The 144179-nt window shown below is 40.0% G+C and overlaps 1 protein-coding gene across 5 annotated transcripts; it reads right to left on the bottom strand.

The window, feature by feature from the left end:
- Positions 1 to 90622: 90622 nt before the first annotated feature.
- TFAP2B (transcription factor AP-2 beta) lies at positions 90623 to 120935 on the bottom strand. 5 transcript variants are annotated; one of them, XM_055330151.1, is made up of 10 exons: positions 120639 to 120935; positions 117401 to 117427; positions 115651 to 116109; positions 110795 to 110855; positions 102968 to 103187; positions 100913 to 101031; positions 98640 to 98781; positions 95340 to 95599; positions 94202 to 94264; positions 90623 to 92998 (listed from the first exon to the last, which is right to left on the bottom strand). In XM_055330151.1, exons 1-9 carry the CDS (start codon positions 120717 to 120719, stop codon positions 94203 to 94205), a joined length of 1431 nt encoding a protein of 476 aa, XP_055186126.1. In that variant the 5' UTR covers positions 120720 to 120935; the 3' UTR covers positions 90623 to 92998; position 94202. The 5 variants fall into 5 exon arrangements, with proteins under 5 accessions (XP_055186126.1, XP_055186130.1, XP_055186128.1 ...); XM_055330155.1 differs by lacking the exon at positions 120639 to 120935 and adding an exon at positions 117618 to 118627 and having other exon boundaries at positions 90623 to 94264; XM_055330153.1 differs by lacking the exon at positions 117401 to 117427 and having other exon boundaries at positions 90623 to 94264; positions 120639 to 120934.
- Positions 120936 to 144179: the final 23244 nt, after the last annotated feature.

Here is a 144179-nt window from a genome sequence, read left to right as displayed (position 1 = left end):
AATACATACTAGTGTAACATCTATCATGTGGACTCTAGTCAAGGATGTTTATCTTTATTAGTGAAATAAATTTCCTGTTTATGCAGTAGGTACCTGAAAGGTACTTCCTCCTGAAGTGCCACTGAATTGCAATGATTTTCAGATCCCCTAAGAAATATGATAGAAATACTAATGATAGGTGATAGTATGGAGAGAACATAGACTCTGGAGTCAAGAGGACTGCATTTAAATCTCGGTTCTTTTACAAGTTATGTGGCTTTAATCTTAGGTCTATCTAAACCTCAGTTTCCTTACGTATGATTACTATCCCATTTTGGGAGTGTTATTGATAAATAAATGAAATATGCCATAAAGTACCTGGCACATAACATATGCATACTTTGTCCTCCCTCTTCCTTCCCTGGTTATAAACCTAAAGGCCACAGATTCAAAAAATAGATGTTTGCATTAAGAAGATTATACAAGGGACTATGGCTGCTCTACAAAATCACTTAAGTAAATAGATCTCATTTATCCATGAAGGTGAGTGTACACAAGAAGCAAAATAAAACTCTAAAACCCTTCAAACCCTCCACACATTCCCCAACCACATTCATGTTTTCGAATCTCTTTTTCTAGCGAAAGAAGTAAAACATCAAATGCCTTTTGTTCATGCTGATGTTCTAAGTTCACTTTACAACCAGTGACTCCCAATCAATGTCCCACCTCTGCAGGATTTGTACCGCCAGCCCAACTCCCTATAAAACTTGCTCTGAAGGTGGAGTTCATGTGGCCCTTTGCTATTTGGAGAGTAGACTTTGGGAGGAGCTTAGCCCATCTTACTCAGGAGCAGTTCCAGGACCCGAGTTTAACTTGTGGAAGTCTCTGCTTACCAAACCTTCCTTTGATCTCCATCTTCTCTCCTTCTCTCCTGTGTTCCCTGTGCCTTTCTCTGGCCCAAGATTCACAGGCACCAGAGTTCCAAGGCCACTTTTTAATATATACCATTCTCCTCTTGGCCACAGCATTACCAACTATTCCAGCATGGCATTTCCAGGGAGCTAATGTTATTGTCATTCTCCAACAGATCGCTAACTTCTGCCCAGAGTTTTGCTCTTTGAGCCCTTTGAAACCGATAACTTGAGCACATAGGTACCAAATAGCTACCTCAGTCTACTATTCAAAGACTTTTTAGGATATGAGATGAAACACCCTTTGGGTTGGGAGAAGGTGTCAGAAAGAGAGGCATCAAGGAAATCTCAGTCTATTAAGCTTCAGCATGTATAATTTTCAAGACAGATAGACATTACTGTGGTGAAAAGTATACTATATATGACATCAGAGGAATCACCAATGCTAACACTGACTGGAGAACCCAAAGAATAAAAATAGGTATTTAAAAATACCTCATTCTTTATGCATAATCACATTAAGATTAAGAAAAAATATCTAGGGCAACCCTGGTGGCCCAGCGGTTTAGTGCTGCCTTCTGCCCGGCGTGTGATCCTGGAGACCCGGGATCGAGTCCCACGTCAGGCTCCCTGCATGGAGCCTGCTTCTCCCTCTCCCTGTGTCTCTGCCTCTCCCTCTCTCTGTGTTTGTCATGAATAAATAAATAAAATCTTTAAAAAAAAAGAAAAAAGATCTACATCATATGTTTCAGATTAATCGCATAAATATTGCTGGACTAGAATATTTATGTCGACCTTCTTAAAATATTGCTTGCATAACACACTCCTCTGTCATGCTTATCTGCTCACAACCTCAAAAAAGCATCAAGAAAGGTCATATATATCTAGGTATATGTTTCATGAGCCATTAATAATTGAGATGACTACTACCTTGATTCTATGTTAATTAATGAAACTATTTATTTGAATTTATCTATTAGAACTATAATTCATTGATTTTTCTCTGTGTATATTCTTAAAATATGAAACAGAATACAAATCAAATACAACTGCCTTTAAATGCACTAAATCACAAAAAAAGAACAGATCCAAAATTTGTTGAGCTTTTGTTGCAATTCTATTTTAATATACCAGCAGTACTTACATTTGGCCCTGGAATACTCTTCCATCATGCTTTGCATGAAGGAAAGAAAAATCACCTTGAACAGAGATTAAATTATAAACTTGAAGAGACCATACACAGAGTTACAAGTACTCCACTGATAATTTCTTATCTAAACTACCAGCTTTTTCTATCTCTCTACCTCCTTCTTAAATGACCAGAAGACCATGCATCATGACCACCATATACAGAGACAGAAAATAAGGGGTTCTCTTTACAAGGGGTTGGGAAATGGGGGGTGTTATTCTTTAAGGAAAATAAAAAAGGAAAAGAAACCCCCAAAATCTTGCTTTTATTGCTACGATACATAAAGTAAAGCACAAGAGATATTTTAGTGCTGAACTATCCATTAATTGCCACACTGCTTTGTTCATCTTTCTTTCTTTACCTTGATATGTATGTCTTTCTCTGCCCCCTCCCCCATCCTGCATGAATTCTCCAGCAGCTCATACATATGGCTGTGTAAGTCAGAGTCTTCATTTCCAATACTTTCCCAACCAGAGGACATGTTTCATTTTTTAACTGGAGCATAGCTAATGATGCAGATGAAATCTGGGCCTTGTAACATTTGATCTGGCCTCAGACAAGAGGAGCAAGGTGGCACCAGCCTCCTCACATAGAGTCTGCAGCCAAGGAGCCGCACCAGTATACAAGTGACATGCATATCACATGTATCAAAGTGGAAGCTCAATCTGTACAGCAATAAGACTCTCTCACATCCCAGCATGGGTGCTGGCCCTGAGCCGCAGTTCCAGTAATTGACATAGTTGCCCAATGCTACAAAACAAACTCAGAAACTATTCTCATTAGACATCCCCCTGCTTTGCGACTCTGTTATTGTAAAACCCAAACACTGAGCCCCATACCAGCGTGGCTCTGTTTTTAATTAGTTCTGATGGCATTGGGCTGTAAGCCAAAGAAAAAATGAACTTCCTGTGACTGAGGCTTGCTGCTCAGTATGTTGCTTCCTTCTTAAAGAGATTGTTTTCACAACATTTTATGAAAAGGACTACTGACAGAAATAATATAAGTTTTTACTGCTTTTGATATTTTTTTCAGGCTTATAAAAAGCAGCCAAAAGTCAGAGAATTTGTAAAGTTACAATGCCATTATTTGGTCTTTTGTGTGACCCAGTTGACTTGTCTTTTGATTAAAGACATCCTACCCGATTAATTTTTTTTAATGGAGAAAACACAGGCTTCTGTTAAAATTTTAAGACCATGAATGTTTTAGTGTTTCCACTAAATTAATTCGGTGATATATTTTTTACTGCCTGGGTCACTGCTGGCATGGTGTTAGAATTGAGATGCTGGTAAGGTCACCTTCTGACTACAAGGAAATAAAGGGCTGAGAGAAACTCCAGACAGATAAAGAAGAATTTAGATAAATGCTGGACTCTTACACAAAATGAACTTCTACTGGCCACTTATTTATAGTTCTTTAGAACATTTTGAAAAACCTTCCCATATTAATTGAGGACTTTCCTCCCAAGCTAGAAGCTAGGTATTTGTTTCCCAGATTCCTTTGTAATTTGTCATGACTTATGACTTAGGCTCCGCCAATTGGACACACCCACAGACAACTTCAAGAAAGTGAAATGAGGTATAGGAGATACCACGTGGAATTTATTCTACCAAGAGAAGTGCAGAGAGCACTTCATCCTGCATGCAGGAGCAGCAGTGGCTCAGGTCCCAGCTGTGGCACCCTGCATCAGTGTGAGCAGCACCCTGTGCAAAACTATGTGCAAAGGCAGCGGTCATGGGGTCTCTACTAAATCAGTGCAGCATGAGACTGGGTGTATGCTTTTGGGATGCACAAACTTCAAGTCTGACTCCCTAGGCCTTCCTGGAACTTGCCAATTCCCTTTAACAAATTACGTCTCCCCTTCCACTAGCTAGAGTGGATTTTGTTGTCGACAAACAGAAACTCTGATGCAACCACTTTGACTTTGTGCTAGGTATCGAGCGGTGGTTAAGAAATATTTGGAGTTAGTAGGACATGACTGCGAGTCCTACTTCTGACACTTAACAGCTGTGTGAACTGGGGCAATTGCTTAACTTCTCCGAGCATTCCTTCATCTGAAAAATGAGCATTATTATCCATAACTCATAAGATTCTTGGAATAATTTAGGAAAATATGGTTGCAATTAATATTATTATTACTAACAGAGGCATTTATAAGACTTTTCAAGTTCCTTTTGGTATGGTTATAAATTTTATTTTAAATAAATAGGCATTTACTCTCCTTGGGTACAGACTTAGAGAATCACTGGATTACAAAATTGGAAGACATCCAAGGATTATCTCAGTCCTCCTCATGCTGCTAAAAGGGTAATTATCTACAATTTTCCATAAAAAAAAATGGAGAAAAGATGCCACTGGTTATTTTTCATTCAAAGCTTACTCATACATACAAGTCTCTTCTGACCAGACCAAAATACTTCCTATAATACTTATGCATCTGTTCCCTTTGAATATATCTAGTAGCCTGACAAAGTTCTATACATCCCTCAGAGCCCACTGACAATATCACCTCCTCTCTAAAACCTTTTCCTGTTACCCTTGATCAGATTCACCTTCCTTGAACACAGATACCATTGTCTCTAGTGGCAGTTAATATATTCTAGCTTATGTGAAGGTTAGTTGCATGCCTGACTCGACTCCCCTCACTAGTATAAACTAAGCTCCTTAAATGAGGATTCATCTCTGCATCTCCAGCAGCCCCTAGCAAAGTGCTCACTGTACACCTTGTTCCTGCACAACATCTTATAATCTGTACTATTCCTGCATAACATATCGTAATATGTACTACAACAGTATTTGCTCTTAACTGGGTAAGTATATTAGAAGCCCCTTGAAAATATTTCTTATCCTTATATTCTCCTTAGTGCCCATAACATATTTGTTGAATTAAAAAACATGAAACTAAAATGTTCTACATATTTTCTCCTTTTATTATTAGCTTCTTTTCCCATTCCAATCAGTTCCTCTTTGATCCTTTGAGAATCTATAGTCTTCCGCATTTATATCACCCCAGCAAGTCTTTATGAATGTAAATTCTTTCTTTGTCGCCGCTGCTGGCCACCCTTATTATTGCTTCTACATAATCTTTGCAAACTGGTCATAAAATATTTTCATTATAGCTTATGGTTTTAGAGCAACTATTACTGTTTCCTCTCCCTAACACCTATGTCTGGGCAGCTGTTGTGTAAAATGTGCTGCACATTGCTGTAATTCTTCCAACCTACTAAGGGAATTCATATTAATCTGTTTCCTACAATACTTCCAGTCCAAGGTCCCTCCTAGTTTCTAAACCTCTAAACTAGAAGGTAGAGGCAAAATATCCACTTTCTCTTGTTCTGCCATCAGTTACATTTCTTCCCCCTTGCCCTGTCTTTCATCTCCTTAGAGATCCTTACTTAGAACAATCTCGAACTTTTCTTCTCAAGTCTCCATAAACACATTTCTTTCTGATGTCCACCAGGACCTCACCAAGATGTTACATGAATTTTTTTTCAAAAAGTTCTAAATGAAGCCTCCTTTCTTCCTTCCTATATATGAGTTATTCCTGCTTTACAACAGTTCACCACAGAAACCATTCTGTATCCTATTTCCTCAATGTGCTCTATTTCTGTAATCCAATGCAAGCTGGGTTCCTAAAGAAGATGTTTAAACACTTAACACAATTACTTCCAACACAGCACACACTTCCAAGTTGAGAGGGCAATAAATGCCAATGGGTAGCTTAAAACTCTTCCTCCTTCCATCCATCTTTGCCCAAAAATTGGGTCCATAAGTGAATTCATCTGTTGCTGGAAACTTCATCTTATTTTTCCCTTTGAAATGTTCCCTCCTTGGATTACTTCCTAGTAATGTGGTTGGTATAGAAAATCTCAAGCCTGTTAATTGATGTGAACACATATTCAGTGCCCCAACCATGCCTTTTCTTATATGGAGGCATCATGCTGTGTCTTATTGCTACCCAACACCCACTAAAATGTTTTATATTAAACAAGTGATATTAATGTTTTTCAGATCACAGATCCCTTTGAGAATTTGGTAAGGGTTAGAATTTTCTCCTCAGAAAAATATACACATATAAATGCATGCATACCATATCAAGGGGTAAAGAGAACCACCAAAGCCTCTCTATAAGCCCCCTAGATGGTAGTCCCAGTTAAAAACCCCTACTGGAGTAGAAAAGGGAATTTTTCTAAATAAGAGCACGTTAAATTATCCACAACTCTCGAGGTAATCTAAGAGGCCACAATGAATCATATCAAAATGATAATGGAAACACAGGAGAAAAAATTCACTTTGGGTAATAAGGAATGCTGAGAAAAAGAAGCTCTATCTCCGTCAAAATGTTACTTGTTGGCTTCCCGTAATGCCGTCAAAAGAACAAGTATTTGAGGAGTACATTTAGTACAAATTTCATCCAGAAGTTCTGTAAGCCAAGCAGAACACTTCCTGTTTATCTATTTATCTAGCCCCCCACCCATCCATCTAGCTATCTATATAATCTTATCAAAAACTTAATCCCTTGTCCTAAAAACTGTTCTTGGTTTGAGATTGCCACCCAAAATTATCTGACCTATTTTTTGTTTCAAGTTGAAAAATAATAAATATGTCACAATAAAGCAAAAGAGAAAAATAGAGAAATTTTTAAAAAGGAAAAACTTTCATAAACTTTTTTGTACTGGAAAATTCCCAAGCAGTTATTCTTATTCAGTTGTGAAGTCACAGTCTTTTGAAGACAAGATAAAATACTACCTACTAAACCATCATAAGTACATGTACCTTGGCTTCATTCTTCCTCACAAAGGGATTTACTATCCACTTGCTACCTGTCTACATCTAAACAGGTCAGTAAGGCCTGTATGAAAATACTAGTACATGGAAAAATGTTATGGATATTAGAAATTTTATTTATAAATTTTCCTGACAGCCAATCTTTCATAAGAATTACCACATTATTCCAAATGGGTTAAGAGACAATTACATCAACAAGGTCCACAAAAACAATAATCAGACCTTCTCTAACCTATACGCCTCCCCATTACTCCTTAGACCTCATCCCCTCCTTATCTCTTCCTTTGTACATGTCATGCCTTGCTGTACTTTCAATATGCTGGACACACTCATGGAATCAGGGCCTATTCATTTGGGTTGCCTCTACCAGGAATGCTCTTTATTCCCTTACTTCCTCCAGACCTTTGCTCAAATGTTACCTTCTCAGTGAAAAGTTCTATGCTTTATTTTCCTCAATACTTCTATCAGTACATCTATATTTAGCATACCATATCTCACAAAATCCCTTCTGCTTATGCATTTTGATATAATCTGTCCCACCCTGATTCCCCTAGATAGAATGTAAGGTCTATCAAGGCATATATTTTTGCCTGTTTTTCACTGCTCTATACTCAGAATGGTATCTGACCCATAACTAATGCACAATAACTACCCCTTGCCCCCATATGAAGGTATTTCGTACCAATAGTATCTTTCACTCAATGTTTGATGTAGATTGGAACTTGAATTTTCTCCCAGTTTGAAAGAATATTCTCAAATGTATGTATACATGTATCTGTATTTTAAACAGCTGAAACACAGTGGGTGCTCAACAAATGTTTGGAACTAAATAAAAGTCAACAACGCAGGCAGAAACCGTGGCGGAAAGGTTAAAGCCACTTTTCTAACATACTGGTTTTCAAAACCAGAAAAGTTAGAGTATTAAATCTAGTTTTCTAGATTAAGTGAAATAACTGGTAAATTCTCACTCCTGTTCCTATGGGAATAAACTAGATTAGGATGCACTCGAGGCCCCAGTGCCCACAGAGGGGTAGGAAGATTGTGCCAATGCCCATGCTCAGCCACTACTCTTCCAATCACAGGACTTATCACATTCAAAGTATCTCACAAAGTCCCTTTGCCTTGTTCTGGCTCAGACAGAAGACATGGGTAGGGCAAGGATCTCCCAAAGAGAAAACTCTGTCAAAGAGTGGAAGGGTCTCAAAACTGCACATCTGGCTCATATCACCCTGCAATAGAGCAGATAAGGCCTTATGCTGATTATATATATATATATATACACACACACACACAGATCTAGAGCTTCCAAAGTTCTGTAGCCTCAGTGGACTGAAAAAAGAAACATGAAATCTGTTTGGCCTAGTGGTGAAAGGTAACTACCATAGCAATCACTTCCATCTCTGATAAACCCTCAAATATTTACAACAGCAGCAACAGCAGAAGCAGCAGAGTTGGAGCAAATAATTCAGGGATTAAAGCATCTGTTCATCTAAAGCAGGCCAAAGAACACTTGATAAAAGGTCCAAAATATCTGCCTATGGTGTCATGATCATAGTTCAGAGTCTTGAGGTAGGACACTAGGAATGGGCCTCAGTATGTCACTGACCAGCGCACCTCAGAAACCAAAAGATATTTGGTAACTCACTCCTTTGAAAGAACCCAAGGACCCAGGCTGCCTGGATATGACAAAGGTGAACTCACAAGCCACAGCACAGCCAATTTGGGCACTTTGGCTGTCAGTGTACTTTGGTCTCTACTGATTATAAAAATCCAGTAATGGTGGCTAGTTAGCATTAGTCACTAAACCATGACAGCACCAGTACCTCTCTTCAGCCTGTCTAGATGGCACAGAAAAGATCATGAATGGACACCACAGCTATCCACATGCATTCATTTCCACAATGAGAAAATTGTGACCACATAACCCATCAGAAAAGACATGAGTTTTTTATGTAGTTTTGTTACAGAAGAAATGTGACCCTTGTCTAAGGCCTTTGAAGCAACTTAGTCTATGTTCTCCATTATGTTTTCCAGATCCATGCCAAATACTTAGTAGGCCACATCCAAGTCAATTACCATCTCTGATTATAATGAAATAGATCCAACACACTAATTAGGGTCTCTTCCTACAGCCCCTGCCAAGCTTGCTGAGATTCTCTTGTCAATATTCTCCTTCACCTTTCATGACTCCTTCCTAATTGGGCATCATTGAGATTTAGTAATGATGCTTCATATTATGGTGGCAATCTGATCCCAAGTAACATAAGTGGAAATATTTAACTAGGAAAAAAAATGAAAGAGAAAGCACACATGTGTTGAAATCCAAAGATATATCTGCATTCTACAATCCCAGATCCAGTTATCAGATGAAATTCATAAAAATCAAGTAGTAGCCTCCCTTAATAATACCTTTTCTTGTTCATAAGAAAAATCAAGTGAAATGTACTACTACAGTGTTTTCCGCAAATGGTCTGCATGCTACCATTCTGTAGACACAGCTAAAGTTAGACATTATGTCTATTCCACTGAGCAACTAAATCATCATAACCAGCAAAGTTAGTGTGCTTAAAAGACAGTAACAGTTTTTATTTTCCATCAGGGAGCAAAAACTATTTTATTTTTACTTCTAATATATAGAAATTAAATTAATACTAGGAAGTGATATTTCTGAATGGCAATGTTAATAGTAAGCATGACACCTAAATAATTATTCTCAAATAAATAAAATAGAAGAGATATGAAGTGTCCCAGAACAAAAATCATAAATATCATGGTGCTATTAAATTCGGGTGAAGATTCAAGACAATGTTTAGGCGAATTCTCCAATCTATCTGGATACCAAAGCAACTCTGTTCCTACTCACAATACTTTTGGATTAGCTAAATATGGACCTTCATTTCCATTTTAATTCAATTCAAAAAGAATTTTCTCATATACATGTAAGAGAAAAATGAGCAACCTATGAATTAAATAGAATATATATATATGTATATATATATATATGAAGATGAGACATGGTCTCATCTTCAAATATGTAAAAACTAGCCAGAGGCCAGTAGCAAAAAGAGACAGTGTCACAGGATGATTAAACACTTTATATATATATATAAAATCAGCCTCAAATAAAACTGCTATTCATACCATTACCTATGACTTCAAAATCTTATTATTGGTCATATAAACATAAATATCCCAACATTCACTTAAGGGCTAAAAGCAAATCAATCTTATCTTGCTCTTAAGTTAAATGAAACAATAGTGATAATGTTCTGGTTTTTATGTGGTAGAAATCACTATCTTGGTTGTTGCAATGAGAATTTGGTGTTTGTTTTCTATTAGCCTGACCAATGAAGGATTTTTGTTTGTTTGTTTCTTTTTGAGGACCTGTTTGCTTTGTTCAATCTCAGACACTGAGATTGTGTATTTATCCAGAAAATCATCCTGGAGATGCAGGTGGACCCCTAATGCTTCCATATTCACTTGTCATTTTAGCATGGATATGACATGCCTTTATTCACGTATATATTCCATATGGAGCAATGAAGCATAAAGATGGCTAGGCAGATTCTACACAGACCAGAGTGTGTAGAAATCAATTAAAAGCCCTAGACTATGTGGTAAGAATGAAACAAATTCAGTAGAAAGCTAAAAGAACTGACTGTGGCTCTGCCATCCAAATTCTCTACATATTTTCCTGACTTTGTGAGGGAAAGAAATAACTAGATGATTGGTGGAGATCATGTGGTTTGAACTGCAATGCTAAACAGGAATCCTTGCAGATGGGTAAGTAATCCACAAATACAGGAAAGTGAGACTAATAAGGTAACTGCTAGGATTTTAACTTAATTATCTGCATAATTACCTCACACTTTAACTTCTTTGTACACACCTGGATTTAGGCTGGATTCAATGATTTCTTTAAAAAGTTGAGTGTGGCCATGTTGATTCATATATAGGGGCTATTTTAATGAGAAATTTTCTAGATAAGAGAACTAACCTATCAATAAATATTGTATACTGTGAGCTTACTTCCCATAGTGGGGACAGAGAGAAATCTCAAAATATAGGACATGGTCTCATCTTCAAGTATGTAAAAACTAGCCAGAGGCCAGTAGCAAAAAGAGACAGTGTCACAGGATGATTGAACACTTATGAAAAAAAAAAAAAAAAGGAAAAAAAAAAGGACCTAGGACCAAACTACTAGGCTTTCATTTCCAACTCTGCCATTTAACCTCCAGTGCCTTGGATTGGTACCCATCTGTAAAATGGTACCAATTTTGGTAAATTGGTAATTTACATTTTACATTTGGTAAAATTTACATTTGTTAAATTTACAATTGGTAAAATTTAACCAATTAAAACAATAATAGCATCTACTTCTTAGGATTTTTTTTAAGATTTATTTATTTATTTATTTATTCATGATAGACATAGAGAGAGAGAGAGGCAGAGACACAGGAGGAGGGAGAAGCGGGCTCCATGCCGGGAGCCTGACGGGACTCGATCCCGGGACTCCAGGATTTTTGCATGTATTAAAAAGATTGATCCAAAGAAGGTGCATGGTCTATCTTCACTGAAGGGATGAACAAATTAATAAAATTGTACATACATTTTGAAGGGCAGTGACCAAAGATATATGAAACCTAACTTCTAGTTCAGTCTCCAATATTGCTTCCGTGTGTGATCTTGAACCAGTTACAAACTCATGCACTTCAATTTCTCCTACTTAAAAATAAGAGCTTAAGTTAGATTACCTCAACCCTGTATGATAGCTTTGGTTATAATTCTATAATCACAAACTCTTTGATGAGAATTTGATGAGAGAAAAATGGTATCAGTGATGGTTAGAGACAAGGAAGGTTTTATTAAAGAGGTAAAGGTGATCTACCTGAGGAAATAGGGGAGAAATAAATTTGTGGCATAGGGGTAGAAAACAAACACATGAGAAGACTCTGAGAAGGAAAAGAGTAGAGAGATTAGAGAAACTAAAAAGAGAAAATTGTGACCTATTTGGAGGTTTCACCCAGAGGAGTATGAGGAAGTGGATTTTTACATGAAGGATGAAGCTTATGTGTATAAAAACTTGAAAGGCAAAAGAGTTCCCTTGTAAAGACAGTAAGAACTAAGATCTCCTGAACATTTTTTGAGAGGGAAAATGACAATGTGAAAGCAGTGATTAGGGAAGATCAATTTGATAAAGTTATGCAAGATGAATTACAGGAAGTGAAGATAATAAATTTAATTATTCTTTCTAAAATTGACTATTAATACTGTTCAAAAATAAATGCAGTGAATATTATGGCTACCTCAGAATAAGTTTCATTAGTCTATGACTAAATCTCAAATTTCAGCCATATGTACTGTATTCCTTGTGTTACATTACTACGTAAAGAATTCATAAAAATCTTGTAACATTTAAAAATTAAATATATCTATATACATATTGAGATCAAGCACCATTATGGCAGATGCAAATAACATGTTAAAGAACTTTCATTCAAGGGTCACCTAAGTAGTTCAGTGGGTTAAACATCTGCCTTTGGCTCAGCCATGATCCCAGGGTCCTGGGATCAAGCCCTGTGATGGGCTCCCTGCTCAGCAGGGAACCTCCTCTCTCTCTCCCTCTGCCCCTTCCCTTGCTTGTGCTCTCTTCCCTCTCTCTCTCTCTCTCCTCTGCTCTCTCTCTCTCTCTCTCAAATAAGTAAGTAAAATCTTCTTTAAAAAAAATACTATCATCCTATCTATATGTCTCTCCCCAAAGATAAACATAGTATGAATTAAGTGAAATCTTACAGATTAAAAGAATCTGAGATTTCTGGACAGCCTCAGTTCTGTACATGGTATTCAAGTATATGTAATGAAATAAGTCTGCAACACTTGCAACTCTTCATTTAGCTCAGGACACTAGGAAAGAAGGCATTAGAGATCAAGCATCACACAGTTCAATGAGCTTCACTGTATTTTTCTCTTCTTCACAGTAACAGAGTAAGATTTAGCAATTTCCCAGGAAAGTTAGATGAATCTTATCAATAGAACTAGATGATCCATTTGCCCCTGGACGCTTAGAAGAAAAATAAGTTTGGGCAGTTTTCAACAATATGGTCGCCCTCTAATCTTCATATTTTAAGAATAGGATGAGTAAATTGGGTGTCACAGAACTTAATTTAATGTAATTCAATAAATATTTTTTAACACCATCATGAGGAAAGGAGACTGAGAAGACAGAGGAAAGAAACATATGTTAAATATTAAATACACATTATATATACCAAGCAGCATACTGGACACATCTTAAAGTTATCTCATTTATTTCATTTATTTCTATTAAGAGAGCTCGGATACTTTCCCAGCTGTACTGATTTTAAAAAATAATAAGAAGAAAATAACAACTTAAGTTCAAAGAACTAAAGAAACATATCTAAGGTCTCACAACCAACTAAGTGAGCCAGGATTTTTAAAACAATTGTGCCTAGACTTCCAATTACAGCCTCCATGGAATAACAGGGATCAGATTTACTCTCCTTCCTGAAACAATCAAAATACATTGAATAAGGGTTTCAAAATACTTGAAACAAGGTTTACAAAACACTCAGCATCAAGCAATGATGAATAGTGGTCCCTGAGGAGCAGGAAACAAAGTAAACCATACAATCTCTCCCCAGCTTACTGAATTGAGAGACTTTCCAGGCTACAGCACAAGGAGGTGGTAACCAGAGCTGAGAGCCTGGGGAGACCAAGGCAACTAGAGTTTGCAGGACATAGTCCTAAAGAGGAGAACAATGCATGGAGAAATGTGAAGATCTAAAGAGGACCCCCTTCATTATTCATCTGAGTAATAAGCACATGCATTGGAGGAATCTACAGGAACAATACCACAAGAAAGAGTAAGAGGTAATAGTGCCCAACACTCACACAGAGTCAAGTACAGCTCATAGCAAATCTCAAGATTCAATAGGCGTTACCAGAAACAAATCCATTCTTATCCGGTCAATTAATGTATGACACAGAAGGCTAGAACATACAAGGGAAAAAAGAGAGTCTTCAGTAAATGTTGTTGGGAAAACTGGACTGCTATATTCCAAAGAATGATACTGGACCACTTTTTTATATGATACACAAAAGCAAACTCAAAATGGATTAAAGACCTAAGTATGAGACCTGAGACCACAAAATTCCTAAGAGAAAATATAGGCAGTAAGCTTTAGCAACATATTTATGGATATGTCTCCTGAGGCAAGGGAAACAAAAGCAAAAATAAACTACTGAGACTATATCAAAATGAAAAGCTTTTGCAGAGCAAAGGAAACTCAATGAAACAAAAAGGCAGCCTACTGAACGGGAGAAGTTATTTACAAATGATATAACTTATAAGGGGCTAGTATTCAAAATATTTAATGAATTCATACAACTCAACATCAAAAAAGCCAAACAATCCAATTAGAAAATGGGCAGAGCACCTAAATAGACATTTTTCAAAAGAATATGCAAATGGCCAAGAGACACATAAAAAGATGTTCAACATCACTAACCATAAGGGAAATGCAAATCAAAACCACAGTGACATGTCACATCATACTAGTCAGTATGGATAGTATAAAAAAGACAAGAAATAACAAGTGTCGGTAAGGATGTGAAGAAAAGGGAATCTTGGTGCGTGTTGGTGGGAATGTAAATTGGTACAGCCACTGTGGAAAACAGTAAGGAGGTTCCTCAAAAAATTAAAAATAGAAATAACGTACGATCCAGTAATTCCTCTACTGAGCATTTACCCAAAGAAAACAAACACTAATTCAAAAAGATGTGTGCACTCCTGTGTTCACTGCAGTTTTATCATCTAAAATAGCCAAGAGATGGAAGCAACAGAAGTGTCCATCAATAGATAAATGGATAAACAAGAAGAGGTGTGTATACACACTCACACACACACACACACACACACACAATGGAATGTTATTTAGCCATTTAAAAAAAAAAGGAGATCTTGCCATTTCTGACAACATGAACAGACCTAAGAGAGTACAATGTTCAGTGAAATAAGAAAGACAGAGAAAGGTAAATATCATATGATTTCACTTGTATATGGAATATTTTTTTAAAAAGACAAATGAACAAACAAACAAACAAACAAAAAAAACACAGAATCATAAATACAAAGAATAAACTGTGCTTGCCAGAGAGGAAAGGATCAAGGGGCTGGACAAACAAGGTGAAGGAGATTAAGAGCTATTCACTTCCAGTTATGAAATAAGTCACAGGGACTGAATTTACAGCATATAGAATATAGTCAATAATATTGTAATACAGACAAAACCAAAATAAGTAGAAGGGAAGAAATAAAAAGGTTAAAGCAAAAATAAACAAAATGGAAACTAAAACATAATAGAACAGATCAATGAACCAGGAGCTGGTTCTTTGAAGAGATCAACAAAATCAATAAACCTTTAACCATACTCATAAAAAAGAGCGGGGGGGGGGGGGGCTCAAATGAATAAAATCAGAAAGGGGATAAATAAAAACTGACACTGCATATATACAAAAATTGTAAAAGAATATTATGAAAAATTATATCCCAACAAGTTGGACAACCTATAAGAAATCGTAAATTCCTAGAAACATGTAACCTCCCAAAATTGCATCAGGAAGAAATAGAAAATTTAAACAGACTGATTTTCAGCAACGAAACTGAATCAGTAATCAAAAGATGCTGGGGATGCCTGGGTGGCTCAGCGGTTCAGTGCCTGCCTTTGGTCCAGGGCGTGATCCTAGAGTCCTGGAATCGAGTCCCATGTCGGGTTCCGGCATGGACCCTCTGCCTGTGTCTCTGCCTCTCTCTCTCTCTCTCTCTCTCTCTCTATATATATATATATATATATATATATATATATATATATAATGAATAAATAAATAAAATCTTAAAAAAAAAAAGATGCCAGCAACCTTAAAAGCCCAGAACCAGATGGCTTCACAGGTGAATTTTACCAAACATTTAAAGGAGAGTTAATACCTACTCTTTTCAAACTATTCCAAAAAAAAAGAGGAGGAAGGAAATTTTCCTAATTCATCCTATAACGCCAGCATTACCCTGATACCAAAACCAGATAAAGACACTGCAAAAAAAAAGAAAACTACAGGCCAATATCTCTGATGAACTATTTATTAGATGCAAAAGCCCTAAACAAAATATTAGCAAACCAAATCCAACAATACATCTTAAAAATCATCCATCACAATAAAATGGGATTTATCCCTAGGATACAAGGGTGGTTCAATATTCACAAGTCAATCAATCTGATACATGCCATCAATAAAAGAAGGCATAAAAACCATATGATCATTTCAATAGGTGCAGAAAAAGCATTTGACAAAGTGTAACATCCATTTATGATAAAAGCCCTCAACAAAATAGGTTTAGAGGGAACATACCTCAATGAATAAACGCCATATATGAAAACCCCACAACTATCATAATTGTGAAAAACTAAGGACATTTTGCCTAAGGTCTGGAACAAGACAGGGATGACCACTCTCACCTCTAGTATTTAACATAGTACTGGAAGTCCTGGTCACAGAAATCAGAGAAGAGGCATCTAAATAGGTAAGGAAGGAGTAAAACGTTCACTATTTGCAGACAACATGATACTACATATAGAAAACCCTAAAGACTCCACCAAAAGGCTACTAGAACTGATCAATAAATTCAGTAAGGTCAAAGGATACAAAATAGATGCACATAAATCATGGCATTTTTATATAATAATAATGAAGCAACATAAAGAGAAATTAAGAAAGCAATCCCATTTACAACTGCACCAAAGATAATAAAATACCTAGGAATAAATTCAACCAAGGAGGTGAAAGACCTGTACTCTGAAAACTATAAAACATTGATGAAAGATACTGAAAGTGACATAAACAAATGGAAAGATATTCCATAATGATGGACTGGATAAACAAATATTATTAAAATGTCCATACTACCCAAAGAATCTAAAGATTTAATGCAATCCAAATCAAAATACCAACATTTTTCATTAAATTAAAAAAAATCTTAAAATTTGTACAGAACCAAAGAAAACACCAAATAGCCAAAACAATCTTAAAAAAGAAAAACAAAGCTGGAAGTATCACAATCCCAGATTTCAAGTTATACTACAAGGCTGTAATAATCAAAACAGTATCATACTAGCACAAAAAAAGACATGTGGATCAATGGAATGAAGTAGAAATCCTAGAAATAAACCCATGTTTATATGGTCAATTATTCTTCAGTAAAGGAGGAAAGAATATGCAATGGGAAAAAGACAGCTTCTTCAACAAGTGGTATTAGGAGAACTGGATGGTTATGTGCAAAAGAAGGAAACCGGATCACTGGCTTACACCATATACAAAGATAAATTCAAAATAGAATAATGATCCAAATGTTAGACCTGAAACCATAAAAATTCTAGATGAGAGCACAGGCAGTAATTTCTCCAACATCTAATGTAGCATAATTTTTCTAGCTATGTCTCCCAAGGCAAGGTAAACAAAAGCAAAAATAAACTACTGGGACTACATCAAAATAAAAAGCTCTGTGGCACCTGGGTGGCTCAGTTGGTTGAGTCTTTGGCTCAAGTCATGATCCCAGGGTCCTGGAATCAAGTCCCATATCGGGCTCCCTGTTCAGCATTTAGTCTGCTTTTTTCCCTCCCTTTGCCCTTCCCCCTGGTAGTGTGCTCACTCTCTCTCTTTCTCCTCTTTCTATCAAGTAAATAAATAAAATACTTTTAAAAATAAAAAAAACTACACGGCAAAGAAAACAAGCAACAAAACAAGAAGACAATCTACTGAAAAGGAGAAAATATTTGCAAATGACATCTCTGATAAAGAGTTAGTATTAAAAAACATAAAGAATTGATATAATTCAACACCAAAAAAAAAGCAAGTAATACAATTTAAAAATGGGCAAAAGACATTAACACACATTCCTCCAAAGAAGGAATACAGATGACCAACAGGCATATGAAAAGAGGTTCAACATTGCTCATCATCAAAGCAAAGCAAATTACAATACTACATCAAAGCAAAACTACAATATCATCTCACAACTTTCAGAATGGCTAAAATCAGTAAGACAAGAAACAAATATTAGAGAGGATTTGGCAAAATAGGAACTCTAGTGTACTAATGGTAGGAGTGCAAACTGGTGCAACCACTCTGGAAAACAGAATGGAAGTTCCTGAAAAAGTTAAAAACCAAACTACTCTATGACCCAGTGATTGTACTCTTGGGTATTTACCCAAGAAATACAAAAAACACTAATACACTTATGTGTATTGCAACATTATTTAAACAGCCAAAATATGGAAGCAGCCCAAGTGGCTATTGATAGATATGAATAAAGAAGATGTGGTATATACATCCAATGGAATATTTTTTTTAAGATTTTATTTATTTATTCATGAGAGACACAGAGAGAGAGAGAGAGGCAGAGACACAGGCAGAGGGAGAAGCAGGGTCCATCCAGGGAGCCCAATGTGGGATTTGATCTGAGGTCTCCAGGATCACGCCCTGGGCTGAAGGTAGCACTAAACCACTGAGCCACCCGAGGTGCCCTACATCCAATGGAATATTATTCAGCAATAAAAAAGAATGATATCTTGCCATCTGCAACAACATGGGTGAAGCTAGAAAATATGCTAAATGAAATAAGCCAGTCAGAGAAAGTCAAATAGCATGATTTCACTCATATATAGAATTTAAGAAACAAAACAAACAAAGGTTGGGGGGGGGGGCGCAAACCCAAAGTCAGACTCCTAACCATAGAAGAACAAACTAATGGTTACCAGAGGAGAGGTGGGTAGGCGAATGGGTGAAATAGATGAAGAGGATTTAAGAGTACATATATCTTGATGATCACTGAGTAACATACAAAATTATTGAATCACTATATTATATACCTGAAACTAATACAACACTGTATGTTAACTATACTAGAATTAAAAATTTTTTATAAATAATATGGAACATCTGACTGTCTCAGCCAGTAGAGTGTGTAGCTCTTGATCTCAGGGTCTTGAGTTCAAGCCCCACATCAGACACAGAGATTCCTTACATAAATAACTATCTTTTAAAATATTTAATTGGGATGCCTGGGTGGCTCAGCAGCTGAGCCACTGCCTTTGGCTCAGGGTGTGATCCCGGAGTCCCAGGATCGAGCCCACATCGGGCTTTCTGCATGGAGCCTGCTTCTTCCTCTGCCTATGTCTCTGCCTCTCTCTCTCTCTCTCTCTCTCTCTCTTTCTCTCTCTCTCTCTCTCTCATAAATAAATAAATAAATAAATAAATAAATAAATAAATAAAATATTTCTGAAAATTAAATTAAATTAAATATTTGAGAGCTACAGAGATAGCAACAGAGACAGGAGAGAACTGAGCGGGGAAGAGAGAGAAAAGCAGGTTCCCTGTGGAACAGGGAGCCCAATGTGCAGTGTAATCCCAGATCCCAAGATTGTGACCTGAGCCCAAGACAGAGGCTTAACTGACTGAGCCACCCAGGGGCCCCATAAATAAACTTGATGATGATAGATGATTAGATAGATAGATAGATAGATAGATAGATAGATAGATAGAGATAATAGATAGAAAGATAGATAATAGATGATAGATAGATGATAGATAGATAGATAGATAGATAGATAGATGATAGATACTTACATACACACATGCATACATATATACATAAAGACGAGGTTTGAAAAAAAATGAAGGCAAGTCAAGACTCTTTCAGAAATACTAAACTGAAAGACTTCCTCATTAGCAGACCAAAACTATAAGACTTTGTAAAAGGTTAATCTTTCAAAATGAAGGAATTAGGGATGCATGGGTGGCTCAGTGATTGAGCATCTGCCTTTGGCTCAGGTTGTGATCCTGGGGTCCTGAGATGGAGTCCTGCATTGGGTTACAAACGGGCAGTCTGCTTCTTCCTCTGCCTATGGTCTCTGCCTATGGTCTCTGCCTCTCTCTGTGTGTCTCTCATGAATAAATAAATAAAAGCATGGGGAACCTGGGTGGCTCAGTGATTGAGCGTCTGCCTTTGGCTCAGGTTGTGATCCTGGAGCATGGGATCGAGTCCCACATCAGACTCCCTGCATGGAACCTGCTTCTCTCTCTGCCTATGTCTCTGTTTCTCTCTCTCTGTCTCTCATGAATAAATAAATAAAATATTTAAAAATATATAAAAGCATTAAAAATGAAGGAATTATAACAGATAGAAATATAGATCTACACAAAGGAATAAAGAGCATCAGAAATGGTAACTATATCATTTAAATGCTTTATTGTTTTATTTAAATGCTTTAAAAAAGAATTCACGGTTTAAATAAAAATAACAGTCTAGTGTTAGATTTATGATATATAGAGAAGCAAAAAAATGACAAAATAACACAAAGTTGGAGGAGGGATATGGAAATATGCTTTTTTAATGTTCTTAAACTACATGTAAAATGGTATAATATTAATATATTAAAGATACACATTATGAACGTTAAAGCAAAATAAGAAAATACAGTTAGGCCAAGAAAGGAGATAAAAGAACTTATTAAAAAAACTTCTAACAGACCAAAAAGACAGGAAAATTGAAAAGGATAACTATATACAGATGAGACAAATATAAAACAAATAATAAATTGATAGACTTAAACCTAACCATATCAATAATCACATTAAATATAAATGGTCCAAATACTTCATTAAAAAGAAGTTTTTAAATAGACAAAATAATCAAGACCCAACTAGGAGGGGACACTTGACGGGATGAGCACTGGGTGTTATTCTGTATGTTGGTAAATTGAACACCAATAAAAATTAATTTATAAAAAAAAAAAAAAAAAGACCCAACTAGGAAAACATACCTGAAACATTAAGACAAGTAAAAGTTAAAAAAAAAAAAAGATGCTGAAAAATATTCTAATGTTAATACAAGATAAAAATAGCTTTATCTGACAAAGATTTCAGAGCAGAGAATATCAGTAGCAATAAAGATGGTCATTTACCAATGATAAAAGGGTCAACTTATCAAGAAGACATAACAATCCAGGTGCCTGGGTGGCTCAGTGGTTGAGCGTCTGCCTTTTGCTCAGGACATGGTCCCGGAGTCCTGGGATCCAGTCCCACATCGGGATCCTAGCATGGAGCCTGCTTCTCCCTGTGCCTGTGTCTCTGCCTCTCTCTCTCTCTGCCTCTCATGAATAAATAAATAAAATCTTAAAAAAAAAAAAAAAAGCCAATAGGATACAGAAGATTTGAACACTATTAGTCAACTTGACCTAAACCACTCCACCCAACAATTGCTACATATACATTATTTCAGAATGCACACATATTATTTTCCAAAATGGATGATATTCTAGGTCATAAAATAATCATCAATAAATTTGACAGTACTCAAATCATGAAAAATTCTCTGAGCAAAAAATATTAAATTAGAAACCAATAACAGAAAGATATCTAAAAATTTCCCCAAATAATTGGAATCTAACCAAGACACCTCTAAACAATACATGGATCAAGGAAGAAATAAAAAGGAAAAGTAGAAAGCATTTTTAACTGAATGAAAATTTAAAAGACAATAGGTTAAAAATTTATGAGATATCACTGAGGTAGTACTTATGGGGAGATGTATAGTACTAATGTCTGTATTTAAAAAGGAAGACAGCTCTCAAAACAATAACCTCAACTTCCAAGTTAAGAAGCTTAGAAAAATAAGAGTAAATTAAACCCAAAGTTAGAACTAATGGTATTCAATGCAAACAAAATAGAAAAAACAAAAGAAAAAAAAAATCTCATTCTTAAAAAAAAAAAAAATGTGAATAAGGGATCCCTTAGTGGCTCAGCAGTTTAGTGCCTGCCTTCGGCCCCGGGACATGATCCTGGAGACCTAGGATCGAGTCCCACATCGGATTCCCTGCATGGAGCCTGCTTCTCCCTATGCCTGTGTCTCTGCCTCTCTCTCTCTCTCTCTCTCTCTCTCTCTCTCTCATGAATAAATAAATATTTTTTTTAAAAAAGTGAATAAAATGGAAAAACCTCAACCCAGACTGATTATGAAAAATAAAAAACAGTGAAGGCACAAATTTAAAGTATCAGAATAGGAGAGATGACATAATTATAGATTCCACAAATATTAAAAGAATAAAAATAGAAAATGATGGGTAACTTTCTGCCAATAAATTTGACCACTTAGAGGAAATGAATAAATTTCTTGAAAGACGCAAAATTACCAAAGCTCACTTAACAAGTAAGTAATCTCAATAATCTTTCATCTAATTCATTCTTAAGGCGAAAATTATGCTGCTATCAAATCCTGACAAAACTATTATGATAAAAGGAAACTATACACCAATATTCTTCAGTAACACAGATGCAAAAATTCTAAACAAAATTTTAGCATATGTGATTCAATAATGTATAAAAAGAATAAACATTATGACAAAGCAGTGTTTTTATTAGGAATGTCAGATAAGTTTAATATTTAAAAACCAATCAAATTCACCATACTAACAATCTAAAAAAGAAAAATCACATAATCATCTCACTAGACATACAAAGCATTTGATATAATCCTATATCCATTTCTGATAAAACTCTCCAGAAACGTGAAATAGAAGAGAACTTCCTTAACTTGATAAAAGACATCTACAAAAAAACCTACAGCTAACATTAGACTTAATGGTGAAAGGTTGAAAACTTTCCCCGAAAGATCAGGAAAATGACATGCTATCTACTATCACCACTCTTATGCAATATTGTACTGAAGATTCTAGCTGGTGCAATCAGATAAGATATAAAAGAAATAAATAAAAGGTAAAATTGTATTTACAAAGCATTATTCACAAAAGAATATGCAAAAAATCTGATGAAATTTACACATACAAAAATAACTATAGAACTTATAATCCAATGCTTAAGAAAGTCTTAGGATACAAGATCAAAATACAAAAGTCAATTGTATTTTTACAGTTTAGCAATGAAAAATCAGAAACTGAAAATATAAAATAATATAATTTGCAATAGAATCAAAAACAGTAAAATGAGGGATAAATCTGATAAAACATGTGAAAGTTGTATATACTAAAAATGTTAAAAATGCCTTTGAGAGAAGACCTAAATAAGGAGATACACACACACACACACACACACGCACACATATATACAATATTCATGAGTCAAATGACTCAATATTGCTAAGATATTATCTCTCCCCAAAGTATCTTTAAATATAATGAATTCCCATTCAAACTCCTGGCAGTTTTTCATTGCAGAAAATGAGAAACTAATTCTAAATTCATATAAAAATGAAAAGGGTCTATAATGGCCAAAATATCTTTGAAAAAGAACAAATTCAAAGGCCAACACTACCTGATTTCAAGGCTCCTTATAAATCTACAGCAATCAAAATAGTGTAGTACTGGCATAAAAATAAACAACTGGATCAATGAAACAGAATAAAGTCTTCAAATACAGATAAATATATATATGGAGAACTGATTTTTTACAAGGTACAAATGCAATTTTGTAGAAACCAGAAAGTCTTTTCAAAATGATGCTAGAATAACTGAACATCCATATGCAAAAACAAACCTAAAAACAAACAACAAAACTCCGATCCACACCTCATACCATATATAAAAACCACCTCAAAATGGTTCATAGATCTAAATGTAAAACCTAAAATTATAAAATTTCTAGAAGAAAAATGTATTAAAACCCTTACAAACCTTGGATTAGGCAAAAATTTGTTAACTACAACAATGAATGGACAATCCACAAAAGAACAAAGTGATAGGGATCCCCGGGTGGCGCAGCGGTTTGGTGCCTGCCTTTGGCCCGGGGCGCGATCCTGGAGACCCGGGATCGAATCCCGCGTCGGGCTCCCGGTGCATGGAGCCTGCTTCTCCCTCTGCCTGTGTCTCTGCCTCTCTCTCTCTCTCTGTGACTATCATAAATAAATAAAAAAAAAAAAATTAAAAAAAAAAAAGAACAAAGTGATAAACTGAACTTCATCAAAATTAAAATCTTCAACAGTATCTTCAAAAGACACTTTATTAAAGAAATGAAAAGCAAATCCATGGACTGTGATAAATATTTGTAAATCACATATCTGTTAAAGGACTTCTATCCAGAATATATAAAGAATTTTCAAAACTCATTAACAAGAAAAAAATCCAATGAAAGTGTGCAAATTATGGAAAAAGATAGGAACAGACACTTCACCAAAGAAGATACATGATGGAAAACAAGCACAGAAAAAGATGTTCGGGATCATTAGTAATTAGGGAAATACACCACAGAGAGATACTGCTACACATTTATTAGTACAGTTAAAATTTTAAAAATTGATCATACCAAGTTTCGACAAAACTCTCATAAATTACTGATGGAAATATAAAATGTCACAACTGCTTTGGAAAACAATTTAGCAGTTTCTTTCCAAGTTAAACACATACCTACTATGTAATCTAGCCATTTCACTCTTAAGAATTTATCCAAGAAAAATTGAAGCATCTGTCCCTACAGACACTTATACCTAAAGGATTCACAGTAACCACTTTATGTGTAATAGTCAAAATCTAAAACAACCAAATACCCATCAACAGGTAGATGGAAAAACAAATTGTGGCATATCCAAACAGTGGAATAGTACTCAGTAATAAAAAATTATGAATATTGTTGTACACTGCAATATGGATGACTCACAAAATAATTATGATAAGTGAAAAAAGCCAGACAAAATATGTACATACTCTATGGTTCCATTTATATAACTCCTAAGTGATGTAAGTGAACCCACAGGGAGAGGAATGTGGCTGCTTGAGTAGGTGGGGCAGAGAAGGGTGGGAAAGAGAGTTACAAAGGAATTCAAGGTAATGTTGGGGAATGAAGATTATTTTCATTATCTTGTTTTGGGCAATGCTTTCACAAGTGTCTCTACATGAAAAAAATTGTTGAACTGTACACCTTAAATATGTGCAGTTTACTGTATATCAATATTTCATTAATGCTGTCTTTTAAAAAGTGGTCTAACTTCAAGTCCCATTTTTTCCTTCACTAACCTCCCACATCTGGCAGTCAGGTATTTAGATCCATAAGTATTTCTGACCTTCCTCTATCCCTGACCCTGCGTTTGGCAGTAAGAATACAAAAAAAAAAAAAAAAAAACAACGGTGAGCTGCTAGAAAGCTTATTTTCAAAATAAATTCATATGTAGATCATATGGTAGGCATTGTTAAACTCCTTTTCTGGTTCCACTTTATGTCCCTGCCCTTGTTTGTTTCTTGGGCCATCTAATTATGTTTTCAGTATTCTTAGATCCTATTTGAATTCTCTTTAAAACAGGACATAAATAAATATAAATAATTATATAAATGACTCAAACATGGCATTTGCCCTCAAGGAATTTACAGGGAAGAATAGTCAGTCTTTCTCTTCCGGTACCTCACATCCTAGTGGAGAGGGCATATATGTACACGAATAATTATGCTACAAGATTTGATTTGTGAATATCATAAGGATATTAATACATTTAAAGTTAAAATATAAATATGTTTTATAGGAGAAAGCGCTGGAGAAGGGATGTTTAATTCTGATGAGGCCAATCGAAGTTCACAGAGAAGAGACAGCTTTCAACTGGGCTTTGAAGAATATGTTGATTTTCAATGGGCAGAGAAACATCATAAACAAAGGCATGAGTGTGAGAAAAGTCAAATATATTCTTGGGCTAAAGAATGGTCTAATGAGATAAGATAGAAACCCACAAAAGACCCTAACTGCTTGGTATCTGAGGAGTTATTTAATCTCTCCAAGTTCCACTGCCTTCAACTATGAGTGGGAATAATTACACTATTGTATCTACCTAAAGGGGTTCTTGAAAGGACTAAGAGAGAAACAATAAACATAAAGCACTCAGCCCTGTGCCTGGCATATGCCAAATGCTTACAAAACCAGTAGCATTTATTAGTACATAGCTAGAGTCCAGAGGAGCAAAGGGGGAGAGGAAATTTTACCTCATTCGTATTTTTATACTGACATGTTGTTGACCTAAGTAGCTGAATGAATATACACATCCAGTTGTACAATGACATCATCCTTTCTAAAACAAATTTCTGACCTCACCTGGTCTGCTAAAAAATTATTTAAAATGTGGAGGGTGGGGAGGGAAAGCACAGATGGCAATTTCATGCTTGATAATTCAGTCCTTCTCATTTGAGTTGAAAAAATAAAACAGACTATAGATTCTTCCTCCAGCCATGTGTCTTTGACTATTAAAAAAAATACATAATAGTCTCATCAGGATTTAAAGTTTTATAGTTTTAAAGAATTCTTTTTCAAGGTGCATACAATCATGTTTCTGGAAAGGGTCATCTGGTTGGAACCTCACAGTTTCAGGCCAATAATACAACAAACAAAAATGCCTTGAACAAACCAACCAAAAAGCAAATAAAAACCCATTTGCAACTTTCTGCACACAACTATGTGATTTCATTTTCAGGAGTCTAAGACAGAGAAAATCACCATACCTTCCAAAACCATTGTGCAGTTGAAAATTAAACATAAGTTGAGAACAGCAACAACAAAAACTGAACAGACATTCATCTGTTCGGTATGATGAGTTACAATCCAGCCTGAAGGCAAAGAGATTGAGTAGATCAGAAAAAAGTAATGGGATTTGCTTGCTCTAGGAAAGCTAACTATATGCCTAGTAAGGCATTGATATGTTGTTAAATATTTACATGTCTGCAGAACTAGAAGTTACCATAACTGAATTAATCCATGTTTTCCTCCATTTTTCTCCCAGGATTATCCTTGCATTTCCACTCCTAGTATGATTTTTGGAAGCCATGCTGATCAAATATTTTAGAGTTCCTATAGAGACCAGTCAGTTCTAGCAAAAGCAAATTTTTCTTAAGAGAACAAAAAGTGATATAATTTGTCTTAATACATGAAAAGAGGCATTTGATCTTACACACAAGACGTTTTCTGGATAGAAAATTCAAAGTTATCAAGAAGACTACATACATATGACTACATACATATAAGAAGGTGTTAATAAACGATGAAACTGATTACCATGATTAGCTTTAAAATAGCCAGAACAGTCCATGAGAAAATAAGCAAAGAGTTCTAAACATAAGTAAAGGCCTTATTTTCAAAATGGAACATCATTAGAGATAGACAATAGACATAGACACAGACACAGACTTTTGTTTCCTCTCCGGGAAGTTTAAGGCGTCTCTCTAGGGCTTCCCACATTGGCAGATAAGCCAAGAGCTTGAAAAACTTACTCCTTTAACACAGGATCTACTTCACTAAAGACTTGAAAAGTAGGTGAGATGTTGATTCCATTCAAAGTAAAATAAAAATATAAACATATATTCCTACTAGAAGATGTGGAATAAGCAGAAGCCCCAACAAAATGTATTTACTTTGGGGATCCCTGGGTGGCTCAGGGATTTGGCACCTGCCTTCGGCCCAGGGTGTAATCCTGGAGTCCCAGGATAGAGTCCCACGTCGGGCTCCCTGCCTGGAGCCTACTTCTCCCTCTGCCTGTGTCTCTGCCTCTCTCTCTCTCTCTGTGTCTCTCATGAATAAATAAATAAAATCATATATATATATATATATATATATATATATATATTTACTTTATTAAACATAAAGCAATAAATATGTGCCAGGCATAGTTACAAGCATTTTACAAATACTATCTATCATCTAAATTAATCCTAAAACAACCTGAAATGAAGATTCTATTATTGACTCCCATCAACAGATGTGAAAACTGAGAAAAGTTTAAAGAATTGCCCAAGCTCACGTGGCTACTAAGTAGCAGAACTGAGCTTTGAATCCAGACTGCTTGCCTACAAAACCATGCTTGTCATAACTTCGCTCCATTCCATATTTTTCCTTGGAGACACTTCTGTTTGCAAATAAATTTAAATCTCTGAACATTTAACTTTCCTACAAAGCCCTGAGAGAAATTTTACCTGTATAGTAGGTACCATTTCACTGGCAAAATCAAAGTTTTTATGGGAGAACTTCCCTAGAGACAAGTTTAAAATGCCTTTTTAATCATGAATCGTGGGGCACCTGGGTGGCTCAGTGCTTGACTGTCCGCCTTCAGCTCAGGTTGTGATCACAAGGTCCTGGGATTGAGTCCTGCAACATGCTCCCTAATGGGAGCCTGCTTCTCCCTTTGCCTATGTCTCTGCCTCTCTCTGTGTGTCTCTCATAAATAAATAAATTAAAATCTTAATAATAATAATAATAATAATTATGAATCACTTTAGAATGACTGAGGAATTAATAATCCCACAGTTCCCTTTAGGAGAAATAGGTGATAAACTTCAAGAATATGACCTTGTCAATTATATAAACATTTCAGAGAGCCTAGGGACAGATGAAAACAGAGACACCTGGAGCTGTTTGGTGACTTGCCCGTGGCACACAGTTTCCTTTACAGGCCAATACATCCTGAAAAGGGCACTGTGAGTTCAGAGCAGCTGAACATGGCAGCTGGTAAGTCTTGTCTTCTCCATCCATCCTATTCCTGAAGAAGGAAGCCTGGTACAGTCTATGATTCTTCGCAAATGAGACTTCCTGCAGTAGAAGAATCATCAGTGACAAGGCCCATGAGCAACAAGAAAGAAGAAAAATAAGCTTTCTCAAGGAAAGCAGGCCATAATGACTGATTGTGGACTAGATAGCATTGAACGTAATTGCCTCCTTCTTCTTGGTAAAGGTCAAAGCCATCTTCAAAATGATTGCCCTATTCAGCTTTCTCATAATAGATTGGGAAATATGACTCAGACAAACACCCAGAAAGACTTGGACCCTAATTCCTCAGGTTTTCTTCTGGATAGCATTTAAGCTTCCTAGAAAGTGGTACTCTAGCATTTACCAAGGCAGTTTTTTTTTTTTTCCTGTCTTTCAACCCAAGAGAATAATATAAGCTTGAGAAACCATGTGTTTATGTGCATGTCTGTAGTTTTATAGAGTCATCTGACTTTTCAAGACATCAAAACTAAATCGACGACTAAAAGCAAAAGCCAAGCAAAATCAGGCACATGAGATTCCATTCAAGAACCATTCCACTTTGAGATGAAGGTGAAGGTTAGCAGTCCCTCCTGATTACTTGTCTTTGCACTAATATTTCTAACTGAATCAACATCCAAGACATGGTGCTTATTCAGGATTCTACTCCAGATTCTGGAACCGAGGTATCTACATAAAGTGTAAGTATTAGTTGTTGCCCTAGGCTTACTATTCCTAATTGTATTGTTTTTGTTGCTCTACTTGGTTCAGTAAGCTGATGCATTAATTGTGCAGTAGCATAAAAAGAAAATATAAAATCATGTTAGTTTAAGCAGTGGCTTCTTGACTTCCTTCCCTGCACATCTCCAGCACTACTAGTCAGTTGGAATGAATGGCAAATATAACCTGATTTCCTAGGAGGTGAGGGAGGCCTTCTTCCAGTTATTCCATAGCAAAAACTGCAATTTGGCCATCCGCTTTAGGTTTCTGATCACATCAGGGGCCTTGGTTTCACTTTGATTATAGATTTACCTGGCAGCAGTATTTAAAAGTTGGGAAAACCGTTAGCTATTTAGTGAGAAGTCTTAGAATAAATGGAATCTCATTATTCCATTCAGAATAAAACTGAAACTGGGCAGCCCAGGTGGCTCAGCGGTTTAGCACCGCCTTTGGCCCAGGGTGTGATCCTGGAGACGCAGGATCGAGTCCTACGTCGGGCTCCCTGCATGGGGCCTGCTTCTCCCTCTGCCTGTGTCTCTGCCTCTTTCTGTCTGTGTGTCTCTCATGAATAAATAAATAAAATATTTAAAAAAAGAATAAAACTGAAACTGCCTAAAAAAAACCATACGAGGCTCTTGATAATATGGCCACTGCCAGCTGTCCAGCTCAGCATTAACCATAACCTCTTCTCCCTGCTTCAACTCAACCCAACTACAGATAAATATGGAGTCATCACTTGAATCTGAATAAATTATGTGACCTCCTCAATATCCTGTGTCTTCTACAGCCACGATATATTTGCATATGCTATTTGTATTGGCTATGGTGGGCTCACTGATATAACAAACAATCCCAGCATTTTGGTCCCTTAACACATTAAGGCTTATTTCTCACTCCAGTCACAATCCAGTGCAGGTCAGCAGTGGTTCTCTGCTCTGCTCAGTTATTCAGGAACCCAAGTTCTTTCCATTCAGTAGCTCCAATATCCTCTAGAGAAGCCCTTCACAATTGGTGTTCCATGTAAGACATAAGCCCTCACTCCTTGGGCATCCACTCTATGTGATGAATTAACCGTTTCCTACTAATCTATAATGATGCTAGCTCAGTACCATCCTTGCAAGAATAGAGAAAATAGTTACTAATATTATTTTTCCATAGGGTTTGATTCTCCATGAATCCTTTCAGGAAGGCTGCTCCAGAGCATGGTCTTCAACACTGCTGAATGTTAGAAAAGCCAATGATCTCGGGCCTTAGAATTTTTAGTTAGATCATCTGCACCCAGCCCAGCAAACATGTGTCACACAGAGGATGAAAGAGGAAGCATGGAGGGATCCCTGGGTGGCGCAGCGGTTTGGCGCCTGCCTTTGGCCCGGGGCGCGATCCTGGAGACCCGGGATCGGTTCCCAGGTCGGGCTCCCGGTGCATGGAGCCTGCTTCTCCCTCTGCCTGTGTCTCTGCCTCTCTCTCTCTCACTGTGTGCCTATCATAAATAAAAAAAATAAAAATAAAATTAAAAAAAAAAACAAAAAAAGAAATAGGAAGCATGGAAAATCACACAGGAGGTCTTCCTAAGGCGTAAGGCTACTGTGAATCATTTCTGTCGACAGTCATTGGTGAGAACCCACATAGCCCCACATAGCTGCAGTGAGTCAAGTAATATAGTTTCCCTTCTTATGCCTAGAAGGAAAAGGAAGTGGGGGATGATACACTCTTAGCAATATCTGGTCATACTCTTCCCTTTACTTGCAGAGAGGACTCCTTTCCCTTACCCCACATCTACAGAATTGTTCTACTTGGTAACTCTCTTTGCTCTCTGAAACCATACTGACTTGCTCTAGAAAAACCTCCTCTCTCCATGCCTCCAAAGCTCCTAAGATATACCTTCACAGGTGCACTCACCACACGGAAGTATCCTAGCTAGCTTCTCTGTCTCCTCTAGCTCCAGCTGTGTATTCCTAGTGCCCTGCTGCAGCTCAAGACACACAATGGATACTCAATACATTGCAAGACCAGAGATGCCTGAGTGGGTCAGCAGTTGAGCGTCTGCCTTCAGCTCAGGGTGTAATCCCAGAGTGCCGGCATTGAGTCCCATATTGGGCCACCTGCAGGGAGCCTGCCCCTCCTTCTGCCTGTGTCTCTGTCTCTGTCTTTCATGAATGAATAAGTAAAATCTTAAAAAAAAAAAAAGACATTTTTAGCTAGATGAATAAAAGTATTAGAACGTACTTTACATAGATATCATAGTTAATCTTAACAAAAATCGATCACCTCTATGTCTTAGATTTAAGAAACTTAGAGGCCGGGGATCCCTGGGTGGCGCAGCGGTTTGGCGCCTGCCTTTGGCCCAGGGCGCGATCCTGGAGACCCGGGATCGAATCCCACGTCGGGCTCCCGGTGCATGGAGCCTGCTTCTCCCTCTGCCTGTGTCTCTGCCTCTCTCTCTCTCACTGTGTGCCTGTCATAAATAAAAAAAAATTTAAAAAAAATTAAAAAAAAAAAAAGAAACTTAGAGGCCTAGGGGTGTCTGGGTGGTGTCAGTCAGTTAATCATCTGCCTTCAGCTCAGGTTGTGATCCCAGGACCCAGGGTCCTGGGTCGACTTCTGCATCAGGCTCCCTACTCAGAGAGGAGTCCGCTTCTCCCTCGCCCTCTGCTGCTCCCCTTGTGTGTGCTCTCTGTCAAATAAATAAATAAAATCTTAAAAAAAAAAAAAAAACTTAGAGACCTAATAAGTGAAACACTTGTTCCAAGTGACAAAATGACAGAGATGGTTTTATATCTGTCTATATAATATCTTGTATAACTGTGCCTGTTGTGTTGTATCCTTCCTCTTCCAATTTAAAATAATGAAATGATACATGTATAAGGAGAATTACTCCATTCCTTTTTATGCCTCAAAAAGCTCTTCTTGTTGGAAACAGCAGGAACACATTCTCCCTCTTTCAAACCCAACTGAAATACTAGAAAAACTATGAAGAAAATACTCAGTACCTTTTCCCTCATGAAATTTCCATTGCATTGCTTGGACAGAATTGTAGCAGCCTAGGTTTATCAAAACTAACTAGCTACCATTCCTAAAGGAACATAACTTTGTTATTTTTATCAGATATAACCAAGAGTAATCAAGTTTCATATGGCATAAATGGGATTTTGTAGCGATTCCTTTCTTCTGTCCTTCCTCCCTTCCTTTCCAGTACTATTGCCAATTGTGCTGTGACAGCTGGAATGAAATGCTACAATAATAAAAAAAAAAAAAAGTCTCCTTCATAAGGTAGCAAACAATGTCTATTTCTCACCTGGAACTAAGCAGTCCTACAGGGGTTCCGTTTCAACAGAAAGGTTGATATTAAAATAAGTAAATAAAAATAGGATAAATATTAAACCAAAACAGGATGCCTGGGTGGCTCAGTGGCTGAGCATCTGCCTTTGGCTCGGGCGTGATCCCAGGTCCAGGATGAAGTCCCATAACAGGCTCCCTGAGTGGAGTCTGCTTCGCTCTCTGTCTATGTCCCTGCCTCTCTCTCTCTCTCTCTCTCTCTCTCTCTCTCTCTCTCTCATGAATAAATAAATACATCTTTAAAGAAAATTAAACCAAAACATAGAAGCCAGTGATATGCACACACTCAAACATGGTGGCCAGCTGCAGGTGCCTGCAGAATGGCAGGAGACAGCTCAGATGCACAGTTGGTGGTGGTGGTCAGGGCAGGTGGCAAGAGCCAAGGCCAACTGTGGGTGCACTGGCAGCTGTGTTGGCATGCACTGCTTGTGGCTGCTGGGTCTCACCATGGGTACAAACTCGTATAATTCTTGAGCTGGGTATGGTATATTGGTACACAGCATTTCTTCTCATCTACTGCACCTTTATTACAAAAACTGGAAAGTTAAAAATTAAATCCCTAGATTTTCCTTCTGACTAACAAAGCACATGAGATTTGCAAAATAGTTTCCACCAATTAGATGCATTCTCTTGAAATTTAGCACCGGTGGTGCAGTGGTTTAGCGCCGCCTGCAGCCCGGGGTGTGATCCTGGGGTCCCGGGGATGGAGTCCCACGTGGGGCTCCCTGCATGGAGCCTGCTTCTTCCTCTGCCTGTGTCTCTGCCTCTCTGCCTCTGTCTCTCTCTCTCTCTTCCTTTCTCTCTCTCTCTCTCTCTCTCTCTGTCCCTAAGAATAAATAAATAAAATCTTAAAAAAAAAAAAAGAAAGAAAGAGGAATTGAAATTGAGATCACGTTCCTGTGACTTTTGTCACATTTTCATGACAAGTGAACCTATGAAGCCAACATCCACAGCTGTGTAGATATTAATAGAGATGGAGCAACAATATCTGGGCTCAGCTACCCAGTGCACACAGTTACAGATGCACAATGGTACTGATGATGACAGTGGCAATGACAGACGTCTGAATTCTCAATTTCAGCAAGTTTTTGACTCATGGTTCCAGTAGCACCCTCTTGAACCCGTACCTTCCTAAGTGTGGCAAAGGCAGAAGCTCTTCTGACCGACCCAGTAGTAATCTTATTCTAAGAGGCTTTCCTGTAGGCCCAGTAGAATGTTTGCTCTCTAGCACTTCCGATAATTTTATAAGCATGTAACTAACCTGTGTTAAATTTCTTACTATTTAAAATACCCAGGATGCCTGGGTAGCTCAGTGATTAAGCGTCTGCCTTGGGCTCAGGGCATTAACCCAGGGTCCTGGGATCGAGTCCTGCATTGGACTCCCTGTAGGGAGCTTGCTTCTCCCTCTTTCTATGTCTCTGCCTCTCTCTCTGTGTCTCTCATGAATAAATAAATAAAATCTAAATAAATAAATAAATATCCAAAGTATTTTTGTTTAAAGCACCAAATCCTAATTGATATGAATCTTAAAATAACCCTGTGAGATTCTATTATTATATCTCTTTTAAATATGAGACAACTGGGAAATCAAAAAGTAAAGTAAAAAAATAAATGATGTAGCAATAATATCACAGATTGAGAGAAAATATTTGCAAAACACATGTGATAGATGAGCTGTATCCAAATTATACCGCCCAAAAATACCCTAAAAAGTGAGGAAAATACTGGAGCAGATACCTGCCTGGAAAAGGTATACAGATAACAAATGAGTATATGAAAAGATGTTCAACAGTGTATGCCATTAGGGAACTACCAATTAAAACAATGAAGAGATACTACTACATACCTATTGGAATGGCTAAAACCCAAAGCACCAACATCACCAAATGCTGGTGAGGATGTGGAGCAACAGGAACTCTCAGAATTTCTGGTAGGAATACAAAAATGGAAGACTTTTTTGGAAGTCTTTGGAAGACAGTTTTGTGATTTCTAACAAAACTAAACCCACTCTTACCATTCCATCTAGCAATCACACTCCTAGATATCTACCCCAAGTTGTTGAAAAGTTATGTCTATACAAAACACTGCACATGAATATTTAGGACAACTTTATTCATAATTGTCAAAACAGCCAAGATGTCATTTAGTAAGTGAATGGTTAAATAAACTGTGGTATATCCAGACAATGAAATATTGTTCAGCAGTAAAAAATGAACCATCAAGTGTCAACTATACTTCAATTTAAAAAAATAATGAATAAAATTAAAATAAATAATTAACTATTCTAGCTTAAAAAGATATGAAGGAGGGATCCCTGGGTGGCGCAGCGGTTTGGCGCCTGCCTTTGGCCCAGGGCGCGATCCTGGAGACCCGGGATCGAATCCCACATCGGGCTCCCGGTGCATGGAGCCTGCTTCTCCCTCTGCCTGTGTCTCTGCCTCTCTCTCTCTCTCTATCATAAATAAAAAAAAAAAAAAAAAAAAATTTAAAAAAAAAAAAAAAAGAATACATAGGAACTCTCTGTACTTTCTGCCCAATTTTTCTGCAAATCTAAAACTGCTCTTTAAAAAAGCCTATTAATTTTTTAAAATTAATGACATGAGAAACTAGCTATAAAAAACAATATCTATAATCATACTTAATGATAAAAAGGTGGATGTTTTCCTCCTGAGATTAGGAGCAAGACGAGGTTGTCTATTCTTACTACTTCTATTCAACTATGTGCTAGAAATTCTAATCAGGGCAATGAGGCAGGAAAAGGAAATAAAAGGAATCCAGAATGGAAAGGAAGGAGTCAAACTATCACTATTTGCAAATGACATGATCTTGTATATACAAAACCTTAAGGAATCCACCAAAATATGTTTGAACTAATAAACAAGTTCAGAAAGATTGAAAGATACAAGATAAATAGTTTAAAAACTATTGCATTTCTATACACTAGTAATGAACAATCAGAAAATTATACTAAGAAAACAATTCATTTATAAGCATAACAAAGAAAAAATTACTTAGAAATAAATTTTTAAAAAGGAATAGGATACCTAAACTTTCAAAATTACAAAATTCATTAAGAAATTTTAAAAGACCTAAGTAAATGGAAGGTCACTCCATGTTCATGGATTAAAAGATTGAATATTAAGATAGTAACCCTGCCCAAATTGATCTACAGATTCAACATCATCCCTATTAAAATTCGAAGTACCATTTTTGCATTATTTGACAATCTGATCATAAAATTCATATAGAAATGGAAACAACCAAAACAATCTTGAAAAAGAAAACAAAAGTTGGAAAACTCACTTTTTCTGATTTCAAAACATACTATACAGCTATAAGAATCAAATAAGTATGGTCTGGTGTAAGGATAAACACAGTTTAATGGAACAGAATTGAGAGTTCAGAAGTATATACTTACATTTATAGTGGATTCTCTACAAGGTTGCCAAAAATAACTGAATGGGTAAAGAATTTCAACGGCTGGTGTTGGAACACTGGATATCCACATGCAAAAGAATAGTTAGAGCCCTCTCATACACATATAAAACTGAACTTAAAATACATGATAGTCCTGGGGTGCCAGGCTGGCCAGTCTGTGGAGCATGTAACTCTTGATCTCAGAGCAATTGAGTTCGAATTTCACTTTGGGATTAGAGATAATATACATACATACATACATACATAAATTTAAAAAAAATTATAGTCCTAAATGTATGAACTAAAACTATAAAATTTATATTAGCTTCCTATGGCTGCTGTAACATATTATCACAAATTTGGTGACTTATAATAACAGAAATTTAGGGACACCTCAGGATTGAGTCCCACATCAGGCTCCCCGTGGGGAGTCTGCTTCTCCCTCTGCCTTGTCTCTGCCTCTGTGTGTGCCTCTCATGAATAAATAAATAAAATCTTAAAAAATAATAATAATAATAACAAATTTATTCTCTTACAGTTCTAGGGACCAGAAACCCAAAGCTGGTAACACACAGAAGTATACTTGAGTCTTTAGTCATATACCGATCTATGTATACATGAGAGGCCAAGAAAAGAATAACTAGAATATAATATGCTTTTCAATGCTTAGAGCCCACATAAGGCTGGGAGGAGTTCTTATTTCTACCAATCACAGAGATAAGGTTTCCTAAGTCATGGGTCATGAGATTAGAGTCTTCAAAGGGATATCATCTTAGTAGTGGGATTAAATTAGCCTTATAGTAAAAGCTCCTCTTGATCCACCCTAGTAAAACTTAAAAACTAATTTTGAGATTTACCTTTGTAACTTTCTAAAGAGAGAAAACAACACACTCCTTGGGGAAAGATGAGGGATTGGGATCCCTGGGTGGCGCAGCGGTTTGGCGCCTGCCTTTGGCCCAGGGCGCGATCCTGGAGACCCGGGATCAAATCCCACGTCGGGCTCCCGGTGCATGGAGCCTGCTTCTCCCTCTGCCTGTGTCTCTGCCTCTCTCTCTCTCTCTGTCTGTGACTATCATAAATAAATAAAAAAATTAAAAAAAAAAAGAAAAAGAAAAGAAAGATGAGGGATTGAGAAGATTGGCCCTAGTAAATAATTACTAAGCGCCCGGAGAGGACAGGCCTGCCGAGGAGAGAAACATCAGCACTGGTGTTGCAGACAGTAGCTGTCTGAAGCTGAATAGAGGAAAAGATGAACTGAAACTCAAAGAATAATCAATTAAAATAAACAAATTATATATGTTACAGAATTATTAGGAAAAGAGGTTGCCAGCAGTTACAACATATATATTCAGTCTATTGAACATATTGCATATGTTAAAAAACATAGAGGAAGCTCTGTATATGACGAAGAGAGAGATGTAAGATATTAAGAAAAGACTCAAATGGCAATTCAAGAGATGAAAGATACAATATCTGAAAGGAAAAATACACTGGAAGGGATTATCAGCTGGTTAAATGCTGCATAAATATACATCAGTAAACTTGAAAACGTAAAACCAGAAACTGTTCAAAAACAAAGAAAACAAAAGAAACTAAAAATAATAATCAAAAAAATAAACAGGGGAAAAATAGAAAAACATGAACAGAGCATCAGTGATCTGTAAGATAATAACAAATAGTCTAACATACATGTAATTAAAGTACCAGAAGGAGTGATAAAAAATAAAAATAATTGAAGTAAATATTCCATATTTTCCCAAAGTATAAATCTACAGATCTAAGAACTTCTACAAACTCTAAGCACAACAAATATAAAAGAAATCACACTAAGGTTCCTCATGATCAATCTACTGAACGTCAATGACAAATAGAAAATGCAAAAGCTATCAAAGAAAAAGACATATTATATCCAAGAAGAAATTATATCCAAGAAGGAATCACAATGTGAATTAGAAAATCTTTTAAAGCAAATGAAAACACATCATATAAAATTTTGTAGTATGCAGATAAAGCAGAACTTAGAGGGAAATTGATAGCTTTAAAGTTCTTACATTAGAAAAGAAGAGCTTAAAAAAAAAAGAAAAGAAGAGCTTAAAATGAACGATTGGGACTTCATCAAGATAAGAAACTTTTGCACAGCAAAGGATACAGTCAACAAAACTAAAAGACAACCTACAGAATGGGAGAAGATATTTGCATATGACATATCAGATAAAGGGCTAGTTTCCAAAATCTATAAAGAACTTATTAAACTCAACAGCAAAGAAACAAACAATCCAATCATGAAATGGGCAAAAGACATGAACAGAAATCTCACAGAGGAAGACATAGACATGGCCAACATGCACATGAGAAAATGCTCTGCATCACTTGCCATCAGGGAAATACAAATCAAAACCACAATGAGATACCACCTCACACCAGTGAGAATGGGGAAAATTAACAAGGCAGGAAACCACAAATGTTGGAGAGGATGCGGAGAAAAGGGAACCCTCTTGCACTCTTGGTGGGAATGTGAACTGGTGCAGCCACTCTGGAAAACTGTGTGGAGGGTCCTCAAAGAATTAAAAATAGACCTGCCCTATGACCCAGCAATTGCACTGTTAGGGATTTACCCCAAAGATTCAGATGCAATGCAACGCCGGGACACCTGCACCCCGATGTTTCTACCAGCAATGTCCACAAAAGCCAAACTGTGGAAGGAGCCTCGGTGTCCATCGAAAGATGAATGGATAAAGAAGATGTGGTCTATGTATACAATGGAATATTACTCAGCCATTAGAAATGATAAATACCCACCATTTGCTTCGACGTGGATGGAACTGGAGGGTATTATGCTGAGTGAAGTAAGTCAATCAGAGAAGGACAAACATTATATGTTCTCATTCATTTGGAGAATATAAATAATAGTGAAAGGGAATATAAGGGAAGGGAGAAGAAAAAGACTCCTAACTCGGGGAAACGAACTAGGGGTGGTGGAAGGGGAGGAGGGCGGGGGGTGAGGGTGAATAGGTGACGGGCACTGAGGGGGGCACTTGATGGGATGAGCACTGGGTGTTATTCTGTATGTTGGTAAATTGAACACCAATAAAAAATAAATTTATTTGAAAAAATTTTAAAAAAAAGAAAAGAAGAGCTTCAGATTCATAATATTAAGAATTTTTTTTAAGATTTTATTTATTCATGAGAGACACAGAGAGAGAGAGAGGCAGAGACACAGGCAGAGGGAGAAGCAGGCTCCATGTAGGGAACCTGATGTGGGACTCGATCCTGGGTCTCCAGGATCACGCCCTGGGCTGAAGGCAGGCACTAAACCGCTGAGCCACCCGGGGTGCCCAAGAAATTTAAAAAATAATAATAATAATAAATCCAAAATAACTGAAGGGAGAAAATAATAAAGATAAGAAGAGTAAAAAAAAAAAAACAGAAAAGAGGAAAACCACAGAAAAAATGTTACCCAAAATCTGTTTCCTTGAAAAAATGCTTCCTTATAAATTTCTAGCCAGATTAATCAGAAAAGAGAGAAAACACAATTACCAATATCAGAAATAAAAATAGTAGCATCACTGCATGTTCTATAAACTTTAAGATAATAAAAGGATTATTATGAAGAACTTTATGCTAAAACAAGTAACAATTAAGATAAAATGAAAAATCCCATGAATGATACGAAGTACCAAAATTCATTCAAGAAGAAAAGAAACAGATAATTTGAATAGCCCTAATTTTTAGAGTCAAAGATTGTGTAGAGTAAGTAGAACATTTGGATCTGATTTCATATATTTAACTTAGTCCCCAAATCAAGTAGCCCAACACTAACTCTGAACACTGACTTCAAGGGCTTATATGAACTAAACTAGAACCAATAAAGGTCATTTAAATTCAGACTAAGACAACCATAACTGTATCACTGTAGACTTGCAAATCCCCAAATGGCAAATCACTCAGCCTTTTTCCAGGATTCCCAAACCTTCTACCATTCCCCTGTTCTGCACTCTGTCTAGCAAAATTCAGATTAGGCCATAGGCCAGGCAGTAGCATAATAATATGACTTTAATGACTGGATACTTTAATAGTAGGCAAAACATTTTAAAGGAAAAGTACTAAGGGCACCTGGGTGGCTCATTTGGTTAAGTGTCTGCCTTCAGCTCAGTCATGGAACCAGGGTCCTGGGATGAGCTCAGCATTGGGCTCCCTGCTGAGTGGAAATCCTGTTTCTCCCTCTCTGACTGCCACTCCCCCTACTTGCTCTCTCTTTCCCTCTCTCTCTCTTTCTTTCTTTCTTTCTTTCAAGATTTTATTTATTTATTTGACGGAAAAGAGAGAGACAAGACAGATTATTAGAGATGAGGTCTAAAATGCAAATACCCCTAGAGGCAAATGCTAGTTTTAGCATCAGGCAGGTGCCTGGCTAACTACTCTAACACTGTCATCTTCCCTAGGGCCTGGGAATTACTTGCGGACTGTCAGGTGAGTCTTCAGGATAACACTTCACACACACACACTCCTTCCTTCTTATTCATCTCAATTTTGCTTGTTTCTAACGCTGGCTGTGTTACTTAAATGAAATCATCTCATTCTTATTTGAAAATCTAGTTGTTTTTCATCCTTCTGAAATTTAACAATAAGTGGATACAATCCAATCCGAAATAACTTTGTGGTTCTTTCATTAGGACTGAGCATGTGACCGTGTTTTTTAACAACTTACAATGAAATAAGACAAAAGTGTCACATACTCTTTTTCCTAGGAACAATGAGACATCCATTTTCACCATCACAATATATTTTCTATGAAAATGCAGGTACTTAATTAATAATTATAGTGTCTTGAATTTTGGCAGTTTATATAGTCAATGATATACTTGGCATTTTTTTAAATTTATAACAGTGTAAATAAAACGCTACCGAAATCATTACAACTATTTAATTAGATGTGATATAAATCTCCTTTAAGTAATTCACTACCTAGGTCATTTATAAAGACAGACTTTGCTTATGCCCCTTTTACAGGAGACTAATAGGAGGTCATTATCCTTTTGGAGTGGGCAGATTTATGCACGTACCTTCCATTAGCATTAATAGCGGTCCACGTAAATCACAAGGCACCAATAGCTGAAGAGACCTTCCCCCTTCTATTGGGTAATTGGCTATTTCAGTTAAAAAATAATTTTGGGAAAAAGAAAACAAAAATTATGTTCTTAATGTAATTATCTTAGGTTAAGACCACATTAACATGACATAGTAAAGAATAATGGGTGACCTGACACTTCATTTGGCTTTTATTTTCCCTATTTCCTAAATTAAACATAAGCATAACAATAAGAAAGCTTAAAGGTAAATTAGAGTGAATGCTTTTAAAAAGAGGAAAAAACGCATTACATGATATGTAAGCACACTGACATAGATCATTAAATTAACAGAATGGAGTCACAATAAAAGCATATTGTTCCCTTCATATGGCAAATGTTTGCTACACTTGTACCTTAGACTAACATAGGATTTGCTTAACATTTTAATTGTATTATTTTAAGAAGTACAATGTCTTCCAAATGTTCTATTACTCTGCATATTTTTTTTTAGTTCTGTATTGCTGTTCATGCATATGGGCTTCTCAGGGTCCCTGGCACAATTTTATGTACCTCGAAATATCATGTGCAGATGGTTACATTTTAGTTTTTCATTCCACACATATAAGAACTTTCATGTCCTTAATGTAAAGCAAAGCCTAGCATGTCAAGTTGTCTTGTGTGACAAATAGTTGTACAATAAATAAATTCAGCGGATATACTCTAAAACAAAACAGAAATGTTTAACTTCTCAGAAATAAGGTATCAGAAATCCAGGAGTCTTTCCCATATTTGGCAGATGATTTTGTAAAACGGGTTCACTACTGGCAAAATAAGTTATATCTTCATGGTTTAGCCAGACAAATACCACATAATCTCTGCTCAGATTTAAAATGCATGCCTGTGTAATATACATTTGCAAATCTGTCTTAGAAATGTTCTGCTACAGATCAGATGCCTTGTTATTGAGAAATCAAACAGTTCTTTAAATAGAGGTTGAAAATGAGGCAGAAGCTAATTTTTGCAGTGCAAAACTAATTGTGTGTTTTATTTTCATTTAACAGATTAAATATAGTTCTACCCTTTGATTCTTCTGTTTCTTACAAATGCGACAGTGTCAGAGTACACATAAGGATTCTACTTAATTAAAAAAACATAGTCACAAAAAAAAGAGAGAGTAAAGAAAAAGGAACAATAAAAACAAAACAATTTATAGGGTTCTAGTTACTGGCATTTAACAAAAGGCATTTCTAGGGAATTTTCAGGGAGGTATGTTATGGTTCTCACAGTGGATGCTACACATTTATTTATTTTTATACTGTATTTGTTTTAAAATCAAACATATAGAAGAGAGCCTATAAAAAAAGGGAACCAGAAAAGAGAAGAAATGGATGACTGCCTCTTTGTGACATATTTTCTCCCTCAGTCTTGCATATTTGCATTAAAGTGATTGTGAATAATGTACATTTGACCAGTGCTGTCTGCAGAACTAATGCCTATTAAAGGGATGGGAAGTAGCATATGTTGTGCCTAGGGCAGAGAAAGTCCAATCACCCCCACTGTGAGAGTCTCCAACTAAAACGCAGGACAGCCTGGGATTAATCCTAAATGAACCCAGCAGGGAGAAACAGGACACAGTCCCTCGGTCCACATTTAAGCTTCTGAACTACGATTTTTTAGAGTTTGCTTCCAAAAATAACCCATAATCTCTATCACTCCATTCACAAAGAGAACATATTTTTTTTCTCTTTTGTCTTATTTACCAATCCTACAAAATTTCAAGGGAAACCATTACAGCAAGGAATTGGACACAAGCAATCAGCTGTTACAGAATCAGAATTATGTTCTTTATTGCCATTTTTAGCAACTCTCCTATGCTTGAGCTATTCTCCAGCACTCTCTGACATGGCACAGTTTTGTCAGTAATTGCAAAATGTTTTGGGTTTGTGGTTTCACTTTTATGTTCTTGCACTCTACTAGAAATGCTCTGCCATTTAAACACTTTGCAAAGCTTTTCAGTCTTGTTATATAATCTTTCTGTGACCTCTAGCATCAGGTTCAGATGCAAACTAGCTTTCCTTCTCCCTGTGTTAACTTGATAGCTGAAAAATAGCAATTATAAAAATGTATGAGAAAAACAAAATCAGTTGAACCAAGGAGATAGAAGTGCCACATTACCATGGTTAGATCAGTAGGATTTCCTCATTAGCTGCAGTATTACAGAAAGAGAGACAGACAGAGACAGAGACAAAGACAGCAAGAGAATAACTAGAAAACATATATTCAGATCATCCATTTGGTATTCATGTAACCCAAAGGGGGGAGGGGTAGTAAAAATAAAATACAATCAGAAAACTTGTAAGCTGTATCACAGCATGATATGAAAGAGTCTGTGTAATGCCAAAAGTAATAGAGTTGATATGATTTAGCTTATCTTTTCTCCTTCCCTCTTAGTGTTTAATTCTATCCAAATTACTGTGAAGATACTGTTATGTTTCAGAATGGAAGAAAGCTTCAAACCATTGATTTTAGTTTATTGGCCTACTCCTAGGGGTAGTAGGGGTGGCTAGGATGCCCTGTTTTGAGAGCTTATAAGAAATTCATTCTTCGAATGGTTAGCTATAATGGAGGGTTAGATACTCTCACAAAAATTAAGTTTGGGTTGTTTAATTTTCTTTCTTTGAGATCATAGCCTGAGTTTTGCAGATCAAAGACCTCTCTCACCCACCACTGACTTTACCCTCCTGATCCCCCAGAGGCCCAGGATGACTGTTTTGGCAAGCTGAGCAACTTCATTTGTCCCTGGACCTGTCTTGTCCATTGTCACCCAGTAATATTACCTCACAGTGTGTAATCACTGTAGTTCTTGAGATCAACCAAACCCACCTTGGAGATATATGACTGGAGCCATGATTCAGTGTCTTAGAAGCAGAAGACATTAATTCCCTATTAAGATTATGGAGCAGCTTCAACCTGCCCGGCAGTATTATAAGCACTTACAAACTGTAGGGAGGGAAGCTAATTGAAGGGCAATCATCAAAACATGCTATCAGAAAAAGTAACATAGAAATGACCTGACATTAGTCCATCAGAGGCTCAAAAATATTGATGGTCTGATTAATAAATTTATGCAAATAACCCTTTACTTACATATCATTTCCTTTTTTTTTTAAGATTTGTTTATTTACTTATTCATGAGATACACAGAGAGAGAGGCAGAGACACAGGCAGAGCGGGGAGCAGGCTCCCTGTAGGGAGCCCGATGAGGGACTGGATCCCAGGACACCAGGATCACGCCCTGAGCCAAAGGCAGAAGCTCAACCGCTGAGCCACCCAGGGGTCCCTTACATATCATTTCCTATCTTAATTTTATTTGTGGCCATTATTAAGCTAGGAACTGGGGGATAGTGCCATTAATTCATTTATTATTTAAGCAAATATTTATCAGACCCCTGCTATGTGCTGACATCAGAAGAAGTTAGGAGCTTCTGTTTCAACTGCACTTAAAGGACTGGAGACAGACAACTTACAGGGTGACCATGCATTGATAAAAAAAAAAAAAAAAGTAATATGAGGTTCTATGTGAGTGCAAAGCAGAGAATGTAAATATATATGTAAATATATATATATATATAATTTAATTATCTTTTTAGAAAAGCTTTCAATTTCAGTTACTAAAGGTGCAAACTGCTTTATTGTCTTGCTCACAGAAAGGTCACTCCTGTTGTTGTTGTTTTCCCAGGAAGCATATATTATGGTTTACTCCTTTCTTTGCCTTTGACTCAAAGCTCAATACCCAAAGTAGTTAAGTTGGGAGCTGGTGAGCCATTCTTTGGACTAAGCTTCATAGCAGACCTTCTCCCTCTTACACTCTCTTTCAGAGGCTTTGGCCATCTCACATTTTGCTGCTGGGACTGGTAGAAGTTTGTGTTGTGATGTATTACATTTGTCATCACGTGCACCCCCAGACCCCCTCCTCTTCTTGGATTGCTTTACTGCAGCACAAGGTCTAAAACCCATGAATCTTGCTGTCTTCCAATAGCCCCTTCTGTAGTGCTGTGACCTGTGCAAAATTAGAGCTAATAATTCATACCAAAAAGGATAAAAATCATAAAGCAACTGGCTTGCTTCCAGATTCCACAGTGACATTTTTAAAGCCAGAATCAAATATTTTAAGCAATGCCCTTTGTGAGGCAGAATTAAGGCACTGTGTGACTCCCTCAGAAGCCCTGGGTTCTAGTTCCACTTCTGTTACAGACCCAAGGCAAACAGGAGTCCCTTCTGGAACACAGTTCCCTCATTTCTAAATGGAAGATGCGTGAATTAGAATATCCCCTAACAGGGGATCCCCGGGAGGCTCAGCTGTTTAGTGCCTGTCTTCCGCCCAGGGTGTGATCCTGGAGTCCCAGGATCGAGTCTCATGTCGGGCTCCCTGAATGAAGCCTGCTTCTCCCTCTGCCTGTGTCTCTGCCTCTCTATCTCTCTTTCCATGTCTCTCATTAATAAATAAATAAAATCTTAAAAAAAATAGACTATCCCCTAACATTAATGTCAACTCTGGTATTCTATAAATGAATTTTAAAATAAACTAGATGAACTTTTTGTCCTCTTAACATTCACATGCTTCATCCATCCTAAGTCCATAAAGAATGTTGTTAGGTAAGACTTCATACATCACTCTAACATATGAAATTGACCAAGAAATATCATACACTCTACTCTTTCTAGTAAAAATTCTGAATCCCAGAGAGATTGACTATTCTAAGAATACACAGTGACTCAGCAGAATATGGAATCAAATCTGTTTCTCAGATTTTAAATAAGAAACCAAAACATTCCATAGTAAAGAGATTTAATATTTTCAAAAATTTCCTCTGATTCAGTTAACAATCTTACCCTCAATATGATTTGGTAAAACACTAACTATACATTACTCTCTGCAGATGAAGCAGCTTTATTGGCCAAAAATGCATAGTTAAAGGAATGAGGTTGTTCCTTAGAGTGCCAAATGGACTATAGAGAAGGCACAAATTGTTGGTCCAATCTCAGTATTAAATGGTGATAGTCACCAGTGGCAAATAAGAAAGCTAGGCTGGAGGTATCTAAATATTAGCCCCCCTCCACTCCCCTCTGAATGCTAAATATATTAACATCACCATGTGGTCTACATGCTTGGACGTTTCCCTGGACTGGCTGGCAAAACTACTATACGTCTTTCTCAAAATGAATGTGTTCTCTTAATTTGTAATGTCTCTAGCTCTCAGTGGGACACGGAGAAAAGTCGGAATTATTTTATATGTCGTGGTTTTCTGACCACAAAACCCAAATCTCTAATCTCTAATTACTGGAGAGACCTTAGATTCCAAGAGGTTAACATAGGTAATCTGGTACATTTCCATATCGTTTGCCTCCATCCTATCTTCCGCACATGTTCATATAATCAGTTAAGATTTGCACCAGGAACAGATTTCTGACAAATTCTGCATTAGCTTGTGAGTAGGAAATGATGACTGAGTATATTTCATGATATCCTGCCCAGGTATCAACTCCATCTATTCCTAATCACTTTTTCCCGGAGTTAGAATCCAGTCATCTCAAAAAGGTGACTGCCTAGCATTTAGAAGTTCTATTTTTTAAACATATTTTCAGTGGCAATTATTATGTCACTTATGTCAAATGAAGAGACTATTTTATCAGAGACTATTTTATCTTTTCTAATTCAACGGCTGTCCAATCCTTTTGATCTTGCCAAATCCCTACCTCCTAGTCTGTGCTAAGTAAGATTAAAGCTTGGTACTGGTCACTGTGATGTTTGTCTACAAGCAGAGACAGTCAAGTAATAAATAAATTCAAAAGAATAAACTCTCTCCACTCTACTTTTTTCCCTGGTGAAGAAAATAAGACATACGGGTAATCAAATATATTAATCCTTTTATACTGAAAGCATTACAGAATCTTCACTGAAGTATGATGTCACTTTCATTCCAAGAACAGAAAACAAATAAAATCTTGAAGTTTGCTTATACTGAAGGAGATTTTTTTTTAAAGTACTCACTATGAAGAACACAAAGTTATATGTAATTACTTAACAAGTATCATATAGATACTGGATACTCCTCTACATGCTTTGTAAAATTTAACTTATTTAATCCTCATAATTTATAACTACCCTCATCTCAAATAGAGAATAGAGACTAAGAGAGATTAAAGTAACTTTCTTAAAGTCAAACTAGCTGTTAAGAGGAGGAGCTGGGATTCAAACTCAGGCAGTATGGCTCGAGTCTATATTCTTAACTCTCAACAAGATAATGTAAATATCAATAAGATCATTTGAAAATTGAAAGTATTTGGTTTCCAATTAAAACTGAAAGCATCACTTAATTTACTGAACCTGGGATCCCTGGGTGGCGCAGCGGTTTGGCGCCTGCCTTTGGCCCAGGGCGTGATCCTGGAGACCCGGGATCGAATCCCACGTCGGGCTCCCGGTGCATGGAACCTGCTTCTCCCTCTGCCTATGTCTCTGCCTCTCTCTCTCACTGTGTGCCTATCATAAATAAATAAAATTAAAAAAAAAAATTTACTGAACCTGGTGTCATCAGTCTTGGAGTCGTGCTTTCTCGTGCTCTTTTCTCAAGTATTTTTGAGACAATATCCTGAGAAAAGCGCCCTTGTTCCTCAAAAATAGTTTATAGTCTTTCTCCAAATCTATAATAAGTACTAGGGCAACTTTTGCTAGATTGGAGTAGTGGAAGTGATGGAAGAAGATGGTTTTGCAAAAAGAGGAAATACAAGAGCTATTCTTACTGTTTATCATCCTAATTCACGTGGTTGCAATAAGAAAAAAAATAATAAGAGACTGCAACATGAATTGAAACAGCTCTGTACAACACAAAAACCAAATCCTCATTCCACCATTCTGGGACTCTGCACTATTTAAGCATGCTGAGCTTTAAATTTTCTTTTATAAAATATGGTTACAATACCTGAGTCACAGTGTTAACAACACTGGCTAAATGAAATAATTTAAAGTGCTTTGCAAAGTTTCTGGCATTAATCGCCCTCCGTAGATACTCACTTTCCTTTCATGGTAGAAATTAAAGCTTTCTAGTTTGTAAACACTGAGGGAGAATTATTAAGCTTTTAAAGATGTGGTTGAAGAAAACAGTCATTCAATCATTTAATAAGTATTTAACAAACACCTACTATAGTCCAGGCACTATTGGTAGGACTTCAGAAGGCTGAAGTCCATGAGTGTTTGTTTCAATGCTTCTAATGAAAATAGAAAATATGTAATATGTAAACAGATGATTCCACCATCTCTGAATGGCTATTTCTTTCAAAAAAAAAAAAAAAACATACTATTTCCTTAGACAGGAACAGAATATTCTGTGATTAGTTATCCCTTGACTCTAGAGGAAAATCACTTCCAAATAGACACAGAGCTGAGAAGAGGCATAACATTCATTCCTCAGTAGCAACGACAAAGCATTCGGAAATAATGGGCCAATAAGGAGTCAACACCATTCAAGTCCTGGTCACTCAAGGTAAGCCATCTCGAGATCAGCATCAAAGACAGCCAAGCCCCCTAGGAATACACGTCTAATTGAATCATTGGCATTAAAGCAGTTCCTTTCAGCTTGGCTCTGTTTTGCTGAAAACTTAAGAATATTTATCTTCCTTTTTTAAATGATCCAGGTTTGAGTTTCTAGTATAATTATTAATGAACTTTCAGCTCCATGAGGAAGGGTAAAGCACATGACCTCCGACTTGAGAGAGGTTTCTCCTAGCTCTCAGATTTGCCCCTCAGGTAGGAAACAGCTGCTTCCTGCATTAGCTACCTGTGTGGGACAGAGATACCCTTTGATTCTTCTCAGGCTGTGAATTCTTTAGTTCACAGCTACAGTGTCCATTCACATAGCCTAACTCTAATAACAGCTCAGCGTTTGTCTTCACTGACCTTCCACTTCCCTCTTATTTCTAACTGCTACAGGGTCAAGAGATAAGGCCCTCGTGGTGGATTCCCAGCTATTGTTCACATGGTCACTCCACAAGGAGCTTACTAAGCACCTAAGTATGTGCTGAGTACTGTGGAGAAAACTATTTTAATAACAGTGCCATAACCAAAAGGCCATGTTTTATATATACATAAAACAATTCCAGTAACAATGCAAGAGGGTACATAATTAAGGGCCACTGCACACCTGTATTACCTCGTTCATGATTCTACCCTGGCCCCTCCAAAGTTCCACTTACTCAAAGAGCACTCCCCAGTGACACACCCACATCTCTACATTCCTCATTATATCATCAATAACAGTCCCTCTGCACAGGAAGATGCTGCTTTGCAACACTTTATATTCTATCCAAATTCCTTTAATAATATAATCTCTTTCAGAGTTGCCCCAGGGTTTCTAATGTCTTCATCTGAACTCCAAGATGAACCCCTAGAATGTATTCCTGCTGCTAAATCTGTCAGTATTTCCACAGATTCCTTGGAGGGTTATACTATGGTTGTACAATCTCACTTAGGATAAGAAGATCTTAACAGGAAAACACCACACACACATACACACACACTCATAATCTTTGATTATCTGTTCAATGCAGAGAACATAAAAATATCCCCAAATCTAACATTTTAGAGCCAATATGTGTCACAAGAAATTGTCAATAATAATAATAATAATAATAATAAGCCCGGTTTTACAGAAGAGGTTCTAAGGCAAAACAAAAATGGGGCTTGTCCTAGTTTATAGAGCTCTAGGACATTTAAAGTAAATATATACTTATTTTCTTTTATTTGCGCTTTGAACATATGTAATACTCTGGAGAATTTTTTACTATTTATACTTACCATAAACCTATAAAAGTTAAAATAATGGCATAATTTTTGTCAGCCTACTTTTCCTTCTACATTTCATAACCATTTCCCCACTGTTTCTTTCCATAGAACTACTGGTGTCTCACATCACTTCTGAATTCAAATAAATTCAATGTAGCCAATATTTAATGAATAATTATGCTTAGCCCTATAAAATACTCATTCTATAGATTTCATTTATTATTTTAAATATTCGATTTATTTACTTGAGAGAGAGAGAAAGAAAGAGCATGAGCAGGGTGAGGGGCAGAGGGAGAAGCAGATTCCCCACTGGGCAGGGATCCCAGAGCTGGGCTCGATCTTGGGACTCCAGGATCATGACCTGAGCCAGAGACAGACACTTAACTGACTGAACCACCCACTTGCCCCTAGATTTTAAAACCCTAGGTCGAAAAGATTCTGTCAAATAAAAGAGTTGACAAGGGGTGCCTGTGTGGCTCAGTCAGTTATGCATCTCCTCATTTCAGCTCAGGTGATGATCTCAGAATTGTGGGATTGAGCCCCACCTTGAGCTCCATGCTCAGCAAGGAGTCTGTTTGAGATTCTCTCCCTCTCCCTCACCCTCTGTCCCTCCCACTGCTCATGCACATACATAATCTCTCTCTCAAATAAATAGATAAAATATTTTTTTAAAAAAAAGATAACAATTTGCTTTGTGAGTGAATATGAAGATGCAAATAGCTGTTCCGAGTGATGCAGGGCGTGTCTCTACTTACCATCTGGTCTGAGATTCTATGGTGATTAACACATTAAGAATGCTTTTGAAGATTCTACTATATGTAGGAATTACCAAAGACATACAAACATAAATGGCCTCAATCCCTCTGATCGCTACCCTCTGGAAACTTACATTCCAATTATGAAGACAAGATCAAATTACTTTGAACATCAGTGAACAGTAATAGCATATAATGAAACAGTACAATGAGAGCTAGACAGTCAATGTTACATAAATATAGAGAGAGTGAAATGAGTAAGGTCTGGAGCTTCTGAGAAGGCTTCAGAGAATTAAGGAAACTTGATGTTAACACCAGTATGGGGATAGAATGAGGATAGGAAGGGAAAGCAACACACAAGAAAATTATGTGGTTGAAATCAGGAAGTTTGGGAGGCCACATTTCTATAAATACTGCCATTTGCAGAGGTTACTTTTCCATGAACAGTTCCTGGATTCAACCATGTTTCAAACCCTGCAACTTTCCTTTAGAGTGAAATAATTCTTCAGTGATTTACTTCTAATGAGTCATAACTGGAGTATCTATGGAGCTCTCCATGGACTCAAAATCTAATTAGGATGAGAATCTTTTTTTTTTTTTAAGATTTTATTTATTTATTTGAGAGAGAGAGAGAGGAAGGAGGGAGCACAATCAGGGGGGTGAGGGGCAGAGGGAGAGGGAGGAGACTCCCCCACTGAACAGGGAGCCCAACGTGGGGCTGGATCCCAGAACCCGGAATCACAGCCTGGGCCAAAGGCAGATGTTCAACCAACTCAGCCGCCCAGGTGGTACTAGGAATCTTTAAAAAACAAAATGCGGGGCAGCCCCGGTGGTGCAGCGGTTTGGCGCCGCCTGCAGCCCGGGGTGTGATCCTGGAGACCGGGATCGAGTCCCACATCGGGCTCCCTGCATGGAGCCTGCTTCTCCCTCTGCCTGTGTCTCTGCCTCTCTCTCCTCTCTGTGTGACTATCATAAAAATAAAATAAAAGACCTTATGGATATTCATTTAAAAAAAAAAAAGATTCCACGGGGTTAAAGATTTTTTTACATGTTTTTTTTAGGGCACTGGAATTATTCTGTATGATACTTTATTGGTGGTTACATGTCATTACACATCTATCACTATACATGATACATTATACATGTATTATTCTATGTAATCCGTAGAATGTACAACACAAATAGTGAACCCTAATGTAAAACTATAGACCTTTGTTAATAATACTGTAGCAATACAGGCACATTACTTATAACAAAGGTATCACATAATGCAAGATGTTAATGGGGTGGTATTGTGTGTGTGTGGGTGGGTGGGGGGTGTATAAGAACTCTGTACTTTCCACTGTTTTTCTCTAAATTTAAAACTGCTCTAAAAAATAAAGTCTATTAATAAATTATTTTAAGTTTCCACCATCAGTGCTCACTAACCAAAATTTTGGATTCCTTCCAACTTCATTTCTAATGTCTAAAAAAGTAGAAGTCCCCTACTTATTTTTTTAGTCTTCAAAACAGAATGATCCTGACAGCCTACAGGAGTCCTTCTTACAAAGAGTTTGCACTAAAATGTCAATCCATGATTATACTGCCTCTATTCAAGAGGTAAATAACAGGCTCAACTTAGCTAACTTATCAATAAGTGATACTATGCATGGGCCATTGGGCTCATAAATGTTATTAATATGTACAACCTAGCTGGATCCCTCCAGTCCAAGAAAACATGGGTATCTATCTGTTCTCTGCTTTCAAAATGAAATGTTTTATTTTTCTGTATATACAGGCAATTCATATTCATGGTAGAAAATTTGGAAAATAAAGAAGAGCTTCTTTTTAATTGTCCATTATTCCATGTTTTGATATTTTCATCCTAGATTTTCTTCCCATGTATTTTATATTAATATTTAATACTTTAATATATTTATGATTGTAATTGTCAGGGTTGTGATGATTATAATTATAATATAAATTAAAATGCCTAAAACTTAAAAAAAAAAGCCTAGAACTTCATTTTTCTTGATCTTGCCTTTAGTTTCCCTGATACTGCCTCCAACTTCCACTTATAAGTAAAATAGCAAGGCAAATCTTAGAAAATACTATAAGCTTTTTGTAAATATGACAGCTCCTGACAACTGCGAAAGCCAACTTTTCAGCAATATACAAACTCTATAGCTGAACCCACACCTAATGTTATAAGGAATTGGCTTCTTCCATCAGATGGAAAATATTATTTTATAACTAGAACATTTCTATCTTTAGTATATAAAGGCAGTTTGCACCAGGACATAAACTTGGAACATGTCCCTTCATTATTAGTTATTATCATATATCTTAAAACTCTAGCAAAGTATATACCAAGCATATAAAATAGGATACGGTGAACAAGTTTTTGAATGAACCAGTGGAATCATGATACAGAACTGAAATGGAAAAGCAGCAAGATCACCATGGGCCACAGTGCATCAGGCTCCAGAATGACTCCTGCAAAACTGCCTACTCAGAAGGCCATAGGTGAGGAGGACCCAGCTGGGAACAAGAATTCTCCCCTAGCTAGACCAGTTTTCATATGGTGAAGGCCTAACAAGCAAAACTCATAAATGTACAAAGAAACAAAAGAATCCAATGATCAGAAATGTTATATAATATAAAAAGCCATGGAAGACCAAAAAATGTAGATTAGATTGTATCTACACAGCCAAAATATTTTCCTCCAAATAGCCTGTCCGTACAACATTTCCTCAGAAGGCTACTGTTTAGGAAAATGAAGGGAAATGTTCTTTCCCCAAATAGTCTCTGGGTAAAGGGATGAAAGGAATCAGACTTTGTCCTTCTCTCTCCTTAATACTAGTAGGAGGAAGAGGACTCTGAAATATGGCATGGTGGGAGCTCAGCAAAGCAGGGAAGAGGCACAGAAGGATCAGTTTCTAACTACTTCTCATGTGACCACAGAAAAGTGAATTTTGGAAAATTCTTTGAGCCTCCATTTATTTATTTTTAAAGTTTGTGTCATGCCCTATTTTTCTCCATTCCTCTCCCTGGACCGGACTGCCTTCAAAGTTCTTCTAGCCACAGTGAGCAATTTGTAGTTCTCAGAAACACTGAGCTCTGCTTTGGTTTTGCATCTACTATCTCCATTGCCAGAAATGCTCTCTGTACTCTTCCAGGTCCTCCTTATCCACTTAGCTAAGATCTACTCAAGATTGGGTCTCAGGTGAAACAAGACTGTGTCCAGGGAGACATCTTGGTGCCCCAATGTTGGCCAACATGCACCTCCCTCTGTATTCCTATCATAGTATTCCTTGTACTAAAACTCCATCTCAACCTCACCGAAAACCGTATGAACTTGGCAAGGACTAAGCACTCAAAAAGAAGAAGGAAAAAGAAAGGGAAGGGAAGGGACACCTGGGTGGTTCAGCAGCTGAGCATCTGCCTTTGGCTCAGGGCCTGATCCCAGGATCTGGGATCAAGTCCCACATCCCACTCCCTGCAGGGAGCTTGCTTCTCCCTCTGGCTATGTCTCTGCCTGTGTGTGTGTGTGTGTGTGTGTGTGTGTGTGTGTGTGTCATGAATAAATAAATAAATCTTAAAAAAAAAAGGGGGGGGGAGGGAAGCCAAGGGAAAGAAAGGTGCACTTTTTTCAGGGTCATTATAAACACCAAATCAGACAATGTTTATGAAAGCACTATAAAAACTCTGGTATCAGGATATTAAATGAGACTTTTCCTGTCTTCTGGGAATTTGGAAATTTCTGCTGAGGCTCTAAGCTTCATGAAGACAATGGGTGACCTAATTGACCCCGAATCATTCATTCAAATATGTGCCCATACTTGTATCTATATTTATATTTACTCTCTCTGTGAAGCACTGTTCAACACTCCAAATACATAAGTGAACAAAACAAAGACCATGGCCCTTGCAGAGCTTCCATTCATAAGAAGATAGATAATAAAAATAAACATGATAAAGAAAAAAATTACATTACATTTTTTTTAAAGAATTTATTTATTTATTCATGAGAGACACAGAGAGAGACACAGAGACAGAGGCAAAGGGAGAAGCAGGCTCCCTGCAAGGAGCCTGATGTGGGACTCGATCCGGGGACTCTGGGATCATGCCATGAGCCAAAGTCAGACACTCAACCCCTGAGTCACCCAGGCATCCCTACATAATATATTAAATGGGATAAGAGTCATTAGGGAAAAATAAAAGAAGAAAATGAGAGCAGCATCAAGACCAACAGGAGTACCATGGGTCTATGGGTTCGTAATTTTATTTACGTTTTTACTTTTTCACTTTTTATTTTTTTTAAGACTTTATTTATTTATTCATGAGAGACAGAAAGAGAGGCAGAGAGAGAAGCAGGCTCCTCACAGGGAACCCTATGTGGGACTCGATCCCAGAACCCTGGGATCACAAGGTGAGCCAAAGAGAGATGCTCAACTCAACCTCTGAGCCACCCAGGTGTCCCTATTTACTTTTTTTTTTTTTTAAGATTTTATTTTATTTATTCATGAGAGACACACAGAGAGAGAGACAGACAGAGACACAGGCAGAGGGAGAAGCAGGCTCCATGCAGGGAGCCTGACGTGGGACTCAATCCCAGGACTCCGGGATCATGCCCCGGCTAAAGGCAGGCGCTAAACTGCTGAGCCGCCCAGGCTTCCCCCTATCTACTTTTTTTAAAGATCTTATTCATGAATTTACTTTAGAGGAAGAGCAGGAGCAAACAGGGGGAAGGGGCAGGGGGAGGAAGAGAGAATCTGAAGCAGAAACCGCCCTGAGTGCAGAGCCAACACAGGGCTCAATCCCAGGATCCTGAGATCATGACCTGAGCCAAAACCAAGAGTCTGCCGCTTAACCAACTGTGCCACCCAGGTGCTCCTCTGAGTTTACAATTTTAAAGGGGTGATCAGGGCAGTTTTCATTGGGAAGATGAAAAATCTGAAAAAGATGAAAACTTTCTCTTTAAGAAAAATCCTGAAGAGTTAAATAGGGTTAGCCACATGGATAACTGGGAGGAAGATCACCCCTAGCAGAGAAGACACCAGGACAAACATCCTAAGGAGGCCACTTGCCTGTCATGATTGAGGAACAGCAAGAAAGCTGGATCAGGGACTTGAGGGGTAGAGAGAGATAAAGTCAACGGGGCAAGGAAAAGTGAGGCCAACCATACACACATGACCCTTGAACAACACAGGTCTGAACTGTGCGGGTCCACTTACGTACAGATTTTTTTCGATACGGTACAGTACTGTAAATGTATTTTTTTCTTCCTTACAATTTTTTAGTAACATTTCTTTCTCTAGCTTACTTTATTATAAGAGTATAGTATATAATGTAACATACAAAAGTAGTGTTAATCAACTCATTGGTAAGGCTTCTAGTCAATAGTAAACTATTAGTGGTTAAGTTTTTGGGAAGTCAAGAGTCACACTTGAATTTTTTACTGTGCTGAGGGTTGGCACCCCTAAACCCCATGTTGTAATGCCACCTGTAATGCCAAGCCATTGCAAGCCATTGTAAGAATTTTCTTTTACTATGAACTAGAACCACTGAAGGGTTTAGAGTGGAGAAGGATCGTTATCTGACATATTTTAAAAGGGCACTCTGACTGCTGTACTGAAAATAAGCCCTAGAGGGACAAGGGTAGATGTAGGGAGCCAGAGAAGGCCATCACAACAGTTCTGGTAAAAGATGGTGGTGCCTGAGACCATAGTGAGATCAGTAGGGGTGGTAAGATTCGATTCTAAATATATTTGGAGCTTGAAGTTCATTCTAATTCCTAATCAATCTTTAATGCTGCTGAAACTGAAAGACTTGAAACATCTTGAAAGGACTCCACCCAAGACGGCTACCTGGCCGACTGCAGAGGTGTACAGGTGGTGGGCAGATCAGTCTTAAAGGCGTGCCTACAGAGTAACCCTGCAGGGAACTCTTCAGTGGACCCATAGAGCCTCCATATGAGAAGGACTGCATTAAACTCTTGCAGCACCAGAGGGTATTCAGCAGCCAAAAGAATCTGTAAATACAGTGAATTAAAAGGCATTTGCCCCTTTCCTGGCTTCTTTCTCTGCTTTGCAGAAGTCAGAAACAGCTTAATGAGAGGGGACAGAAAAATAAGAAAGGTGGAGCAACAGGGGAATAAAACTAATTTCCAGTCTGTAGACATGGATTAGCCCGGAATCGGGAGGCAAGGAAAGTTTCAACTGGATGAGAGACTGCTGTTTTGGACAGGACTACACTTTTCAACACCTGAAATGCTTAAATATATGTGAATAACTGGAAAAGGAATGGGATCTACTTGAAATACAGTCAAAGTGTGTAAAGAAGGGATATATATCAGAGCATGCTTGAAGACAATGGTGGAAGGAGGAAGAAACATTTTCTATTCTTATCCCTAGCAATTAAACCTGGTTTACAAAACGAGTTCATTATAGACATATATATTAAGATCAATAACTCATGCACATTAAATAATACTATGAGCCTTGTCCTTTTTGAAACATTTTTATGTACTTTTTTTTCCCCTATCAGGTTACAACTGCAGTTTCCGGAGGAAAACTGAAGAAAGAGAAATTAAATAATTTACACAAAGTCACAGAGCTAGTAAGTCACATTCTCTGTGTAAATACCTCTAGTTGATGCCGGTCTTAATCAGCTCAGGCTACAGCAATAAAATAAATTACACAGGTTCTGAGACAATTTCAATGGTGGAAGGAAGGTTCCACACCAATAAGCAATTCAACCGACAACAGCCAAGTGCCCAAAAATTCAATTCTACTTAGTTCTGACACTATCTACCCAGAGATAGTGTCCGATTCTACAGATTATAGGCTCAGTCCTATGAGACTGCTCCCCAAACCTCCACTTCAGACACCAGTCATAAGTCCAAGTTGTTACCTGTGCTTCTGACCAAACAGCTACAGAAAGGAGGTCTCCACAGCCTTCTAGAGTAAGATGCTAGAGCAGCTCACAGAACTCAGAGAAATATTTTACTTACCAGATGAATGGGCACAGTTTTTCAGGCACACCATTTTCCCCACATCTTCACAAGTGCATCAGCCTGGAAGCTCTCCAAACTCAGTCTTTTGAGGTCTATATTGGCGGCTTTGTTATATAGGCTTGATTGATAAAATCACTGGCCACTGGCTATTGATCCAAGCTCTAGCCCCTCTCTGGAGGTCAAGGTCAAACTGAAAATTTCCAACTTTCTCCTCACCAGATTGGTTCCCTTGGCAATCAGACCCCATCCTTTGGTTACCTAGGGGCCTTCCAAAAGTCACTTCATTAACATAACAAGAGACACATTTACTGCTCTTATCACAGGAAATTCCAAGGGTTTTGAGAGCTGTGAACCTGGAACTATAGACAAAGACCACATATATATGACAAATGTACATATCTGGTCATTGGAATATCCGGATACATATTTCTTTTTTTTTCTTTTTTTTATTATAAATTAATTTTTATTGGTGTTCAATTTACCAACATACAGAATAACACCCAGTGCCCATCCCGTCAAGTGTCCCCTTATAAATCACAATACTGAAACCGTAGACAGGGTAGCTTATAAACAACATAAATTTATTTCTCACAGTTCTGGAGGCTGAGAAGTCCAGGATCAAGGCACTGGCAAATTCAGCGTCTGGTGAAAACCAGATTCCTGGTTCATAAATGGCTGTTTTTTAGTTGTAACCTCACAAGCAGAAGGGGACAAGGGAGTTCTCTGGAGTCTCTTTATAAGAACACTAATCCCACTGATGGAGGTTTCACCCTCATGACACTCCCCAAAGGCTCCACTTCCAAATACCATTACACTGGGGATTAGGTTTCAACATACGAATTTTGAGGGTAGTACAAACCTCCATTCTATAGCAATGCCCCAGTACATTTTGCTTGGTTCAAATAGCATTTTTATGTTTGTTTTAATGTGGATGACTTTAAACTGAGTACAACTTTTCAGGTCAGTCCCACTACTCCTTACATTTCTGCCCACTTCATTAATTTACTTCGCCCACCTAGCTCATAGAGACATTTGAGCTTGCAACTTCTGCCAGTCTAATCTCATTCCAATCCTTTCTTGTCCTTTACCTGTGGAGGCTGAGAAAAATTAAGACCATTGCCTTTGTCGACAGGGGCCCAGGACCCATGATTGGGTCCTGCAAAGGATCCTCTGAAAAAGAGGGGAATGTGGGACCCAGAAAATCTAACAAAAATCCCCTACCCCTGGACAAGCAGAGCAGGACTAACTCCATTTTGTGCTATACCCACCATCTCATGTAAAACCCCCCCACACGACCTGCCTATTGTTTAAGGCACTCCTTCACCCTAGTTTAGCTATTAAGCACACCCTTATCAGAAACCAGCACGCTTAGGAATACGGGACCTCTGTATTTTTTTAACCAGCCAAGGAATGAAAACCCCTCTTTTGCCCGCCAAACCTTCGTGCCAATTCTAACCAGAATAATTAGGCTAGTTCAAATGGTCACTATAAGGTGAATTGTAATTCAATTGGCCACCTGCGTGTCGACCAACATGACTGTGCAACTTTCTGCATATGTTACAATCTCATTGGCCACTGACCCCTATAACACTGCTGTGCTTCTTAGTCTCGGGGTCCAAGCCCCTGCTCTGCTGTATGGAGTATACTTGGACCCAAGCTCAAGCTTGTAAATAAACCCTCATTGTGTTTGCATCGGTGTCGGCTCCTTGGTGGTTTCTCAGATTTGCAATCTTGGGCACAACATACCCACCTGCCTATACTTATCCTTCTTAATGTGAAACATTCTTCATAGTCTCATTTCCAGATCAACTAAGATACTCAAATCCAGCTCAAGACCTAGCTTGAAGCATTCCCGGATTGATTTGAATAAACAATAAACTTTCAAATCCTCTGCTTTCCAAGCTCTTGCTAGTTGTGAACCATCCTCTTGGTCAGTTGCCTCATTATGCATACCTTATGTATCCTCCCATCAAAGTCTAAAAGTAGTACAATTGCTTTTTTGATGTGTCCACTTAGGCTACAGTCCCCAGTTCTTCAAATACTAATCTATGAGTTGCTGTGAAGGGAGTCTGCAGATGAATTTGAAGTCCCTAATTAACTGAAATTTAAGTAAAGGAAGGTGTCCTGGATCACTGAGATGAGCCCGAGTTAAATCAGCTGGGAAGCCTTAAAAGAAGAGCTAAAGATTCAGAGAAAGATTGAGAGAAATTCTCCTGTGGTCAACTGCTTTGGCCTGTGCCCAGGAAAGGGAGTTCTAGGCTGCCTTCCTGACTGCCTGCCCTGCAGATTTTTGACTTGCTTAAGCTAACCTTCATAATTATGTCAGTCCATTCTTTGTTCACACACATAGATGCTTACAAACACACATATGCCCATCTTAGTGATTCTGCTTCTCTGGTTGAACCTGACCACTTCATGTAGTGAGTGGAAAGAATGATCTCTTCTTTTTGAAACTAGATCATGTAGAGCATACATACACATACATCTAAGCTCACTTTTGGGTGCCTCATTAGCAATGAATAAACCTAAGAGTTTAAAATTATAACAAAGTGTTGTATGTATAGAAAAATATGCAGAATTTTTTTTAAATATGCAGGATAAACTGGATAAACAAATGCTGAACAATAGGAAAAAAATATAGGGATGCCTGGGTGGCTCAGCAGTTGAGTGTCTGCCTTCAGCCCAGGGCGTGATCCTGGAGACCAGGGATCAAGTCCCACAGCAGGCTCCCTGAATGGAGCCTGCTTCTCTCTCTCTGCCTATGTCTCTGTGTGTCTCTCATGAATAAATAAATAAACTCTTTAAAAAAAAAAAAAAAAGAAAAGAAAAGAAAAAAATATAAAAGTAAGCCAGTATAAGTCATGTACCTTGAGGAAAGAAAAAATGTTTTGAAGTCATTGAGTAAGTTTTGAAGGTAGAGTGACAGTGTTAACAGAGCAAAACAAATGAGAAAAATACTTCTGAAACAATAGCAGGACAAGTAAATAGTGAACTATATGTATATCCACAGATATATCTGAATAGAGTGCCAAATAATTAAAATGCTACAAAACACGTATTTTATTTTATCTGTCTACGTTCCCAATTTTTTAGTTTGCTCTTCCAAGCTGTCAGAGTGAGAGCAATAATTGATGTTTACTATTTTAATATTAAAGTTTTCTCACTAATGGTATTAGATATAAATGACTTTGATTTGTGATTTTCCCCCAACACTGCGCTTTTAGAATGCATGACATGATTATGTATGAAATGGGAATTGAAAATTCCCTTAATATCCATGAGCATGTATTTATGCAGTCTTTAAAATTTAGAATTATGTAGGTTGCCTAAGCACTAGATTTGAACATTCAAATATAAACGATTACATATATATGGTAATCATCCTGTATATGAAAGAATTGCAAAAAGCAGGGAAAGAAGCAGTTGAGTACAGAAGTTCAAGGTTATAACTTTCTGGACATTCCACTATCTACAGAGCATGCACATTTTTAAAAAATATTGTAAAGCTTCTGGTCAGCTATGCAATGACTCAGAATTGGCACACAACATCACTAAAACCAAAGGATATGCTTTTGGTTTGAAAATTGGTTTCTTGTGTCAGTTAAAATTCAGAAACACATTTGCTACTCCATCCCAACCTCATTCTACACCCCCTACACACACACACTATTATGTAAAATTATTTTAATCAAATGAAACTATGTGGATCAAGTTTAACTTTTCACCAAATTATAAATCCTGAATGCAAGATGTTATAGAATGGAAATATTGATATTCCACCAGGGAAAGTAGAAGAAGCTGTTTTTTTATTATATTATTTTATGAGAAAGAAAGAACTCCTGCCCCTAAAATATTAAATTTAGTTCAAATTCAATTTAGCAAACATACATGAAGTGCCTACTACTTACCAGGTGCTGAGTTGACAAATGTGAATAAAACACAGTTATATTGGGGATCCCTGGGTGGCGTGGCGGTTTGGCGCCTGCCTTTGGCCCAGGGCGCGATCCTGGAGACCCAGGATCAAATCCCACATCGGGCTCCCGGTGCATGGAGCCTGCTTCTCCCTCTGCCTATGTCTCTGCCTCTCTCTCTGTCTCTCTGTGACTATCATAACTAAATAAAAATTAAAAAAAAAACAGTTATATTGCCCTCAAGATGATCACTATGTAATGGAAGCAACTGCTATGAAACAATGTGATAAGTATAGTAATAGAGCTTTATACAGAACATTATAGAACGAGAAAAGAGGGTTTCCTAAGCTTCTGGAAAGGACAGGAGTGTCATGGGTGATTTCCTGAAGTGGTTATTCCTGAGCTTTTCCTTTTTTTTTTTTTTTTTAAGATTTATTTATTAATTAGAGAGACAGAGGGAGAGAGGAGGAGCAAAGGAAGATGAGAGAATCCCAAGCAGACGCCCTGCTGAGGCACAGAGCCCAACCCAGGACTTGATCCCAAAATCTTAAGATCATGACCTGAGCTGAAATCAAGAGCCAGACACTCAACTGACTTGTACTGCCCAGGGATGCCCCCCACTGAACTGAGGCTCAAAGGATGAGCAGAAGACAACCAAGCAATGAGGAGGGAGGACAGCTTTACAAAGGGGGCCTTGTGCATAGACCAAAAAGTAGAGCCAGCATGCTGTGTTTAGGCTACTATAGATAACTCAGGGTTGTTGGAGAGTAAGGAGACAAAAGTGATAAAGAGTAGCACCAATACACTGATTTAAGTCCATATTGAACTATACATATGATGGATAACAAAGCCTTTCTTGATTGGATAGATGTACTTAGTATCTCAGAGTGTGGAGAAAGGAAAAAACAGTACCCAAAAAGAAGCTTAAGACATTAAAGACAAACATTGCTCCTTTGTAATTTTGGTTAGGCGGGTCCCAAACAGTTGTAGAGACAGATAAACAACTTCACCACTAACATCAAAAAAATACCATCCACAGATGATTAAGCTTGCCTACAACATAAACAAGAAAACCACAAACACATTTGGGCAAGCTCAAAAATATCAGCAATGCTATGATTAATCAAAATATTATTTTGACGACTATATCCATTCTCGTTACCAAAAAACTGCAAAGGTGTGTAATATCTCATATATTCTTAAATTATTATAGTGACACATATATCCCTAGATTCCCTAGCTGTTTTCAAAAGTAAATGAACAAATAAAAACAATAACAATGTGAATAACAAGTAATGCTTTCTTTCAAAAAGATCTGAACTGTTAAATCTGATGTCTACTAGCCTGGGAACGACCAGTGGCAGGAAAATCTATTTCTTATCATCTTAAATTTTAGTAACAGTCTAATGATGGATAGAATCGAATAGACAATGATAGGACAATCTTTACAAAAAATTCCACTAGAGATCCACTATGTCTGATAACCAAGAACCTGTGATAATTTTGCTTTCACCTACTTCCTTCTATCTTCCAGGTAGGTGGTTCTGAATAGACACGAGATTATCACAAGGCAAATATGTAATACAGGCAAGCCTTATAACCTGGTAGTTACGTAGAAGGCCTGGGGAATCATACAGACCTGGATTAAAATCCATCTTTTGCCATTTATTAGCCCTGTGACCTAAGCAGATGTACTTAACTTCCCTAAGCCTAGCAGACGATTAAGCAGACATATTTCACCCATTTCATAAAGCCCTCAAAAGTCCTGGAAAAATCAAGTCCCAACACCTCCCCCATCCCCCTACTCCCACCCTCATCCCCCACCCCTAGCCGTTGCCACCCCGTGTGACCAAGCAATACTGCATCTTATGGCATCCTTGTTTTGGTTTTGGGGTTTTTTGGGGTTTTTTACTTTAAGATTTTAGTTATCTATTCGAGAGTCAGAGAGCACAAGTAGGGGATGGGGAGACGGAGAAGCCGACTCCTTGCTGAGCAGAGAGCTGGTGGTGGGTCTCCATCCCAGGACCCCAGGATCATGACCTCAGACAAAGACAGATGCTTAACCCCATTGAGCCACCCAGGCACCCCAATTATTGCATCTTTAAATTGGTTTTCCCATCCCCTGTGTCAACCTCTCTCCTGAATTCCAGCATCCCCAGATGAAAACCCCAAACTACCTCCATCCAAACGTTGTCACAGGCTCTTCGCTCAGGGGAACTCAGCTAAGACAGTGCCCTGAAGTAGCTGAAGCCTGTGCACCCTAACTACAGGATGAAGTCAAGTTTTTGGTTCCTTACCAAAGCAGATAGTCCTCCAACAAAATAAAGTTCTTCTTCAACAGGCTGGAAGGGAAAGACTCCTTCTGGATTTGATACTTCTTATACCTTTGGGGGCATTTTGTGTCCTCCCATTTTGTGTCCTCCTACATGTGCCCCCATGTAGCCAGCAACACATGCTCCATTCCCTTTCCATGCAGGCTCCATCTGGAACCCCAGAAGCGCGCAGCCACGCTGACACATACACACACCTGGAGGGACAAGGCAACAGGTGCTCCACTGCAGCTCAGGACCCCTGGGGTCAGGAGCAAGAGGATGGGCACTTCTCTCTTTTCCTCTTCATTAAGTGTACTTGAGATCAATTCTGTAAGACACCTTTTGATTGGTTTTCCCTCTTCCCTGGGTTTGTACCACCTAGTCCCTTCACTCCCTTCCCTTGGGTCGCTTCCCAAGATAAAGGACCCATACCAAGCCCTTTTCTCAGCATCTTTAAGGGGGATCTAGGCTAAGAAAACACCTATGAGTAGTTAGACTAAATAAACACACTCTGGGAGAAGATCCTGGCCTCGGACTGTCCCCGATGGTTGGCCTGCTACATAACTAGATGGAGCTCTAAAATGGCCAGACCCATCAAGTGTCACAATTATTTTAAAATATATAATAAGGGACACCTGGCTGGCTCAGTGGTTAAGTGTCTGCCTTCAGCTCAGGATGTGATCCTGTGGTCCCAGACAGAGTTCGGCATTGGGCTCCCCGCAAGGAGCCTGCTTATCTCTCTGCCTCTCTCTGTGTCTCTCATGAATAAATAAATAAAATCTTTAAATATATATATATTATAAAATGCCACATATGGCAAAAATAACATTTAACACTTCAAGTACAGCATTGGTGCCATACTCACACTATTTCGTTTTAAAATCCAGTTACATGCAGCCTGGGTGGCTCAGCAGTTTAGTGCCTGCCTTCAGCCCAGGGCGTGATCCTGAAGACCCCGGATCGAGTCCCATGTCAGGCTCCCTTCATGGAGCCTGCTTCTCCCTCTGCCTGTGTCTCTGCCTCTCTCTCACTCTCTCTCTCTCTCTCTCTGTATCTCTCATGAATAAATAAATAAAATATTTAAAAAAAATAAAAATCCAGTTACATAAGCCAGATCTATCCTAAAGGCCTCCAGCAATCTGTTGACCAAAGTGAAAAGTCTCATCATAAGTGGTATTAGTTTGGATGACCCCTAGCCTCAGTGAAGTGTCATCGTTTCCAACTATTATCAAACAAATCCCTACCCAGGGATCTGTGTTTAAATGAAATAAACAAGATACATAACTGAAAAAAAGTGATGGCAATATGATTCTATAGATATTATAGTTTTTGTACAGTTATAATGAATATCAAAATCGTATAAAGACTAATGAAATCTTTAATCAAATAAGTTAGACAACAGAGTGAAATAGTAATGTTGAAATTTAAATACAGAAAAAGTACAAAAAAAAAGGATATGGTTTAGCAGGTAGTGGATTGTTTGTTTTTTTAAAAAGATTTTATGTATTTATTCATGAGAGATACACAGAGGCACAGACACAGGCAGAGAGAAAAGCAGGTTCCTCACTGGGAGTCCAATGTGGGACTTGATCCCGGCACCAGGATCACACCCTGAGCCAAAGGCAGATGCTCAACCCCTGAGCCATCCAGGTGTCCCAGGAGGTAGTGGGTTTTCTATGTTACTTCCGAACCACTAATTGAAGGCCCCTTGGAAAAAGTAGTCTGTGTTTATTTATAAACCATAACCAACAGGAATTGAATTCATTTACACTCCTTAGGACAGAGATCTGTGGTCCTGAGGGAGAAAACTAGAAGGGGAAGGTGCTAATAAGAAACAAACACCTGGGGAGCTCTTGAGGGATGCAGTCAGTTAAGTGACCAACTCTTGGTTTGGGCTCAGGTTGTGTTCTCAAGGTGGTGAGTTCAAGCCCCATATTCGGCTTCTGGCTCAGCATGGAGTCGGCATGAGATTCTTTCTCCCTTTCCCTCTGCCCCTCCCATTTGTGTTTTCTCTCTCTCAAATAAATAAATAATCTTTAAAAAATAAAGTGGGTGCCTAGGTGGCTCAGTTGGTTAGGCATCTGAATTCCAGCGTCGGCTTAGGTCATGATCCCAGGGTCCAGGGATCCAACCCACATCCAGCTCCCTACTCAGAGGGAATCTGCCTCTCAATTTCCACCACTTGTGCTCTCTCATGTGTGTTCACTCTTTCTCACTCTCTCAAATAAGTAAATTAAATCAAGAAAAGAAAGAAAAAAAAGAAAAGAAAAGAAAAGAGAAAAGAACAGAAAAGAAAAGAGAAAAGAAAGAAAAGAAAAGAAAAGAAAGAAAAGAAAGAAAAGAAAAGAAAAGAAAAGAAAAGAAAAGAAAAGAAAAGAAAAGAAAAAGAAAAGAAAAGAAAAAGAAAAGAGACGCCTGGGTGGCTCAGCAGTTAAGCATCTGCCTTCAGCTCAGGGTGTGATCCCGGAGTCCTGGGAATGAGTCCCACATCGGGCTCCTTGCATGGAGCCTGCTTCTCCCTCTGCCTGTGTCTCTGTGTCTCTCATGAATAAATAAATAAAGTCTTAAAAAAAAAAAAAAGAAACAGACAAAAAAGGTGAAAAATGTTACGAGTTCTGCCCACCAAGATAGAAATGCCACAATTTGGGGCCAATACAGCTGCACTGCTAATATACTACTTGATTCAACTATTGCTGAGTGACATAACTCCTAGAACACATCTCCTTTCATGTGAGTGCAGTTTTTACTGGGAGGGATTGGAGTAGGGGGTTTGCTAAACTAATATTGATTTGAATTATGTAATTTGCCAAGCATTGTGCTGACTTATACTCCCTAATCATCTAACCATTCAGAATATTGCTATAAATATTACAAACCCATTTCACAGATCAGAAAGCTAAACCTTAGGTCTTAAGCAACTTTCACCAAGACCAAACAATTAGTTAAAGGTAGAACCAGACAGGCCTGTCTAACTTCAGAGTTACTATTCTTTTTTACTACACAAGGTTGCTCATCTTTCTTTTTGTTTGCATCAGAGCAAAATTATTGCCAAAATTCTCAATTGCATCATAATTTTCATCCATGGTGAAGTAAAGTGTTTTCACTACAAGAATGCCAGAAGTGGGGGTGCCTGGGTGGCTCAGCAGTTGGGCGTCTGCCTTTGGCTCAGGGCATGATTCCGGAGCCCTGGGATTGAGTCCCACATCAGGCTCCCTGCAGGGAGCCTGTTTTTCCCCTCTGCCTGTGTATCTCCCTCTCTGCGTCTCTCATGAATAAATAAATAAAATCTTTTTTTAAAAAAAAGAGTACATTAAAAAAAATAAAAGAAAAAGCAAACACAAAAAGAAAGGCACCATTTCCAGACAGACACTGAGCAGAGAATTAAATTTAAGCTCAAAGTCTTCAGTGATTCTTTCTAACTGTAAGACCACTCTCCAGAGAATGATCTGGAGGGCTCCAAATCTCTTTGGAGACAGCTCTGCATCTTCCTGCTCAGCTTCTTCCTTTCTAAAAATGTCTCAGCTTGTCTTTGAAATATTTGTGACATTAAAATGCAATTCTGTCTTTCCTCTTTCCTTTTCTCTGAACAGTAGCCTGTAATTACTCCCTCTACCACCACCCAGAAACCCCTAGAATGTCTGCATGTATAATGTATCATGCTTGTACTCAACAGAATATGTTTTTGCTGTATAGAGAAAGCCTTGAAAATCTGACAAAGTCTTCAAGTTTCTATAACAGAATTTTAAGCACAGAGTCTTTTTTTTTCCGCATTTAATATTGACCCCAGGCATCTTCTGTGGCTTTAAAGTCTACAAAATTATTATTCAATTTACATTCTTAGGGTTACATGAATGCCAGCTCCTCTCCGGCATTGTGGTTGGCTTGTCCCGGGATACTTGAGTTGCCTTATCCCCATTCCTCTTGCAAACTTAGTCAAGACTTTTAAAGTTCATGATTTTTATTAACCTTTTGGATGTTATGTGTCCCAGAGTACCTCATCTCTGCTCTGGAGTTCTAGAGTGTACCGAGTCACCTGCACCATCGACAGAAGCAACTTAGCTTAGGATGTTATGCCACTTGGAAAAACTCCAGATAGAGGAGAATTTATCACAATAATAATAATACAGTATGAAGTTATTTGCAAAGAAATATATTACCAGATAAATACCCAGCATGGATATCAGGGTGGATTAGTCCTGCATGCCATTTAAAGAAAGAAAACTACTTTGTAATAGGAAAATTATTTTTATATCTCTGATCTCACCTGCCGCATTTCCCTTCCATTCTGCTGATAATTTCATACACTTTTATGAAGACCAATTCCAGACTCCATTATTGTTCCAAGCTCTGACATTCTCATAGAAAATGAAAAACTGCCATAACCTTCCCTCCTGCTCATAAAGTCCAAGAAAAGGTGGATCAGACCAGAGAATCTTCTGACTTAGGGTAAATTTTTTATTCTTTTACATAAATCCCCCAGGCACGAATAAGGAAGAAGTATTTCAAACCCAATTCCAAATATTTCACTTGGAATTGCTCCCTGAGAAGAATGGAGCAGCTGCCAATTAGCATATCTGTAGATCTCCTGAACAAACTCAGTAATATTTTCATTAATAAGTTGACTGAACAGAGTCACAGCTGTCACCTGGGTACATACCCCAACAGAAGAATAAAAAATAAAGAGGGAAAGAGGGAAAGAAGGCCAAATGATTATTATTTCTTAAAATGCCTTTGTAAGGCATGGAATCACAGAGCTCAAAGGGCTTATAAAGTCTAACTGGTCTACCTTAGCTCTCTCCTTTTACAGGTGAGGAAACTAAGGCCCCAAGGAGGATAAGAGATCTGTACAAGGTCATGTGGCTATATAGTGACAGAGACAGCAGTCGTGCTCAAGTATCTTGACCACTGATCTAGGGTTCTTCTCACCTGGCTAAAAGTAATATCTAATATGCTATTTCATTATTTTCATAGTTTATAGATTTAACAGAGTGAATTGCTTTTTCTCAAGAGCTTATCCTTTCAAATATCCACTGAAACAACTATGATGTCACCCATGTATAAATGTTGTGGTCCTGTTTCCTTTTTTTTCTTTTTTATCTAAAATGTGTTTACTGGGGGACGCCTGGGTGGCTCCATGGTGGAGCCTCTGCCTTTGGCTCAGGTCGTGATCCCAGGGTCCTGGGATCAAGTTCCCCACTGGGCTCCCCGCAGGGAGCCTGCTTCTCCTTCTGCCTATGTCTCTGCCTTTCTGTGTGTCTCTCATGAATAAATAAACAAAAATACTTTGAAAAACAAAAAAACAAATAAATAAATAAAATGTGTTTATTGGGATAGTTTCCCACTCATCTTGGTACAGGGGGCTTTCGGTGCTGCTTCTGTGTGAAGGAGCGTCCTTCTCTAAGCCTTGCATTTCCTTCTGTAGGCTGGCAGAGGATGGTGGAGCAGCCAACACACAAAACCACTCCTTGTGCATGGCTCCTGAGAGTGGTGATCTTATAGCATTATGAGAATTTCACATCCATGAAGTAGGAATTGGTGTTCTGCACTAGGTGCTTCTTCTTGTGTTTCCTCTTCTCCTTTCTGGAGGGGTGGGAGGTGGGGGAACTCTGTGAAAGAGATGTTCTCTTGGGGAGGTTATCACTGCTGGAAAGAGAGGGATCCCATTTTCCTGATAAGGAAATGCTGATGTCACAATCATAAGGCTTAGTCTGTACTCTCTCCCAAATTTTCACCTTAAGGAAATGAAACGACATATTGGACCATAACAGCACTAGTTTTCATTGCTTCATATTGCTCTCTGATTATCGCATGGAAGCAGCATGTTTCCTCTTTTATCATGTCTTCATTTTTGTGCATAATCCTTGACCTGTAACAGGCATTCTTTTCCTATTAAAATAAATTGAATTCTTATATGAGACTTCCTTTCTGAGCAACAAAAAATAAAGACTCATATTCAAGAATGTCTGAATGTCCCTCGAATGTAAGAACATCAGAATAGATAGGAAGGGGCAGACACAGTGCCATGAAAGTCTTCGGAGTAGCCATGAGAGTTCAGCAACCTCTTCATCAAGCCTCAGATAGCCCAATTTGGGGAGCCCAATTCAGAAGAACTAGGAAGAAGACAAAATGAAGATTGCTAAATGAAAGAAAAACTACTAATTGAGACAAGTTATACTGTTTTTGCACTATCATTGAAAGCTTTTCCAAGGAAAAGGAAAGGGCTGGCAGCCAATCAATGAATCATGCCCCCCATTTTAAGTCAAAAATAACCTTTGACCCCTGATATGTTCCCTACCCAGAATTGCCGAGGCCACATTGAGTGGCCATTGTTCCCAACCTCCAGAGGGCCTGTGACAAGGGGGAGAAGCCAACCAACCACAGTACTCTCCTGATTCTGTCAAGTACCCCTCAAAAATAGTACCAACTTTAAATTCCAGTATTCCTAAAACATCTGAAGCTCCCATTGAGATCAAAATAGGCTAAAACCAGGGGTGGTCTTTCTGAGCCTCTTAACTGAACAGAGGAGTTAGGTAGGGACTGGTGAGATACTATGTCCTAGGTATAAATTTGTTCATACTAGGGGCACCTGGCTGGCTTAGTTGGTGGAGTATGCACCTCTTGATCTCAAGGTGGTGAGTTCAAACCCCATATTGTGTGTAGAAATTACTTAAAAATAAAATCTTAAAAAAAACTTTACATAAATAAGTGAATGAATGAATCAATAAATTTGGTCATATTAGAGGAAACATCAATTTGGACTCCAGGTTTAAAAGTAAAAAAGGGAGACACCTGGGTGGCTCAGCAGTTGAGCGCCTGCTTTTAGCTCAGGGTGTGATCCCGGGGTCTAGGGATCGAGTCCTGCATCGGGCTCCCTGTGAGGAGCCTGTTTCTCCCTCTGCCTATGTCTCTGCCTCTCTTTCTGTGACTCTCATTAATAAATAAAATTTAAAAAAATAATAGATGAATGCATGAATGAATGAATAACTAAATAATTCTTAAAAAGTAAAAGGTGGTTGAGGTGCCTGGGCAGCTCAGTCAGTTGAGCATCTAACTCTTGTTTTTAGTCCAGTGGTGGTCTTGAGTGGGATGGGACCCTGCTTGGGGCTCCGCACTTGGCACAGAGTCTGCTAGAGAGTCTTTCTCCCTTCTTCCCCCCACCCCCACTCCTGTGTGCTCGCTCTCTAAAATAAATGAATAAATAAAATATTTTTAAAAAAAAATACAGGGGATTATCTCAGGGAGTGTCTCAACTCAGCCTGCTTTAACAGTAATAACTTGGACTGTGTGGCTTATAAACAACAGAAACCCATTTCTTTAAGACCTGGGGACTGGAAGTCTAGGATCATGGTGCCAGTACGATCAGGTTCTGGTGAGACTCTTCCAGGATACAGACTGCTGACCTCTCCTTATATCCTCACATGACCAAGAGCAGAAAGGGAGAAAGCAAGCTCTCTTAACTCTTATAAGGGTGCTAACCCCCATTCATAAGAGCTTCACTCTTGTGACCTCCTTGAATCCTAATTATCTCCCAAACACTCCATCTCCTGATAATATCAACATATGAATTTGGAGGGAATGTTAACTCCATTATACCTATGTAATATGAAGTTTAAAGTACTTGAAATGAACTTAACCGTATTAATCACTTGAGTTCTTTGGGGGAGAGAGAAATCTCAGGAAATAAATTATCATTCTTTGGAGAAAAAAATGTACTATTTAATATTTCTTTGGATTTCATTACGTTTCTGTCCATGTTGTCGACTTCAGTTTTAAAACATGGCCAGGGCAGTCCTGGTGGCTCAGCGGTTTAGTGCCACCTTTGACCCAGGGTGGGATCTGGAGACCTGGGATTGAGTCCCACGTCAGGCTCCCTGCATAGAGCCTGCTTCTCCCTCTGCCTGTGTCTCTGCCTCTCTCTCTATGTCTCTCATGCATAAATAAATAAAATCTTTTAAAAATAAAAAATAAATAAAAATAAAACATGGCCAAATGAGCACTGGGTGGCTCAGTAGGTTAAGTGTCTGCCTTCGGCTCCAGTCATGATCCTGGTATGTCCTGGGTTCAAGTCCACATCGGCTCCTGCTCAACAGGGAGTCTGCTTCTCTCTCTGCCCTGCCCCACTGCTGATGCATTTTCAATCTCTCTCAAATAACTAAATAAAATCTTAAAAAAAAAAACATGGCCAGACACATCTTTATTAGCCACTTCAATCTTGTAAGACTTTGGATGTTGCCCATAATCTGCTCCAATTTGAAATCCTCTTACTTGTACATGTCAGTTTACCAATAAAAGTTTTTCTTTTTCTCCTTTTTTAATGCATTTGCACCTCTAGGACAGAAACTCTAAAGTATTCTATGAATGTCATAGAAAAATATTAAAACTAAAATATGATATGGCTAATATCATGTTAACCAAAACCTAGAAAAAAAATATGTTGTACTAAATTTCAACCATTTTACCATGATCTGTATTTAAATTAAAAAATTATATCTGTGAATCCTAATAGTTTCCAAATTACCCTTTGATGACAGACTTCAGAGACTGAATCAATTGGATTTTAGTAGCAGTAGGGAGTGAGATGCTGTGTTAATAAGAGCAGTAAAGTGGTCCCTTCCTTTAACAACATCCTCTCCTTTTAACTTAGTGCCAAATAAACACAACTCCTGGAATGAAGATTTAATAGGTAAAAAAGGGAAATTTTCCCAACAAATAATAACAGCAGCACTTAAAGCACATGAGGAATTAAGATACATCTCTGCCACCAGATTAGTAATGAATAAATAGGGCCCACTAATTTTTACTGTTCTTGCAGTAAAACAGACCACACAGGACTTCTCTTGTGGAATCTGGAAGTAATGCTTTAAAATCCTTACATGGCTTTAGCACCTGTAATGACTTAGGATGTTCAGGGATGTCTAAAGAAAAAGGTACTCAGCATTTTCTTATACACACAGTTAAAAATGATTTCTTGACTGTTAGCTACTGTGACCCAGAGGACAGCTTCAGGCCCAAACACCAGGGGTATTATTCTCTACTCACTTATTATCTACATTAGTTTTTTTTTAATGTGACTCATCAATTATCCCTATATAAATTCATCCTCCAGCCCTGATGATTGATATAAATGTTCCCCATCCATGATAACATAATTTACAGTACTAACTTCCTTTCATCTACAATTCTGCATAGGTTTTTTGACTCATTCTAAGATCCCACATCACTTTAATTTTTCATATTGAATTCATTATTCAAGAGCTGCACCCCGGGATCCCCTCACATGACATCTCATTTTCAGGACAATCTGTAAACACTATGGCAATCTGTAAGCCAACCTGATAGGAGGTTATGCTTGTAGAGATCCCAAGGAACTGCTGCTGCTGAAGGAAGAATCTTACCATGTTCTTGCCCCTACATTTGTGACAGCTCCTGTTAATGCCTATGTTCTGACTGATGCTGGTAAAGAGCTAACTCAGATTCAGTGGAAAACATTCTTGGGTAGAGGCTTGGAGAGTTGTACAACTTTTAATTCTCCAGGAACAAGGCAGGAACAGAAACATCCTACTTTGCCCACTCAACCCCCAAGTCCCCACTGCCATTGTATTACATTGTACTACACTGCTGTGTCCTAAATCATGATGAAAATTTGACAATAAAGAATTTACTGTGAGAGACCCACAGATTCTGTACATTTGCCACTTTTTTTCCTATAGTTCAACTCAAAACCTGCTAATTTTTAGAAAGTTTTTTTTTAATTTTTATTTACTTATGATAGTCACAGAGAGAGAGAGAGAGAGAGACAGAGGGACAGAGAGACAGAGACACAGGCAGAGGGAGAAGCAGGCTCCATGCACCGGGAGCCCGATGTGGGATTCGATCCCCGGTCTCCAGGATCGTGCCCTGGGCCAAAGGCAGGTGCTAAACCGCTGCACCACCCAGGGATCCCAAAACCTGCTAATTTTTAAAACAGCCATGTCTTTACAGATTGTAATCTGGATCCAGGACCTATGTCATGGGAAAACCCACTGAATCACTGGGAAGCATATATATAAGACATATTTAAGTGGCCATGAAATAGTTAAACAACAAATGCCTGTCAAGGCAGCCAGTGAACAGCTTTTAACCAAAGGCTGCTGATGTCATGGGGGAGTCGTTGATAGCAAAACACAGGAAGCAACAATAAAGTAAATGACTTCTGAGTAGTGGGGGAGATAATTTTTTAACTAGTGCTCAGCCTGAAGTTTGTTCTATTTCCCATCCCTAAAAGCCAATAGAATCTTCAAAACCTCTTCATCATTACTACAAAAGAAAGATATTTTTATCTAAGCAGCTACAGAAAAACTATACAATTACCAAATGGGAAACTAATCACATTTCCAGCATTAACATGAATCCACGTAGTAAAAGAAGTAAATAGAGAAAGCAATGAAAATCAGTATATAAGGAGCTTGCACTTCAAATACTAAAACAAATATTAATACAAAACTTTGTTGTGGCAGATTGAGAGACTAAGAATTCTCCATAATTTGTATATCAGCCCTGACATAAGTACATTGTGCCTATATTGGCCCCTGTAAAACGGAATGCATCAACATGGGGTATGAACAGATCAATGGGAAACCTGGTGATTTGAAAAAAAATCTAATGGCTGGACCTGAACCAGGGCAGAGATGTTTTCCAGCCCTATCTGCTGCTTCTCATGGATTTGGTGAGAAGAAACTAAGAAATAACATAAAACTACAATATCATTATTTCCAAATATAACTTAGAGTTTATCTATAGCGCTGCTTACATTCATGATTTAGTAAACACAACTAATTCATTCTATCATGAACATTTAATTGTCCTTAATTATTGTAATCTTTATAAAGAATCTTTATAAATACTTCAAATAACTCCATTTGATCATTTTTAAAGAGAGTAAACTCTACTAAAATGTCCCACCAAATTAGGTTTTCAATCAAAATCTTTATATCCAGGTAAGCATGTTAAACAAAATGTCTGTTCTAGGTCTAGTCCTATGTGAATGTATCTCATATTATATACTTTTATGTGGAGGACATAATCTTCTTTAACATATTACAAATGTATGAGCTATGTTGTGTGACCCACCTGAACCCTCAAAATTGACAATTTGAATTTAAAGAAATATGACATTATCTAAACCTATTGCTCTTTAGAGCTGCTAAGTTATCATTATAGAAACATAACCCAGGGGATCCCTGGGTGGCGCAGCGGTTTGGCGCCTGCCTTTGGCTCAGGGAGTGATTCTGGAGACCTGGGATGGAATCCCATGTCGGGCTCCCGGTGCATGGAGCCTGCTTCTCCCTCTGCCTGTGTCTCTGCCTCTCTCTCTCTCTCTCTCTCTCTCTCTCTCTCTCTGTGTGTGTGACTATCATAAATAAATAAATTAAAAAAAAAAGAGAAACATAACCCAGGTGCATAATTCAATTTCCTCTCCAACAGAAGCAAATTCTCTGAAAAGAAAATGCTTTCTTTACTTTTTAAATTTTTTTATGTAGAAATATTATCAAACTTACACAAGTAGTACAAAAATAGAACAAAGAACTTTTGTATTAACCTAGATTCAGTTTTACCACATTTGTTACCTTCCTCCCTCTCTCCTTCTCTCTTTCTCTCCTGAATTATTCAAGGAGTTGCATATAATACACCCCTGTATCACAGTACAATCACAAAGTTCAAAACTTAACATTGATGCTATGCTATTTTCTAACACAGTAATCATATTTAAATTTCATCAAGTTCTTCATTCCTCAATAAATCCTTATAGCAAATTTTTCTTTGATCCAGTTCCTAATATGGGATTGTAATTTGCATCTGGTTGCATGTCTCTTTAGTCTTCTCCAATCTGAAAGAGTTTCTTGGCCATTCTTTCTCTTTCATGACACTGATATTTTTGAAGAGTACATACTATCTGATATGTACATTTGGATGTATATGATGTGCCCTTATGATCAAATTCAGATTATGCAATTTTTTGGCAAGATGTCAAAGTGCATAGTGACAACATAAGTGACATTTTCTTCTCAATGTATCACATCAGGAGGCACACAGCACTTCTCCACTGACATATTAAGAGTCTCCACTGACTTTTTCCATTCATTTTCAGTTTGATAACAAACTCCATCCCATTCTCCAAGGTGCAAAGAAAATATTATGAAAAATACATCTCCTATATCCAAACAGTAAATAAATTGAAATAATCCTTTATACTTTGATTAAAAATCATTCATGCTATGTGCTCTTTTACTTGCATATTTGCTTTAAAATCTTAAATTTATAATAGAGACTTGAAAATTTTTGCCTGGTGTTAAAAAAATTTCTGGTATCAAAAGGCAAGTGAAGAGATATTTAGGAGGAAGGAAACTCTCTTGACTCAGTCTTATTGAATGTCTGCCTAACTCTAATGTAAACATAATACTTTAGAGCTCTAAATATCAAGCTTTTGGTAAGAAAGAAAAATGGCATTAGTAGCTATTTCATTTGCTCATTCCTTAATTCAGTCTTTATTTTTTCTTTCTGTCATTTTATCCCTGTATTCCCATCATTCATTCCTTCCTTGGATAATCATTTAACCTACTCTTTGTCTTCCTATGTTCCGAACTCCTAATGGTTAGAAGCCAAAAAGCAGAGATATTTCTCAAAAATCAGTGCCCCCTCTCTCTCCTGTTCTGATATTCTTGAACTGACATACAACCCCTCTTTGGGAACTAGATTACTGGGGACACACACACATACACACACTCACAAGTCATCAAATTCATTATTTCACTTTTCACCTAAGTTTTTCTGTCAAATGATGTCTGTATTTTCTCTTACAATTTAGAGGATTCTAGCATATAACAGGATGTCTGCTGCCAGCTAGAAGACTTCCAGAGAATCAGTTGAGAATCTCTTCATTCCTTGTTTCTGGGCAAGCTTAATAACTTTCCATCCTCCCTTTCCTTGACCAACTCCATGAGGTCCATAATATTCCAGAGAACTTGGGAGAGATCAAATGAAACAGAGTATGTGGAGGCCCGCTATAAAATGTAAAAAACTAAACAAACATAAACTCTTGTTTTCATGACCCTTTTCAACAACAGATTTTTCTTCAAGTTTGCTTAAGGCCCCAATATAATATCCATGCTTATGCACTGGTTCTGAAGGTATTAACTAGAAGAAAATGACAAGGTGTCTCAATTGGAATGATAAAATTTCAAGACACTGAAAGTACATTAGATTTCCTTTATGTATATCCTGGGAACCCTACAACCAAAAATGAAGATTTGGTTTGGTTAGCTTTGTAATTCTACGTAAAGGAGGAGAAGAGGAACAAGGAAATGAAGAAGAGTAATTAATATATCTGTATCCTTTTATCTTCACTTTTGTCTATATCTACTTCTCTCTCACTATATATATGTGTGTATATATATATATATATCAATACCTGTCTCTTGCTATATGTATATAGATATATATACTTTTCCTCCTGATATATACACATATATATATAGTGGGAGGAAGGGAGAGAACAGAGGAAGAGAGCATCTTGGCTTTATTTACTAAATCTCCCTCAAAGAAGGAGGAGGAGGGAGAGAGGGAGAATAGAGGAGGAGGAGAAAAAGAAAGAAGGAGAAGAACTGCAAGAATATTCCTCTGTCACAGTTCTGAGTAAAACGGAGCACTTCTTATATAATGGACACAACTCTACCGCTACTTCAATAGTATGCATGATGACCCAGCGTCTTTTGATGAATGTTAAGCATTAAGTTGTTTGTTTTTCTTCCCTAAAGAAAGAGCCAAATGCATTGCCTGTGCTTTGCTTTCCTTAATACCACTATTGTGCAGGGATTCGCTCAGCAAGCTAGGGGAATAGCATGTGGATATTGAATACAAAGAGGCAGCAGGTTCCAAATGCAGCCTCTAAAAAATGAGGCTATCCCTGTACCCTGCGTGGGATAGAATGAAACTCTGTTTTGTCCAAAATTAAAAAGCCTGACCTGCGGGTCCTTAGAGGAGGAAAAGATTTCCTACGAAGGTGACATCTGGATTCTCTCCCAGCTTCTGCTACTGCTGTTGTTTTTACCACCATTTTCCATATTCCCTTTTTTTCACTACAACTGTCAAAATTTAAGTTTGAAAATATTTTATCCAGCCCTCTTGTACTAAATAGTTTGGATGAGGGAGAAGCTTATGATTTCCCAAGCAGATATATTTTAAAAGGGTTAAAAGGCCCCACTATTTCTTCCAGAAATTTTAATAAGCATATAGAAATAGCCAGCTGGCTAATCCTGGGAATATCCCTCCTCCCTGTTCATTTTATAGAAAGATCCTGTGGTCAGGAAATATAAAGCTTTCAACACATTGACCACAGCTAGGATTATAGCCTCATATGGTAGAGCTTTTTCCCACTGTCTTTTTCTGGGTGTTGGCAATCTCCTGCCACCCTCTCACGGGTGTCCAAGTCACCTTCACCCTTCACTCACCGGGGAGAACTTCAAGATTGACTGCACTAATGAGGGAGTCTGGAATTGAGACATTACATGGAAATCCATCAGTGTGATTAAACTTAGCATGCACACTATGTGTGCTTGGTACTTTCAAAGAGCCTGGCTATTAAATGGCTTCATATTTTTATATCTTTTGGCACCGTCATAAAAGGACTTAAGGAAACAGAATTTTTCCTCCACTGCTACAGATGGACTAAGGCAAGTCTATACTAAGAAGCTATAAAATAATTTGAAACATCTCAGATTCATTGATAAATCAAGTCATTAGCTCAGCCGAATATTTTTAAATGTGGAAAAACATATATTAATAAGGTTATATGTGTATGTAAAGGCAGATGTGTGGTGGAAAACCTATTACATTGCAAATAAAGTAAAACCTCATTAATTCAGAATCACTTAAATCAGAATTTCTGATCTAACAAAGATTGGGCTTAGTGAAGTTTGTCTTTACCATATCAATGGAGAAAAGACTTGCTGAACAAATTGCTAGTGTAAATAAAGATTACAGGGAGAGTATATAAACTGTTTAAGAGAATACACCGTTTTCAGTATCCTCAAGCACTTGGGGAGCACCCATTTACATACAAATAATTGAGAGTATAATTACAAGCCAATCTTATGTATTAATCAAAGTTAGTACTCTAAGGACTTCTAAAAGGAAGATTTAATTATTGCAGGTCCACTTCTATATACTTGAAAGAAGTAACACTGCATCCCTTTAAAATTTTCTGTAGTTCAAACTTCTCACAAGTGTATGCACATCTTTGTCCAGTTGATGTAAATTAATAAATTATTCAAAAATATAACATGCTATTATATATAATATGCTAGCTTTATTGTTTTACATTTTAAGTACTATAAAAAGTCTCTGTGCATTTCTGTGGCATGTGTAAATACATACTTAAGTATGGCAGTATGGAATGATAGCAAGAGCATCCAACTTATGTGCCCTGCCACTTCCCTGCAAGGTGAGCCTGGTTTCTTAACCTGAACCTAGGTTTCCTACCTATAAAACCAAGAGAGGTGCTTTAGTACCTACCTTATATCTCAAACTTGTTGCAAGGATCAAATTCAGTGTAGTTACTTAAATTAATGAAAATACTACATAAAGTGAAATGCAAATGTAATTATTTTATCTACATAATGGATACTTATCTTCGATTTAAAAGGAAATGTTGATGAGGCATATTATATTAAAATATCCAGGGCAGCCCGGGGGCCTCAGAGGTTTAGCACCACCTTCAGCCCGGGGCGTGACCCTGGAGTACCGGGATGGAGTTCCATGTCGGGCTCCCAGCCTGGAGCCTGCTTCTCCCTCTGCCTGTGTCTCTGCCTTTCTCTCTCTGTCTCTCATGAATAAATAAGATATTAAAAAATAAAATATCCAGATATATATTTCTTTTTGTTTAAAGATTTTATTTATTTATTCATGAGAGACACAGAGATAGAGAGAGGCAGAGACACAGGCAGAGGGAGAAGCAAGCTCCATGCAGGGAGCCCGATGTGGGACTCGATCCAGGGACTCCTGGATCAGGCCCTGGGCCGAAGGCAGGTGCCAAACCGCTGAGCCACCCAGGTGTCCCAGCCACCCAGGCGTCCCCAGATATATATTTCAAATTCATTATTACCTAAAAAATATAATATGTCCCAGCTTGGAGTGAAACTATAGTAAAGGAAATCCAAGCAAACGCTTAATCATTCTATTTACCGCCTACAGTGTAGCATTTCTTCCTTTTAGAAAGAATTTTTTTAATTTTTAATTTTTTTAAGATTTTATTTATGTATTCATGATAGACATAGAGAGAGAGAGAGGCAGAGACACAGGAAGAGGGAGAAGAAGGCTCCATGCTGGAAGCCTGACGTGGGACTCGATCCCAGGACCCCAGGATCACGCTCTGGGCCAAAGGCAGGCACTAAACTGCTGAGCCACCCAGGGATCCCCAAAAGAAATCTTTTAGATTTTAGACATCTGAGATTCATTATGTAGATAATGAAATCTTTTAGACTTTTTTAAAAAATAGTTTATTTATTTATTCACGAGAGACAGAGAGAGAGGCAGAGACACAGGCAGAGTGGAGAAGCAGACTCCATGCAGGGAGCCTGATACAGGACTTGATCCCAGAACTCCAGGATCACTCCCTGAGCCAAAGGCAGATGCTCAACTGCTGAGCCACCCAGGCATCCCAAAATCTTTTAGATTTTAAAAATCTGAGATTCATTACATAGGTTAGTGAAAGTCTCGCAAGTCTACAGAGTCTAGGAGACAGTGATGGGCCAATCCAAAGAGCAGACACAACACTATGCCTCAACCAAGAGCGTTTGTAGTCCAGTTCATCTCCTATAATGTAGCCAAGACCTAGCATAATGGCTAGCTCATAGGAGGCACTCAATAATAATCTGCTGTAGTAAGATGTTTCTTGGCCAGCTGTCAGCTAATACTAAAGAGACTGACAAATGCAAAATCGGCATTTGTCTTCAAGGACAAAACACTGCAAATTTCACAAGGTAAGAGACCAGATGTATCTTTTTACTGAGGTATCCCCAAATCCTACAACTTAGTAACTTCTTAAGAAGAATCTATTAAATGAATTGGTAACTACAATATGCCATGTTTTATGTTAGTTGATTAAGACATGGCCTTTACACTTAAGGTATATAATATAAGGTGGCCAGAGAGAAATTTTTATAATAGGACAATGGAGTAAGTGCTATATTTTGAAGAAAATGCTCTGAAAACATAAAGCATTGATTTATGTACATTAAAATCACCTCAGGATCTTTTGAAGCAAAACTAGTGTCTCAGAACAAATACATCAGAGGATGGAACTCAGACATCAGTATTTTTTAAAATTGCCTGATTTCTTCACTTTGGGAGTTCTTTATATGTGGTCATACTCAAGTGTGTGTGGTTTTATGATTTAATGAGGGCTGGTAGGATCTGAGAAGTCAAGGCATTAACTTTGTCCTAAGTTTCAATCATGTTCACACTTAATGTTAACTTATTCTCACTTTTATTTAAAAGTGAACAATCTTTTCTGCCGTATTAGGAAGGAAAACAATGGAGTTATTCATCTTATTTTCCTGATCCTCCAATCCCACTAAGTTGGAAGAACGATTTTCATTCTCTTTTTATAATTAGTGCCAAAAGTTGCAATGCCAAAAGAATATCCCTTGTAAGAGATCTGTTTTTCAAAATACTGTGCTTCAGTCCTTATGGGATCAGAATTTTTGTAAAGCCTCTTCTTCAAAACCACCACCAAAATATATGTAGAAAAAAATCCAACATCCTTATCTAGAATAAAAACCAAAGCCCTAAGACCTTCTATAAATGAAAAAGTACTTTGGAACTAATTATGGTTCTACCAGGAGCTACATGCACAAGGTTGGATGAGCCATTCTCTAAGCATTTGTAAAATGAAGTGTTCAGGTTGATGATGTTAGAAAAATCTTTTCCATGCTAACATCCCGTCCTACTTTAAATTTAATATACTAACAAAAGTTTCCAAATCCATCCAAGGCAGGCAAAAGAATATCCTGAGGAAAGAAAAAGCCAAGCCTCCTTCTAGTGTTTTCAACTTTTGTTTACTGATTTGAACATTAAAAAAATAACGCAAAGTTTGACTCACCATCGATAACTTTGGATGAGTCTTTCATGTGTCACACTAAGTATCTTAGCACCAAGGCAGTTCTACCCTGATCAGGTTATGAAGAATCTTGAAACATTTTTTATATAGATAGATAGACGATAGATAGATATAGATAGATACAGATATATAGATATAGATAGATGATAGAGAGATGATAGATAGATGATAGATAGATAGATAGATAGATAGATAGATAGATAGATGTTATATATGTATATATAAAACATTTGATGAGTATAGCAGCCTAAATGGGCTTTATTGGTTGCAAGAAACTTTTTCCTACACAGCTATTACTCAATTACTCTTCAAAATAGAAGAGCCACAGACCCTGGGCCCTATTTCTCTGCACAAGTTTCGCAGTGTGTGGATAAAGTGAAGGGGGTGCTAGGCAGTAAAAGGCAGCTGTTACCTAAAAGGTACTGTTACCATTATTGTTTTAGGTCTCATTATGCTTATCCAAAGACTCTATTAGTCAGTGAGTAAAAAGGATACATGAGTGGAATGATAGGATAAATAGTCCAAAGGCAGTCTTACTTTCAAGCCCACCACTACTGGATCCGACAAGTGCAGACCTAACAGAGCCTGAAAGAATTCATGACCACCACTACCTCGGTACACTAAAAAAAAAAAAAAAAAAAAGATGCTTCCGAGGGGGCATAAACTCCTCCCTTCATCCCCATATATTTCATAGACCCTTCTCTCATAGTAATGAGATTTTAGATATTACCTAGAGGATCCCTAAAGCCCTTCTTATGTGACCTTTGTGGCCAGGCACTCATGGACCCAAAGCCTTATCAAGGAACCAGTTGGACAGGCAAGGAATTTAACATGTGTTTGATCAGAATCATGAATTATATTATTAAACTAACCCAGGGTATGAATCATGGCAGGTCCAAAGGAGAATTAAAATCACCCAAATCTTCCCAATTGCTCGGAAGGGCCACAAAGGACCTAACTGATTATAAGGTTAGAAATTACATTTTCAAGTTCCCATCTGGAGGCATGTTTGTTTCTTGCTGTGTAAGTTCACTCCTGAGTTCTTCAATGGTCTGTTTTGAAAGGGTGAGACTGACTGAAACAAATGCCTCTGTCTTAAGGACTTAAAAAAAAATCACTGAAAACAATGTAGGGATATAAGTATCTGTGCCCACAGCCAAGATAAAAAATGCAAAGTCTGGGCCACCTTGCCTTTAATTTTCTAACTGCTGTTTTGTAAGGCTGTGTCATGCTTCTCAGTTCAAACACGCTTTGGCTCTTTATTATTCATGGACCTTTTTCTCAGTCAGTGGTGTTGAATAATAAAACAGCCCAGGATCAAATGGGCCAATTCTCCACGCCTGACACCAACTGCTACTGTTCGCTGGGCTCTGCCAAGCGTTGCCTCTGATAATGAGTGGGATTTGGTTAAACAGTAAATTAATGAATAATGAAATATCCAGGTTGATCAGTTAGAGAGCACGCTTGCTTTGCCCTGGGCTAAATGCTTGGGGCAGAAATTACTCTCAACCGGCACTTGCCTGGCTGCTGGTCTGGATAACTATTTTACAGCCTACTGCTTGACAGAATGCTGGGGAGGGGTGAAACCAGTGGGGGAGAGAAAAGGAAGAAGGACAGAGTTATTAACAGGAAAAAAAAAGAGAGAGAGAGAGAGGAAGAATAACCTAGTTATCACCTTGTAGGTTTCTAAACTGCATGTGTAAGAACAAAGTCACAAATATGATCTGGAGAAGTCAGAGTTCCACAATTCCCAACACGTGTTTAACATCAAGGGGAAATGGTGAATGAAAACAGTCTTGTGTGTGTGCCTATGCACATATGTGATTAGATGTAGAACAATTCGACTACAAACTCACGTTTCTGTGTACGCATTAGAGTGCTGACGTGCACAGAAGCCATCCAGTGTCTAGTGGACAGGAGAACTCTACCCTCATCTTAAAGTTTCATGCTCTGTTTCTTAAATAAACACCCTTCTACAAATTTTAGAACATTAAAAATATTTCCAAATGACCCCCATTTTTAAAAAGTTTCACTGCAACTGAGATTCCAGGAGATATACATATATATATATATATATATATATATATATATATATATGTTATATACAATATATAATAGTTCATATATAATATAGTCTATAATATGGTCACTCTTCAACTTTAACTTCATCCAATATTTTTAAATTATTATGTAGTGGATGGGGTGAGTGAGTGACAGACACAGAGGGGGGCACTTGACGGGATGAGCACTGGGTGATATGCTATATGTTGGCAAATTGAACTCCAATTTAAAAAAATATATATTATGTAGTGGAGATCCCTGGGTGGTTCGGTGGTTTAGCGCCTGCCTTTGGCCCAGGGCATGATCTTGGAGTCCCAGGATCGAGTCCTATATCGGGCTCCCTGCAGGGAGCCTGCTTCTCCCTCTGCCTGTGTCTCTGCCTCTCTCTGTGTGTGTGTCTCTCATGAATACATAAATAAAATCCTTTAAAAAAATAAATTATGTAGTGGGGCAACCGGGTGGCTCAGTCAGTTGAGTGACTCTTGGTTTCATCCCAGGTCATGGTCTCAAAGGTTGTGGGATCCCAGCCCCATATTGGGCTCCTCGCTCAGTGGGGGAGTCTGTTGAAAGATTCTCTCCCTATGGCCCCTCATCCACACACATGCGCACTCTCTCTCTCTCTCAAATAAATAAATAAATCTTTAAAAAAAAGTTATGTACTTCCTGCATGGATATAAGCAGGTCTCCTCATTCATACAAGGACATCTATATGTCCTTTACAAGAAACCACCTTTGCATAATCAAAAACCAACAGTAAAGTGTCAAGAGGACAACACATACTAGGAAAACACATACTAAGAAAAACCTTGACATCATTTAGGAGATAAATTTCTCTAACTGATTATCTCTAGACTATCTTACTCTTTCAGAACTTTGACCCTTTCAAATAATCTCAAGATCAGTGGACTTCACAGTTTTACATGCCAAAAGTTAAAATACTTTTCAAAAAAAAAATAAAATAAAATACTTTTCAATCAATTAACATGTCAAGTTGTTTGGCTCTGGCTTGATGATAGTTCTTAGGTGGAAGGGAGAGAAGAGCAACTTTCATAAAAGTGGTGGAAGAGGGAGCCTGTATTCAGGAACCTAATTTAACAGTCTTCACAACTGGAAGAAACTTCAGAACAAGGTGGACATTTTTTTCTTTTTTGTGGTAGAGTTGATAAATGATAGGTTATTTTTTAAAATTGTCCACAGACTCATAAACAATGGAGCAATATGAATTACCGATAACTTCAGTCTACATAATTATTATGCTCAATTTCTCAAGGCCTACCAAGCAGCAAGGCCTAGTCATTGATATTCTCTTAGTTTAATCCTGCAAACAGTGTCTTAGACAAAGTTTTTACCTCCATACACTGGCAACCAAAACCAAGCCCCTCTCCCCCAAGAAAAAATAAAATGCTCTAATTGTCTTTATTACTTTCAGACATTGGCCACCAAACACAGATGTTCACTATTGAGAATTAAAGGAAGGGTAAAAGGTCGCGGGGACCCAGATCAGCTAGATCCTTCTTTGGATTATTTGGCCCCATTGTCTTGAATGGCTCTTATTTTTTAAAAAAGAAAAGAATATTTAGTTTGAGCGTAAAAGTGAATGAATCACTCGGTGGGCCCATTTAGTTGGTAGGGCTCACACCTGTGCCCTCTGCTTCCTAAAGACAATAAAAGGGAAAATGTGTGAAACAACGTATTAAAAAGAGTCAAGTGTGCTTCTGCCTCAACTCTTGAAAAGTTTCATATTTTTAGGAATCTCTGGCCAAAAGAATTTGATCTTGGTTTGTTCTTTTTTTTTTTTTTTAAGAATTTGATCTTGAAAATAAGAGCCCTGAAACCTAAGACATGAAAAAATCTTTCCAACACATGGATCTCTCATGGCAAAGAAAATTCACATTGGTAAATGTTGCTTCACTGTGGCTGTTTTTTGTTTAGTCCGGGTCTTGGAGGACTTTCCATATTGTGCAGTGTGTGTGTGTGTGTGTGTGTGTGTGTGTGTGTGTGTAAATAGCCCTAATTACAATGTGCCTCCTCCCTCCAGAAGTCTCTCACCTAGTTTCCTGGTAGGATTTGTATAAAGGAGGATAACATTTACACAAAATTCATCCTGGTCCACTATTAATACCTTGATATCAAAGTTAGTGCTGGCGCCTTCTCCTTTGTGTGGATGTGTGTGTGTGTGTGTGTGTGTGTGTGTGTGTGTGTGTGTGTGTGGATTGATGGAACACTGAGGTTTGCTTTAGTTTTATATTGTTTTCTTTGCCTGACTGTGATTTTCCTAGTCATTTTGTACAACCCCTCCCGGCCCCTTTCCAAAACCTAGAATGGTCCACATATCAACAGTAAAAACTACCGTGTAGAAACTGTCTAAAATCCTATTTCCTTAGAAACTCAGATTATGGTCACCCTCACTTTTCCTACTTAGCCACTGGCTGGACCCTTCTGCGATTCTGTGATCAGGTGTTCCCAAGCTGCCTAGCTTCTTTTTTTTTTTTTTAAGGTTTTCTTTATTTATTCATGAGACACAGGGGGAGAGAGAGAGAGAGAGAGAGAGAGGCAGAGACACAGGCAGAGGGAGAAGCAGGCTCCAGGCTGGGAACCCGACGTGGGACAGGATCCCGGGTCTCGATCCCCGGTCTCGATCCCCGGTCTCGATCCCGGTCTCGATCCCGGTCTCGATCCCCGGTCTCGATCCCCGGTCTCCAGGATCACACCCTGGGCCGAAGGCAGGCGCTAAGCGGCTGAGCCACCCGGGGATCCCCCAAGCTGCCTAGCTTCTAACTGCGTATTCGAACGCCAGGTTCTAGCGGCTCGGGACCCAGTGATTTGCACGGTGAGCGCTACAACTCTTTGGGTGCTTGGCTCTGTCCTCCTGATCCTCCTTCACGTCAGTCCCCGTAGTATACCATACCGGTCTGACCAGGCTCAAGTTTCCACCTCAGAAAAGCCTCGCAAGCCCAGTCCCCTTCCCACGTCTCTATACCCCCACTATTCTTAGCTTCTTTTCGCTGGTCGTTTTGATAAATGTCCTTACAGGAAGGGACATTTGACTCTTACAGAGCGCAGACTCTGACGTCCCCAAAATACTCTACGCATATAGGCCCTGCCCTTAACCCCCTTTCCAGCCAAATGTGTTGGCTAATGACATTCAACAGCTACACCCTAGAAACGTTGGCTAAGATCTCCACTAACGGGCACGTCCAGGACGTTGGTGAACTGGTGGGCGAGTTACAGATGACTGCCAGAGTTGCCTTCCTTGCGGTCTGGGCAAGTCACGCTTTGCTAAGTCCATTGGCTATTGTACTGCTTTTTAAAGATTTTAAAAAGCATTTTTATGCAGAGGCCTCTCCCGGCAGCAGGTGTGACCCCTACTTGGGTCTGGACGCCTCTCGAGTCAGTTCCAGAAGGCTGCAGCAGCCCTTTGGAGAGAAGAGAAAAAGCTAAAAGAAGCAAGGGGGACAGACCCCATAGGTTTTGAACAAGTGGGGGGGGGGTGGAGGAAGAGAAAAGAAAAAGAAAAAAATCACCGCCTGACCTTGCTCGCTTGTGACCTGCGTGGAACGTATTGAACTTGTGTGACAAAACTGCTCCCTCAATCTGAACACACACACACGCACACCGGCCCACCCTACAGCTCTTTTGCAAACGCCGCCTCAGTCCCGAGGGCGCACGCACGGTAGAAACCCCTGCCCGCGGGTGCCGCGCCCTGGGCAGCAGCGCGGGAGCTGGAGTTGCGCCCCGGGGCGGCGCGGCGCGAGTGTCTGCGCGTGCGCGATTCTTGACACCCGGCCCTGCAAGCAGGAGAGCGTGCCTAGACCCGGGCAGCCGCGCGGTGTGCACGGGCTCGGGGGAGGCCGGCGGAGGCAGGGGTGGCGCACGCGTGGGACGTGCATTCGCCCGACACCTTGCCCGGGTGTGAGGGTCACCGTCGCCCCTCTGGTGCCCAGGCTCGACCTTGCTGTCCGGGACTGCGTTCTGGAAACGTGCGGGAGAGGCGGTGGAAGTGTGCCAGCCTGTGACCTGGGGGGAGGGCAAGGAGGGATCCAAGCAAGAAAGTGGACCCGACGAGACGTTTGACTGACCTCATCCTAGAGAAGCGACGGGGTTATTTATGAGTCCTGATTTAAAAGTAGTGGCTGCTAGGGAAGTGAAAAAGGAGCTCACCCCAAGCTATGAAAGAAGCTATAGTCTCAAGAATGCTGTTTATGACGATATAAATCAACGTGGAGCTTGTGATGGGAAATATGGAGAGCGTGAGTTTGGGATAGAAACAAGGAAACAAAGTCAAGAAGGAAAAATGAGTTTTCGCCCTCTTTCCCCCCCACCCCACCCCCTCTGCCTCCGTGCGTTTCCCTCCTTCCCCAGGAGCCCAGCACTGCGATTGCAACCGGGAAGCTAGGGAGGGGTGAGCACACCCCATCCTGGGTCAAGTCGGCCCCGAATCTTCCCCAGGTTTAAACGAGGCTCGTTAGAGGGCGAGGGAATACATGTAAATAAACAACTTGGAAGATTTATGGGAAGGAGTTCAATTTTATAGGACTGTATTTATAGAGCCAGCGCCGGCTCACTTATAAATAGATTAATGGGAAGCTAAAATTAATGGACTTGTGAGCTGCGCGTTTAATTTCTGAGGCTTCTACATGACAGACAACCGCCCTCGAAGTCCCAGCGTGGAAGGCAGCTTGTGTCAGGGAACCGTGATCGCCCCCAGGAAGGGACACATCCCTTCGGGCCAGCGTCTCTCTAGTGGCTCTAAGCTCTGACTGCCCGGGGTTCCCAGGGGAAGGACCCCACGGGGCTGTTATTTGCAAACGGAGGAAAAGAATGTGGCCTCATAAAAAAATAATCGAGTCTTCCTCCTAGCATTATTTTTAATCAGGGTCCTTAAGCCGCTAATACCGGTGGGCCCGCGGCTTCTGGGGGCACTGTAAGCCGCACAACCCGGCTGGCTGCCTCCTGGCCGCAGGGGAGGCCGCGACACTTCCTCCAGGGTTACCCGGGGCCCCTGTGCAGGGCCTGTGGTCAGGGTCCTCGGCCTAGCGGCCTAGCGGTTCCAGCTGTGGCTTTCCTTACACCCCACCCCACCCCCCACTCCCCCAACCCCCCCCCCCCCCCCCCCCCGCAGCCTGGTGAAACAGTAACAAAGGGACTGGGGAGCTACGACGAGGCCATTTTGTTAGGCATGGCCCTCTCAGGCTTCCTACCCCTTTCCTTCCCTTTCTAGTTTTTCCTTCTATGTCTTCCCTTAGTTCTTTTCTCACATGTGGGACCCTCAGGATCCTGGGTTTTACCTAGTAAAGGTGATTGTCTCAGATACTCTCCTTGTCACATGGTGGTGGGGAGGGGAGATGGTCTGGAATTTACCTATGGGATAATAGATGGCAGGTCTGTGGCTCCAGAGTTGGAGCTGACACTTCTCTTCTGTAGGAAGATTTGCCATAGGATAGGGAAATTACTCACCATCCCCTTTGTATAATCCCAGTGGTCACCAAGCCCTCACTCTCCGAAAAGCAAATGAAAAGGAAACTCAGTATAATACAGTTGAGCCACAGACAAATACATATACCTATTTTCACTATAGATAAATGGATTTCATGACCTCTTAATCACATTTCCCTTGCAAGTCTTTCCTTCCTTCTACTTCTCTTCCTTTTTTTTGGGGGGGGGGTCCTGTGATTTAGCCATTTATAGTTCTAACCATGATACCCAATCCCACCTTTCTTTAGTTAATAAGGAAGCCAAGAAGTGGAAAATCTCACATAAAGCAGATTCCATTGTCCTTTCTGTCTTTCCCTATAGGGAAGTCCAGAACTGGGAATGATTCACCTGAAAAACAGAAAATTGATATAGGAGGCATATTATTAATTAACTGAGCACCAACTACATGCTAAGTACTCTCAAAATCTGGAGTTACCAAGATTCTACTTCACTGATTATCCTTAAATGTATAAACACATTACTGTTTCTGCTTTTTATAATTAAACTAGGCAATATTTGGATGTTGGAAAGGACCCTAGGAGGCCCACATTTTACAGATAAAGACCTTGAGGCCCAAAGAGAAACAGTGACTTGTCCAAACTGTGTAACATATTGGATGACTTTACTTTCCTCGCCTCAGGGAAGACGCCCAAACCTTGGGATGAAATACAGATTGAGAAGATGTTTGATCACTGCAGCCCATTAGGGCTGGGCTGCAGCCCATTAACCCAAATGAGAAAAGCTCTGGCTTCTCTGGGCAGCCTCTGAGCCTAAGGTAAGAACCAACGTCCTAAGACAACTATGTCTTTTTCCTCCTCTGGGTCAAAGGAACTGTTCCTCATTTGTTTATGGAGGGCCTTGCACAGCTGGTGAGGTCAGGGTTGGGTTCAATCCTGAAATAAGTCAGTTTACTCCTCCAGATCCCAAGGCTAGGGTGCAGGAACCATACCTGGCCCTGTGGGTATCTCCTGCACCATTTCCTCCAAGGAACACCATGCCAGAACACTATCCCGTTAGCAGTAAGAAGGGAGCATCATCTCTGACTTGGACCCAAAGCTCTTTAATTACTGGGACAGAGTCTTTTTTAGTTACCTGAGAAGTAAATTTGACGCCTCATTTTTTAAAGGGCAAAATAAACGAAGAGATGCAGTTAACATGAGCTTTTATTGCAAATCTAGTTAGAAATAGGAAAGAAGAGTGTCAACTTGGAATTGAGAAAATAAAAAAACACCTCCTAGTGAAAACAAAAGGGTCTGTTTTTCTAGAAACAAAATTTATTGTATTTATGTTATAACGAAAACATTGCCTGTGTTTCGGTGAGAGGGGACAAAAAGAAAAAAAATTCTTGGCTATCCTTTTTTTCTGTCTGTAGAATTAAACAATGTCCATATTCAAGAAACTGAAGATGAAAACACAACAAAAACACAACAGTCTTTTTATTTGTGTAAATCAGATCAACACTGGACAATAAACCAATTTCTACCCATTACCATAACAGCTTGTCTATAAAGAACAAAGAAAAATTCAGATAGGATTCTACCTAGGGTCAAGCTTTTTTTTTTTTCTTGTTTTTTTTTTAACCACCCATTCACAGAGGTATAGATTCACAGATAAATAATCCCAAACTACTTGCCATATTTACACATTCCCATTAAATTAAGCATAAATAAATATATACAAACTTAACATGGATACCCTCCAGAACTCTTCTTCTGAAGAGTCAATAGATTGATATTTCTCGATTGTGTGGCAAAAACAATGTTAGTGAATTAGAGACCAACTCAACAGTGGAGTCAATTTTGGCATTTAAAGAATAGTGTTCATTACACTTTTTGAAAGAAAACAAAAATGAATTTTGTATTTTGATATTTCTTCTTACTCTTCTTTCTTTCTTTCTTTCTTTCTTTTTCTTTCTTTCTTTCTTCCTCTCTTTCCTTCTTTTCTTTCTCTTTTTAACCCAGATAATTTAACATATATTGGCACAGGAGGGGAAACACTGTTTGGGCTCTTGAGGCAACATCAGATGGCTTAAGGTTATTATTTCCTTTCCACATAATGTATTACGCATACAGGATATCAGATGTGATGACAAATTCTCTATAAACACTCTAAGTAGGAAGGAGTTGCGCTTTTAAGTAAGGCTTTGTACCAGAGGAACAGTGTGTAGATAAGTCCTGGGCTTCAGGTTTTCCATTCAACCAAAGTTTTCATAGGATATGAAATAATTGCTTGAGAGAAAGTGGTTTCCTTGGCCAAAGAAAATAAAACAGCTAGGTCTTTGAAAGCCTCGGTTCTTTATGGGGGGGTGGGGGTGGAGAAAACTAAGGATGTGGAGCCAGAGAGAAGGAAGGAAAATGCAAGATAATTTTGGGGGTGGAGGTGGTGAGAGAAAGTTACTTTCCCAGCTGAGGGAGAAAATAAAGATGATTTTGATGGTGAAAGCCTCTCCCAGGGAGTTCTCCCTCCCTTTTTTTTTTTTTCCTTCTCCCTTGAGACCCGTTAATACCTGGAGGAGGAGGCGGGGCTAGACAGAGAATGGACAGGAGACCTTTGGAACCTCCAAAGGAACTTGCAAAGTGGAAAGTGTGAAGGCAGTGCGGCCACATCCTGACTCTTTTTTTTTTTTTCCCCTATCTTTAGCTATTTTGGTTTCGGACTGAGCATTCGGGAGGGGGCAGGCGGCATGGATAAAATGCCTAAAGAGTGCAGGGGTGGAGGAAGAGCTGCGACTCACCTGTTTGGTTTGAAAACAAAGCTCAAAAGGCCTTGTTTTAAATGTTTCCCTTGACTTAAAAGGCAAACTCTTGCGTTAATCCTACTGTTTATTGATTTATGGGCCCAAGGAAACCAAATCTTTTAATAACTCAATTATCAGATAAACGTAGCGGGCCTGGCTTACGAAAGCAAAGGGGTGGGGGTCGTACATAAAAGGAGAAGTGGGGGAGGAGGAGGAGGAGGAGGCGGCGGCGGCGGCGGCAGTGGGCTCTCCTCGCCGAGGGTGGGGCGGGGAGGCGCGCCGAGGGCTCTACTTGGCGGGGGCGCGGGAGCAGCCCTCAAATGAGGGCGAAGGGAGACGAAGAGAGACTGCGTAGCCACATAGGACAATTCCTATCCCATCACCCGCCTTTAGGAGCGTGAGGAGAGAGAGTTTTCGTCCTGCCAAAGGCTGGGGAAGCTCTCGATTCCCCGGACGTGTCTAGGCCACTCGCTCTGCTGGAGCAGGCGCCCGGAGCGGCCGCTGGTAGCAAAGGGCAAGGGCAGCGCTGAGACCCTCCCCGCCGGCAGCCCGCGTGGCGCCGCCCCATTACCTACTGGAGAATGGGGCTTTCTCGGTCGCCTTAGCCCTTAGGGTGAGACCGAGAGCGAAAAGGGCCCGCGCGGCCCGAGGCCTCTCCAGCGGCTGATTCTATGTCCTCAACACGACTGGGCGCGAGTGGCCCACACGCTCTCAGGACCTGCACAGTAAGAGCAAGGCGCGTCCATCGCGTCTCTCGCACGTCACACGCGTGGGGCGCGTTGCCCTGCAAGGAAAGGAGACGATGGTTTTCAGTGTGGTTTCTCCTGGCCTTTTGCAATCAGAATACATATAATGCAAGCGGCCAGGCCCTCCGACAAAGGCGCAGGCTTCTCAGCTGGGGAGAGATGGAGTGTCTACACTCTCCGTAAGGTTTCGTTCCCAGCCTTTGTATGTCACCTCGTCTAGGGCTGAGCCCTGCACACCCAGAAGCCCCCAAAGGAGCTAGCGGTAGATGGACTGGGGTGTGACATTAACCGTTGCTTGGACCTTCCTGGTGACCTGAAACCAGCTCCCTAACTCCCTCCCCCATGAAAGTGTCCGCACAAAGCTCTCAGCAGGTGCCTAAATCCCTGTAGTCCAACCTCCCCTCAAGGCCAAAGCCCATGCATGGGGGCGGCAGAACTGAGAGTCCCAGTAGATCCTAAGTGTAAATCCTGCAGAACTGACATCTGGATCTTTATCTTTCAGGGATGTTGCAAAGGTCCTAAGGTCTAGTTTGTATAAAGAGGTGCATGTATCAACACTAAATTTAGAGACCACTGTGGAGTGGATTTCCCCACTGCTTTGGGGAGGATGAGGACAACTGGTTCCAGATCTTGTTTCATGATAATGCTCAGATGACCCCAGGAAAGGAGCAGGGCTGCCAGAATGAGAGACATTAAACGCAGGAAACTTTATCTACTGGGAATAGTCCCAGTGTATACAGACGGTAAAATTCAAAGCTGAAATACATCTCCTTTCACTTTGCATTCATTATTTTGCCATTATATGCCAAAACAAGTGTGCGTCTGGAGGGGGGAGTGTCTTATTCATAAAGCATCTTGTAAGAAAGCAATTGTTGCTGAAACACGGGAGCTCTCACCACCCTCCTCCCCACGACCACTCGAAAAGCTGCTTCCTTGCCCGCTAAAACAGCAATCACCAAAGAGCCCAGGGAAATGGAATCTATATCAAAGGCAGGGCAATATTGCTAAAACATTGGGCTCCAAGAACACTTATTCTTCTCCCCTAAAATTCATTTTTCAGCTCCCCCTCCCCTAGAATTCCGTGTTGAGGTATCTGTTAACAACTAGACTCAAAGCCGCTTCAATCTCCTATTGGCCACTTTCTAAATTATTCCCTTTGAGCTTCTTTAAAGAAGTGCACCTGCAGAATTCTGACACACAGGCTTTGATTAAAAAGGGATCGGATTTTTTTTTCTCTGTACCTTATAGATTGTGTAGGAAGCCCAAGTCCTCTTTGAAGAAGCTCATAAACCATGCGGGCAAAGCTTTGGAAAACAGAAGAGAATGAAATGGTACATACCCCTCCGAAGGAATTACATACTAATCAACGTATTCATATTGTGCTTTTTTTTTTACTATTGTTCTTAAAATTGGTAGATGACACAAATATAACAAATGCAAGATTCTCTGTATGCAGGTGCTGGCAAGGCTGGGAATTAGTAACATTTCTGAAAGGAACTGATCATGAGTCGGAATCAACTTATTGATCTGGATTTTCCTCAGCCGCAGGAGCCTCTGCTCGGCAGGCCGGCACGAGCCGCAGCCCCCCACCCTCCCCGCTCCCCCGCCGGCACCTCCGTGGGCCTCCCTCCCCGCCCGCCCTCGCCCTCCCCCTCCCAAGGGTGCCAACGGGGGCGGAGGGGTGCTGGGTGCCGGATAGTTAAGATCCAGGGGCGGGGGCGGGGCGGGGGAGGGCGGGGGCACCGCGGGGACCGCGTCACAACGCAAAGGGGCTAACCACACTCCTTTTCGTCCCGGAAAATCCCCGCGACACCTTGAGGGAGGGCGGGCAATGAAGAAAAGGGTGGCTGGGAGAGGGGTGAGGTGAGGTGGAAGGGCGGGGACTGCGAGAGAGTTTCCTAAAAAAATATTAAAAATTAAAAAGTTCGTGCATCTCAGTCAACCAACTCCCAAAAGCACTGACACCAACAATGTTTCTCCGATTTTCTTCCAATAAGTTAGCGTTTTCTCCTGTTTAGTCTTATGTTTATTTTCCAAAGGGGGAAAATCATGGTTTTCTTTTATTTATCAGTATTACTAAGCTCGAAAGAACCGAAGTGGAAAATCCGGACGTTTGTCTCCAAATGTATCTTGAAATAGACACTGGGAACCGATATTGTTGCTCCGTTGTGCGCCTCAGTTTTTTTTTAAGTTATTTAGCTCTTTTTTTAAAATTTGATTGTATGTGTATTCTACCTAATATAATTCTTCCAAAGCCAATCCAACATTTTAAAGCTAAAATTAAATTTTTTTGTTTTCCTTTTGTATTTAAAACATTTTTCTTTTTTTTTTAAATTTTTCATTTCCTGTGTTTCTCCTCCTTGTCGCCAGTTTTACTACCTGGGCCTTCCCCAGACGTGTGCCTGTTAGTGGTGGTGTTGTTCAAGAACATCTTGTCCATGCCTTTGAGCGCCTCGGTGAGATAGTTCTGCAGGGCAGTGAGCGCGGCGCAAATGGCTGGGGCGCCGAAGCCGTGCGTGATGAGGCTGAAGTGCGTGAGGCAGCTCTGGATCCCCGGCTCCAGGATGGGGCTGGGCCTGCTGTTCCCGATGGGCGTCCGGTCCTGCGCCAGCAGATCCGTAAATTCTTTACAGAGTTGCCTGCGAAGACGAAGACGTGGGAAAGGAAAAGAAAAAAAAAAAAAAGAAAAGAAAAGAAAAAAGAAAAAAGAGAAATCACTCTCAGTGTCGTCATTGGCATTAGAAAGGAGACGCTCACTCGAGCCCAGAGGCGTCTGCCCGGTCACCATAGAGCCGGAGACCAGACCGAGGCTAATGTGGACGATTCCGCTCTGTTTCCCTTCCTAGCGCTCTCCCTTCTGGAGCAGCTGGGACTAGAAGGAAAGCGGAGCGGGAGGGGGGGGTGGTTATGCACCCCTTCTATCCCAAAGGTTTGCCTCCCCTCCCCCCCCAAATCCAGTCTTTCCTCCATCATTCTAGGACCACTTAAACTCTGCTTGGGAAATCTGCTAGGCTTTAGCGTTTGATTTTGAATAGTCAGTCATTTTTGGCTCTGACCTGGCAGTTCTAAAAAAAAAAAAAAGAAACAAACCAAAACAACAACAACAACAACAAAAACCCTTTCTCCCTTTTCTCTTCAGCTTCTCTAACCTCTTGGTGATCAGGCTCAAAAAGCCCTGAAAGATTTAGGCCCCTGAGCCACAAGCCTGTCCCTGGCACACTAGCAGATTGCGGAGACTTGCATGGCCTAGGGCAAGCAACTGTTTATTCCAGGAGAGAATGCTGATTCCAAAGCAAAAATCTGTTTACCTGTAGTATTTGGGAAGGAAGGTATATTTTCCCCCTTTTCCTCTTTCTTTTAAGTAAAGGCTACTGAAAAATCTTTGTACAACAGGATTGTTGTCAATATAAAAGGATTCCTACATTGTTTAAATAAAACCTACAGGTAGATGGTTAAGACACTGGGGAGGGTAGATTTTTATTTGTTGAAGGTTTTTATTTCCTCAAGGCAACTACAATTTAGAGGAACCTCTCAGCCTTAGAAATCCTGTGTGTCTAACTATGAATTGAGCTTATTTAAGAAATTTTTAATATAGGAGGTGGACAAGAGGGTAAATATAGGAGGGTTTTAGCCCGGAAGGTCCAATGGCTTGGCTCTGCTACCAGTCAGAGGAATGGCATCCCAAAGGCCACAGCCTCTCACAGACTGGCAGACTGCTCCTGTCAGCCTGCTTCCACTGGTGGGAGGGTGGGGCGGGTGGTGGTGAGAAAGAAAAACCACAGAGCTCCAGTCCCAGCCCCTGCCCCCCTACCCCCACCCTGGGATGGCCTGACTCATGGGGCCTGGCCAACAGATAAACAAGGCAGGTACCTAGAGGCCCATATAAGTGACCCTGGGGCATCCTTTGCCAGGGGGATTACTCCCAGGAAGAGTAATGCCTGAACAAGACAGATAATACCTCCCCCACCCCCACCTGCAGCAGGTGAAACGGTTTTGGCTTTAAGGCTGGTGGGTAGAGAATCCTAACAGGTATCCTCTCTCTCTACCCTCTCCTCTACGGGTTTCTCCACTTGAAATGCACACATACATCTTACAACCAGGAGGAAATGGGTAATGGTTCTACCTAAATGGGGCAGTTCTTAGGCCGGGGGTACCTCAGAAACACCATCGGGGCTCAAATGCACACGTCCATGCCTTTTCCCCCCACGATTGCAATTCAGGGAGCCTGGGGCTAGGTCCACAAATAAAAATCTTGGAAAAGCTCCCCAGATGATTCTGATACCCCTGGTTAAGAAGTGGTGTTGTAAGTGAAGCCACAGGGCTTCAAGAGGTGATGGGGTGGAGGAAGTTACAAGCATTCCTTAGGGAAATGATAGAATTTGTGGAATCCTATTACCTGATTTATACACTTTAGTTTTATTTTTCCCCAAAGTGCATTCATTCTTTTATAAAGCACCAATGGGTCCCCCAATACCAGGCAGCAAGGCAAGGCATGGCACAGGAGGGCAGTAGATTTATGATATTGCTAGTTGGTGCATCAGAAGGAAACCTTCCAAAAAGAGGATGGGCGCCAAGGTTTTGATCGTTGGAAGAGATGGTTAAAGTCTTTCCTTAAGTTTGCACTCATTACCAAAGTGCCAAAAAGGAAATTCTGAACTGGGGAGAACAAATGCTTAGAGTCAAACATTCTAAATCTTCAAAGCCCAAAGCAGGGTCTGTAAGCAATTAAAGTTCTGCGACATTAATATTTTTTGACCCTGCGGAAAGGGGCAATCAAATTCCAATCACGTCTCAAAAACATCTGGACAAATTTGAGCAAATGATTTTTCAGCCTTCCATATATTTCTTTAAATTACGCTGTCAACGGAACAAACCGCGTCCTCCAGCACTAAATAAATGAGCGCCGCTGTTTGGACCGAGCCTGCGAGAGAAACGTGCGGGTGCACGCAGCGCCGCCCACTGCAGGCCTGAGCCGGCCATAAAACACCAACAATATGACACCGAAGCCAAAGACAGGAGTAAATCAAATAAATAGAAAACCCACTGTAAAAGTTCAAATGAGCTCTAGACCTAAATTTAGCCAGAGATTTACTATTTTCCCCTCTGGAGTTGTAGTAAATTTTACGTCTGTGGAAGATGCCAAACAGCAACGTTGGAAAGAGAATAATTAGAGCTGCGGGTAGAGACGGGTACAAGTGGGTGACATATAGACACTCTGAGCGGGCATATGACAAGGAGATGTGAAACCAGGCAGAAATGTGCACCTAGGGATTTAGGGAAGAACTGGAACCACGACCAACCCAAGAAAGGTCTGCCTGGCATCCCCAGGGTTGGGGATAAGAACTGTAAAAAGCCTGGATTCATATTGATAAGGCCATTCTCCACACCACCTCCCCCAGAAACTTGGAAATAGAGGGAGACCAGGGCAAACCCACAGCCCATAATCAACTTGGGTGGGGCAGGGGGAAGGAGAGGAAGAAGGGCAGCAAGGTGGAGCCCGGAGGGCTTCTTAGCCAGCAATCCACAGGCTGCAAAAGCTAAAACTACTTCTACCACTGAGCTGCATCCCTGCTCCACAAATGGGATTTGCATTGCGGGTTCCCCAACACCTCCTTCCCAAGGGAGGTGATGCAGCGGGGTGGGAGTCAGGGAGGAGGGCTGAGGGTCTGGGACACTCACTTGGTAGCCAGCAGCATATTCTTTCGGGAGTGCAGGTCACTGGGGTCCGTGTGCTGCCGGTTCAAATACTCAGAAACAGCTTTAGCAGGAAACTCCGTTTCACAAATATACCCAAAATCCCGAGCTAAGTGAACAGCTTCTCCTGAAAAGACAGCACCAGCGGTAATAATCAGCACCTAGTTCTTAGTCATCCCAGGACAAGAGATACTTCCTGGTTAACTGTTGTTATTTACAAAAGAGGCCAGCTGTTGGGGGCAAAAGCAAAGGTGAGGCTGGTGCCCAAATAAAAATGATTCTCAAGCCATCAAAGTTGATGGAACAAATTCCTCATGCTGCTCTTCTCAGCCTCTCCCTGATGATCCTTTTAGCCAAGTCCTCACTAGACATCCCCTGAATAGCTTTCAGGGATTTTTCTTAAAGGAAAGGTGGGCAGGCATGTTCAAGGGCCACCTTACAATTGCACCTAGACATTTGGCTGGATATTTGGGCCAGATTCCACCCTCCCCCCCTTAAAAGCACCTGTTACACCTGCTCTAAATAAAATTTAAAAGTATTTTCCATCTTTTATATTATCCTTTGTATCTTCCTATAACTGTACTAGGAAAAAACCTCTTATTAATAACTAATATATGCAAACATCATTTCAAGTGTTTACATGTTCACATATATTAAAGAACATATGTAAAACATACATGGAATGAGTATTTCTGTCCAGCAATGGAATATTTATTCTTTGTCAGTTCTCTGATAGGTTTTGGGTTTCTCCTTAGAGGTTCCTGTCATCATCTACCTACTTATGGATTTTCTACTGCACAAGGTGACATAGCAGCTATAGAAAACCTAGACAGCTGAGAGGTTCTTCAGCTCATGTGGAAGCCCCTTTCAAATAAAGCATTATTACCCTTTAATGCACAGCCTTAGGTGTCCAAGGGAAGATACCAAACATGAAAAAGAAATATTGAATTATCCAACAGCTACGTTACTCTAAGGATCATGACTTACTTTTAATCATCATTATTATAGTAACAACAAAAGACTTCAGGCTTGGTGCTTACAACAATCCAGATCCAGAAAGCTGAAAACCGCCAAATGAATATTGGGATTTCAGTGGTTTTCCAGTTTTGTCCCTTCTCCCCCCAAATTCACAATTGGTCAGATGACCTTAACTGCTTTTTACAAAATGAGGTCTGTGATATTAGCAATCCCCTGGAGGGCAGAGTCAACTGCTAATGAGTGTGATGAGGAAATTTAGTGACTGCTGTCCCTGAAAGGGGAGTTTGGGCCAGGCAACTTTGCCTTAAAGACGGCAAAGTGCAATGCCTATAAATGTGATGACTTTATGGTTTATTCTAAGCTCTCCTCCAAAAACCAATTCCCCACAAGGGTGTCATAATATCACATTCATAAAAATAGAAGAAAAAAAAAACCAAGACCAACATGTTAGACTCTAGAGAAAATCCTACAACTTCCTTCATTAGGACCATCTGGCTGTATTTCCTATCCCTTCCCCACCCCACAAATTAACTGCAGATCCTCTTGTTCTCGATTGTGTAGAAGATCCTGTTTATTACATACCATAACTATCACCCCCAACCCCAAAATGATGAGCAAATTAGAACGTGCTTGTTATAATTATGGGTCTTTAATTCACAATTGATGAATCTACACTGAAGATCATATGTGACTCCCCTCCTTGTTTCCTCACCACCATCCTCAACCCCGTTTTCTCCTAGGCCTCACTGACTTCATTAAGCCATATATCAATAATAGTAAGTCCCAGGTAATCAGGAGGAGATAGGGCCCCGGGAGTGGCAAGAGTTTTAAAATAACTGTAGGGGTCAGGAATGCAATAATCGTTTCATAAATTGACAAATGTGTTTCCTACTACTGACGGTAGAAGCTGGGAAGGAGAGGGATAGAGAATGGATTGCTGCTTATAGGGTTACTCTCACAAGAGTTCATACCGAGGGTGTTTCACATACTGAGTCCTGCACCTGGTGGCAGAAGTGACCCCTGTTCTGCCTTAGAGTCTGGAACCGAGCACTCTTCAGAGCTTAGGGACCCTCTCACATGTCCCTTGGCCTCTCTACAATTGCCATCTCCCTCTAAGTAAAAAGACCTTTGAACTTCTCTCAGGCAGCCGCTTGACATCCACCTCATAAGGGCACAACAATTGCAGTGATTTCCAGTTAATCATGAAACGTGTAAAATGTCAGCCCTCAGCCAACAGTTAAACTCAGCCACTTCTTGAAATGGCCACACGTCTTGCTTACCTTCCACCAGGGAGGTGAGTAACGTGACATTTGCTGCTTTGCGCCTGCCCGCGGGTAAATTCAAACCGATTTTTTCTAGCCTTTCTCGCAAAGATCTCCCCCCATTTTTCGATTTGGCTCTGAAATTGCAAGAATTAACATTCTGATTAACCTCAGAGTGTTCCTGAAACAAAGTTTAGACTTAGCAATCTAAAGCCCAGTGGAGCTTGAAGAGGTTTTAACTTGAGGTTAACACATTTTCCCCCTTTCCTTTTGGTTATTTGCTGATAGTATGCTGAGGTTTGCTTAATTTCTGCAATACAGAGCATAAAAAAATTGAGTCGTTTTTCTTTTTTTTTTTTTTATCTCATGAGGGAAAAAAATGATACCAGATGGGAATAATTAGGGTGTAGGTTGTGCGTCCAGAAAAGGTATAAATTGCACATGCAAACACACAAGCTCTTTTCCTTGTAAGGGAGCCAGTTAGGTGAACAGAAACTGGGCAAGCTACAATCTTGCTGAAAAGAGGAAAAGAACTAAGTGGTTCAGAGAGAAGGCACTAGCTAGCTGAAACAGGTGGGCTTCTTGAGGAAGGAAGGGGTCAAGGGCTATAAAATGGATTCGGGTTAAGAGGGGAAGGAAGATTGAAACATGAAACCAATATGATGATGGTAATCACAATAACAGTTAAACTAACACGTTAGGGAGTTTAGTTATGCGATAAGCACTGTATATTGATTATCTCACTTAATCTCACAGCAAGTTTTACACACACACACACACACACACACACACACACGCTCAATGCCCAGGGGTGATTGAAAGAAACTTCCGCACTGCGGGGCTCCAAGGACTCACTCCTGGAGAGCAGACCAAGAGGATTCAGAGAGAAACCCACGAATCATACCCTTACTTCCTCCCCAAACTCTCCCTGTACGTGCTAAATTGTGAGCAAAAATACAAAAAAAAAAAAAAAAAAAAAAAACGAAACAAAACAAAAAACAACAAAAACCAGTTACCCTGACCTCTCTTGTAGTACTGTTCGCACTGCCACTTTTAGGAAAGAAAGGGTCTTTCAGCTTCCCAAAGAGGCTAACTTGAGAAGTTCATCTCCTACAGCGTCACCTTCCTATTGGAGACACTACCGAAGTGTCGTTTGTCCAGGCATTGGCAGAGATTCTGTGGGGAAGGCTATTAAATCTTAAGACAAAAGCCATGTGTTCCCCCGTTTCCCACAAGGAGCCTCTGGAAGGTCTTCTTTCAATATTGAGGGGTTGTTTGAACGCCCCCGAGATATCTCTCACTATACCACTGTTCTTACTGGTGGTGTTCTCGCCGAGGGCAGGGGGTCGCAAGTCTAGCACGGAATGGGGACGCCTGGGTGGCTCAGTGGTTGAGCGTCTGCCTTTGGCTCAGCGTGTGATCCTGGGGTCCTGGGATCGAGTCCCGCATCGGGGCTCCGCGCAGGGAGCCTGCCTCTCTCTGCGTGTGTCTCATGAATAAATGAATAAAATATTTTTTTTTTTTAAAAAAAAGAATTTTGCAAACCGTAGGGAACAATGCTTTGGTGCGTACTGGCCACTTCGGCTGGCCGCTCGCTAACCATACTCTGAACAAAAACAGAAATATCACAGCACATTACGGGGACACAGTAAGTCAGTCCGCGAGACGTCTGTTTTAGAGAAGCGTGTGCAGGTTCTGAGCTTCACGCCGGCTACCGAACGCCCTCCACGCGTCCCCGGGGTCCGGTTAGGAGGGAGCCAGGCGCCAGGCCCAGGGCCGGGAGCGTGGGAGGTTCCCAGCGCCGACAGCTGCGCGAGAGCGAGGCGGCGCGTGCTGGCGGCGGCGGGCCGGCGGCTGCGGCGGCGGCGGCGGCGGCGGCGGCGGCGTCTGCGCGCGCGCACGCGCGGCCCCCGGCACGCGGCGGCCGCGGCTCCCCGCACGCGCAGCGCGGGGGCCCGCGCGCTCCGGACGCCCGGTTGCTAGGCAACTGCGTCCCGCTAGCGCTCTGTTGGTTTCCGGGAGGGAGCCCTCTTGCTTCACCCCGGTGAGGACTGGCTGGGGGGTGGGGTTTACCTTCTGAGGACGCCGCCGAGGAGAGACGCGTTGAGGCATTCGGGGGGCGAAAGCCGCCTCTGAACTTCCCCCACAGTTACTTTGTACTTTGAAGTTGAACTGAGCAGAGACAGACGGCCCGGGACGGAGCAAAACACCTCGCCGGTGTTGACGGACATGCCTCCCAGGAAGCCATCTTTATTCATCATCAGAGAAGTCACGGATTTGGGAGGAACCGGAACTAGAGAGAGAGAGAGAGGAAAAAAAAAAAAAATATATATATATATATATGCCATAAAGGTGACCGGGTTTCGATCCTGGTGACCGGCTGATAGAATGTGTCGGTGCGCGCGCAGGGGCGAGGCCACAGGACGGGCGCCCAGTGGAAAGCTGGAGGAGGAAGTGTTTGTTCCAGTGGGGCTGCCGTGCGTTCAGAGCGCCGTGTGCGCACGAATGGAAAAGCCACCACAACTCTGGACTCCTCTGGAAACTTACCCCATGTCGCTCGCCGCAGCCCCGCTCACTCTACAAATCAAGAAAACGCGCGGCCCAGAGCCTGGATGGTGCTGTGAAACCCGGCCACTCCTAGTCCATCAATGTGCTAGCTTGTGACCTGAGACATCTCCGTGAGCCTCTCGGAATCTTTCAGGGTTCCCCGTCCGTCTCCCGAGGATAATCACGTTTGGTGCTGAATCCTGAAAGCGTTTACACTATCCATGATATAAAATGGTAGTATCAGTGTTCTTTATGGGAACCCCTCCCTCCTTTCCTATTGGGTCGAAATCTGTGGTCATCACTGGAGAGCCCTGGAGAGTCCTGGAGAGTGGGCGCTGTCAGACACCGGGCTCAAGAACAGCCAAGTGATACCAGGAAGCTTGGGCTCAAACGAGCTGCTCATTTCTCTAGAGTGGATCTCATTCTTTCCTACATCATAACACATTCTTTTAGAAATGAACCCAAATGCTCCTCTCCAGTGAAAGCAATTCCACAGTGACATGAATTTTGTTTACAAATTAACTAAAGCACCGGCTGGTGATTATTTGGAGCAGTTATGATTTACAACAGGTGCCCTGATCAATCAACCAATCACTCTAATTCATGTGAGCGGAGGTCTTGCCTTGCCCCAGTTGTTTCATTTCGGCAAGTAATTGATAACAAACCGCACTCAAGGTATGTTTTATGCAGAAGTTAATAAGAGCTGACAGCTGGTTGCCACTGCTACCCAGGCGCATTCAGCCTCTCCAGCCTGTATTTCTGTTTAATTGTATTTCAGTATCATCTGCACCTCAGGAGGAGGCGGGGCTCAGTAGAACCAGAAGGCTGGGAAGGAAGAACAATGAATGGTCAACCTCCCAATTCGCTGGCAGGCTCACTCCCTTGGAGTTCTACATTGCTGAAGACCATTTTCTTCAGGTTCTAGAAGCCACAGGGCAGGTGACTTCCTGACTTGCCTAACACCTTAGCTTCTTGCAATGGTATGTAAAGTCCTCGAGTCTGCGCACTGAGGGGGGCATTCGACGGAATGAGCACTGGGTGTTATATGTCGGCAAATCAGACTCCAATAAAAAAATATACCCAAAGAAATAAAAATTTAAAAAAAAAGAATCTGCAGATCTATTTAGTTGATCACCATTCCTGGGGATTTATTGAAATGTGCATCTGGCGTGAAAAAGGACTTTTCCATTTCTCTTTAATAAACACGATGTCTCATCCTATAATTCTGGTAGGGGACAGATAAGCTCTTTCCACCATTTAGAGCCTAAGACACTGCATATCAAACAAGTTGCACAACCTCCCTTGTACAGAACAGACTAACCAACACTGAGTATTTTTTGTAACAGCTTATTCTCTCTCCTACAGATTCTGGCATTCAGACATCCATGATTGCTTAGAGACTGCTGAAAGCCAAAGTAGGTCCCAAATTTCTTCTTTATTAGGTATTGCATGTGGCCCTTTACAAACACCTTGTAGAAAAGGATTTTCCTAGGAGAATGGATGGGTGTCCTCGAGAATTCCCTTTTGCTACTCCTTAGTAGGCATTTTAGTATTTCTGGATCTGTCTACAGAGTCGAAGGCCTTGTCTCACGGCAGGTAAAAGATGTTAGGTAACAGTGGATCTTCTGCACTGCTGTGGTGGTGGTGGTGGTGGTGGGGAGCTACAGAGGGTGCTTTCTTCTTTCTGATTCCCTTCATCATATTCTTATCAGTGAAGCTGCTTCCCATTTGAGCGTGAACCAATGAGAATTCAAAGTGTGAATATGAATTAAATTTGAGTAAAATATAGAATTAAAGTTATTTAAAAGACAGTGGTTTGGGTGGGAGCACTCTATCATTTTATTCTCTTACACAACATCCACATCTATTTTGATCTTATTCTTCACAGCACTCTCGATTTCTGTTTCAGATTCATATTCAAGAACTATAAGCAAATAATTTATGATCGTGGGAATTAGCATCAGATAGTCTTGGAGAAACTTTTTCCCAAAATATACATGATGGCCTTTTGTAATTTAAACATGGTAAGAACTACAGAAATAAATTGCACAAAAATCTCATCTTTGACACACAGCAATGTTTTCATATTTAAATACTATTTAGAAATAATATGTTAACAGTAAAAAAAAAACCTCACTAAGCTGAAAATAATAAGTTCAGTTCCTATGTCCCATACCGGACACCAAATATCTTCTTAGGACTAGAATTTATCTTCTCAGAGTCCCAGCTGCCAAATCTCTTGAAAACCCAGGCCTTTAGAGACACTTTATAACCTGCCCTCCAATTTCACTATTGTTAATTGCCTGATTTACCTGACAAGAGCCATTTCCTATGGGGAATGTATATTGTTCCCTCTTGTGGGCTGTACCTTTCCACAAATGCATTATCACCTAAATATCACCAATCCAGTCAGCTTCTGTCAGCACACTGCTGTCTTCTTTTGTTGTTGTTGTCCACCGCCCCCCAAAGATGGAAACTATTTGAGCAGACATGCTTCAGGTTTTATTTCCATTTTCTTAATTTAAGTATAAATCATATTCCTACCATCTACTCCCTCATCTTCAGGTTCTAACCCTCTTCTACTCTGGCCTTAATCCTGGTATCTTAGATTAGACCCTGCATATTTCTTGTCCTAACTTTCCTCTAAATCCCTGGCACTGTTATCTACCTTCCCCTCTCTCACACCTGCTTAGCTCAGCTGATTAACCCCATATTTTATTCTCTTTGTCTTTTCCCTTCTGCTTTTCTCCAGCTTATCAATAAACCCAGAGAGCAACAGGGCCCGGTTGATTTGTTAGTAATTATGAGCACACTGTTCCTGCTCATGGAACCCAGAGATGACTAAGATAGGTTTAAAGCGACAGCAGGAAATGGTAAGGAAATGGAGCATAGCAAAACTCAGCGTGAAGCTTTCAGTTCTTTACATGTTTACAATTTTCTGTGCATACATTAAAACTGTTTTTTTTTTTCCCTATTTGGTTCTCAGTTGCATATCATGACCAGCTTCTGGATATAACATCCACAAAACTTACTCCTCTTCTTTTTTCCTTGCATCATATTGGGGAGTAGAAATGGGGTTTAAGACTGATCAATATTTCATTACAGTGGCTGGAGTTTTACTTAAGAGTGATGAAGGAGGACTGATTAGAGAAAATATTATTCATTAGTGGACTATAGACAGCCAAAGCGTTAATAGACTAGCACTTAATCTGTATTCTTTAAATTTAAGTGTTAAATCATAGCCTTAAGATCTTTGTGTTTGACTGCAGACAGACCCTTTGTGGCTCTGATCTGCTGGTGGGGAAGAAGGGAAGAAATGAACCATTCTAATAGATTGAAGGGTAAGTCCCCCTGAGTGACACTAGGAAGCCACCAAGGGTTGAACACTGCTTGAAATAACTACCTCTCACCAGCATACCACCCTTTCTTTTATACTTGCATTGTTTCTCATCTACCTAAGGGCTAAATATTATTTCACATGGATATATAGCACATCTATAAGTGTGAGCACTGAAATTCTGGAAAGAAAAACAAAAAGATTCTCACAAAGAAACCTGGAATATTAAGAACTACAAACATTCATGGTTAGCGTCTTTCAGGGGCAAAGTCTAAGAGTCTGGAAACTGAATTGGGTCCCATCACTTACTTGGTGTGTGGGACCTTGAGAAAGTAATTTATCTTCTCTCTGTCTCAGTTTTTTTTTTCACTAGGAGTTGGGGTGGGAGTTGGAGAAGAGCGTCTAACCTTTCCAACTTTGAAATTCTGTGAACTCTGATTACTCCCTGGGTGGCTGGAATGTATCTCAGAGTCTGGAGTTGAATAAATACCTATTGGGATCCAAGTCAGCTCTCGAAATGTGAACCTCTTCCTTTGAGGGGAAACTCATATCCTTTCAGAGGCTCTGACATACTCTTAGTGCTTTTTACCTTCTAGGTCAGAAGGAAGAATCCCAACATTGTAACTGAAATTGGCAATTTCTTCATACTCACCCCCCCCCAAAAAAAGAAAATCCACACTAATCAAAGTGTTTATATGGGGAAGGGGCCAGAACTAACGGGCAAAAAGTGGGAGAGAACTGAAGTTGAACTGAAACTAACCAAACAGGATATCCCTAAGCCCAATGAAAATGCCCCACAGTCACATTTGAACCTTGGACTCCAGCCACGCTAGCCTTTCCAAGAAATCCCAGCATATTTTCTGCTCTCTAAGGTGTCAACCCGATTGCATATTGGCCTTTGATTGCACCAAAAACTTTTTCTTAAAGCCTAGGTGACCCTTTTTTAGTTAGGCTATAGGATGATGGCTGTGATCATTTATATTAGTTGGGCACCAACCTGCCCCCTCCCCAGCCCAGATTCCTAATCTTAATGGAACTGATAGTTAAGAATGATTTTTTAATGTCTCGTTGGATTTTTAGACTGTTAATGTACCGAATCCTTCTCATTATTACTTTATTGATTGCTCATTGACCAGCCCCCTTCAAATCCTATTAACCACCCTCTGCCGGTTTAGATTAGGAGAGTTTAAAAAGCACCTTTCATTACTCCCTCCACTCCTGCCTTGGAGTTGAGACTCGGCAGCTTAATGGGAGCTCTAATGGGGCAGCTAAGAGGAGAGGGGCCACGGTCCCTGCCGATTGCATTAATAGCTCAAAGGGGGCCAATACAGAAAATTAGCCGTAAACGAGCTCTGGAGATCTTCAAATGAAAGAGCCATTTATCACGCTGGCTACCTTCACTCCACTCGTTTGCTCTCTCTACTGGGAACAACTCATTTCCTCTTAACTAAATTACTTCAGAAATGTCAGCTAAGCCCAGATAGCAAACATAACAAGAGAGCTAGCCTATAATCTATGGGGTGATATCAACACGGGTGAAAAATTGGACTGGTTAAGTTTTAGGAGGGAGTCCTTCCATAATTAGAGAGAGTGAGAGACATGGAGACATATCCTTAATGCCTAAGTCTTCTGGCTTCAGTATATACGTAATGGCAGAGACATGGAACCTGGTCAGTGGCGGCACTTTTATTAAGGAGGTAGACTTTTTAAAAAAATCTTTCTACAAAAAATTTTTTTTAAATCTTTCCAAAAGCCCATTAGAAAATAAATTAAGCAACCAGGTCCCTTGCCAGTTGTTGAAATTTAGAAAATTTAGTTCATAAACTTTCTCACCTCTCTTTTTATGAAATTAATCCCTGGGAGATATCCCTCATAAGAGGAGGGGAGGGGACAAAGAGGAAAGACCAGAGGGCCAGGAAGGAGCAAGTGAATCCATATCCTTAGTTTAAGTGGTTCATAGTTATCTAGAACAGTAAATCAATCACTTATTACTGTTTTGCCCATGACTCTCTAAAGATAAACATGTATTAGGATCTTTTCTTCATGTAATAAAGCAAATACCTGAAATACTAAATAATGGAGTTAACCTAACAGTTCATATTCATACCATACCGCCTACATCAATAAAGTGACTGGAGTGCCACTTAGATGTTTAAAACTACACAATTTAAAAACAAGGCTTTCAGGGCCAGGAAAAGTACTTTGAAAAGTACTCTTCAAAACAGAACGAGAAACTGTAGTAAATATTCTCCTTTCCTTACTTCCAGAGATACCCTTCTACACAGATAATCACATTTTGCTGACAAACATATACAAGCCCTAAAACCAAAGCATCCCACATCTAAGAATATTTTCAGCTCCGTTTTGTTAAGCAAGCTAAGTTCCAAATATTTTTATTGGCCTGCCTATTAATAACATTTCTGATTGGTCATCTGTTGGGCATGCCCCACTGACAGCCCAAATGTTGTTTCTAGGATTCAGAGCCGTGAGATAAATTCTAGCCTTCCATGAAAAGGGAGGGGGAGCTGAAACAAAAAAGCCAATGGAGAAGCGCCTCCCCATCCTCCCCTACTCGCCCCCATCAACCAGCAATTAACCAAAAGAGAAGACCCAAGAGAAAATGGTGAAAGTGAGCTGTCAGCACAGTTGCAAATCTAAGCACCACGCCTGGGTGTCTGAGCAAACCCAAAAGTTGGCATTAAAAACTGAAATGATACTGTCTAACAAAGAGAGAGAAGGATGTTTGGAGCAACACATAAAATAGATAGTTTTGCCCCAAATCTTACTATTCTTCTTCAGGATCTTACATTCCAAAACCGAATGGCATTATTCTAAGTACAGCTGCTCCCTCCTATCCTCCACCTCTCAAAGCCACGTTTTCTGTCTCTGTAAAAAAAGATAATTCAGAATACCTCACCCTGTTTGTAATTCTTACTTCATGACCCTCCTACTGTACGGGCTTGACTTTGGGTTACTTTCCAAAGCACTTTTGCTTTAATTGTTTTGATGAATGTCACGTGGCTCAAATTAATCACAAACAACTGAAGCTAGGGATTGTTGACACGAAATATAAGGACAGGCCTTCTCCAGAATCGATAAGAAAGGGTTACAGTAGTTAAAATTGTATCTCCAAATACCAGTTCTTGCGATAATTAAAGATTGCACTGTTTACACATTCAAGCTCCTAAATTGGTGGCATGTGAGTGACATTCGGGCCTTTCGGCAGCCACACTAATCGCCAGGCATTCTCTCAGTGACTGTCAGAAGAGAGGGGGAAAAATTAAGCAGCTGCAATACGCCCAAAATGAGTTATTGTAATTACATTTAATTAGTTTAATTAGTTAATTATTTTGCTTACAGCTGTACAAGAGACTGCAAACATTTGTTAATATCACATGCCCTTTAACAGTATGGGGTGATTCCACAGTCACACTAAATCATGAATGCATATGTAGAAAGATTTAGAAATGTGCATAGGCTGTCTCAACTTCTCAGGATGTGCATATTTGGCAACACATTTGGCACAATTTAAAAAAAAATAAGAGACAACTCATAAAACACAGAGAGCTGGGAACAGAATCACCACACACACAAAACAATCAAATGCAAAAACAAGAACTGTCTCAACAACTTAGGGTTTAGCTCAGCAAACTCCACTTACCAATGAAATAATTATAGCACATTTTTGAAAGCAGTGTTTCCTAGCCAGTTCCATACGTGATGTTATTTCAGTTATTTAAGATGTATCTAGAAGTGCCACCAAATGTACCATGAGAAAAATGGCAATAGTCCCTGTCCCTCTGTCTCTTATCTGGGTTTCTGCCTTTGGTTGCCGTTCCCCCCTCCCCCAATTTCCTTCTTCCAGACAGGCCTTTTTTCACCTAGACATCCTCTGTCCTATGATTGTGAACAAACATTTCTGTCTTATAAAATAACTAATTCCCCCAAAGTGAAAACTCATGAAGACATGACTGCACAGGAAAACTTTGCTTACTTTTGGGAGGAATAATCCATACCTTTTTTTATGACAGACTGGTCCAATAGATTCATGCCGCTGTTATTGGCATCTTCAACTGACTGTGAATATAAAAACATCACTATTCAAATTGACTGGATATTAAAGAATTGCACACATAAATCATGTCATTCCAAACTGGAGTTTCTGTTATTTCCATTTATATTAATTCACAAAGGGAGGTTTTATTATTATCATTATTACCTCCAAATCAACATAGAAATGAAATTCACCCAAATTATAAATTCTTCCAATGGAAGCAGAGGAAAAAGGAAACTATGAGAGACATCTGGGATGCAGTATTGCTTTAGTTATTATATTAAACATAGATGTTACACAGACATATAAAGTTTTATATTATTTGCTCTTATGAATTGTGAAAATTTGGCAATAGCTGAAATATTTTCACCAATATTGGTAAGAATAATTTCTGTTTTCAATTCTGTCCCGGCGCATCTTAACCCTAGAGTTATTTTACAAATACATAATAGTTTACATTATGGGATTTTAATTAAAGTCTGAGCAATTTGGAATGGAATGCAAACAGCAACACATAAGAACACGTTTGCAAGCTGGCAGGACCGCACACCCATGCAGTCCATACACGTCCTAGTGTGCTATGAATTTCTTGCTGCATAATCCCTCAGAGGAACCTGCACAATTTGCTCCCCCTCCCAATGCTGCTGCTGCTGCTGCTACTGCTGCTACTTCCTGGCAAGAAGCACACCTGTTAGGATGGCAGTAACTACAGACACAGATACAGAGACTCTGGATCCTCCCAGTCAGCACCTAGGTAATGGCAAAGAGCATTCATCTTCTGTGCCACAGTCTTATCCTAAAGAAGGAAAGTTTCAACCCTGGGTGTTGGCAGGACTTCTGAGGGAAATAGCTGTTGGAATGAGTTTCTTACTGTCAGGATGCACAAGAACAGAGTTCTGGTTGTGCATCCCAGGGCATCCAAAAGCATTGTATTCCTTCCTCCACCCACGCACCCACCTCAGTGAAAAATAAATGCTAAGTCTTTCTGGAATGTACGGCTGTTTTCCCTGATTCTCAAACCTAAGTTTGGACCAATCTGTCACCCATTCTACAAAGAAGTAAAAAGCAAAGGGCTTGAGAGTGAGATTGTGTTTTCACAGCACCTTCCACCCACTCAGGCTGCATCCCCAGACAGGGTGTGTGTTCATCACAAGGAAGAGACTGTCTACCCCAAACAAGCAGCACATTAGAAATGAGATGATCTAATCACGAAGGGAGCATGTTAATTTGTTTCTTTTCGTTTTTAATAGTCACTCTTCAGTTGTCGGAAAGGTGAGGAAAATTGCTATTCTCCTTAAGAACGGTTTTCCATGTTGCAACATGTCATGTGCATATTAATAGTGAAAAGCTTCTTTAAAAAATACTTCACATAACTTGTTCGAAACTCCTCAGGAGCCCCCACGACGCACACGCGCGCGTGCACACACACGCTCAAGATTCACGCCTTGCCATGCTCACGTGTCTGCAGCGCGAGGTGTCCACTCAAGACAAAAATACTCCCCCGTGTCTGTGGGCGGGCAGGCCGGGGATCTCAGGGGCCAGGATCCCGGCGCCCCCACACCTCACCCTCACGTCCATACGTAAATATGTATATACGCCTCATCAGCGACGTGGGGTAGTTGTGGTAGTTAATGAGAAGGCTCTTGTCTGATTTTCTATCTAATTACGGCCGCCTGCTGGGTTTTTGTACAGGATATTCACGCAGCATGCTGGCGCTTAATCGTCACAGGGAGGATCGTAAAGATTTAATTAGGACTGCATGCGGAAGCGCAGAAAAACAACTCAGACTCGTAATTACTAGACTTCTTTAGTTAAAAGTGATACCAGGGGTTGCTTTAAGACACTAGGGCGTGTTTGAATGTGTGTGTGTGTGTGTGTGTGTGTGTGTGTGTGTGGTGGGTTTGACAATATCCTTGTATGTTTATACTCAGGGGTAGTAGAGGTGATGAGAGGTTAGAGAGCAAAGATTGGAAGAAGAGAGGTGTTCACGACAACAAAACTCCAAACTAGGTGTCATCTCACTCCATCTTTCTTCCTGAAGCTGTTTTCCTGAGTTTAACACCGCACCCCCCAACACACATACACACAATGGGTGAAATGTAGCATACCCAGAACCCAAACAGCGATTTGCTAGTTTAATAGCCCCTGTGAGTAAATTGAAATAGAAATTGACAGGGTTTTATAGTTTCATTTAAAAAAATATTAGAAGCATTTGGTTAATTAGCTCCCCTCCTTCTCTTCTCTCAAGGTCGGGGCGGTGGCCCTCCGCGTGTATGTCTGGGTCACCCAACATGCCCCCATACCAACCACTCCGCCAGGTGAGTACCCCTTGTTTTGAGGCCCATCGGCCCAGCAGCGCCCTGGTCCGGGGCTGGGTGGAGGAAGGAGGGAGCCTGAACACACACTAGGTTCCTAAGATCGAACAACTGACTGAGGTCCAGGTGGAGACACGCTCTGGTCCCTTTTTAAAGACTGGTCAGGCGCAGCCAACCCAATCCGTAGCTGCAAAGGAAGGGTGAGATCCCCTCTGGCTCGTGTCACTTCAGCTGCCCCCACCCCTACCCCTCGGCGCTCCAGATCCCTAATTTGGAAGTGGATCCTCCGGGATGCAGCAGATGAGGCACAGCCTCTGCATTCGGGGGTCTGGTCCTAGGTACACCTCCTCCCCTGCCTTTCTTTGTCACCTGCCCCTTGTCAAGCACACCCAGGCCTCGGGAGGCCTGTCAATGCCGCGGGGGCAGAGATCTTCCCCGCTGCCCGGGACAGGCGCAGGATAGCAGCCCCCCTCCTCGACCCCCTGCACGGAGGGTCGTCCAAAGAAAGCCCCTCGAGCAGCCCCAGACGGGCTGCTGCGAAGCTGCTGGGGGAGGAACCAGGCAGAGGTGCGTGGGCGGGGAGCCTGCGTGGGCCGGGGCCTGCACCTTCTCTCCTCTGGGCTCTTTGCACCTCGCGGTCCGTGTTCCGACGCAAGAACTCAGCCTGTGGCACGACGCGTTGAAGAGGGTGTCCTCCCCAATACACACTGAACTGGTCCTGTTCTCTCCTCCTTTACCTTTGGCCAAACACTCAAAACCCCTTACAATTATATCTTTTAAAAAACAACAACAACAACAAAAAAAAACTAAAACTAAACTAAACTGAAACCAAAGAAATCTATTCCCTCTTTTGAGAGAACTCCTGGGTTCAGTTGACTGAGTCACCAGGCCTGCAGGGTGATGGTGATGCGGCCAGTGTGTTAGCATTGCCAACAGCAGTGGTGATGGGTTGATCCACTTTCATTATCTAGCACTTTGAGCCCTACTCAGAAAGGTTAATTTAAGAACTTAGCTCCCCCCCCAAACACACATATTACCCCAATACATTTTTTTGAAGCTATTAAATATTTCCTTCTTGTATGGTATTCCAAAACGAGCAATTTCTCCAGATAGGAATACTCAAGCTTGATTAAATCAGCAACACTACCATTCTTATTACTACCGGTAAACCCAGCCACAAATCAGGTGATTCCATCATTCTTGGAAATAATAAATAATAGAATCTCCTCTAAAGCAATAAACCATCATAGACTACACACAGGCAGCATTTGGTGCTGTCACCACATTTTAACCGTTCAAAATACATTTTTTTTTTCAAGTGAGGTAAAGATGGACTCAAGTACTCTTCTTTTCTTCCCCATTTCATTTTTCTTTGCTTTGGAGGTATGGCTGAAATGATGCGTAATATATACAACTATGCCAATGAGACAGAAGTGTCAAACACCTTTCAACCACATTTATCTTTTCTGCAGACTATTTAAATTAGGGAGCAAAAGGAAACCTGCTCAGAATCACCCAGACAGTTTTTAGAAATCATTTCTTTGATGTTTCTTTGTTTAGTTTAACCAAGTATTCTCAACCAAATCAGTCTCCATTGTGTAGGTTGCAGATGGGTTAGGGAGTGGGTGGGTGGGGGGAGTGTTTTGAGCCTTTTGTTTTAAGAAACAAACACGTGATGCCTCTTTAACTGGAATAGTGGCTTTGGGGAGAGGAGAGTATTAAAAGAGGGGGAGGACTGAAGAGGGATGTGGAGAATATTGCTCCACAGTCATTTAATGGATCAAAAGGTGAAAACATTCTCCAAAATGGTCTGTCTCCTCTCAGACTCCCAAGCGGATTATGGCTTTCTGGGTCTCTCCCCACATTTATTCCATTTCTTGGGAAGATGACTCTGGAAATCACTTATCTTGAAAAAGGGCTCAGCAGCTTATGAGTCATTCAAAGTGGGACCTGGTTTGGACAATCACAGCACATGTTTTTCTTCCCATGTGCATCGTCACGCTTAAATTCCAGCAGGAACTTCTGGAGTGCAAGAGGACCCTATGCCTCCATGCTGAAGCTCCAGACTCTAGGCAGCCCAGTCTTTCACCTGCCTTGTCTGGGGGCCAGGCCCACTATGGGACGTCCATGGAGAGTGAGTTGCGAAGGGTACCTAGCTTGCTAGCACAAAGTACAAGAGAATAGGGAGTAGCTAGGGCAAGACAAAAACCATCTAGCCTTAATTCTGATGATGCTAAACTATCAACATACACACATATATTTTTCTCCTTTATGATTTCTAGTGGTTCCAGCTTTCATAATTGGACCTCCAGAAATCGAATTGCCACTACAGAGCCATACATGTATTAACAGTTATATTGTGGTGTCCAGCTATTCCTGTTCTAAAGATGAAAACTACCTCCCCCAAAGGATACAGAGCTGCCCCTCCCCCCTCCCTCCCATCTCCTGGAGCATTCACTATTTATTTATTTATTGTCCTTTTCGTTTGTTTGTTTGTGGTTACCTGGACGTCTTCCATTCCGGGATGGCCGAGGCCGTGCAGCGAGAGGCTGTCACCCATGCCCGCGTCCAGGCCGTGGTGCGCCGAATGCAGCAGCACGTCTGGCCGGCGGACCGAGTGGTAGTCCCTCCGGGGGTCGAGGCCCGAGAGCTGGGGCAAGGCTGCCCGAGGCTGGGGCAGGAGAGAGCCGGCTTCCGAACCTACTTCTTGCCGCTGCCGTTGCCCCCAGGGATGCTGCTGGGGCTGGTGCAGTGGGTTCAGAGAGTAGGGGTCGTTGACGTGGGAGTAGGGATCCTGGCTCTGATGGTAGGGGAGCGGCTGGTAGGGAGGCGGGAAGTAGGGCGGCTGGAAGTCTGACGACGGGGTGTGGGACAGCGGCGGGGCGCTGGAGTAAGGTCCTTGGGATACCGAGCCCAGCTGCGAGAGCCTGGAGCTGTGGCTCGGGACGCCATCGTGCCGGTCCTGGGAGCGGAGAGAAGGAGAGAGAGAGACAGAGTGACAGAGAGAGACAGAGAGAGACAGAGGGAGGGAAGGAGGGAGGGAGGGAGAGAGAGGGAGAGAGAGAGAGGAAGAAAAAAAAATACAAGCGACTAATGGAGAAGCTCGGCTTCGTATATTCTTCCCAGGACAGGGAAGCAAGAGTCTGAAACTTATAACTCCCAAGTTGACTCAGAGGGCACATGATTTCAGCAATTCCAAACTCCAGGCTTTGGGGGAAAAAATGGGGGAGAATCACCACCCACTTACCCGACATCTGAGCCCTATGTTGGGAGTGCAAAGTGGGCCTAAGGGGTGAGGGTACAGTAACTATAGGTAAGGGCAGCAATTCTAAATTCCTTAGTTAAAAATATAGGAGGCTTACACAGAGTATTTCCTCTTCTGGGGGTTTTCAACTATTCTTCCTGACTCTTCCAGAGGTCCAAAGCATAACAAATAAAACTTCTTACTATTTGCTGTGCAGCTACTCCTGTTCAAAACCAACTTCTGCCTCCCCTGGCAACCCAGCCAGCTGACCAAGAGCTCCCCGCGCAAACCTGAGAATTCCGGGAGCCCTGAGGAATTTGCCTGCTCGGAGTTCCCAGTCACCCCTCCCTCCCCAAGAGGAATTAAATAATTTAAATAGTGTTTGATTGAAATGGATCTCCTTTGAAATCTTATCCTGAACCCATGTTAAATTAAGTTGAATTGTGGTTCCGAGGAGTTATTTCTAGGCTGCTTTTCTGTATCTAGTGCTGTTTTATGCCAGGGTGTGAAAATGAAGGACGTGGGGTTGAGAGGGGAAAACAAGAAAAAGCCCAGACAACTTAGTGTTGGTTCAATCCAGAGTGGCAAACTGGAAGTGGAAGGGGAAGGGGAGGTGTGTGTGAAAGGACTGTTTAAGTTTCTCCCTCTCCTCTGTGGAAATGCCTTGGTAAAGTCCCTATGGTTTTTTGGTTTTTTGTTTTTTTTTTTTTGTTTTTTTTTGGGGGGGGAGAAATAGTCACCTAAATTTCCAAACTGCAATGGCAAATAAAAAGTTTTTCTCTGCGGCCTCCCCCCTCCCCAGCTGACTCATGGAGCTCAGACGGAGAACACACAATGCAGAGAGAAGCAGCTGCAGCCTCGTCCAATTATGGTGCTAAATTACCAAGCCAAAGGCGCTCAAAGGAAGACAGAGACAGAGAGAGTGAGACACACGCACGGAGACGGAGAGACAGAGAGACAGTGAGAGGAGGGAGCATGCAATTCTGGTACAACGTGAATCCAAACTCACCATGGATGAATAGGTGTGGACTAACATCTGGAAAAAAAAGCCTGGTTACTGCTCAAAATCAAACAATGATTTTTTTAAAAAAAAAATCAAGGAGTCCAGCAGAGAAATGAGCTGGACACAGGAGCCGAGCTTGAGGGGTTTCCAGGACAAGCCATCAAAAAAAAAAAAAATCCCCCACCACCACCCCCAAACAAGATTGGCGATGCCTGTCACACACAGGCAGATCTGTTCATCGGTCTCTTGCTGTCTTTTTGGCCTCTTTTCTTCTGCCGCTCTTCGGGGCTCCAGATGCAGTCCTCTTCCACCCGAAGCTGGGCTCAGACTGCTCGGGCGCCCCTTCCTCCCTCCGCTTGCCTACACCGCCTCATAATAATTGATATTCATGACTATTAATATTACACGAGTACTTTAAAGGGAGAATGGAGGACAAATGGAGCGTGAAGCAGCAGCGAGCGCAGAGCTCCCCTACTATTGTAAATGACGTTCATTCAGTGGAGAATTACTAGATGTAATCAGACGAGGGGGCTGGCAAAGGCAGACTGGGGGAAAAGTTTAGCAGGAAAGAGGCAGAACTTCAATTAACTGAGCCGGGACACGCATAACGCAGCCCCTGCTCCTTTGGACAAGGCAGTGAGGGAGAGCATCGCTGGGGGCTTGTACAGAACGTAGGTGTCCTGGTTCCTGGAGAGGGACTTTCCTAATGGGAAGAACTGATCGCCCTAGGTGCTTCATGTGCAGATTAAAAAACAAAAAGGCGTTGCCTCATCATTTGGAGGGGAGAGAAAAGTAAACCTGTGGGCCTGGTTGTTTACAGTGACGTTTGCAGACTTGCAGTGAATATTGGAGATCATGCTTATTTATTAAAGGACAGGGGTGAGATGGGGCTTCTCGTCTCTTGTGTAGCCTCTCCCTCCTAACTGCTCATACGGTCTGTGATTTTTTTTTTTACCCCACTTTAAAATATATGCAATCAATCTTGAAGTACACTAAACTTATCCTTTCCAGGCAAAGCCAGGGGCAACAGAAAACCTTTTTGGATGTTTCAGGAACCCGTTCAACTGGCCTGACTGCCATTTCTGTTAAAGTTCAACCTTCCTCCGGACTGAAAAAGGTTCCTTCCACGGGGCTGCGGGTTCTCCTACATTTTTGAGCAGAGAATTTAGGCAAATCGGGATACCTGCAATATTCTCTCTCCTCTCCCTCCTTTCCTCTCTCTCTCTCTCTCTCTCTCTCTCTCTCTCTCACACACACACACACACACACACCCACCCCTCTCCCCTGACTTCTCTCCCTCTCTTCCCCCTCCCTCTCATTTTATTCCCCTCTCTCTACCCCTCTTCCACTCCACCCCTCCTTCTCTCTCCCTCCGTCCCTTCTGCCCTCCCTCCCTCCTCTCCCACGTAGCCAGTCTACTTTTCCTCAGCAAAGAACAAGTTCGATGCTGCTTACTTCTGGGAAGCCACGGGAACCCTCTATGTACATCCCGAGCTATTTACACACCGCGGCCCCCTGTGCGCCCGCGCCTAGCCCACGCCGGGCGCTCACATTCTCCAGGACCGCTCGCTCCAGCGCCTACGACTTTACCATTATCCCGCCTGTTAGAGAAAGAAAAGGAGGCCGAACCGAAACAAGCCCCACCGGGCGGAGGCGCGGCTCTCCGTTACAGTCAATACACAGGCACAAAGAGGGAAGGAAAACCCTGATCATCATTCCGCAGAAAGACGAAATCTCCTCCATCTCTGTCTCTGTCTCTGTCTGTGTCTTTTTCTCCCTCTCTCCCTCTCTCCCTCACACGCGCACACCCCAAAATTAGGACCCCGGGCCGGCGGGAGCTGGGGCCCTGGATGCCCGCGGGACGCGGCGGCCAGGCGGCGGCGGGGCCTCGGCACCCCGGTCCGCATGTAGCCCTGGGCCCTCGGCGGCAGTCGGGGCTCAGCGGCCGCCTCCCTGCGCCGCCAGCGGTCCGCAAGGCGGCTCCCCGCCGGGCTCTGCGCAGCGGTCCCCGAGCCGAGGGCTCTCATTTTCTACCCACCCCCGCACCGCCGGTTTGGGGAGCCTCCGTGCGTCCCGCCGCCACCGTTTGGCACGACCCTCCGAGCGCTCCTGCCGCTCCGCGCCCGGGACTCCGCTTCCCGCGCTCCCGCCTCTCCCCAACTTTTCCGCTCGGCGGTCTCCGTGCGTCACCCGCCCGGCCCGCGCCGGGCTCCCCCTGCCCCCTGGCTCTGCTCTGCGTCCCCTCCCTCGACGTCTCCCGGAGCCCCCGCTCCCCGTGCCCCTGGCGCCGAGGTCGGGGTCCCAGAGGCCCCCACCCCGGCTCCGGGCGAAGTTCCGCGGGCCTCGGCCGCCGCGCCCTCCCCGCCCCGCCGCGCCCCGGAGCCGCCCCGCCGCAGCGGGCGCCCCGGACCGAGGAGGGCAGGGCGGGCGCGGCCCCGGCTCCGGCCCCGGCCCCGGCCCCGGCCCCGCCGGGCGGACGAGCCGCTTCTCCGGCCGGAGCGAGAGTTACGCTGCCCCCGGCGCTGGAGCGCCCTGCGCGCCGAGCAAGGGCAGAGCGCCGCGTCCAAAATGCCCACACTTGCGGTGGTTGGACGCACTGACCCTCAAAAAAAAAAAAAAAAAAAAAAAAAAAAAGGCAAAACACGAGAAAAACAAAAAAAAAAAGAAAAAAGATTAAAAAGATCTGCTGGGACTCCTTTGCTCGTGCTCTGTCTACCTCTAACCGTCTATTCACCTCCCTCCTTCTCATTTTCTGTCCCCTACTTGGATCCGTTTGTTGTCGATTTCAGAAATATTATTGAAAATAAAAATTAAAAGCCCGAGTCTGTTACGAATGAGGCTTGAAGATCTAATTCTCTCCCACACTCAAAACGAGGAGAGCCTCTGCCTTTATTAGTCTCTATTTTCTCTGCCCACATTCAGTAGCACCACATTCCCCATCAGAGCCTAAGGAGGAGGGGGGGGCGAGGAAGAGAGGAAGAAAAATAAAAGAAAAAAGAAAGAGAGAGAGAGAGAGAGAGAGAGAAATCTCCTAACTTAAAGTAGCCAGATTTCAGCCTTAAAGTTCTTTTTCCGAACAGCGAAGTCTCTCCCCAACCAGCTTTTCTAAAAGTTAGAGAAAGCTGAGAAAACCGGCCGGGAATCTACGACTAAATAGCTGAAAAATATATATCAGTTGGGGTGTCCAGAAGCTCAAATTCTCTATCTGCAAAGCTCTAAGATGCATCTGGGGGTGTCGGCTCACCTCATAGATATCTTCGTACTTGACATTCTCCACGAGCTTCCAGAGCATGATGGCAGCCTGGTCTCTAGGAGGTGAGTGCATTCATGTGAGGAGCAGATGTCTGGCTTCTCAGGACTCCGCTGTCTGTAATGATCCATCTATAATTGGAAATGGGGGATACACACCAAATCCGACGCTCCTCTCCCATCGCAACTTATATCTGTTGTCTCAAACAATAGGCTGGAGAAGTAAGCCTCAGCAGAGAGAAAAACATTATTACATACACAGGAGTTAGATGCTACCCACAGACATATATATTATAAAAAAAAAATCATAAACACGTATTTACACCCGGACACCCACATTGAGTTATATAAGCACCCCTGGGTCACACAGAGTCTACAGACTCTAAACATACATTTAAAGGAGAGATAGTCTTCAGTGTGACTAATATAAATATACACATTTAAAAACCTCTGTATGGAAAATGATGAATCATTGTAGCCACTGACTAAAGTCTTTACAATTCATAATGAGAAGCCATGGGACCAACAGTCCCCCATTTTCTATGTAGATTTTAAAAGGGGGACCATTGCTGAGATTTTCATACACAAAAGCTCCTATTCATGTGTGTTCAGCAGGAGGGTATTTTGAAGATGGATTTGAGGATTTTTTTAGGGCCATCTCTCTGTATTGATGTCTACAAACTTTTTTTCCCCCAAACTGTACCTCTGTCAGTGTAGAATAATAACAACAAAAAAAGCCAGCTCACCACACTATTTCTAATATTTTTTTGGAGATTTTGCCCTACACATTTGGAAACTTACTGTTTGAACACCTCAGTCTGTCTTGTCGTTTTAATGGTTGTTTGTGTGCATTTTCAACGAATTCCATGTGCCTTGGCTAGAGTCTCCATATCATGAGGTGGGTTTTTTTTTCACATGTTGGGAGCAACACACGCACGCATTCGTACGACGTTAATTTCCAGCCTTCATTGCAGAGGCATAGGACATTATACTTGCCTCTGTGGTCTATAACTTTTAAGTGGTTTTAATCATGGACAGTCAAGAAATGTTCACCTGAACCTATGGAAGATTTAAAGAATATTCTTCAAAGAGATAGTGAAAAATATTTTAGTATGTATGGATTTTGTTTTTGTTTGGAATGCATTTTTTTTCTTAGTGAACTGTGTATTTTTTTTTTTTTTTTACCAAAAAGGACCACATAAACAATGATAACAAAGTTAACCAAACCTTGAAAATGGGTGCCCTTTAAGGCACAGAGTTTCCGAATTTCATCACGAAATGGAATACTCACCTCATTCCTCTTTTTTTTCCCACCCCCTTCTATTTTTCTACTCCCTTTCTGAGTACGGAAGGATTCCCACAGCCAGAAGGGAAATCCAGTGGAGGATCTCTGCCCCTGGGGCAGAAAATAAATGACGGGAGGGAATGAAGAGGGACCGGGGCAATTTGGGGTGGAAGTTATTAAACCTGATAAGAGCGAATCTGCAAAGGGCGATTGTCTGTAAATCTCACGACTGCTGAGCGCGGCCGTGTGCGCGGGGGACCGACGCTCTTCCAGGAGAGGGCTCCGGACAACCGCCGCGGACTCGATAAAACACAGGGAGAAGCTTCGTACCATGCAGAACGAACAATTCTGCAGGCTTTTAATTTGATTTCTTAGCTATAAGTCCAATACAAGGAGCACAAAAAAGGTGCTTCAGAAGGAACTTGAGGAATAAACCACCCTTTTTTCATTTCCAGTTATAATTTTCCTGTTTTGCCTTTCCTTTTCTCGCTCCCTTTCTCCTTCCTTCCTTCCTTCCTTCCTTCCTTCCTTCCTTCCTTCCTTCCTTCTTTTCCTCTACGTTAAATATTAACACCTTAAACCATACAAAATCTATACAGATTTCCCACTGGGAGCATGAGCAGAGATTTTCTTCTTTGCCCCCCAGAGCTGGTTTGGACGTGGGAAGGCATCCTTTCCAATTTCATTGTGTGGTAGAACTTGGAACGGGTTTTACCATTCCTTCTCACCCTTTCCAGAACTAAAGTCAGTCTCAGATCAATATTTTGCAAGACAAATATTATAGACATGGAAATTGAGATGCTCTAGACAAAATTTATTAATGAGAATAATTCTTTTCCTTTCAAGTCAATAGCTCCATTATCTCTTTAAATCTAAAGATCATCCCAACCCAAATAAAAAGCATTTGAAAAAAAATCTTAATTCCCCCCCCCCCCCCGAAATCTCTTAAATCTCTTTCTGGTATATCATTGATTAGCCTAAAATAAATAGACTCTAAGTATAAAACAAACCAAAAAACCCCATGAAAGATACTTTCATATGTAAAACTATTTAAAATTTATTAACATAGCTGTTTTATAGCCTTGTATGTGTATAATTTCAAAATTTGCATATGCAATTTTATTTTATGCTAATATTAGGTATTTTGAGATTAGAAACATCTTGAAATATTTGGTTAAAATTTATATAAATTCTTTAGGAAAACTGAAAAAAAAGAACAAATCTGGTTTTATTAAGAATAAAGTATAACTTTAAAAATATACACACATGTATAAAGAGTATGCAAAGAAATACGTAACGATAATTAAAACCCGAGTCAATTTTTCAACATGGGCATTATTCAAAAAAATCCTAGAAATTGCAAGGGAAATCTTTCCTTGGGAGCCTGCGCTCAGTCATCGAGCGGGCAACAGCGCCCTCTGTCGGGATTTTATAAAGCAAATCCTGCACGGCCGCTCAATTTTCTTTTTTAGCGATTTCTTTCCGTTCTTGAAAACCTGTTATCCCTACAAGCGTTTTAAAAATTCAATTCTTGTTATACCTACTAGTTTTTGAAACGATTGTTTCAGGATCTAAAAAGTTCAAAAGTCTCAAAAAATGTGCAAATTAAAGCTCAGTCTCTACTGAGAAAATTTTCCTTAGTTGAACCTGCTTCGCTTGCTCTTAACTTTCTGCTACATTTCGCTTTAACCTCCAATCACGTGAAGTAGGAAAAGATCCCCGGGAGGACTTTTAATAGATGCGAAACAAAAACATAAAGGCGAAACAAACTCTGGTGTGGAAAGGAAGATAAACGAGTAAAATATGCATTTTCATCGTTTCACTTTTCGTTTCGTCTTGCTTTATGCCTGTATTTCTTTTTCAGGGCGGTCGCCTAGGTAAAAAGCTTGCTGGAGACAGCCGAGACAGTTATATTCGTATTTTCCCCTTTCACTTATATTTATTTCCGTTTTTAAGAGCAGAGAGGAGAGTTAATAATGCCCTCTTAGCCTCAAATGGAGTATTTTCCGATAAATATAGGAGGCACCAATAGAAAGCTAACGCACCTAGGTTAGAGCCCTCTGCTGGCGGTTTTCGGAGTAGGCTTATAACTTCTTTTATTTAAAAAAAATGTTACTGACAAATACCATTATATTAAATCAAGATCAACTCCTAGCACTTTCATGTCTCATGTCTTCTTTTTTTTTCTAAAAATATAATTATGAATTAGCTAATTTTCTCAGACTTCCTTCCTTCTCCTATTTCTCACCTTGGCACGTCCGATTTCAAGTTCATAAACTATCTTCCTTTGCAGCTGCCTGATAGACTACTTTTTCTTTTACACATTATATGCGCTGTCTGGGCTTCCTTTTTTTTTTTTTTTAATCATCCACAAACACAAGAATAATCAAATGGAAAAGGCCAAGATTTTAAATTAGGATTATTGTGTCAAATCAAGACCCTGACTCTTCTCATTCTGGGTGCCAGGGTCTCACTTAAGGTCCTGGTTGGAAAGTGGGGATGGGCATACCAATGCTGGCCTTCTAACCATATGCTGAACACTTTCTTCACAACATTACAATGCTGTCTTCCTTCCTTCCTTCCTTCCTTCCTTCCTTCCTTCCTTCCCCCTTTCCTTCTGAAATTAAGATGACGGTATTTTTGAATTAAGTTTTTCCAGAGTTGTTTTTGTCCTGGATTTGCAAACAGGCAAAGGAAGAGAGGAAACGAAGCATTGACTTACTCTGACATGTGCAGATGCCACTTCCACCTCTCATCTGTCAGAATCATTATTATCCACCAAATTTATTAATAAGATATGACAGTTGCACTTTTTATTGGTGACAGCCTGACTCTATTTTTCTAACATGTTTCTATCTTGAAGCTTTCTCATGATCATACTTTTTAAAAGAATCTTGATCATATATTTTTTTAAAAAGATTTTATTTATTTATTCATGAGAGACACAGAGAGAGAAAGGCAGAGGGAGAAGCAGGCTCCACACAAGGAGCCCAGGAGCGTGACTGGATCCCAGGACCCTGGGATCACGCCCTGAGGAGAAGGCAGACGGCTCAATCGCCGAGCCACCCAGGCATTCCTTGATCATATATTTTTAACATCGATTTGGAAAAATTACTGTCAAATGTGTGAAAACACAATTCAAGCACCTGCCCTTGGATTTATAAGGCTTTGATACCACGTAGGTTTTGGTGGTCTGGGTACAAGGAAACAAAGTAGGAGGAGCTGATTTTTCCACAAGAGTGTTTACAAAAATTTCTAAAAAATATTTATTATTTATGATAGACATAGAGAGAGAGAGAGGCAGAGACACAGGCAGAGGGAGAAGCAGGCTCCATGCCAGGAGCCTGACGCGGAACTTGATCCCGGGACTCCAGGATCGCACCGTGGGCCAAAGGCAGGCGCTAAACCACTGAGCCACCCAGGGATCCCCAAGTGTTTACAAAAATTAAATGGGGATGAAAATATCTGTAGATATACATATACAGAGTGGGGCAAACATTGGAAAGGGAATAACATTTATTATTTTAACTGTAGTATTAAAATAGTTGTGTACTTGTGAATTTGTAAAGTGATTAGTTGAAATCACTTGTAAGAATGAAATTCACTGTGACTGTGAAAACTTCTACTTTCTATTGGGCTTTTGAGGAGCAATAGTAATTTTATCACATATTTTATTTTATTTTATTTTTTATTTTTTTATCACAAATTTTAGATGTTCTGAAGTCCTTATGCTTATTCTGTTTAATTGTAGGGAGATATAAAATTGCCAAGGGGACAATTTTTAAATTTGGAGATAAAGAGGTTAAGAAATGGAAGATGGGGGGGTTGGGGTAAATGATGCAAACAGTCACAGTACAGTTGTTCCCAATACCAATGGATATTTCATATACAAAATGTGAGAGGTGCGCATTTTCCCTGGCGTGACTAATGCGGGAGGACAGGTATTTCCATCATTGTGGACATTTTCCATATTATTGCTTTAAGAAGGAGCAATCTCAAAGGGTGAGAACACTAAACAATTTGGTTTCAAAATGCAACCAATAGACCAATACATATCTGTGAGTAAAAATTTGCAAATAAAGACATGGAAAGATGTAGAGCAGAAATATAACCTTTAAAGCATGAATAAACACATACAATGTAAAACATCAGGACTGAAATGTCTCTTAAGTACAAGGGACATTTGGGAGAAATTAACATTACCATGGAACTACTTCCTAAAAATCACATTTATGCATTTTAATAAAATAGAAAATGATATTCATTTTATGACTTTTCATTCCCTTAACATAGGATGTTTCCTCCACTTATCAGCTATGTCACCATGGGTATGTCCTTTGACCTTTCCAGATCTCAGTTTTCTTATCTATAAAATGAGGCAAATTTACTGGATGATATCCAATTTTCTTTCTTAGAAATGGACTTTGTGAGATTTATGAAAGCATTAAATAGTAATTAAAGAAAAGTTTAAAATGAAATGTTCCTTTTTGAACACTTTACAGCAGAATCTCAACTCTCGGGGATCCTCTGGGGGGAGAGTTTAAGAGAATTGACCCTGATCTTTTGATAGATACAAATCACACACACACACACACACACACACACACACACACACACAGGGTTTTTAGGAAAATCATCTGAGAAGAAAGCAAACAAAGGATAAGAATACAGCTCTAGGAAGAGGGTATAATTTTAATACTACCTAATTGGCACTTTGAAAGAGGTCAAGCATCTAAGTCTAGAATAATTACATCCTAATGTACTAAAAGAGTTTGTGGTTTTGATCTTGAAATTATGGTCAGTAACCTTTGATAAAATATGTAAAAGGGAAGCAACGGCTAATAGCAGAGGCTGGAAAACACTTCAGTTTTCAGAAAGAGGAAAATGGTGGGTACTAGAAACCACAGGTGGGCACCTGTGCTATGGTTTAGCCAGGAAAATGATAGTTTCAGCTGTCAGAGTGGTTAGTCATGTGCTCTGGAAGGGAAAGAGGAAATCCCTAGGAATCAACGTAGATTCAGGAAGAATAGACTGTTCCATGCATTCCCCTTTCCTTTTTTAAGGTTTACTAGACCAAGTATCAGGGACATAATGTATCTAGAGCTGTCAAACACATTTCAAGAATTTCTCATTGGCTCCTCCAACTGAGTTGTGTGATACCATGGTATTTGAGAGGAGTCTGTCTTTTGACTAAGGACATGAGCTTTGGAGTGGACAGATGTATGTGAATTCCAGATCTGCCATTTACTCTCTTGGTTAGCAGGAAAATTACTTAACGTCCCTCAGCCTCAATTTCCTTATCTGGAATATTTTGAACATACTTCCATATATGAGACTTATTAATTATCTGAAACATGCACATAGCAATGACCATTGGATGGGGTTGTCATGATGATTAAATGAAATAATACATATAAAATATATATCATGGCCTCCAGCTAAAGAAAACCACTTGGTATGTTCTGTCTACTGCTACCATCATAGGTTTACAGCTATTTGAGTAATTCTCTCCCAAAGTGATTGATTAATGGAAACCAATGTGAGGCAGTAGTTTCAATAGTTTCCATGGGACTTTGTCTTATTCTAATATTTTTAAAAAATAGGTGAATCAGAAGAAGAAATAGAAGATGTGTTCGTTATTTTCAGGTGTTACACATTGGGAAGAAGAGTCAATACAGTGTTACAGGATAAAAAAACACTTGATTCCAGTGTTACAGGAATCAAAAACATTTTGACAGGCTAATATGCTGGAACAAATCCCCAAATCCATAATTTTGACAAACACAAAAGCAACAAAAATGGTAGATGTGAAGGGGAGAATCAGAGACTGACAGAGGAAGATAATAAAATATCTATAGATGGGGCACCTGGGTGGCTCATTTGGTTAAGTATCTAACTCCTAGTTTTGGTTCAGGTCATGATCTCAGGGTTGCGAGATTGAGCCCTGCATCAGGCTCTGCACTGGGTGCTGGGCTTGGAGCTTGCTTGAGATTCTCTCCTTCCATCCCTGCTTCTCTTCCCCTCAGAAAAAAAGAAAAGAAAAGAAAAGTTTTTCACTGCGTGGGATTTTTATGGTGTCTGAAACACAACAATCACATCAACATTCCATCTGACAACTTATTGAGACTCGTAAACACAGATAGTGAGTGACCTCTCAGGTTACATTAGTAAAGTTCATGTGTTCAGTGCTGGAGAAGTTGCAATGCCATAGTCCTATATGCTGATCAAACTGAATTTTTGGCACTGTGTTCCACTTTAGTGGCCTGCTTTGAGATTGTCATTGATAAACCAAAAGGTCTCTAAAAGAAAGCAATCCAATTTTAAAAAATCCTGGAAGCCATGTCAAAGGAAAAAGAGTTGAGAAAACTGGGATAGCCATCCTAGAACAGAGAAAATGTAGGGATGTCAACTCTGTCTTTTAATATTAGGGGTTGGTCTTGGAGAAGAAGGAAGAGATGGAGAAAGAAGTTGGCATTTGTTTTGTTCATTGCTATATAGTCAGTATATAGCAAAGTGGCTGGTGCAAATGTGCTCAAAGCATTTTAGGTGAAATAATTCTCTTCCTCTAACGATAAAGAGCAAAGATCAGTAGAAGGATGTTACCCCAGGAGGTTGATTTAACTCGGTGTGAGAAAAAAACATTTCTCTAAAAATTGGATGTACTGGACAAAGCAGCTTTGATTGTGCTGAATCTGCCAATCCCTACAGGATTCGAACAGAGCCTGGATGACCTCAGTGAGGAACGTGGTAGTGCTGGGCGGGAGGTCCTTTCCAATGACCCCATATTGTGATTCTACTCCACGTGCTCAGCTTGATGCTGAGCATTCTGAGTTTAGCAGATTAATAATTGTAAAGGACTGGCATTGAGAGATACATGTAGAAGATCCCATTGTTTCTGTAGAAGTGTTATCTGATTGGGGAATTGTACACATTTACTGAGCCCATGTTTCCATGTACTGCATATATTATCTGATTTCTATTAGTAGAAATAACATTACAGCAATTATATTCAATAGCCTTATTGGTCTGTCAGTCTCTGATTGTTTTGCTTCTGTCATTATCACTTTTTCTGCATATTTAACATTTTCTGTTGGTGGTTTTATAGAATGAAAAAAAGGAAATTTATTTATTTAGAGTATGGACGAAGGGCCTTTTAGGCATTTGTTCACAACCATATTTGAGAAACATTTGATCCCTAAAAGAAATAAATCCTTTGTAGAAGATTTATCTAATGATCACACTCCAAACCAGACTCCCTTTGAGCAATTTTCAAAAATCTTTAAGCTATTATAGCTTTGTTGTTCTAAACAATGCACAGTAACTTTTTTATTTCTGGGTTCTTTTGTATAAGCAAATCTTTTTGCTCTCCATATTACAGTAACAATGTGTCATCTTAACTCACAGAAAGGTATATTAAAAATAAATAATTTTAAAACAACAATAAGAGCAGAAAATATTTAGGTGATTTAATAAGCACACAACAAATAGAAAAGCAATCCTTTCCAAAACTTTCCTTAACTGCAGAGATGAAGATTCTTTATAAAACTTTCAGTTACTTTTTTTTATGATTTTATTTATTCATTCATGAAAGACACACACACACACACACACACACACACACACACACACACACACAGAGGTAGAGACACAGGTAGAGGGAGAAGCAGGCTCCAGGCAGGGAGCCTGACATGGGACTCAATTCCGAGTCTCCAGGATCATGCCCTGGGCTGAAGGCAGCGCTAAACCGCTGAGCCACCCGGGTGCCCCCTCATGGAGGATCTTTACCTGGCAGAGACCCTTCTGATTTTCACAACTCTGTAATGCAAATCTGACTGTTGCTTATTCTTAACCTGGTATCTTTGGGCAATGGCTCTTTTTAAATTTTTTTTAAATCAGTGAGCTTGATATCATTTTTGCAAATACCTTTCATTTCAGATCTAGTTATAAATACAGCACCAGAAAATGAGAAACACAATTTGTGAGAATGTGATGATGATGCAAAGTGGCCTTTTATCCAAGTGACTCCAAAGAACAAACTGATTTCAGCTACAGAAACCAGAGAGGTCTAAGGCCTTCCAAGCCATATTAGATCTATTTGAAGCATAGAAGCATACCAGCTCTAGCCTTTTGGCATCAGCGTGTTTCAAAAAATTTCTCTGAACATTATTTGGTGAGTTCAACTATTGTTTCCAGCCAATACTTATTTTTTTCTTCAAAAGAAGAAGAGAGCCATTGCTTTTGGAAGGATTATTACATTAACAAATTCTAGTAACAACAGCTTACATTTGAAAATAAATGCAGCTCTTCCTTTATGAAATGTTCACGTTATAGACACTTCAATTAAATTAGCAATTTGTGGATTTAACTAGGCACAAAGACTCAAAAGGATAACCATTGTTAACTTTGCCCTTTACATTTATTTTCTGTGGACTGATTAGATTCTCTGTATTTGACAACTGAGAGTAATAATGCTTCAATTTCTATTATGATCTCTTCTATTATGATCTCTATTATTAAATTTCTTCATGTGATCAAACACGGTGTCCTTCTTTCTAGTGACCTCATATTATTCAATAATAGCTGCCACCCATTGAAACTTCACAAATGTCCCATGCCTTAAGCTAAGCACATGAAGCACTTGAGCTAACTTGATTTACTCTTCACAAGGCCTATGAAAAAGGCATTCTCACTCCAGTTTTCAGATGAGGAAACCAAAGACCAAAGAGATTAAGCAACCTTTCCAAACTGTCATAAAATGGGTAAATGACAGAAATAAGATTTGAGCCCGACTTTGACTTCAGAACTGTCCCCTTAACCTCACCACTATTTTATGGGTGTTCATCAGGGCCCAGAGTCAGCTTTTCTCTGACTTCCAGGGGCCAGTTAGATGGTGGCAAAACTAAGTCACATGTATTAGACACAGAAAAGAGAAAAGGAGAAGAATAAAAGGAGGAGGAAAAAGGAATTAAAATGGAAGAAAGGAAAGAAAGAAAATGGAGAAAGAAAATGAGAAATGAATAGAAAGGAGATAAAAGAGATACATACAGCATGTGGTAGGCTGTTGGCTTTCTGTCCAGGCAGTGATCCTAATGTGGTTGTGACCTTCATCCCCAGGGGACATTTGGAAACATCTGGAGACATTTTCTTTTCTTTTCTTTTTTTTTTAAGATTTTATTTATTTATTCATGAGACACACACACACACACAAAGGCAGAGACACAGGCAGAGTGAGAAGCAGGCTCTATGCACAAAGCCCGATGTGGGACTCGACCCCAGGACTCCAGGATCACACCCTGAGCCAAAGGCACTCAACCACTGAGCCACCCAGGCATCCCTCTTTTTATTTTTTTAAAGATTTTTTTATATTATTTATTTTAGAGAGAGAGACAGCAAGAGTGGGAAGGGCAGAGGGAGAATGAATGCCAAGCAAACCCCATGATGAGCACAGAGCCAGATTTGGGTTCAATCTCACGACCGCAAGATCATGACCTGAGCCAAAACCAAGAGTCCGACCCTTAACTGACTAAGCCACCCAGGTGCTCCTATCTGGAGACATTTTCTAACTGTCATAATTTGGGCTGTGGGATGCTGCTTCTCTAGAGGGTAGAGACCAGGAACCCTGCTAAACATTAAACATTACATAGGACAGGGACCTGGGGAGCTCAGTTGATTGTCAGACTCTTGGTTTTGGCTCAGGACAAAATCTTGGCATTGTGAGATAGAGCCCTGAGTTGGGCTCTGCACTGAGTACTCAGCACCCAGTGTGTCATCCTTCCTTTCCCCCTCTCCGCCCCTCTCTGAACGCACTGGCTCTCTCTCTCAAATAATTAAATTTAAAAAAATATTATTAAAAAACTCGCACAATATATAGGACCATTTCCAGAACAAAGAAATAGCAAAATGTCAATAGTCCTGAGGTTGAGAAACCCTGGTCTAGGGTTTGATGGTCCAATTACTAAAACAGGACATTTTAGAATAACTGTAATTTCTAAGATCTTACATCAGAATCCTCAAACAAGTCTGAGGTATACAAAAACGTGGGAGAAGCCTTAGTATTGTTAATCTCTTTCTTTCCCTGAAGACCTGAGAGAAAAAAAAAATTCTGTAATGTAGCTTTGGAGTGATATCTTTTATATCTTTAATATAAATGAAATCCATACAATGTTTTTTTAATATAGATTCCAATTCAACTAAATGCAGTCCACTATAAGGAAGAACTAGGTTGAATAATGTTCTAACTGTTCTGTGTGGGGACTTTGAAGGCTAGCGTTAGAACTGGGAGGAACATAAGGAACCATTATGCCAAGTTCAGAAAGGAATCACTTGCTTAGGGCTCAGAAAGGTGAATCACTTGCTTAGGGCTCAGAAAGGTGAATCACTTGCCTAAGGTCATAAGTGGTTGGGCCAGGACAAATCTTCAGTTCCTCTACTGTCCAATTCTTTGTTCTTCTCTTCCACCAAATTTGCTCCTGCAATTCACTCCTAATACTCACCGTGGAAACAGCTTACGCACCTGTCCTTATGATTCCTCAGGTCTGTTAGTTAAAAGCACACAAGAACACAAGCACGTCCCTAACACACACATTAACATTTACAGATTCTCTTGAAAGTTTTGTGATGATTGATAACGTAATTGCTCTTTCCTCTGAGAAATGTAATAATAATGAAGTTCTGGACTGTTTTTTTTAAAACATTTTTTTATTTTTAAAAATATTTTATTTATTTATTTGAGAGAGAGAGTGCATGAGAGAGAGCATGAGCAAGGGGAGAGGCAGATGGAGAGGGAGAAGCAGACTTCCCCGCTGAGCAGGGAGCCTGATGTGGGGCTCGATCATGATCTGGGGTCATAACCTGAGCTGAAGGCAAACACTTAACTGACTGAGCTACCCAGGCACCCAGTCCTGGACTGTTTTTGATTGAACCAGATTATAGTTCTGCAATGATGGTTGTTTGTGAACTTTTGGGGGGAAAGATTTATTTATTTCAGAGAGATTGAGAGAGAGTGTGTGTGAACAAGTTAGGGATGGGGAAGGGCAGAGGGAAAGGGGACACAGACTCCCTGCTGTTTGGGAAGCCCAAAGCTGGGGTTGATCTCACCACCCTGAGATCATGACCTGAGCCGAAATTGGATGTTTAATCAACTGAGGTACCCAGGTGCTCTGATAGCTTGTGAGTAACTGATGAAAATGCTACTAATTCGCTGCTGCTCATCATTTAATGAAGTTTTCAAATCTTGGTAACTTATTGATGTGTGTCACTTAACCATGGGAGAATGGAGCTCAAAAATTAAAATCAAATGTATGAGTGAACTATGCATCGATATTTGTTAGTTGCCTGTTACTTGTCTTCAGTGCACTGAGGTAATGATGACGATGGCTACCCTTTATCGGGGCTTCTCTGTGCCAGGCCAGGTTCTAAGTGTATGTGTTATCCCACAACCTGCACTAGCCACTGCACAATCTGGAGATGAGAAGTCATTGCAGTAGGATTCCTCTATCCTTTGGAAATATGTATCTTATTTCTTTTTTAAAAAATAATTTATTTATTTGACAGAGAGAGAGAGAGGGAGAGAGAGAAAGAGAGAGCACAAGCAGGGGGAGGGGTGGCCAAAGGGAGAGGGAGAAGCAGATGCTCTGCTGAGCAGGGAGCTTGACGTGGGGCTGAATCCCAGGACCCTAGGATCACAACCTGAGCCAAAGGTAGAGGCTTCACTGACTGAGCCACCCAAGTGCCCCTGGGAATATTTATTTTATTAGGGAAACAATATATATGAGGTTGAAACCCACTTATATATGGAAATGTTTGACCCAGTCTAAAAGGAAAATGGATGGATAGGAGGGAAAGCCAGAACTAGTCAGAACTGATTTTAATCAGAGAGAATTGCTAGGAAAAGGTGGATGTAGTGCTAAAACCTAAGGGAAGCATGAGAGAAGGAAAAACACAGGGAGGCACAGGAGAGATGGATGTCAGGCATTATGAAAATTTTTTTTATTTTTTTAAAATTCATTTATTTATTTATTTATTTATTTATTTATTTATTTATTTATTTATTTATGATAGTCGCAGAGAGAGAGAGAGAGACAGGCAGAGAGAGAAGCAGGCTCCATGCACCGGGAGCCCGATGTGGGATTCGATCCCGGGTCTCCAGGATCGCGCCCTGGGCCAAAGGCAGGCGCCAAACCGCTGCGCCACCCAGGGATCCTCATTATGAAAATATTAAAAAGAATCCTAACCAAGTCCTCCAAACTGCAAGTGAGAAACCATGCTAATGATATTGGAATGCGCATTTGATGGACTGATATTTTTTATGGTTATATTTGAAAGTGCAGTTCTAAAGCTGATGGAATGATTTAAAGTGAATTGGATGCAGCTTGACTTCCCTGCACTTGGGACCTGAAGCCTTTGTGTACAAGGTCAGAGGGAAGCTGACCAGAGCTTGGAGGGGTTTTGAGCAGAGAGACTGCAGATCTTCAGGAATGTGGAAATAAATGGAATTTTCTTAACACGATTGTGCTATGGAGAGAGTCCCTACTTCCAAAGTGCATCTAATAATTTGTTTCTTTATTTAGCCAACAAGCTCACTCAGTGGGAGTAAAAAAGAAAAAAAAGCACTATTCAATTTTCTAAGTGACCAGAAATGTGCATAGGATGATGGCATAATTGGCTCACTAGTGTAGTCAAATATTTTTGTTCTGCAGAGTAACTCACTTAAATATTATGTATAGTGAATTGATTAAAAAAGAGCAGCAATAACACCACCTTTGTTTTAATAACACTACCTAATTAGTTTAAAACCATATTCTAGAGAAATTGTAACAAAATACTAAAGCCTAGTATGAAATTTCATTATGTGGTTCATTAAAAATATGTTAAAAAACACATTCTACTAATTTACCATAATAATTGGGGGGAGGGCTACCTAAAATTGACCTAGTATGAGAGAGGTCTGGTTATCAATCTTGTTCTGTAGGGAAAACAGGAAGAATGGCAAGGTTAAGGGACAATCCTGGGCCCATGCAGTGAGTGAGAAGCATCACTCGTGTTACTAGGGAGGAGACTATTCTGTTTTGAAAGCAAATCTGGCTCTATTTTTACTTACTGATTTATGTTTGCTTCTACCTCTTTGATTTTTTTTTCCCAGTGGTTCTCATTTGCCCCATTCCCTGGATCATTACTCATATAATCTTTAAAAGGAAGTTATTAGAAGCTGTTGACATTCCCTGTCCACGGTTTTTAAAGTCAGGAATACATTATATGAAAAATCATATTTAAAAAGTTCTGTATAAAGGGGATTTATAATTAAAATCAGACATTACAGATTAATCCCTGATACAAAATGAAAGGAATAAAATGAATGAAATATGGTGAAGGAAGATAAATAACAAATGCTGATAAAGAAAACATGTTTCTTTTCATTTCCATATAGCTTGGGTTTCATGAGGATTGAAACTTCATAGGGGTCTGAAAATTTGAATTTTGCCATACTTTGCTATTAGACAATGGGAAAAATATAGCTTTCATTCTCTATGCAAATAATAGCAATGCTATACTTGGGCATTTGTGGGAAAAATAGAAAATTCATTTTAACAAATACTGTAAGATCTTCTTAAAATATTTTGATCTGAGTGAGAAGCCTAAATCAATTTCAGGAATTGGTTCAAAAACAACACAATGAACAATATTGTGTCTTTCTAATTCTGAAGCATTGGATGGGAACTAAATTTTCCCTTCAACGTCCCAGATTCTGGGTCTACATATTTATATACAGAGAAATAGTGAGAACATAATTAGTTGGATACAAAAGGTGGAGCACATTTTGGAAGCTCAGAAACTGGTATGTGAATATGAGCAAGAAAACATACTTGGCATTCTTTTTTGTAGCACTCACCCTTCTCTTGCAAATGATCTAGGTCTTAAGGCAAATAAGGTAGTTGAACTCAATATTTGTGATATAATTTTACATGGTTCATCATGCAATTACAACAGAGAGACAAGGAAAGCATGAAAAAGAAGTTATTTTGCTTGAATGATTTTGGCATATTACAAGAAATAAAATAATGGCATTAGATTCAGTTTATGCATTTTTGTCAGGAATAGCACAGAAATTATATGTTCTTATTGCATCATATCAGAAAGCAAATGATGTCAATCTGTGCAATGGCTGGTGATATTAATGTTGATCATTTGGCTCAAATGGAGTCTGCTCAGTGTCTCCTCTCTAGTCTCTCTTTTTCCCTTATGAGGAGGGGATGCTGGACAAAATTTAGAGCCATACTATAAAATAATTGCTAATATCATAAAAGAAAGACAGGACCTGTTCCATATTAAAAGAGATTAAAGAGATATGACAAGTGAATGCAATGTGAGATCGGATACTTTTGGTATAAAAGATGTTGTTGGTGTAATTGGCAAAATCTAAATAAGGTGTAGATTTTAAATAGTATTCTATCAATACTAAGTTCCTGATTTTGAGAATTGTGCTGTGGCTATATAAAAGAATGTCTTTGAATTTAGGAAATAGATACTGAGGTATTTAAGGATAAAGCATTATGTCTGCAATTTATTCTCCAAAGGATATATATACACACACACACATATATACACATACATATATGTATATATGTGAGTATATGTATGTGTATATGTATGTATGTATATATAGAGAGAGCACATGAGGTACAATGTTAATATTTGAAAAATATGAGTTAAGTGTATATTAACACATGCTTCAGGCAGGAAAAAAGGCCCAGTTTTGGTAGCTGGTGCTCACTTTGATTTCTTGCTTAGTTGTGGGAAAAATATGTAGTCATCTTGTTCTTTACCTCAATGAGCACTCTATTTTTCACTGTGTTCTGTTCCCATTTCTAAAGACTCAGGCTTTCAAATGCAGTTATGGTATAGCCTTGGTGAACTCAGTTCCACTAGGCATAAACCTTGCCGAAAGGCTCTCTTTCCCAGGCTCAGCTGATCACGGAGTCCTATGACTAGTGAAGTATCAGTGCAGTGTATGTGATACTTCAGGAAGGGTGCTCCAAGATAGCAGACTTTTAGCCAAGGAGGAGGGCACATTTAACTTTTTCTCTCTTCCTCATTCCGCTTGCCTGCAATGTGGGTATGATAGCAGTCATCTTGGACCATGAATTGAATCTTAAAGATGGAAGCCAGGGCTCAATGGTGGAAGTGAAGGATGAAAGGAGCCTGGACATTGATGATTGGAGATATTCAGAGGCAGGTGGACTGCTTACCTCTGAATTTCTTTTAAATGAGAGAAATAAAATTTTATCTCACTTAAGCCATTGATATTTTGGATTTTCTGTTAAACCCTTCCCAAACTGATTGACTATATTACTCTGAGATTCTGAAGAAGACAGTTTCTCCAGGTACTTATTATATTCAGATATCAAACCTACATTAATGATCTTTTCCCCAGTTTTTCAAGTTTGGAATGCCTTATAGAATGACAATATGCTGAAGACTAAGTTATTGTTCTTTAGCTTAGTGGAGGAAGATTGAGTCAAAACTTTTGCTTCACCTTTTGGATCTTCCCCTATAGGTACAGATGGAAGACCCAGAGGTGTAGGGTTGATGATTTTCTCCTGATACATAGGGGTTATATATGTTTCTTTCTTTTTTTTTAGTTTTTATTTATTTATGATAGTCACACAGAGAGAGAGGCAGAGACACAGGCAGAGGGAGAAGCAGGCTCCATGCACCAGGAGCCGGACGTGGGATTCGATCCCGGTTCTCCAGGATCGCGCCCTGGGCCAAAGGCAGGTGCTAAACTGCTGCACCACCCAGGGATTCCGGGGTTACATATGTTTCTTCTCTTATTCCAAGGCTTTAGAAGTTCACTAGGTCTGGAAAGGGAAGGCAGTGAGGGAGGCTGACAATGTCAGGACATGCCTACTCTTAAGTGAAACTTAGGGTAGAATCAGTCTCCAGCACAGATCCTCCTTCTAAGGCAGCACTGTCGATGGCTCTCCTTCATGCTTGAGAATTCCACTGGCTTTCTTTCTTTTTTAAAGATTTTATTTATTTATTCATGACAGACACACAGATTGAGAGAGAGGCAGAGACACAGGCAGAGGGAGAAGCAGGCTCCATGCAGGGAACCTGACGTGGGACTTGATCCCGAGTCTCTAGGATCACGCCCTGGGCTGAAGGCGGCGCTAAATCGCTGAGCCAGCCGGGCTGCCCTCCACTGGCTAGCTAATGCATCAAACCCTGAACTGGAAGACTTCTTTTTTTTTTTTTTTTTAAAGATTTTTATTTATTTATTCATACACACACACACACACACACAGAGGCAGAGGGAGAAGCGGGCTCCAGGCAGGGAGCCCGACGTGGGACTCGATCCGGGGTCCCCAGAATCACCCCCTGGGCTTGAGGCGGCGCTAAACCGCTGCGCCACCGGGGCTGCCCTCAGATTTTATTTTTAATCTCCCTGATTTTAATATTGTTTGGGAACCAGTCCAAGTTTCACCTTCTCCTTGAATCAGCCCCCAGTGAGTCAGGTGCTCACTGATTTCTCCAATTGCAGTGGGATCAGCAACACACAGTTTAGTAATTAATCGCCCTATATCTTTCATGGCATGGCCATCTCCTTGGACAAGATTAAAGCTTCCCTGAGGGTGGAAAACAAAGGCTCTATCCCTCAGTATATCCCATAGATATGTGGGATTTTTTTCTTTTGTGTACAGGGCTTTCTGTATCCACGGTGCTTTATTAGATTTCAAAACACCTGAATGAAGCAAGTAAAAGGTATCTCACAAAATAATCACTTAATAGGAAGGAAAGCCGTGAGGCTAACAAGTGAAATAATTAATAGAAAATAAATTGGACAATAAGAATTAGAACATGTTTCCTAGATCTTTCTCTTCCGTCAGCAACACATGTTAGAATGCAAGCTCCATGAGGGTTGGCACATTATTTTATCTGCTGATAGATCCTCAGTACTTAGAAGAGTGTCCAGAACATAGTAGGTCCAGTAGACATTTACTGATTAACTGGATGGGTGCTTTTGAGACTAGACAAGAATAGCTCATTATTAAAAAGGACCATGGGTATATCTTCAAGAAGGTACTAGAAGAAGTTTAGTCTGTTTGACTGCAAGAAGCAAATAAAAAATGGAAGTTATAATGTATAATAAAGAAATATATGCATAAATATATATGAAGCACCTATTTACTTTATGTTCTTAGCTGATTAAATGAGGCTTCAATAAATAGGTTAGTAAAATTGCTGTTTTGTGTTTGTGAAACAAAGCATATTTTTGAAGCACTAAAAATCATTTTATAAAAAAGGAAGCTAATAATTTATTTTAAGAAGTGAAGAATTCTCTATAAATGTGACTTTATCACTATATAAATTTGTATAATCATATGACAATTTTGCCTGAAGTGCAGCAAACTGATGATGCAGGAATGGCGACCAGATTCTTTTACCTATCAACCCTATATTAATAATTATCCCATTGATAGGTGGTGAGACTCTTAGATGGAATATTTGCAAGGGTAAGAACTTGCAAGGTAAGAGTATTTTTTTCAAATAGAGATATCACGTGCAGCTGGAATGCCTTCATTTGTACCATAGAAACTAACCTGAAGTTAAATGGAAAGCCCCACAAATTGTCCAACGTGGAGTCTTTATAAAAGCCTATTTCACCAGAGGGTTTATAAATGAACCATATAATTTTGTGGCTCACAAGTAAGGTATAGTAATGACACCTTCCCATTTGGTATTTACTTTTACAGGTTGAAGCAGCAGGCGTATGAGGAAAGATCTTAAGATTAACATTTTGATCCTTGGGAGGAACCACATCAAATGGTAGAGGAAACCAAAGAGTGTAAATATTCTCTACAGGAGGAGATATTATGGAACAGTTACTGGAGTAACCAAGGCTGAAGACTTGGTGCCAGGAAATCTCTCCTAATACCACAGAAGCTTTAAGGAGGACACCCACATTACCCAGGGGGACTCTTATGAGCCAGGATTGGCAACTAATACATTTCTACTGTGGGCTCCAATCTTACATTGCTTCTAAATAACAACTCATGAGAATAAATGGATTCTCACTTTTTCTATGCATTTAGGACAGGTAGATTCTTTGAATATAGGTAATTAGTTCAATTAGAGTGAACTGGCCCAGATCTCGGTGAATCATGAGATTACCCCATTACTTAAGATGTGAATGCCAGAGGTAGAAAAATGTCACCTTCACAGCCACAGTGGGTGTATATGAAGTTTCAGGTAGCGGAAGGGGAAACCATCTTAGGGCCGTGACTACCCATCTTGGTCATGGATAGGTGATGGAGAAAGAAGAGCCAGGGATGTCATGGCACATGTGACATAAAGGTATTTTTCTCTCCCTTTCCAATGCCCCATGGGAGTTCCATCTTCTCTCAGCTTGTTACATTTTTATGGTCCTCTACAGCACTCTCAATTAGCCCTTCCATCTCCTACCTTCCATCTTTCCTTTATCCTGGATTCTCTGGCAGTGCTTGAACTACTTGAGGGGGACAGGTATCCTTTTCTGTGCTTCTTTCTGTCCTCCGATTCATTTTCTCAGCAGACTGGACAGAGAGGAGTCCTTTGAAACCCACTGACACTACAAAGTCCTGAGATGACATCATTCTATGTGATTAATTCACCCCAAACCACCTAGTGATTTCCATGCAGATTTTTCCAGTGTTGGAAAGGTATCATGATACTGAATCTCAATTAGAACAAATGAGCCTTAGTATACACTCATACACATCCACAAATACTGCTCTGAAATTCATAGGTCTCTTCTAGCCTGCATAGCTCCCGTTTTTACCATGAAAAGAAAAGGTAAAAAGGAAACAGAGAGACAGAAAAGGAAGGAGAGAGACATTATAGTGGTTGGGAGTAGAGGGATGGTGGGAGAAGAAAGAACAGACCCAGTCCTGGGGATGCAGGTATCAGAGGTGTCCTTTGGCACCCTCTCTGTTCTAACCTTAGTTCCCTGTTCTAAGACAGTAGTTTTCAAACTTGAGGGTGCTTTAATGGGGGAGTGCACAGTTAGTACAGATTCCCAGGCTCACTCCTAAACATCATGGTTCTATAAATCAGGAGTAGGGCCTAGGGATTTTCTTTTTAACAAAGACTTCAGAAAATTTAGATTCAGGTAGTCCTATGACAGTTTGTAAGTAGTAGTAGTAGTAGTAGTAGTAGTAGTAGTAGTAGTAGTGTGTGAGAGAGAGAGAGAGAGAGAAAATTTATTTGAAATAAATGTGACCATACTGGAAATTTTTTTAAAAAAGATTCTACTTATTTATTCATGAGTGATACAGAGAGAGTGTGGCAGAGACACAGGCATAGGGAGAAGCAGGCTCCCCACATGCAGGACTCGATCCCAGGACCCCAGGATCACGACCTGAGCCAAAGGCAGATGCTCAACCACTGAGCCACCCAGGTGTCCCTTTTTACTATCATTTTATAAATGAGGAAAATATGACTCAGGGAAGAGAGGTGGCATAATGTGGGGTTGAGAGCAAGGATTCTAGAACCTTGAGCCCTGGGCTTGAATCCTGACTCCACCACCTACTGATTCAGGGACTTAAGTCCATAAAAGTTACTTAAGGCTCTTGGTGCCTTAGTTTCCTCATTGGTGAATGAGGATTATAATAGTACTTCCCTCAGAAGGCTCTTGTACATGATACATATTATGCAGATGTTTGCTTTAACAGTTATTACATGTTTCGTTAGAGCTGAGATTCAAACCCAAGTTTGCTTGAATCTGAAACCCATGCTAGTTCCTTGCCCGGTGATTGGAATAACATTGCCGTGCCAGTGTCCAAGCCCAAACACAATCCGTGAGTCAAGATGCATCATTCAAAAGTGAGCATCAACAGTAGCTGGCAAGGGAACAGACAACATGTCCCCAAAGTGAGACTGATTAGAGTTTTAAGCCATTATATTTCATATAAACCTTCTTCCTGTAAACTTTGAATGAAATCCATGGTTCAGATAAAATTATGTGATTAAAAACCATATCTGAAGAAAATTCACACATACACATAAACACACTGTTTGTCACCCTCAGTCGACTTGTCATGTTGGAGTAAAAACTTTAAAGGTCAGTGAACTAAGGCACAGTAGTGTGCAGTTATTTATCAAATGTTAAGTGTTCTTTTGGACTCAGCAGTCCAGTAGGGCTCATAAGTCAATACAGAAATGTATTAAAGAATTGTTGTGATAAGGTCTTTACCCACCCGTGTATTATTTGTTTATTGCTTGACACCAATTTTCCTGTGCTCTACCCGTAGGCCTTTTCTTTCTGTGGAGCAGCTTCAGTTTATCAGTTATCTGGACATGATGTAGGATCATCTCCTTCCATATTCCTCACTCGTCAAATGCTTATCATTTTAAGTGTTATCCCGGTTTTATTCTGCAGGTTTGTAGTTTAGCCTAGTTCCGTAAATACATCTATCTAGTTGCAGGATATACTCAAGACTGTCTCTAGATAATATTCTTACCTACCATCTGTAATCTGGATCAAGTGCTAGAACAGTTAGCAAGTGATAAATAACAAGTTGTTAAATGAATAAATAAGAGAGCTCCCCCTTTTCTTCCCCGGGCTCGGCAATCTAGTTGATGGGTGATAACTCACCCCATCTTCCAGCAGAGGGCAGTAGAATACACGCTCTAGCTTATCAAGGCCTTGGGAGCTCCTGCTGATAGTTAGAAAGAAGTTTAGTGTTCAGATAAATTTGAGAGTAATGTGAGAGTTTTTGCCGAAAACAAATTTAGAGGAAAAGTGGGGATTATGAATCAGGATAAAAAATTATTTCTTATTGTAACTTTCTTCTTCTTTAGGGAGTTGGTAATTGGTGTGTAATTCAAAAACATTCATCGCCACACAATCCTGTGCTTTTCAAGTGTCTTTGTTAATTATCTTCTACATTTAGCTAATATTTTATCTGTATTGTATTTCCTTGTGAAATAGGTTATGGGGAACAAAAATCTTCCCGTAGGGTTACTAGTTTATTTAATAAAGTAAAACCGTGCCTTATAGTCACTAAAATATTTAGAGGATAAGTTCATTTATTTATTTGTTTTTTGTTAGTTTGTTTATTAGTCATTCAAGAAACATTTTAAAATACCTTTAAGAGGCATTTTTAGGGCAGAGATAATTTTCCAGAGCCCCAATTCCATAGATAATTTTTTTTTTCCCGAACGCTATTTGTTCATGCCAAACCTGTCAATGTGATAGGATATGCAGAAAGTTTTCTTGGTCCTTGCCCTTTGATCTTACTACTTGTTAGATCATATTTTCATTTTCTGTCACTCATGTGTATAAATCTCTATCATCCACAAATACCCACGCCTCCCTTGTCCTTCCTTCCACCGTGGTTATTGCTGTGCCAATTTTTAATTAGGAAGATAAAAAGTAAAAGAAGTAAGAAGATCTAGACTTTCCTGCAGATGACAACTCCTTGACGTATCCTGGTGTTACAGACTCTTAGCTGCTTCTTGGCCACCATGAAAGTGAAACTGGAAATGAGGGGGGAAAGACAAGCCACAATGGGAGAGAAAGAAAGGTTTCCTGAGCAAAGTCATATACACAGCAGCTTGCATCGTGGATAAGATTTAAAGACTATATCACTTTAAATATACTATTAATTCTTATTTTTTACAGGACTAAGAGATTGGATCCTATTCCATCTATGGTTCCTTCCAACTTCAAATTCTCAAAATAGCTCATCTTACCTTAGTGTTTGTTTGAGGGGATTGATGTAACAGTCTTCAACACCAACTTTTCTGCTGTCCCAGGCACTGTAGGAATAAGGTAGATGAGGTCTCTGTTCTCTTGTAGACTTTACAGTCCAGTAGAGATCATAAACGAATACAGAGAATAGTAAATAAATAATTACATGGTAACAGATGGTAACTTAAACTTATTGTGATCATTTCATAATGCATGTAGATGTCAAATCACTATGTTGTACATATGAAATTAATATAATACTATATATCAACTATACTTTAAAAGTAGAATAAAATGCAAATACTCCCCCCAAATTTGCAAATACCCTCTGGTGAAAAGAAAGAATTATAATATTGCCCCTTCGTTTAGCTTTTGATTATTTATTTTACTAATATTTACTGATGACCTATTCTGTGTCAGGTACCCCACCTCTATGGAGACAGGAAATAAATCATTCAATAGATAAAATAACTTCAGATAGTGGCAAGTGCTATGAAAAAAGTAAATATAGTCACATGATA

The sequence above is a fragment of the Nyctereutes procyonoides genome, unplaced genomic scaffold (assembly GCF_905146905.1).
Source record: "Nyctereutes procyonoides isolate TBG_1078 unplaced genomic scaffold, NYPRO_anot_genome, whole genome shotgun sequence".
Lineage (NCBI taxonomy): Eukaryota > Metazoa > Chordata > Mammalia > Carnivora > Canidae > Nyctereutes > Nyctereutes procyonoides.
The sequence above is the reverse complement of the archived record's forward strand: the minus strand, read 5'-3'. Positions and strand labels throughout refer to the sequence as shown.

Bases quoted from the DNA above. Each gene is read 5' to 3' on its own strand.
- TFAP2B (XM_055330151.1), bottom strand. From the start codon at position 120,719: ATGCACTCACCTCCTAGAGACCAGGCTGCCATCATGCTCTGGAAGCTC. The intron at 98,782-100,912 runs GTAAGCAAGACG...CTGTCTTTTCAG, and splicing joins ACTCACCTCCCTGGTGGAAG to GAGAAGCTGTTCACTTAGCT. The intron at 95,600-98,639 runs GTGAGTGTCCCA...TCGTCTTCGCAG, and splicing joins AATATGCTGCTGGCTACCAA to GCAACTCTGTAAAGAATTTA.